The 121,896-nt window shown below is 37.3% G+C and overlaps 1 protein-coding gene across 4 annotated transcripts; it reads left to right on the forward strand.

Moving 5' to 3' along the window:
* The first annotated feature begins 20,465 nt into the window (after positions 1–20,465).
* On the forward strand, positions 20,466–121,631 carry TRIM24 (tripartite motif containing 24). Of its 4 annotated transcripts, none has more exons than XM_044246666.1 (19): positions 20,466–21,055; positions 56,494–56,612; positions 71,344–71,491; positions 79,013–79,145; positions 84,415–84,531; positions 87,354–87,468; positions 90,111–90,257; positions 97,990–98,107; positions 100,613–100,779; positions 105,551–105,724; positions 109,312–109,485; positions 111,625–111,760; positions 113,190–113,262; positions 114,333–114,501; positions 116,371–116,699; positions 117,763–117,895; positions 118,966–119,040; positions 119,835–119,984; positions 120,806–121,631. In XM_044246666.1, exons 1-19 carry the CDS (start codon positions 20,692–20,694, stop codon positions 121,013–121,015), a joined length of 3,051 nt encoding a protein of 1,016 aa, XP_044102601.1. In that variant the 5' UTR covers positions 20,466–20,691; the 3' UTR covers positions 121,016–121,631. The 4 variants fall into 4 exon arrangements, with proteins under 4 accessions (XP_044102601.1, XP_044102602.1, XP_044102600.1 ...); XM_044246667.1 differs by having other exon boundaries at positions 105,554–105,724; XM_044246665.1 differs by having other exon boundaries at positions 20,467–21,055; positions 100,613–100,881; positions 105,554–105,724.
* The last annotated feature ends 265 nt before the right edge of the window (positions 121,632–121,896 follow it).

The following is a 121,896-nucleotide window of genomic DNA, read 5'->3' on the forward strand; positions in this document are numbered from 1 at the left end:
AAATTTGTAAACCGTATGACCCACCAGTTCCACTTCTATGCATCCATGCTAGAGAAGCACTGACACACAAATGCAGGAAAACTCATAAAAAGGCAGTTGTTGTGGCTGGTGGCTGGTGGCTGGGTCTTTCAGTCAGTCCAGCATGCAACTCTTGATCTTGGCTCAGGTCATGATCTCAGGGTTGGGAGATTCAGCCCTGCATTGCTTATAATTCTCTCTCTCCTTCTGTCCCTTCTCCCACAATCCCCTTTAGAAAAATAAAATAAAATAAAGCAATCACTGTTACAATGAAACATGAGGAGCAAGTAACATGTCCATTGCAAGAAGAATAACTAAAAAACTGTAACTATATTATGCAATATAATTATGGAGCATTTTAAAAGGAGGTAGTTTGGGAGCACCTGGATGGCTCAGTCAGCTGGGCATCCAACTCTTGATTTTGGCTCAGGTCATGATTTTGGGGTCATGGGATCAGCTCCAGATCAGCCTCCAGGCTCAGCACAAAGACTGCTTGTCCCTCTCCCTCTGCTCCTTTTCCCCCTCTTTGTGCTCTCTTGCTCCAAAATATATAAGTAAAGTCTTTAAAAATAAAAGAAAAAGGAGGTAGTTTTATATATACTAGGTGACATTCATCCCAGTCTACCCAGTTTATACTGGATCTCCAGTGGGTGGGGGGGAAAAAGCAGGAAACCCAAAGCCACAAAGTGGGTGGCTTAAAATAACAGAAATTCATTGTTTCATAGTTCTGGGGGCTAAAAGTTCAAAATCAAGGTGTCAGCAGAACAATGCCCCTTGTGAAAGCTATAAGGGAATCCTTCCTCCTCCTAGGGGGAATATGCTTCCTAGCTTCTGGTGGCTCCACGTGTTCTCCGCTTAGGGCAGCGTAACTCCTGTCCTCCATCTTCCCGTGACAGTCCCTCTGAATCTTCACATTGTCTTCCCTCTGTATGTGTCTGTCTCCATGTCCAAATTTCCCTCTACGTAAGGACACCAGCCCTACTTTGATAAAACAATAAATATTTCTACCTCTTAATTGTTTTCAGAAGAAACCACTGTTTAAGTATTAGCTGCATCTCTTAATACTTACCTTTGTTGATTTAAATAACACACTTAAGGAGGTGGAATAATTTCTGCCTCATAGCATCACTGAGAGGAGCAAATGAATTATTACATGTCAAGAACTTAGAACTGTGCTTGGCACATTAATACTTAATATAGGTTGGCTATTAGTATTTTCATTCTACTATTGTTTTGTCATTTATCCATTTTAGACATTACTTATTGACTTCAGGAGAGATAAATGAGGATGTAGGGCTCTTATACCACTCCCTCTCTCATCATCTCAATTGTTTAATCTATTCAACCACTGATTAACTCAGTTTGAAGTTCTTCCAAGTTGTTGTGATTCTCCCATTGCTTCAGCTTCAAACCCACCACTACCTAGCAGGCTTTTGTCAGAATTACTGCCCTAAAATTTGGAAGAGAATCCAGTTGCCTTGATTGTGGAGAAGTGGCTTTTAATTTCTTGCAAAAGCTCCCTCTTTCTCGGCTTTTTCTTTTGTAAATTGAATTAGATAGACTATTACTATTCTATTCTGCATCCCTTCAGCTTCCAGAGATCTAGTTTCAGAGTACTGACCTAAAGGATACTGGCAACAATACATATCTGTTACATAGGGAATATAGTCAACAATACTGCAATAACTTTGTATGGTGTTGTGTGGTAACTGGGCTGATTGTGGGGATCGTGTCAAAATGTATAAAAATTCTGAATCACTGTGAAGTATACCTAAAACTCATAAGATATTGTATGTCAATTATCCTTGAATAAAAAAATAAATATTTGTTGATGGACTGCAGGCTCTTTTATTATTGTTTTTACTATAATGATACGTTTTAGTCTTACTAAGCTACACTTGAACTCACTGTGAAAACCTACTCACAACCCACATATCAAGTTATTACATTTCCCGTGTGCAAGTTATTCTTCACAACACTGTATGGGAAAATCTAATTTTTTTTTTTAAACAGAGCTTTTTTTAAAAAAAAATGTGTATTTGGCAGAGAAAGATCACAAGTAGGCAGAGAAGCAGGCAGATGCGGGTGGGGGTGGGGGGCGGACTCTCCACCGTGCTGAGAGCTCAATGCAGGGCTCAATCCCAGGACCCTGAGACCATGCATGACCCGAGCAGAGGCTTAACCCACTGAGCCACCCAGGCACCTGGAAAATCTGATATTTATAAGACCTCTTTATTTTAAAACATTTTATTGTGGCTTAAATATATATAAAATAAGAGAATAGTATAATGACCTGGTACTTCTCTTATCACCTTGATTAAAAGTATATCAACATATAACCAATCTTATTTATATATAATCCTGTATACTCCCTTTCCCAAACTGGTTTTTTTATTTACTTACTTAATTTATTCTTATTATTTTTTTCAAACTGAATCATTTTAAAGTGAATTCCAGATTTCACCTATGGATATGTAGGAGATCAGAATATGCCACCCAAAATATGCCACTTGTAGCATGAGGATTGAAAAAGACACAGGATGAACTGTCTGCCGTCCTTCTATCTTCCTGAAGCCACCGTAGATCCTCCTTCCAAAGACGCATGCCCCTTTCCCATACCAGGGAGAGAATAACAACCTGAGGAGAAACAGCACCAAGAAAGAGTTTACACAAATAAACCTTGCACACCAGCCCTTATTTGCCACTAGTTTCCCCCATTTACTTGCCTTCCTACAACTTGCCACCTCTTTTTTTTTTTTAAGATTTTATTTATTTATTTGACAGAGAGATCACAAGTAGGCAGAGAGGCAGGCAGAGAGAGAGAGGGAAGCAGGCTCCCCACTGAGCAGAGAGCCCGATGTGGGGCTTGGTCCCAAGACCCTGAGATCATGACCGGAGTCAAAGGCAAAGGCTTAACCCACTGAGTCAGCAGGTGCCCCAACTGGCCACTTCTTGAAACTCCAAGCCTCTTTCCTTTGTCTTGTCACTTCTCTTGTAATTTATTCTCTCTTGGCAGATTAGTATAAATGCCTCCAAGCTTACCCATTTCTTGGGGGGGGGGGTCTTCACTCTACAAAGTCCCCCTCTCATGCTCTGCAAAATGTTTAACATCAAATAAATGTGTGTGCCTTTTGACCTATTAATCTCTCTTTTTGTCAGTTTATTTTGCAGATCCAGCTGGAGAATCTAAGAGTTTAGAGGGAAATTTTCTGCCCCAAAGAATTTGAGTTTGTATTTCTAAGATCTCCTCTCCCTCATTCTCCCCTTTAGCATCGCCAAAAATCATTTACCATATTTCCTTCATATCGTTAAATAATATAATATCCAATCAGTGTTTCAACTTCTATCATCTCATAAACGTTTGTTTTTTATAATTTTTTTTTCTAAAGGATACAAACAATGTCTTCTTCCTATTGCACATGGTTGATATATTTCTTAGGTCTCTTTTAACCTATAGTCTCCCTTTCTCTCTCTCTGTCACTTTGCTGCTGATGTTGAAGAACGTAGGTTATCTGTGTTTATACTTCCCATTTTCTGACTATTAGCCAGTTCTCTACCTCCGCCCTACAATGTTCTTCAATTCTCTGAATTTCCTGTAAACTGGTTAGATATATGGCCTTGATTATCACTTCTGATTTTTCCCCCCAAAATAGTTTATTGGTGGTAATATATGTTCTATTACATCCAGACACATGGAATGTAATTGATGTTCTCTCTTTCTGTGATGTTAAGATTGATCTTTGGTTTCTAGTATATTGATCTGATCTTTTCTTTATAAAGTTGCCCACCAACTTTTCACCTAATGATTTTCACAGCCATTAACAATCAATTCCTAGAGCTATTATTTCATTAAGAGATGTGTGGTGATGTTGTAACTGTATTAAACGTTCTGTATTTCCAATCTAGAATTCATCTACAAGGAAGAATTTTCGCACATGATTTCCCCGAGGTCGGTTTATAGGAATGCAGCTGATTTCTGTGCATTGATTTTATATCCTAACACTTTACTGAATTCCTGTACAAGTTCTAGCAGATTTGGAGTAGAGTCTTTTGGGTTTCCCACATAAAGTATCATATCATCTGCAAAGAGTGATAGTTTGACTTCTTCTTAGCTGATTTGGATGCCTTTAATTTCTTTTTGTTGTCTGATTGCTGAGGCTAGGACTTCTAGTACTATGTTGAATAGCAGTGGTGATAATGGACATCCCTGCCATGTTCCTGAACTTAGAGGGAAAGCTCTCCGTTTTTCTCCATTGAGAATGATATTCACTGTGGGTTTTTCATAGATGGCTTTGATGATATTGAGGTATGTACCCTCTATCCCTACACTTTGAAGAGTTTTAATCAAGAAAAGATGTTGTACTTTGTCAAATGCTTTTTTAGCATCTATTGAGAGTATCGTATGGTTCTTGTTCTTTCTTTTATTAATGTATTGTATCACATTGATTGATTTGTGGATGTTGAACCAACCTTGCAGCTCTGGAATAAATCCCACTTGGTCGTGGTGAATAATCCTTTTAATGTACTGTTGAATCCTATTGTCTATTATTTTGGTGAGGATTTTCACATCTGTGTTCATCAAGGATATTGGTCTGTAGTTCTTTTATAAAAAATGTTATTCATTTGACAGACAGAGATCACAAGTAGGCAGAGAGGCAGACAGAGATGGGCGAAGCAGGATCCCCTCTGAGCAGAGAGCCCAATGAGGGGCTTGATCCCAGTACCCAGAGATCATGACCTGAGCTGAAGGAAGAGGCCCAACCCACTGAGCCACCCAGGTGTCCCTGTGATTCTCTTTTATGATGGGATCCTTGTCTGGTTTTGGGATCAAGGTGATACTGGCCTCATAAAATGAGTTTGGAAGTTTTCTGCCCATTTTTATTTTTTGGAATAGTTTCAGGAGAATAGAAATTAATTCTTCTTTAAATGTTTGGTAGAATTCCCCTGGGAAGCCTTCTGGCCCTGGGCTCTTGTTTGTTTAGAGATTATTGATGGCTGTTTCAATCTCCTTACTGGTTATGCGTCTGTTCAGGTTTTCTATTTCTTCCTGGTTCAGTTTTGGTAGTTTATATGTCTCTAGGAATGCATTCATTTCTTCCAGATTGTCAAATTTGCTGGGGTAGAGTTGCTCATAATATGTTCTTATAATTGTTTGTATTTCTTTGGTGTTGGTTGTGATCTCTCCTCTTTAATTCATGATTTTATTTATTTGGGTCCTTTCTCTTTTCTTTTTGATAAGGCTGGCCAGGACTTTATCCATCTTATTAATTCATTCAAAGAACTAGCTCCTAGTTTCATTGATTTGTTCTATTGGGTTTTTTTTTTGTTTCCATTTCATTTATTTCTGCTCTGATCTTTATTATTTTTCTTCTCCTGCTGGGTTTAGGCTTTCTTTGTTGTTCTTTCTCCAGCTCCTTTAGGTGTAGAGTTAGGTTGTGTATTTGAGACCTTTCTGGTTTCTTTTCCTTTTTTTTTTTTTAAAGATTTGTATTTATTTATTTGACAGACAGATCACCTATGCTTTGACTTTCTCCCCTTTTATTTCTTATGTATTTATCTATACTTATTTTAATAAACTTTCATTTTTAGAGCAGTCTTAGGTCACAGCAAAAGGGAGTGGAAGGTCCAGAGATATCCCATATACTCCCTACTTTCACATATGTAGAGCTTCCTCCACTATCAACATTCCCTACCAAAGTGATACATTTGTTACAACTGGTAAACCCACAATGACACAGCATTATCACCCAAAGTGCATAGTTTACATTAGAGAATGTTCGGGGTTGTTTTGAATTTTTTTTTTTTAAAGATTTTATATTTATTTATTCATTTGTCAGAAAGAGAGAGAGAGAAAGTACACAGGCAGGCAGAGAGGCAGGCACAGGCAGAGAGAAGCAGGCTCCCTGCCGAGCAAGGAGCCTGATGTGGGACTCAATCCCAGGACTCTGGGATCATGACCTGAGCCGAAGGCAGCGGCTTAACCCACTGAGCCACCCAGGCATCCCTTGAATTTTTATTTATTAAAATCTGTTGCCTGATTTAAAAAAAAAAATTTATTATCTAAAATCTTGGAAAAGCAGAAAAACACATAGAAGATAATAAAAAGCACTTGCACTCTTACTCAGGAAAAGACCACTGAAATATAGACCTTATAGACCTCTGGTATAGAGAGATTTCAGGTCTTTCCTTCCTTTTCTCCTTCTTTTTTTCTTTCTGTCTTTTGAAACTTAGTTGTTCACCTATTGACAAGAGACTATTTTAAGGCTACATAGCATTTCATTACGTGGTTGCAACACAATTTATTTATGCAAACTTAGTACTGGCTTATAGGTTATTTCTACTTATTTGACTATCATAATCACTACTATTATTTTTTTAAAACTGTACATATGCAATTATTTACAAGTGTGCAAACTTTTTCATAAAATAAAGTTTTAATTTGGGGGGCAAATGTATACATGCAATTAAGATTTTAGCTATAGGGATGCCTGGCTTGCTCAGTGGGAAAAGCACGTGACTTTTGATCTCGGGTAATGTGTTGGAGCCTCACATTGAGTGTAGAAATAATTTAAATGAATAAGTAAAAACTAAAAAAAAAAGATTTTTGGTACATACTTCAAGTTGAACCAATTTATACTCCCACTAGTGCACTCCTACTTTATTTATTTATTTTTTTGCACTCCTACTTTTATAGTACCATGCCTTCATAAAAAGAAATGGCAGATAGCACCTTCTGGTCATGTGGTCTAGAGAAACTCAATGGATATACTTTTCCAATTCCAAGGAATGAATGCTCACCAGTATGAGGGTCAAACTGGCGTCATTCATTGTACAACTCAGTAAAAAAGTGCCTTGAAGCTTTAAAAAGTTCTGAAATCAACTATTCTGATAGAAAACAAGACTTCAAATTGCATATTTTATTACCAAATCTCATTTGTAGTGATTCAATTCAAATATTTATGAGCAATGAATAATGAATTGAGTGTAATAAATAGTTCTTTCTCTTAATGATTGAAATGTGATCAGACCTCGGGATTTCAACATTAATTTGTTTTTTCCTATGCAACAAATTGTAGGAAATCATGGTTTGAGAGAACCCTTTCCCTTACTTTGAAGGAGGAGTGGTGTTGGGGAGGAAGTCTGAGATAATGGAAAAGTTTTTCAACGGATTTCCAAAGATAAAAAATTACTCCAGGTGGAAGAGCATTCAGCTCATAGCTGTTGAGCCCCTACCACGTTCAAGGTCCTATGCTAGGCAAGCGGGGGTAGTGAGATGATTAAGCTGAGCTTCTGACCCTTACTATCTAATGAGGAGGCAATTAATCATAACACAAAATAAGTCACATTGGAGTTCTGAAAAGGAGAATGAATTCTCCTTGGGAGGCAGGTAGCAGAGGGAGCAGGGCTCCTCAAGGAAGACCTCACAATTTCCCAGGGCATCCTGTCATAAAGTCTGTCACAGGCAACACTTCACAACGATTATAATGTTAAAAACAGATCAGAGACAGTGTTCCCATGAGATTACTTTTTAGGCTTGTGAGGGGTTAAGAATACATATAATCACAGAGCTATGAACTGATGTTATCTTCTTAAAAATCAAGTGAATAATATGGAAACAATTTCAGGATTGGTAATATTTTTTCCTTACAATCTAAAGGCTCTTTCCCCATTGTCTTGTAGCTTCCCATGTGGCTGTTGGGAAGTTTGATTCCCTCAGACTCATAGGCCTTTATATCTGAGCTGTTCATCTTCTCTTTAGAAGCTTTGAGGATGTCTAGTTCCTTCTTATACTAAGTTGTACCCCCTTCTCTCCTATTGCTGTATTTTAAACATGGGCATGCATACTTCCTTCCATTCCCAATGGTGACAGCTAAGGCATGGATGGAACATTGAACAAGACTTAAATGCTTAAAGATTTCAGAATGGAATTCAACACATCAGGCTAAATTTTTTGTATTTATCATTCTTGACCCATAGTGACTATTCAGTATACAACTTTTCACCACAATAGCTATAATGTCACTTTTCTGACAAGTCATTTTTCCAGTACAGCATATTTTCACTCAAAAACATTAAACAAATATTCTACAAGCAGCGGTATTTTGACATTATTGTTTTAAACAAAGGCCCACTCACCAATTCACTTGACACAACAATTTCTAGTTAAAGAGTATCATGTGGAACAGGTGTGAATTATGTGCTATGTTTGACTTGTATTGTGTGTGTTTTTCATATCCATTAAGTGAGAGGGATTCTTCAGTGTTTTGAAGTGCTTTTCTGTTTAGCCTTCATTTTGTCCTAAAGGGTCTTTCGTATTACAAATTTATTTTTAAGAGCATCACAAGTACAAAGCAGTATGAGCCTTCAAAATGTTCAAATATTGGTGGAAAGGAAATGGTACAGAAAGAAGAGAAGAATGAGAAACCTAGCCATTCAGAAAAGATGGGTATGATAAGCAAAATGAAAAGGGAGAGAAGGCAACTCTTTCTGCCCACGGGTCCTGTTCCCATGATAAAACCACATTTCTTGGGGGGGGAAAAGGAGAAAGAACAAAATACTTTGAATGTTTTTAAGGGGGAGTTCATCATATTGGGTATGAAATTTTTGCAAATTATGAGAAGATAAAGTCTGAATCAGTCGTATATTCTGGGAAATCAATCATGTCCACAAAAGAAGCTATTTCTAGTTGTAGTCTCAAGAAAGAGAAAATTATTATCAAGTGTGTCTCACTCTGATCTTGAATGTCTGGCTGGAAATTTCCTTAGGTTCCCCTGCTTCCTCCTCCTCTACCCACCACGAGGTCCTTAATTCATCTGTTGGCAAGTACAATAAACCTTCATTACATTATGCTTTACACAAAAATCATGTTCATTTATTTTCAAATTGTTCTTTGTTACTTATACAAATTTGTATTATTTAGTTGTTCTATTTTTCTGCAAAAAAATATAGGATCTGGGCTGGGATTTAAGGCATCATAATTCTTCTCTTTAAAACTAGTGAAAATTATTTTTTTGAAAATGGATTTTTAATTAGCACCTGTGTTTCGGGGAATGAGTTAAAGATGTTCAGCAAAAGGATAGTTGTATCTGGTATTTCTCAAACTCTGTAGGTCCAAGTCCCAACTGGGGTCTTACACTAGGAGTCTCTGAGCCTGGCCACAAGCCAAACTGCAGGGCTAGTTTACTGCTCAGTAAAAGGAGTGACCTTGAACTAGAATAACCAAATATTTATTGTGCAAACTAGACACTTGTCAGCAGTGAAGGGGGAGCTATTAATACTTACATCAGGAAAATGGTGGTATAATGAGACTGTCCCAGGCAAATGAGGGATGTGTTTGAGTCCATCTCTTTTACCCGGAGTCAGTAATGTGTCTATAGATGTTGAACAACTAACTCTCTAGGGGGAGAGAAGCCCATTTCAGTGTTTGCTTTTACCTGCTAGAAAAAGCCCATTTCGATGTTTGCTCCTATCTAGTAGATTTCCATAGTGCAAATATTCCCACCAGGGCCCATTTTAAGGTACTAACAGTCTAACAACCAGCTTGCAAGACTCTTGAAAACTTGGCAGCTGTTTTTTGCCAGCCAAGAACCAGCACAACACAAGCCAGATAGAGTACACCAATGCCGGGAGTGCAGACATTAAATTATTTGTAGTTCAGAGTAGAATTCCTCTTCCCTTCATCTATATCCTATATTCCTATTTCCTCTCCGTGGAGAGAATTCTTCCTAGCAGACTAGAAATTCTATTATCTTCAGAGAAATCCCCATTCTCAGCCATAGACAGGGTCTTGCTTTTTCATCCCTCCAAACATAGTTTACTTAATCTATTCAAGAAGTGTTTCATGTGTTTTCAGTACTCTAGGGTATCGTGGTATATAAGAAGACAGCAACCCAGTATCAGTCGTGTTATCAGAGTCCAGGATATTCCATCTTGAATGAAACCATATGCTATCCACAGTCCAGTTGGTGTCAGGCAGCATCAAGATCAGCATGGTTTGGGGCGCCTGGGTGGCTCAGTGGGTTAGGCCTCTGCCTTTGGCTCAGGTCATGATCTCAGGGTCCTGGGATCGAGTCCCACATCGGGCTCTCTGCTCGGCAGGGAGCCTGCTTCCTCCTCTCTCTCTCTCTCTCTGCCTACCTCTCTGCCTGCTTGTGATCTCTCTATCAAAAAAATAAATAAAATCTTTAAAAAAAAAAAAAAAGATCAACATGGTTCCTTGAACAATTTCTCCTTCACCATGAAGGGATGACCAGCCTTGCATAATATTTCAGGGTTTTTTTTTTTTTTTTTACTTCCTGTGGGCAACTAATGGTATAAATGGTCTAACTACAGATATGGCCCAAGGATATGCAAAAGCCATTACATGGGACAATTGGAATCCGGGAAGCAAACGTTTCTCTAAATGAGAATCTAAAGGAAACACAATATTTAGACGCAGTTCTTTCCAGCATGAAGACAAATGTTATAGAATTATGAAGAGTGCTTTAGCTCCTAGACCACAGCTCCTTACTTTACTTTGCACAACAGAAGCAAAATTAGGTTTACCTGAACTCATGGATGGTCTGCCTCCATGTACATCAAATCTCTCCTTCTAGGAGACAGATGTTTGTTTATACATTTTAAGCAATGACTTTTTTTTTTTTTTCAGTTTTTAGTGTCTACTCCTGCTGGATCTCAGTCTTAATATAGCTCACCTTCTTATACATCAAATACGTTCTCTCTCCTTAATTATATCCCAGGACTTTGGGCTGTATTCTTGGCACTGGGCTACAAAGAGAAGCGAACACAAATACTGTCCCCAAGAAGTTCACACTTCTATTGGGGAGAGAGAGACAATTCTATGTACCATTAACCATAAAAAAATAATAACAATAAGAGGAAAAATAGAGGTACAAATCAAAGACAGAATTAATGGTCAGGACATAAACTAAGGATAAAGGATCATAAATTCATTCTCTACTACCCATTACCATCTATGTGCTGTCTGCTTTGACTGCTTTCCAGGGTGCACACATTCACTTTGAATTTTGCATCAGACCCATGTATTTCCTGTTCAAAAATACTTTATTTCATTTTTAAAAATCACTACTAGGTTTTTTATGGAACTTGACAAACTGATTACAAAATGTACGTGGATGGTGATGTGGTATTTCCCTGACGGTGTGAAGTTTACGTTAGATCCTGACTAGAATACATACGATTGTGCAAAACAAAATTTGTATTCCTATTCAAATTGCTTCTGAGAAGCGAAATGCTAAATACATTATGGAAGGTAATAAAGATACTTTGTTTCCTTGCAGAAACAAATATGTGGAATAGTAAATATATAAGAATAGTTTAAACAATTTGAAAAGAGAAATAAGAGGGAGGGTGGACTTACTCTTAACAATCCATTTAATAGAGATGTAGATAGTATCCAGGAAGAAACCAATCAATCTATGAAATAACATCTGAAACAGATCCATGCATATACGGAAATCTGGCATCAACTACAGGTAGCATTTCAATTTAGGAAGAGATAGATGAACCATTTAATGATTGTAGTTGGTCATCCGTAGAGAAACAAGAATGAATTTGCTTTTCCTTTCCTTCTAAATAACAAATGTTCACGTCACAGGGCTGTTACCACATTATGTGGTTGTTAAAAAGAATGAAGTACATTTATGTGTAAAAATATGAAATGATCTTCAGACTATAAAGTAAAAAGAGCAAGTCATAAAAGCAATTTATACAACACAGTCTTATTCACATGTATTCGGGTGGGGCGGGGGTTGACAAACGTGAAACCTGCGATACACACATATATATGAACACAGACGTGTAGAAAAAGGGTCTGGAAGTATATACAACCAACTACTACCATGGTGACCCAAGGAGGAGTATAAGAACAGGCTTGGGATATCTGTGGGAACATATTAGTCTTTATTCTAAACTTCCATAACTGTTTAATTCAGAAAGAAATAGTACTGTGAAACAGTTACATGGAAAAGGCTATCAAAATTACAAATCACTAAATAAGTATGTAATTACTGAAAACAAATCTGTTCAGCTAGCTTTCGTGCCGTCATCTCTCTCCTAGTAATGGGCTGGCTCAGTGGTTTTCTAATGTGGTCCGGGAACTCCTGAAGGTTTCTGGTGCCACCTCAGGGGGTCCATGAGGTCAAAACCATTTTAAAAATAAAACTGTTTTTTTCCCCCTTTTTCTGCTCTCCTGAGTTTACAGTGGACTTTCCAGAGGAGGAGGAAGGTCATGGGGTCAATGAGATTGAAGAGGCCAGATCGAATAGCAAGATTTTTCATTGGGTAGTTTTATATTTTTGTTTTCATACCATATAAATGTGTTACCCATTAAAATATATATCTTAGAAGATAATACTTGTATAATCTCTGGATGGAAGGCATTTCTGATTATGCACAAAATTGAAATCCAGAAAGCCAAAAAACAATACATTGGACTACATGAAAAGTTAACAGTTTTGCCTAGCAGAATAAGAAATCTGCAAATTAAAAGACCAATGACACATAGGAAAGTATTTTTTTTTTTTTGCAAGATATGGTAAGTGAAAAACAACAATCCCTTTCAAATCAGTAAGAAAAATGATGAGCACCCAATGGAAAAATAGGCCAAGGCCATGATCAGGTAATCACAAATGAAAAAGATACAAATGCCCCCATATATATGAAGATATGTTCTGTCTCAGCGTTAATCAAAGAAATGAAAATAATATCAATACTGGGTTACTTTTTTTTAGACATTCAGATTAGCAAAGATTAACTAGAATAATGGCAAAGAGGTAGGGAAATTGGCATTTATGTAAAACATTGGTAGAGTGTGGTATAAATTATTTCTGAAGGGCAGTGTGGCAATAAATATAAAGATATTAATTGTGCAGCTCTTGTTCTAAGAGTTTCACTTCTAGGAATTCAGGGTAAGGTCACAGAGATAAGTGAAATGCTGAAAACAATTATATGTCAGATTACTAATTTTTGTCCCTATCTACCCAGATCCAACTTTCCCTTATCCCTTTACTAATAGAATGTCTACTTCTGCTGAGTTTTTTTTTGTTTGTTTATTTATTTTATTTCTTTTCAGCGTAACAGTATTCAGTGTTTTTTTTTTAATTTTTTATTTTTTCAGTGTAACAGTATTCATTATTTTTGCACCACACCCAGTGCTCCATGCAATCTATGCCCTCTATAATACCCACCACCTGGATCCCCCAACCTCCCACCCCCCGCCCCTTCAAAACCCTCAGATTGTTTTTCAGAGTCCGTAGTCTCTCATGGTTCACCTCCCCTTCCAATTTTCCCCAACTCCCTTCTCCTCTCCATCCCCCTTGTCATCCATGCTATTTGTTATGCTCCACAAATAAGTGAAACCATATGATAATTGACTCTCTCTGCTTGACTTCTTTCACTCAGCATAATCTCTTCCAGTCCTGTCCATGTTGCTACAAAAGTTGGGTATTCATCCTTTCTGATGGAGGCATAATACTCCATAGTGTATATGGACCACATCTTCCTTATTCATTCGTCCGTTGAAGGGCATCTTGGTTCTCTTTTTTTTTTTTAATTTTTTATTTTTTTCAGCGTAACAGTATTCATTATTTTTGCACCACACCCAGTGCTCCATGCAATCTGTGCCCTCTCCAATACCCACCACCTGGATCCCCCAATCTCTGCTGAGTTTTAAGATGTATGATTATTCCACTGAAGAGGACATTTCCCAGCTTACCTTGAAGCTAGGTGTGGCCCTGTGATGACATAGTGTGAGTAGAAGCACACTCCCAACTATTGTGTTACCTGATGGAAATTGCCAATTCCTCTCTCTTCTCAGGTGAAAACATAGTACTTGTGGGCCCAATCTGGCCATGTTGACAAAGATACCATTTTAAGGGATGACAGAATAACAAGCTAAAAGAACTGTTGCTTTGAATGATTGAGAAACAGAGCTGGGCATCTACAGTGGGGCATAGTACATGACAGAAAAATAAACTTGATATTGTTTGAGCTGCTGGAATTGTCATACCAGCTTAGCCCATAATTTAATTAATACAGATTTAAATGTCGGTCAATATAGTCTTTTTTTTTTTTAATTTAGTTATTTGACAGACGAAGTTCACAAATAGGCAGAGAGAGAGAGAGAGAAGGAAGCAGGCTCCCCGCAGAACAGAGAGCCCGATGTGGGGCTCGATCCCAGGACCCTGGGATCATGACCTGAGCCGAAGGCAGAGGCTTTAACCCACTGAGCCACCCAGGCGCCCCCAATATAGTCTTTTAAACATAAATTTTGTTATAATGGAAGCATAAGCAATCATTAAAAGTCATTTCATAAATCTGTAAATGTCTACCTGCATTGTTGTGTTTTTTTTAGGCTTTTTTTTTTTTTAAAGATTTTATTTATTTATTTGACAGAGATCACAAGCAGCAGGCTAGGGGCGGGGGGTAAGCAGGCTCCCTGCTGAGCAGAGAGCCCAATGAGGGGTTCAATCCCAGGACCCTGAGATCATAACTTGAGCCAAAGGCAGAGACTTAACCCACTGAGCCACCCAGATGTCCCCTTTTTAGGCTTCTTGAGCTGCTATAATAATGTACTATAGACTGAAGGATTTAAACAACAGAAACTTCCTTCTCACAGTTCAGGAGGCTAGGAAGTATAAGATCAAGGTTCTAGCCAATGCAGTTTCTGATGAGAGCTCTCCTCCTGGCTTGCAGATGGCCGTCTTGATAGGTCTTCACATGGTCTTTCCTTGTTGCATGTGCTAGGGGTTAGGAGAGGCAGGGGAGGAGGATGCACTCTGGTCTCTTCCTACTCTTACCAGGACACCAACCCAATCAGACTAGATCTCTACTCTGATGACCTCATTTAATCTTAATTAAGCCCCAAGGACTCTATCTCCAAAAACACTCACCTATGGGATTAGGGTTTAAACATTTGAATTTAAAGGACGACACAATTCAGTTCATAGCATTGATTTGAAAAAATTACTAAAATCATGTGTATTATGACTCCAGTTATGTCAAATTATATATGTGTTGGTGTGTATTTATGGAATATGTTTACATAGATTCCAAAAACATGTGCCCCCGAAGCAATAAATTCTTAGGGGGGCTATGTCAGACATCTTTGGGCTAAATTAAGAACAAGTTATAGAAGGGAAGACCAGGCAGAGCTAAAAGTAGTCCTTGATGCACATCACATCACAAAAGCAGACAAAAAGCTATGTAACAAATGAAGATTTGTTTCATATGGGGTAAATGTTAGGAGGAAAAAAACCTCAAAAGAATGACACTTTTCAAAAGTACAAATATGTACCAGGAATTCTATTATCAAGTGAAATGTTTCTTGGGAAGTAGAAATGGCTTCTGCTCTGTTTGGTTTTATGTCGGGTTGTGCTAGGATACATTTTTTATAAGTTATTTCTTGGAATACACCATGTCATCAGTTTCAGAGTTCTTTTAAATCCCCACTGTGGTCCACCCACTCATTTCTCACCTATTTTCCCCTTTCCCCACAGAGGGTTATGAATCTTTCCAGGTGCTAGCTACTCCACTTTTTCTTCTCCTGTCATCTGCAGTTGTTACTCCTTTTACCTTTTATTCTATTTGTTTTCTTTCATTTGTTCCCTTATTATCTTCTTTGTTCTCACCCTCTTCTTTTTTTTTTTTTTTTTCTTGGTCATCTGATTGACTTGCACTTGATCTATGAGTTTTCTGTTGCTTCTTTCTTCTTTTTCTTCTCTGCAATTCTTAATCTCATAATAAAACCCAAAGTGCTTCCGCAGAGCAGGCAGAATATTAAAATGTGGGGCTGCTCTCTGCCTTTAGATATTCCTAGAATGGTCTGCAGAGGTATTGCTCCCAGCACCTAAGTTAACTTGCTCCAAATGTCTGTAACATCTCAGTCCACTAAACTTCATGAGTCAATATTCAGTTTACAGGCCACTTCATTGCTCTCGTCCATCAGACAAGGGAATAAATGTGCCCCTTTGCCTGTCACTCCCCAGCCCTTCGGCACTTCTATTCCTCCACACTTCATGTTCTAAAACCAACGTTTACCTAAAAAAGTGACTACAGGAGGGAGGTAATTCGGGGAAAGGGAAATCACTGCAGTGATCTCTCCCGGGCCTTCCTCTTCAGCAAATGGCTCGCAAGAAGCAACAAACAAACAAGCAAACAAAACCATTGAGCAAAGGAGCTATAATTGAGGTTGAAGCAAAGGGTGAAAGGAAGAAAGCAGGAGAAGCCAACCTCTAGATTTTTTGCTTCCAGGTGATTTGTGGGATATGAAAAGAATACGAAAAGAGAAGAGTTGGTTCTTAGTCTCAAGGAGTTACAATCTAGTAGGAGAAATGGCATGCCCTTTGTGTTGGTTGTCCCCAAGACCACCTCCATTTCAAAGATCTGCTGGAAGGATTCATAAGACTCAGAAAAATAGATCCATCTCTATCCCAGTTACTAATCATTACGGCAAAAGGATACAGATTAAAATTAGTAAAGGAAAAAGGCACATAGGCAAAGCCCAGGAGAAACCAGAAGGGAGCGTCCAGGAATCTTGTGCCAGTGGAGTCTCACCAGAGGGCTTAATTTTCTAGCAGCTTTGTGTAACGACATGGGTAAAGTTGCCAGCAAGGGACATACACCAAGTCTAGGTATAAGGGATTTTAACTGGGGATCAGTCACACCAGCATGGAGTGCCCAGGTGACTGACCTTAACTATTCAGTCTATTGCCTTCATGAGGTCAAACACACTGTGACCCAGAGACTCAAGTATATTAAAAAAAAAAAAAAAAAAAAGTGTGAGCATAAGTCATATTGTTAGTATAAATTATGATCAAACTGATAAGAGGGTAGGGCTAAAGCCTCAGGCATACAGCAACACTCTTATCAGGTAGGATAGAGGTTCAAAGGGCATCTTCCAAGAGCCCATCAAGGACCAAGTCTTTCTTTGGAATGTGCAGGATTTGAGTTACCCAGGCTCACTGGGTTAACCCTTTATCCTGATGGCAGAAAATTTAACCTAATCCTATTCTCAGTTACTTCAGGTTTTGTTTCCATTTTGGTTTTGGTCATCATTTTGGATTTTAAATCCATCAATATCATATTCATTTACCTTTCTAGGGCCATTTTGAAGATCGAAGGGTTTAATAGGCCACGGCATATGTGGGAGAGACAGTGGATCTAGGACATCCGCTCATAATGGCATACACAGAATGTGCCTTGCTTGCATTCGTACTTGATTGCTGAGACCGCCTTCGGTCCCTGCACAAGGCGTCCTTGTGCTAACAATGAGGTCGTAAGTTATCCAAACCTCTCGGCTACTACGGAAGGTGCAGAAATCTTTTCCTTATTCCTCTGTGGCTATAGAAGATTAGGTAAAAGGGGCTGTTTCACATCCTCCTTGCCTAGACATGTATCATAACCTCGAAGAATACTACTCAAAAATGATTTTGTTAAAGTCTCCTGGGAGACTGGAATTTCTATTCATCACTACCATGGAAGGGGTACGCATGAGAGATCCTCACTGGCCTCAAATGTTCATGTTCTCCTTGCAGAGCCCTTTCTCTTCTAGCAGAGACAGATATTACGCCCCCCTCTCAGAGGGATGATAGGGGTGGTGTTGGTGCAGTTTAGAAAATCGAAAGCCATCCAGTTAGGCTGGAACTTAGAGTAGATATGGGCCAGCTGTAGGAGCAGGCAGGGAGATCAGATAGGGCTGAAATTATGGAGAGCCTTGGATGAAGAAGGGAGTCAGAGCCATTATAGAACAAGAGTGGGAGATAGATGAGAGTTATAATTAAGGAAGAATCATCTATCATAGTGTGGATCCCTGTGAAATATTTTTGCAATGCACTTGGGAAGACAATACCTAGGTAAGAAAGGCACATGATAAAAACAGTTAAAACAATAAATCCCTTTTCTGGAATTAAAAAGACCAGAAACCATATATAGTTGAACAAACTAAAACACACGATTGCTTTAACTACATGAGACTAGGAAGCCCAAGAATATGGAAAATAATTTTCTCTAAAACTGATTATCCATGAGGATTTAAGAAACTAAACTAGGGGCTGTTATCAAATTGTGTGGAATTCTCCAAAAACAAACTTCCACAATTTACCCTCATTTTTTCTTCTGTACCACCATCATCAAAGGGAATAAAAGGCACTTGTCTTTAGTCTGCATGAATCCTGTATATCCTGTAATCTGTAATGAATTATTAGCATATTAAATCATTAATTTATAAAGCAGAATCTGCTTTCCTAGGATATAAAGATTTGCAAGGTGCAGCTACAAAAAGATGGGGCACGGAATGAGTTCTGGAGAAAGAATGAAGAACTTCATCTGGGGTGGTTTAGGGAGACAATTTGTCTGATTTTTAGGGAAAAGCATTCCAAAACAAAGGGAACAGCATGTGCAAAGCAGGGAGGTATTAAAATTGCTGTGTTACACCCGAGTTTTCATGTCTGAGAGACCCCCAAGGAGCCAACACCGATGTAATTACACGAGGGTTTATTTGACATGCTTAAGCTTGGGCTCAAGTATACCCGAAGCAGTGGAGTAGGGACTTGGACCCTGAGCTTAGTTAAGGCATGGGTATTTATGGGTTCCTGTTACTAAAGCAGGGTGGGGGTTTCTGGAACCAAAGCAGCGTGGGGCTTACTAAAGCAGGGTGGGAGAAAGTTCAGCCCTTGGGCACAGGAGTCTGAGATGGCTGCTGGAGCTAAGATGGCTGTACCTGCACTAAGGCTCAACCTGAGGTGGGATGGCTTTGATTTTTCTCAGCCTCCACAGCTGGTGCATAAAGTATGAGAGTAGAGGGAGTATCAGCTTGAGAGGTATAGGAAGGAAGAGGGATGAAATCATAGAGGGATGATAGGTGGGTTAAGAGATTTGAGATGGCCCCTATTTTCCTAAGGGTTGTCCTGGACAAACCAGATCATAGTCACCAGATGCTTCTAAAATTGGGATATGGGGATGAACTGAAGAACCTGCTTTTAAGTCAGCTTGCCAGGTGATTCTTATGCAAACTAAGGTTTAAGTAACTACCACCATACAAAATAAATAGATAGTCCCTGAAGGTCCTTAAGAAGGAGAACTTCACTCTTGGAGGCCTATGGTGATTGGATTTAGGATTTGTTTGCGAAAGAGGCTAGTGGAAAAGGTAAGGAGAGTCAAGTTGCTCACCTTCATGCGTTTTTTTCTCCCAGGATTGTTCCAACTTTAACAAGATCTTCTGACCCTATCCCACTTTCCTCAATGATCCAGCACTATTTCATTTGTACTTACAATGGCACTTACATACAATTTTTTTACATGTGTATACAAAAGTTTGCTCCCCCCTTTTCTATACTTCAAGCTCCGTAAAAAACAATTTTTTTTAGTCTCCACTCCCAGTATGGGTCTTGAACTTACAACCTTAAGATCAAGAGTCACATGTTCTACTGGCGGAGCCAGGCTGGCACCCCAAATTTGGCCATTTTTTTTAGTGAAAATGTGTCTCCCTTCTGTGTAAGTCTGTGTTTTGGGGGGCAGAATGAAAAAAATTTTGAAGGAATTTCTTGGACTTCAGTACTGAGATTTATTTTTATTTCTCAAACCGATGCCACATTCATACAATAAAGACAGTTTCAAACAATCTTTATATATTTGTTTCTTGGAGAAAGAACCATTTTTATTCATTTGAAAAGCAAATCACTGACTTTAAAAATTAATTTCACCCTTTTCACTGGGGGGAATCCTTTAAAAATTCCCGACTTTGCAAGAGAACCTCCACCCTTATTCCTCATGTTCCCTTATTTCATAATGGAGAAGAGTGAATTCAGGTGGCACATCCATGCTGTGGACAGCATCTTTCTCACCAACATTTCTCCATTTATAAAATTCTTCCCTTGTTTGCTCTTCACAATCTCTACTTCGTCATCCTTTGACCCTCCCACCATATTTACTCTTCCAACAGGACCCGGGTCTTTCAGCAATAAAACGAGACTTTTCGGAGCAGTTACTTAATTAACCGCGTTGAGTGCACACCGTGGAGCTCCGCCCCATAGGAGGGGCTAACACAGGCGGACCGAATTAGTCGGTCTGTCATTAACAAATGATCCCTTAATCTTTTCAGAGGAGCGAAACACACACAAAGGCCCAATCAGAAGCCGCGGCTCTAGGAGTTCGGTGGGGGCGGGGCTGGGCAAGCGCCTTCCCACCTCCCAGCCTCCCGCCGCGGCCGTCGGAGCCTCGCGGGCTCGGGCAGGCCCCGCCCCCTGGCCAGGCGCGGCGGCTATTGGGCGGCGCGTTCCTTGCCGTCGCCTCAGTTGCTGGGAGAGGGTGGGTGGGGGCGGGGCTTGAGGTGGGCCGGGGGCCCAGGGAGAAAGGCGGGGAGACGAGGGCGGGCTGGGCGGATTCGACGAGCGCCGCGGCGGTTGGCGAAGCGGACGGGGCGCAGCCTTCCCGGTGCGAGGAACGGTTCCCGCTGACAGATCCCCTTCTTCCGGCCGCGCCACCCGGGAGGCGGATCCCCGGGGCCTGAGGAGGCTTCCTCGGCCCGGCCCGCCCTCCCTCCCTCTCCCGCGGGTCACCCAAGCGGCCTGTGAGGAGGAGGCGGAGGAGGTCGTCGGGGGCGGCGGCAGGCGGAGACCGCGCTCCCCCTTTCCCGGCGGCGGCGGGGGCAGGACAATGGAGGTGGCTGTGGAGAAGGCGGCGACGGCGGCCGCGGCGGCTTCGGCGGCGGCCGCCGGGGGGCCCTCGGCGGCGCCAAGCGGGGAGAACGAGGCCGAGAGTCGGCAGGGCCCCGACTCGGAGCGCGGAGGCGAGGCGGCCCGGCTCAACCTGTTGGACACTTGCGCCGTGTGCCACCAGAACATCCAGAGCCGGGCGCCCAAGCTGCTGCCCTGCCTGCACTCCTTCTGCCAGCGCTGCCTGCCCGCGCCCCAGCGCTACCTCATGCTGCCCGCGCCCATGCTGGGTTCGGCCGAGACCCCGCCGCCCGTCCCCGCCCCCGGCTCGCCGGTCAGCGGCTCCTCGCCGTTCGCCACCCAAGGTGAGAGCCGGCCGTGGGCGCGGGGGAGCCCGGGGAGGGGCTCGGGGAGGCGAGCGCCCTTGTGCGGCGCGACCCGCTGTCATGTCGCCGCCGCCCGGGGTGCGCGGCGGGGGAGGGGCGAGGAGGAGGGTCTGTGTCGGCGGCGGTGACATGGAGGGCCCGCGCGCTCTGCGGCGTGCCGCGCGCCCCGCGAGCAACTTCCACGGGTGCTGAGGACTTGGCGGCGCCGCTGCCGCTCCTCCTGCTGCTCGGCGTTCTCCTCCGGGGTTGGGTGGCCCGGGCGACCCGCACTTTTGAAAACCTCTGTTGGAGTGGGCTCGAGTGGGTATCTCGGATTCTTTGCCGACTGCATCTTGTTAACTGCTACCCTCTGCCTCCCCAAAGCTTTGTGTCCGGGTCCATATGATCCTAATCATCTCGTGTATACCCACGTTATTTGAGCTGGAGGGGGGAAGGGAGGGATGAAGATGAAGTGATGGTGACTTTCTTCGGTGATTGATTACAGGTTGGATGCCGTCTGTTTACTATCTTGCCTGTTTCAGGTTCTTTACCTTAACGAGTCCCCGATTTTACTCCCTTCTGCTAGGGACAAAGGAACCAAAAGAAACGGCATTTTGTTGTCTTTTCTCATTGGAAGATTTTCTTTTGAAACGGTAAAGGGTAAAGAGAAACAGAACAAAGTGACTTGGGGGGCAGGCTTTTCTTGTATTTCGTAGAGGACAGCTAGAAATGTTGAAGTTACTGTTCTCTTTGTGGTATTTGTTACGGTATAATGAGACTTTTGACAGGTAGTTCCCTTTGCTAACGTTAACAGGTTTGAAACATTTAAAGTTAGTCGAAGTAAGTACAGTAGTTATTCTGGAAGAATGCTTGAGGATTTTAAATTGTGATAGTGCAAATGTTGGAGCACCTATTTTTTAAAAAATAGAAAGTAACTGGAAAAGGGGGAATACTTCATTTTTAATACATACTTTCTGTTAGAGGGTCTAGTTGATTCAAGATAAAATGCTGATTAAATAATTGAAGCTGGGTCAAGGGGTATATATAAAATTGATGCATAAATAGTGGTTTTAGACTCTTCATTTGATTATATGTTACAAACAGTATCTAGTTGAGGGAGCCAATTTTCCATGGGTCGCTCAGTTTCTGCAGGTCGTGACAGGGAGGTACTGACTGCCCTTTGTTTCTATTTTTAGAAGATGTTTCTGTAAGAATCAGCCTTGAAAGACAGAGATAGTGTCTTCCACCCGAGCAAAGATCAGGCATGCACATGGTCCAGTTAATGTCTACTGGAGTAAAAGGCCGACATGCTTACTGCCCATGATAAAAGATTGGGCTTCTCTAAGCTTAGGTGTCCTCCTGGGTAACACAATCCACTCCTCTGCAGGTGTCAGCTGGCCCTTTTCACCTTGACTGGTGGGAAATGGAATTCTGGCAACCAGTGCAAAAATGTTGATGCTCTGGCTTATGTTATTGTGAGTAACTAATAAACTGCCCCTTGTCTCATCCCTGAGTCTTTGTATCTTGTACCAAATGGTAAGCTAGCTTGCAAGTAGGCTGAAGTCTCAGATCTTTCACACTGTTTTCTCTGATGTGGCTCACCTGTGGAAATTTCGTATAAGTGAAACTTCAATCTTAGTTCTTAATTTTTAGACACATTTTAAGGTTTCCCTTATTTATATTTTAATTGGTCAAGCAGGTTGGTAGCCGATTAGGATCTGGGTTTTGCATAATTCTAGAATTAAGACTTATCATATTCCTGGCCATAATGCTTAGAACTGAATGAATGAGAACATGGGTAATAATAACTCTGAAAACACGTTTTCAATTTCAGATTTCTCAAAATGTTCTGTGTAATTCTAGTCTTTCAATGTATTTTATCTTGGTGTTTGTATTATCAGCAAGAGTTCCAAGAAAGCATTTAAATTAGAAGGTAATGTTTTTGTTTATACTAAGAAAGACAAAGTCTCTAACAATGGTATTTTAAATACAGTACAAGAGAAGTTAGGGTTATGTTCAATAAATTAAAGATACATCTATCCTGAATCTTACCGACTTGCATATATTCTCCCTTCTCTCCTTGCAAACTAATACTAGCTGAAGTAAAACTTGAGCCAGTACATTTTGTAAATATATAGGGTTCATTTGATCACCTGTACTGCATTCTCCTAATGAAACTGGATAGTCATTATGGGTCAGACTTTAATACCTGCAGGAGCTAAGCTAACTCGCTGAGTTAGAGACCTATGATCTGGGGGTGAAATAATAGGAATGAGGGGGAAGGGAAAGGGAGAGAGAGGAAGCAAACTAAGCTCCAGCAGGTTGTCATGCAAGAGAGGGGAGGACCAGTATTAAAGGATGTATATATGTATATAATTTTTCCTAATGAGAAGTCTGAAGCCCGGATTTCTGTGAGAGCTTTCTCTAGTATTAGATATTGGCAAGTAAATTAAAAAAAATAAAAATAATAAACATGCACACAGGCACATTCTATAGGTCAAACAAAACAAGTTTTGTGGAGGCCACAATCATGTTGTAGTTACACTCTTCCCTTTTAGATTTAGATAGTGGTTTTCAAATTTGTAGCTGTACTAGAGTCACTGGTGTATTTATTAAAAATTTATATTTCTAGAGGTGCCTGGGTGGCTCAGTTGGTTAAGTGTCTCCCTTCAGGCCAGGTCATGATCTCAGGATCCTGGGATCCTAGCCCCTACCTGGTAGCAGACTCTGTGCTCAGCAGAGAGCCTGCATCTGCCTCTTCCTCTGCCCCTCCTCCCTGCCTTTTCCCCCACACTCTTTCTCTGAAATAAATAAAAATCTTAAAAAATTTTAGATTTCTAGGCCCACCCTCCAGAGAGCTTGGTGTATTTGTAGAATTCTAGAGTATAGTATTAAACCCTAGTGTTTCTTTAATTCAAGCAGTATTATATTCCAAAACAAAATGATCATAAGAGGATTCTTTAGGAAATCAATACCAAAATTCAAGGTATAGAATAATAGTTTTCAACACTATCAGGCCGAATTTTTCTATTTAGTAATTTTTGGTGCTCCCTGTTAATCCTAAATGAAATTCATAGAAAATAAATCCTTCTAAAGTATTTTTTTGTGAAAAAAAAATAAGGCTCACTTATAATACCAAAAAGATAAATATTATAATTTATAAATGCTCAGACACAATTACGCTAGTTCCCAACACTTCATTGAGAACATGGGTTGAAACTGTCCTTTGTAAGGCTGCCAGTTGGAAGGAATGAGGTTGAGTGACCACATGCTAAAAGTTGGATGACTACCTCAGGTGTGACTGTCATTTTCTTAGTGTGAGGTTATATCCAGGAAAGAGGGAAGAGCTTAGAAAATAGATTTTCTTTAGGTACATTATAGGTACCTGAAGTCAGAAGCCGAACTGATCTTAAAGAAGTGTTACAACATTGTGCAATATTTTATGGCATTCGTGTAGTGTTCAGTAAGAGTTGCAAGCTCTAAGCTATTTTTTTCTTTTTAATTTTTTGTTTATATTAAATTAGCCAACATATAGTATATGATTAGTTTCAGATGTAGTGTTCAATAATTTATTGGTTGCCTGTTACTCCCAGTGTTCATCACATCTTGTGCCCTCCTTAATGCCCATCACCCAGTTACCCCATTCCCTCACCCTAAGGTATTTTTACAAGAATACTGGGCATACTCTTGAAAAGGGTCACATTATTTGTCCATGGAGAGTAAAAAATAGGAATCCATCAGTTTTCTTACACTTTTTTTTTTTTTAAGATTTAATTTATTTTTCTGACAGACAGAGATCATAAGGAGGCAGAGAGGCAGGCAGAGAGAGAGGAGGAAGCAGGCTCCCCGCTGAGCAGAGAGCCCGATGCCAGGCTTGATCTCAGGACCCTGGGATCATGACCTGAGCCGAAGGCAGAGGCGTAACCCACTGAGCCACCCAGGCGCCCAGTTTTCTTACACTTCTTAACTGGCAGTCTATAACATGTAACTGTCAATTCTGGGATATAATTTTTTTGGGTTCTTGGTGAGAGGTATAAATCACCTTGTGAGTACAAGATACAATGCCAGAGAATTAATAGTATTTGAGACAGATTCATATTGCCTACCAGTTTTGTACATAAACAGTTCTATATATGGTATTCACCTGTTAATGGAAATTATACTATTGTTTTGAATTAGGGGCTATTATGAATAAAACTGTTACAAATATTTGTAGACAAGTCTTTATGTGGATGTGTTCATTTCCTTGAGTAAATACTTAGAATTGGAATTTCTTGTTTGCATCATAAATGTGTATTTACACTGGTTGTACTGTTTTGCATTCCTTCCAGCAACGTTTGAGAATTCCAGTTGGTTCATATCCTCGCCAGTTTGGGTGTTAGTCTTTAATTTTACTCATTCTAGTATGTGCAAAGGGAGTCTCATGGTTTTAATTTTCATTTCCCTGATGAATAATGATGTGCTTATTAGTTATTACAGCTTTTTGGTAGAATTTCAGTTTGTCTTTTGTAGATTTTTAAAATTATGTAATTGGTTACATTATTGAAAAGTAAATATTCTTGATATACATTCTGTGTCCTGGTCCTTTGTTAGACACATGCACATATTTACTCCTGTGGCTTGCCTCTTCATTTTCTTAATAGTGTCTTTTGAAGAGCTGAAGTTTTAAATTTTACTTAAATCTGATTTGTCATTTTTTTTTCTTTTATAGTTAATTCTTTGCCTACCCTAAGTTTACTAAGACTTTGTCCTTTCAGCACTTTATAAAATTTTGGTTTTTATATTTAGGTGTATCATCTATTTTGAGCAATTTTTATATGAGGCATAAGAGTTGAGGTTCATGTTTTCAACCATATGTTAAAGTACCATTTATTGAAAAGGGTACTTTTCCCATTATATCACTTTGGCATTTTTGTTAAAAATCAGTTGAACATATATGTCTGGCTCTATTTCTATACACTTTTCTGTTCTTTTGAGCTATCCAGTCAGTAATAAGTGGGTTGTTTTTCTTTAATTGGTATAGGTTCTTTCTTTCTTTCTTTTTTTTTTTAAAGACTTTATTTATTTATATGACAGCACCAGAGAGCACACGGGAGCATGAGCAGAGGGAGGGGCAGATGGAGAGGGAGAAGCAGAAATAGACTTGCTGCTGGGCAGGGAGCTTGGTGTGGGGCTCCAGCCCAGGACCCTTGGATGGTGACCTAAGCTGAAGGCAGCCGCTTAACCGACTGAGCCACCCAGGTGCCCCTGTTGCCATAGCTTTTAAAGTAAATTTTCAGTTGGACAGTTTTGTTAAATTGTTTTGCTTTTTGAAGTCATTTACATTTCTTCATAAATTTTAGAATCATCTTGTTAATTTCTACACAGAAGCCTGCTACGATTTTGATTAGAATTGCATTAAATCCAGATGCTACTTGGGGAGAATGATCTAACAACATTGAGTATTCCTATCTATAAACATGTTTTATCTCCTATTTAGATCTTTAATTGCTTTCAACACTATTTTATCATAGTAGTCTTGCACAGTATTTTAGTTTATTCCAAAAATATTTTATGATGTTGTTTAATGATACTGGTATTTTTAGGAAATACCATTTCCAATTGTTGATAGCTAAAATACAATTTACTTTTGTATATTGATTGTATCCCATTATCTTTCTAAATTCTATGATTAAATCTTAGTAGTTTTTATTTTAAAAATCATAGGTTTTTTGTCTATTAAGATTTTCTTCTTAGACTATCCTGTTGCTCACAGGTAGATAGTTTTACTTCTTTCTTTCCTAATTTCTGTTATCTTCTTCCTTTATTGAACTAAATAGGACCTCCAGTTCAATATTGAATAGAAGTTTAATTTCACTGTTAAATGAGAGGTGACATTCTTGCCTTATTCCTGATCTTAGGAGGATAACGTTAGTTGTTCATCATATGTTAGAACTATTAGCTTTTTACAGTTGCCTATTATCAAAATTAAGAAGCTCCCTTCTGTTCATAGTGTGCTGTGGATTTTGATTGTGTTGGATGATGAATTTTGTTAAATGCAGTTTCTGCATCTGTTAAAATGGTGATCTGGGTTTTCACCTTTTTCTGTTAATGTGGTGAAGATGTTAAACCTATCTTGCATTCTTGGGATATGCTCTGCTTGGTCACCATGTATTATCCTGTTTGTGTACTTCTGGATTTGATTTGCTAATATTTTAAGGACTTTTTTTATGTTCTTGGGGAATATTGGTGATAAGAGTTTTCTTGTATCTTTATCTGATTTTGGTATCAGGGTAGTAACTGGCCTCAAAAACTATATAAAGTATTCCATCTCTAGTTTTCTGAAAAAGGTTTTGTAAAATTACTATTAATTCTTTAAATATTTGACAGAACTCAATGAATCCATTTGGGTTTAGAGTTTTGTTTATGAGAAGGTTTTTGATTAGGAATTCAGTGTCTTTACTTGATGAAGGGCTGTTCAGATGTTTTATTTCTTCATGAATCCTTTTAGATAAATTGAAAATTTTCTGTTTCATCTAATTGGTACATTTTTAGCATATATTTGTTCACACATTTCCTTTCCCTTTTAATGCTTTCAGGGCCTGAACAATGTCCCAGACCTCCTTTGTTTCTATTCGTAGTGTTTGCTCTTTTTCTTGCTTGCTATTCCTAAGGGCTTATCAACTAACTTTTGGCTTTGTTAATTTTACTTCTTGTCTCTGCTGTAAGGTTAGAGCTCTCTAAGGGTGTGCTCTCTAAGCACACATGTTGGCCACCTCAAACAAATTTTGTGTTTTTAACATTCTATTAAAATATTTTAAAATTTTTCTTGTGATTTCTTTTGTGACTGATGGATTGCTCAGAAATGTGTTAATTTAAAGTTATTTGGAGGCGGGGTGGGGGAGGGGGTTGCGCCTGGGTGGCTCAGTGGGTTAAAGCCCTTTCCTTGGGCTTAGGTCCTGATCCCAGAGTCCTGGAATTGAGCCCCCCCCCCCCGCCTGGGGCTTTCTGCTCAGTGGGGAGCCTGCTTCTTCCTCTCTCTCTGCCTGCCTCTCTGCCTACTTGTGATCTGTCTGTCAAATAAATAAATAAATAAAATCTTAAAAAGAATTTAAAGTTATTTGAGGATTTTCTGTATCACTTACGCCATTGTAGCAAGAAAAAAATACTCTACTTTTTTGTTAAGTCTGTAAGACTTCACTCTTTTGAAGTTATTGAGACATTTGATTTCCTAATATATTATCTTTCTTGGTGAACGGTCTGTGTGTATTTGAAAATAATTTAAATTATGTCCACAGTTGTTTGGTGTAGTTCTGTACATGTCAGTTAGGTCAAGTTGTTTGATAGTGTTGTGAAAATCTTTGTTTTGGTTTGGTTTTCTTTTTTGGGGGGGTAGTTCTAATTGTTCTATCTGTAATGGAGAGAAGAATGTTAAAATCTCATGGTTTTTGACCTTTTTATTCCTTTAATGCTGATTTTTGCTGCAAGTATTTTGAAGCTTTATCTAATTGATTGTCTGCCTTTTGAACACTATGAAATATTCTTTCTCTCTCATACTACTTTTTCATGAAGTCTGCATTGTCTTAGGTTAATACAACTATACCTGTTTTCTACCTCTGTTTGAATGGTGTATTTTTCCATTCTTTTACCTTTAACCTTTCTATTTAAAGTAGGTCTCTTGTACATAGTGAATAGTAGTGTCTTGCTTTTTAAATCCAATCTATAAATTTTTGCTTTTAATTGTTTAACCATTTACATTTTAAGTAATTATAAGTATGGTCAAGTTTAAGACTTTGTTTTCTCTTTGTTCCTCCTGGGCCTCTAGTATCTTTGTTTTTCTCAATCCCTTAGCTACTGTTCTCTGGTAAGCTTCGCAAAGTCTTGCTGTGCACATGCATGGTATCCTTCAGCCAAGGACTTGGAGAAACCCTGGAGAGACAGCGGGCACCCTCACTATTTGGGGCTCTCCTCTCTTTGGTGTTTAATTTGTTTCAAGCCCCAGATCTTTCTCAGGCTTTTTAAGCTATGTTCTATTTAGGCTCTTGCTGCCTACGTTATGGTTGGGAAATAGTCCCCAGGCAGAGTATCAGGACATCTTAGAGTTCACCTCCTGAATGTCCCCTTTTTCAGGGATCACAGTCCTCATTGCCTGTTGTCCAATGCCGGAAGACAGTTGCGTATTCTTCCCAGTTACATACAGTTGTTTATGGTAGACAAACTTGTCTTGTTACTGGTTACGCTGTCCTGGTGGAAAAGTTGATGTCAAAATACCATTTTTAGATTGCATTGCTCCTTTTTAATATACTTACATGTGGGTAATTTGGTTCTTGTGTCTCTAGGTCTCACCAAGTTAAACTATCATCCTAAATGCATGAGCCCTACATTTCTTCTTATAACCTTGACCCCTTTCTCAAATTTACATCTTCATTTTCAAGTACATACCAGACCAGTAGTCTCCAGAATGGGATGTGTGTCACACATAATGAGGTAACATAATTCATTGAGTTGAAGGAAAACAGAACTTTTTAAAGTTAAGCTTTAAAGTACTTGATAAGTGGAATGTCACATGAATAAGCATGAATAATAAACATGAATAAGCATGAATGGTCACATGAATAAGCATGTCAAATGGCTACATTTTGCATATAGCATACAGAGTATTCTAAGGGGGAGGAATGAGGGCTGCTGCAAGTCCAAAAGGTATCTTTGACAGAGTTAGGAATACATGTCCTCTTGGCATATGTAGCACCAACAACTACATGGCATAAGAAGTGGAATGCATATTAATCTTTATTTGCCCTCTTAAATTAAGTAGTCCCTTGTGCTGTACAACCAAACTAGACACAGCTGCTCTGGAGGTAGTAGGATTTCTATACTCCAGACCCTTTTGTGATCCCCACTCCACCCCTACATGCATAGACATGTATTATAACACAATTTACATGTTCTTGGATAAGTTGGCTTATAGTTTGTAACCTCTATTTTTAACTAAAATGACTGACAAAAATTGAAGATCATGATAGGCCCTTACCAAGACCCTGACATAAAAAACCCTGTAATCTCAGTTCCTGGGAAATTCCCATATGGAGGCCACTTAAAAAAGCCCTTCAGTTTCAGCAGCCTGGAGAATCCCTAAGTTGTAGGATGTAGGGCACATGTGTAATGGCAATAAAAAGTGGTCCCCAACTTCAATTAATAGAATAGAGAGTTGCATTTAAGTCTGTCATCAAGGTTGGATGCTGATAACTTGGCTCCTCTGCAGTTTAGGAAAATACAGAAAGGTCCTCAGGGCTTCCCATATTTGACGACTTCTTTAGTGTCATGTACAGGGATAGGTATTTGTCATTTCCTGGCACCTGAATATGCAGTCGGTGGTTTAGCCAGCAAGGAAATATGTGTTCTATAGAAAGCTGTAATTATTGCTGCTCCATTTTGTTTTTCATTTTATTAGGTGTATGGACTTGATGGGAGTCACGATTTTCCAGCAGCCCTAAATTATCTGAATCTTTGAAGTCTCATTTTCAGCTATGATAAAGATAATACTAATTTGAAAGTATGAAAGCATTGGAGTGGCAGAACTGATAACGTCATAGGTTCTTTATCAGTCTTATTGTGAGGTTAACAGAAGTGATTTTCTAACCAAATCTAATAATTGGGCCTAAAAGTTTCAGAATTATTGAGAAGACTCTTTGAAAATGACTGACATCCTCTATATTAATGGCAAACTGCGCCCAAGTGTGTATTGTATCTTGGACCATTAGAGAATAGTGGTATTAAGCTATCGTGATTAGCAAGGTATTTAAAAATATTTAACCCTGATTTTAGTCTTCCAAAATGTCTTGTTTGTGTGATATATTATATACAGGGTACACTAGTTTTGTAGTATATATACACATAATAAATAAATATATAGGTGCATGTTCAAATACTTGTTTTTAAGACAACATGTGAATATAACTATCAGCTGAATTGCCTCAGTGTTTTTCTCTGTTTACCTCATCTTTAAAAATGGTTTTCATATCCTCTTCTAAGTTGTAAAAATAGAGGATTCCTAAGAAAACTTTGTTCTGATTTCTTCTAAAATATCATAGTCCATAGGTACTCTTGTCATGATACAATAAATTTAAAAGAAAACTGTCATTTATAATAATTGGGAATCATAACTACCAGACAGTCTCTATTTTTACCTTGATTATGAATAAATCAAGGATCTCTGGGATCTCTTGACTGTCTATATTCAGCATTACGGATAACCAGGAGGAGAGCCTCTATCTAGCACATGACATTCCTAGTGTCTGTTTCTTTGTACTGGTGCATGTTGATTTATGTTTCTTCTGGTCCTCATCAGTCTTCTATATTTGACTTGTGTGTTGTATGCAAGTTAGCTTTTACTGATTTTCCTCAGCTCACTTTCTCACCTATCTTTTGGTATTAAGATTTCCTCCCACTTCTTCGACCCTTCGTTTTTGGTCTTCTTTTGTCCTCTGTTCCTTTCCCTTCTTCTTTGGAGATTAGAGTGAGGAGATTACCTAGGACAGGACTTTAGGAAATCAAACATGTAATGGGTATGTAGGATGGAAACCTAGAAAGGAGACTGAGAAGAGGTACAAGAAAACCAGGAAGATACAGTGTCATGGAAGGCAAGGAAGGAAAGGCAGTGGTGCTTCACAGTGTGGTGTTCCTGCAAGGTCAAATAAGAGAGGCCAAAAACATTTTGAGTGTTAGAAACATGGCAGTCGTGCAAAAGCATATTTTGGTGGAGAAGTAGAAGGGGATACCGTAATGGGTAGGTATATAATGGGTGGGCAGTTAAGACAATTCTGGAGAAGTTTAAAGGGATAAGGAAATACGTGGGGAGAAAAATTGGGAGATAGTGAGGGTTTCTTGTTTATTGCCTAAATAGGAAAGGCTTAAGCATGTTTATGTGAAAAGTGGAAAAGTTCAGTCAAGTGAGCTATTGAACATATCAAAGAAGGGATTTGTAAGTGAGTGTGTGAGGGTTCTGAGAAGGCAGGTTAGGAATGATCCAAGGCATAGGTTGGAGAGGTTGGTGACTTTGGATAGGAGAGAGGTTTTGTTATCTGTCCACAGGGGAGAAGGCAAGATTAGGTGTATATATAGAAGGTTTGTCTGTGTGTTCAGAGTGGATTGCATTTCCCAGTAAAATGTAGCATGATTGCAGATCTTGGTGAGGCCCACTTGCTTCTAGAGATCATACATTTATAGTGATACCTATCTGCCTTCTTCTAGAGCTACCCAGCACCTCTCTAAAAAAGCAGAGTATTTTAGAGCAGTGCTATTCAAAGTGTGGTCCACAAACTGCTAATCAGGTTTGAAATGAGACCGTTTGCTGCCCAAAAGTACGAGGGAGGCGGGGACAGCCTGGTTCCTGAGATGAGATTCTTCGAAATATTTAGTCAAAGAACAGAGCCCCACACTGAGAAGAAACTGCTGCAAATAAATAAAAGGTGATGAGAGTAGGAATTTGGAGGCAAAGAAGAGAAAAGGCTCAGATACCTGTGGCAAGGGGGCATGGAGGAGGCGGATCTTAGAAAATCTTAGGGAAGTAGTTCCGCTAAAGTACCATAGATTTGAATGCTTTGTGGTAACAGCATAAGAGGAAACCTTACAACTCAATCTAGGAAAGCTATCTTCGTCTTTTTACAGATCGAGTATAGGAAAACCCCTTCTACTATAATACGATTTATAGAAAGTACTATAATTTAATTGAAAGATAGTATAAGAAAAAAAATGAAAGTTCTGAATAACAGATCTGAGGAAATGAAGGTAGCAGGATCCTTTGTCTCAAAGCAGAGATACAATGAAACCGATTTCTAAAAAATGAGCTGGGAAAATTAAACAGTATGTTAGGAAAAAAATAGAAATCGAATTAGAAAGTTTAGAAATAAGCTCCTATGCTATAGAAGGTCATGAAAAGAAAAAGTGATGGACTTGAGGAAGTAATTAAAAATTCTTCAGAAATGAAGATGAATCAGGAAAGTTCTTGAATGAGTAGACTCTCTAGAAAGTACCATGAAAGAAAGAAATGATGGAAAAGAACAGGTGAAAACAAATCAAGTAAAGAGATAAAAAAAATTCATGAAGTGACAAGAAGATCTTATATGCATATGCACATAAATATATGGACATTAATAGTACCTGGAGACTATTTGGAAAAAAGCAAAAACAAAAACAAGAAAATGTTAAAAGATAAACATTTGTATTATAGGGATTCACTGTGTGCTTAGAAAAGCTGAAACAACAGCCACCACTGAAACATGTTCTAGGGCTTTAAAATCTTAAAAAAAGTAATACTTTGGGCGTCTACACAAAAAGACTACATTAGTTAGATGGAAAGAATGCCAAATTATCATTAGATTCTCCAACATTAGTACTTGAATCTGGAAGACTGTGGAGTAAAGGTTTTTAAGATTTTCACAGAAAATGTGAATTGAGACACATACTCAGCCAACTGATGTTTAAGCATAAAGAACATATGTAAGAACTTCGAAACTACTGTTCCTGTGAGCCCTTTCTAAGGATAATAGATTTTGCTGCATTTTCTGTATTTCTCACTTCAGTATACTTGGTGTTATTTTTTCTGATTTATATGGGAGCAGGTTGTAGACATGAACCTTGAGCCCCAAATGTTTTTTCAATGTGTCTCTGAAGTACAGATTCTCTTTTTTTAAAAAGTTTTGTGTTTTTTTTTTTTTTGTTGTTGTTGTTTTGTTTTTAAGCTTTACTGAGAAAAGATTAACATACAGTAAGCTGCATGTACTTAAAATGTACAAGTTGGGGCACCTGGATGGCTCAGTGGGTTTAAAGCCTCTGCTTTCGGCTCAGGTCATGATCCCAGGGTCCTGTGATAGAGCCCAGCATTGGGCTCTCTGCTCAGCGGGGAGCCTGCTTCCTCCTCTCTCTCTACCTGCTTCTCTGCCTATTTGTGATATCTGTCAAATAAATAAATAAAATCTTTAAAAGAAAATAAATAAAATGTACAAGTTGATGAGTTTTGAGATGTGCAAGGATAATCCTCTGTAACCACAGTAGAATTACCAAATTCAGGATATTTGACAGTAATACAATGCTACTATCTAATAAATAATCTATATTCAAATTTTGCCAGTTGTCACAATAATGTCCTTCACAGCCCTCTTTCTTCCCCCGTTGATAGTGGGAGCAATCCAGGACACAGATTGCCAGCATGTACCATAGCATAGATTTGTGGACAAGTTCCAGAGGGTGAATTCCAGCAAATCCCAGGGATACAGCACCAAAGCGTGAATGATGGGTGTTATCTTTTCTAACAAGGTCTCTTGCCAGCTCTGAAGGGAAAGTTCTTCCTTGGGCACTGTGTTCTAGCCTTAAAGGTGGTGGCTATTATATATCATATTTATGATATCGGCTATTGTACTTAATATTCTTGAGCGTTGTCTCCGCTTCTTACTAGCCAGTCCTTGTTATCCTAGTTCCTTGATGTAGTTAATGATTATTTATGTCAAACGTTTTTTCAAACCTAATGTTTGTTTTCTCTCCTTATTGTACCCAGCCTGATTCATCATTTTTGGCAAAAGTAATGTCTCCCCTCAGGTGCTTTACATTAGGAAACCGTGATGTCATTCTGTCCCATTGTTGTTGGTGTTTGGCTTTGATCACTAGTTTGAATAGCCAGATTTCTCCACTTTACAGATATTTTTCCCCCTTTGTAATTAATAAGTAACCTCTTGCAAGATACTTTGGGGCATGTGTGACTGCTGTTCCCAAAAGCCGTAGCTAGTATCCACTGTTGCTTCTTCCCCTTTATCATTGATTATTGTGGTGTTGCAAAAATAGTGATTTTCCCGCCATTATTTTTCTGCTTATTAGTTGATATTCTACTGTATGGATGAGATTTTCCGTTTCCATTTACATATTATAAACCATTCCTTTCATTATTTATTTTGATAACCACATTGTTCCAGTCTGGGCAATAGAAATCCCTTCAAGTTGAAATCTTACCCTTTCACATGCCCTGTTGACTTTTGAGTACTTTTTACTTTCTGCCAAACCAGAGAGGTTCTAGGTTCATCTTTTACTTTTCTGTACCAGCCTTGGTTGTTTCTCCAAGGAGCTCCAATTCCTTATTTTAGTGAAGTCCAGTTTACCTTTTATGAATTTTTCTTTTGTTTGGTATCTAAGAACTCTTTATCTAACATAAATGTTTTCTACTTAGACTTTATAGTTTTAAGTTTAGATCTGTGATCCATTTTGAGCTAATTTTTATATGAGATATGAGGTGTGAATCCAAGTTCAGTTTACATGAAGATACTTAATTTTTTCACCACTGCTAGTGAAAAAGCCATCCTTTCTCCTACTGGATTGCCTTTGTCAGTTATCAGTTGTTCATGTGTGTCTGGGTTTATTTTTCTGCTCTCTGTTCTGAGGAACAGAGTTTGTTTTTATACTGATAACCATGCTGTTGAGTCTTATGCCAAGAGATCTTTTAGTAGGAAAACAATAGACAAGATGTTCAGAGAAATTTTTTTTAAGTTTTTAATTCCAGTATAGTTAACATACCATGTTATATTAATTTCAGGTGTACAATATAGTGATTCTTTATTTCTGTACATTGTACAGTGCTCATCATGGTAAGTATACTCTTTGATACTCTTTGTAGTATACTCTTTGAAGTATACTACTTTGAAGTATACTTTGATACTCAAAGTATACTCTTTGAAGTATACTCTGACCTGTTTCACCCATCCCCCTACCCACTTCCCTTCTGGTAACCATTAGTTCTCTTTAGTTAAGAGTGTGTTTTTTGGATTGTCTCCTTTTTTTCTTTGCTCATTTGTTTACTTAATTTTCACATATGAATGAAATCATACGGTATTTGTCTTCCTCTGATTAACTTCTTTCACTTACCGTTCATCCATGTTATTGCAGATGGCAAGATTTCGTTCTTTTTTATGGCTGAGTAATTTTCCAGTGTGTCTACCTTTTCTTTATCCATTTATCCATTGATGGAAACTGGGGCTGCTTCTGTAATTTGGCTATTGTAAATAGTGCTGCAGTAAACAGGGTTTGATACATCTTTTCAAATTAGTGTTTTTGTATTGTGTAGGTAAACACTGAGTAGTAGAATTACTGAATTATAGGGTAATTCTGTTTTTAAATTTTCAGAGACAGTCCATACTGTGTTCCACAGTGCCTGTACCAATTTGCATTCCCACCAACAGAACACAAATGTTCCTTTCTCTCTACATCCTTGCCAACACTTGTGTTTTTTATTTTAGCCATTCTGACAGGCATGAAGTAATATCTTACTGTGATTTTGATTTGCATTTCCCCAATGATGAGTGGTGTTGAGCATCTTTTCAAGTATCTTTTGGTCATCTGTATATCTTCTTCAGAGAAATGTGTGTTCATCTCTTCTGCCCATTTTTTGAATATTGAGTTTTCTAAGTTCTTTTATTTTGGATACTAACCCTCTGTCAGTTACTTTGTTTACAAATACCTTCTCCCATTCTGCATGTTGCCTTTCAGTTTTGTTGATTGTTTGCTTTGCTCTACAGAAGCTTTTTATTTTGATGTAGTCCCAACAATTTATTTTTGCTTTTGTTTTCATTGCCTCAGGAGACATATCTAAGAAAAATGTTGATATGGCTGATGTCAGAGAAATTACTGCCTGAGCTCTCTTTTAGGATTTTTATGGTTTCCAGTCTCACATTTAGGTCTTTCATCCATTTTGAGTTTATTTTTGTATATGGTGTAAAAAGTGGGCCAGTTTTATTCTTTTACATGTAGCAGTCTAGTTTTCCCAGCACTCTGTGCGAGGAGTGTTAATTATGAGGCATCTTATGAGCTGAACGTCAGTGATGCTTATTTTACAATGACGTGTTACTATGATGAATATTCTGATGCATCTGTTTATGTGCCCTTTTCCCAAGACCAAGCAGTGGTGAAGAGAGAACATGCAAAGCAGTTCAAAAAAATAAAAGACCGTCAGAGTAAAATCTGCCTTCCGGTGACTAAGAGCCCTGACGTAGACTACTGGGGAACTGACCTGCAAACTATCGAGCTGAAGAGCTTGGCTTCTAAGAATACTGAAACTGATCTCTTAGAATTCCTGAAAAAGTTCTTGAGTAAACAGAAAAGGAACATAAGGTATCTGCAATACCAGCATAGCTATTAGGAGAAATTAGGAAGGCTGACTGGGAAGGAAGGCACACCTGAATGGTTTGTGGAAACATGGGGCCAAGAGGCTTCAACATCTGCAGGCTACACAGCAAGACTTCCATTACAATAGTTCTTGAGGACCGCTACTTAAGAATCTTGACCTCTGTTTGACAGAAGACTGCTTTCCTTCAGTATCCCAGTCTTCACTGTTATGCATGGAAATAAATTTGATTTTGCATTACCAAAAAAAAAGACAGTTGTTGAAGAGACAGTCTTTTTGCCCCAGATATTCTTTCTTGCTTTGTTGAAGATTAATTAACCATGTCGCTGTAGGTTTATTTCTAGGTTTTCTATTCTGTTCCATTGATCTTTGTGTCTATTTTTATGCCAGTACCATACTTGGTTGTTTACCACAGCTTTGTAGTGATACCTCCAATTTTGTTTTTCATTTTCAAGATGGCTTTGGCTATTTGGGGTCTTTTGTGGTTCCATACAAGTTTTAGGATATCTTGTTCTAGCTTTGTGGAAAATAACTGGTATTTTTGGTATTTTGGTAGGGATTGCATTAAATCTGTACATTGCTTTTGTTAGTGTAGACATTTAACAGTATTTGTTCTTCCAGTCCATGAGCATAGAATGCCTTTCCATTTCTTTGCGTTATCTTTGATTTCTTTCATCAGTTTTTTGCAGTTTTCAGAGTGCAGATATTTCACCTCTTCATTTAAATTTATGCCCAGGTATTGTTTTTAGTGCAATTGTAAATGGGATTGTTTTGTAATTTCTTTTTCTCTGCTTTTTCATTATTGCTGTATAGAAATGCAACAGATTTCTGTACACTGATTTTGTGTCCTGTGACCTTACTGAATTCAGTTCTTACTGTTTTTTGGTGGAATCTTTAGGGTTTTCTATATATAGTATCACGTCATCTGCAAATAGTGAAAGTTTGACTTCTCCCTCACCAGTCTGGATGCCTTTTATTTCTTTTTGTTGTCTGATTGCTGTGGCTAGGACTTTCAGTACTGTGTTGAATAAAAATGGTTAGAGCGGACATCATGGTCTTGTTTCCAACTTAAGCAGAAAAGCTTTCAGTTTCTCCCCCATTGAGTATGATATTCCCTGTGGGTTTTTCATTTAAGGCCTTTTATTATGGTGAAGTAAGTTCCCTCTAGACATAATTTGTTGAGGGTTTTTATGGAGCATGGATGTTATACTTTGTAAAGTGCTTTTTCTGAATCTGTTGAAATGATCAGATGGTTTTTATCCTTTCTCTTAGTGATGTGATGTATCACATTGATTGATGTATCATGTTGCAAATATTGAATATTACTGGTTGCATCCCAGGAATAAGTCCCACTTGATCAAGGTGAATGATTTTTTTAAGTATTGTTGGATTCAGCATGCTAATATTTTGTGGAGGATTTTTGCCTCTAGTCCAGCAGAGATACTGGCCTGTACTTCTCTTTTATTTTGTGGTATCTTTATCTGGTTTTACTATCAGTAATACTGGCCTCATAGAATGAATTTGAAAGGTTTCCTTCCTCTTCTATTTTTTGGACTAGTTTGAGAAGAGTAAGTGCTATCTTTTTATTTATTTGTTTGTCTGTAAAATAAAATAAATAAAGAAACAGAGACCACAAGTAGGCAGAGAGGCAGGCAGGATGTGGGGGAGCAGGCTCTGGGCTGAGCAGCTCAATCCCAGGACCCTGGGTTCATGAACTGAGCCAAAAGCAGAGGCTTTAACCCACTGAGCCACCAGGCTCCCCAAGTGTAAACTCTTTCAGTGATTGCTAGAATTCACCTGTGACGCCATCTCTTCCTAGACTTTTGTTGATAGAGGGTTTTCTGATTACTGAGTTAATTGCATTGCTATTTATTAGTCTGTTCATTTTCTTTTTTTCTTTCTTTTTTTTTTTTTTTTTCCTTTTTAGTTTCGGTAATTTATGTTCCTAGGAATTGATCTACTCCTTTCAGGTTATCCAATTTGTTGGCATATAACATCTTATAATGTTCTCCTATAATTGTATTTTTGTGATGTTGGTTGTTATTTCTCCCCTCTCATTTGTGATCTTATTTATTTGGGTTCTTTCTCTTTTCTATAAGTCTGGTTAGAGGTTGATCAATTGTATTAATTTTTTCAAAGAACCAACTCCTGGTTTTATTGATTGTTTATTTTCTGTTTAGTTGTCCTGTCCATTGATGTAAGTGGGATGTTAAAATCCCCTACTATTATTGTATTATTATCAGTGAGTTCCTTTATGTTTGTTGTTTTATATATTTGTGTGCTCTTGTGTTCAATGCATAAATATTTGTGATTGTTACATCTTCTTGTTAGATTATTCCCTTTATTATTATATAGTGCTCTTCTTTGTCTCTTTTTACAGTCTTTTTTTTTTTTCTTTTAAAGATTTTATTCATTTATTTTACAGACAGAGATCACAAGTAGGCTGAGAGGCAGAGAGAGAGAGAGGAGGAACCAGGCTTCCCGCTGAGCAGAGAGCCCGATGCGGGGCTTGATCCCAGGAGCCTGGGATCATGACCTGAGCCAAAGGCAGAGGCTTTAATCCACTGAGCCACCTAGGCGCCCCACAGTCTTTGTTTTAAAGTCTAGTTTGCCCCATATAAGTATTGCTGCTACTGCTTTCTTTTGATATCATTTACATGATATTTTTTCTATCATGATACGTTTCTACATCTCCTCACTTTCAATCTGCAGGTGTCTTTACATCTTAAAGAGTTTCTTGTAGGCAGCATGTAGATGGGTCTTGTTTTTTTAAATCCATTCTGTCACCCTGTGTCTTTTTAAAGATTTCTTTATTTGGGAGGGAGGCAGGAATGGAGTACAGGTAGAGGGAGAGAGGAGCTCAAGGACACTGTGCTAAGCATGGAGTCCAACATGAGGCTCAGTCTCACAACCCACGAGATCATGAATTGAGCCGAAACCAGGATTCACTCACATAATCAACCATCCGTGCCACCAAGTTGCCCCACCCTGTGTCTTTTGATTGGAGTGTTTACTCCATTTCCATTCAAAGTAATTATTGACAGATGTACATTTAGTGCCATTTTATTACTTGTTTTGTAGTTTCTGGAGATTATCTTGGATTCTTTCTTGTCTTACTCTCTATGTTGCAGATTTTCTTTAGTGATATATTTGGAATTCTTTTTATTCTCTGCATGTTTATTAATGGTTTTTAATATATGAGTGCCATTAGGTCTATGTATATAGCATCTTCTAAACACAGCAATCTATATTAAATTGGTGGTTGTTCAAGTTTTAACCCATTTTTCTCTCCACCCCATGTTTTAAGTATATGTTATATTTTATATCCTTTTTTGGGGTGAATTCCTTGACTGATTTTTACAGAAATATTCATTGTTACTGGTTTTGTGTTTCCTGCTCTTATACTGTTACTTTTGGTCTTTCCTTTCCACTGGTAGAGTCCCCTTCAATTATTTCTTGAAGTGCTGGGTTACAGTCACAAACTGCTTTATGTTTGTTTGTCTAGGAAACGCTTTATCTCTCCTATTTTGAATGATTGCCTTGCTGGATAGAGAATATTCTTGGCTACAGATTATTCCCACTCAGCACTTGGAATATATCATGCCGCTCTCTTCAGGCTTGCCAAGTTTCTGTTGAGAAATCTTCAGCTAGCCTTATGGGTCTTCCCTTGTAAGTTAAGGACTTCTTTGGTCTTGCTGCTTTTGAGATTTTTTTTTTCTTTGTCACTGTATTTTGCGATTTCAACTTCAGTATGTCTTGGTGTTGGCCTGCTCTTATTGATTTCGATGGAAGTTCTCTGTGCTTTGGGAATCTGGATGTCTATTTCCTTCTTCAGATTAGAGAAGTTTTCAGCTATTATTTCTTCAGATTAATTTTCTGCCCCCTTTTCTCTCTCTTCCTCTTCTAGGATTCCTATAATACGAATATTATTAACCTTCGATGGAGTCATTGAGGTCCCTCACTCTGTTCTCATGTTCCATATTTCTTTCTCTTGTTCAGCTTGATTAATTTCCATTACTTTGTCTTCTAGGTCATTCATTCATTCCTCTGCTTCTTACAGCCTGCTGTTCATTGCATTAAGCATGTTTCTGACCTTGCTTTTTGCCGTCTTTGTCTGATTGATTCTTTTTTAACTCTTTTATCTCTGTGGTAAAGTTCTCACTGATGTCTTCCATTCTTTTTTCAAGCTCAGTGAGTATCTTTATGATCACTAATTTAAATTCTCTATCAGGCATGTTACTTTCATCTATTTCGCTCTGATCTCAGAGCCTGGTCTTACCTTATTCTCTTACTTGGGATAAAATCCTCTGTTCTCTGTGCCCTTCTCTGTGTTAGAAAAGCCAGTTACTTCTCCTGCTTCTGAAAGTAATGGCCTTACGAGGAAGGTAGCATGTAGTGCCCAGGGCTGGTGCTGCAGAAAGTGTCTCTGGTGTGTGCTGTATGTGCTCTGCTGTTCTGGCTGCTCTACCCTAGAGGCTCTCTTTGCCTGCTATGGGCAGTACTTGGTTCCTGGCCTGAGTGGGCTGAGGTTTAACTAGGTGTACTTTGGTCTGCTTGTGAAATGAGTCCTGTTACCACCTCCACCAGAATGGAAGTCCTGCAAAACTCTCTCGTCAGGAAGGATGGCACAGGCTGGGGTTTGCGCTGGTCTTCTGAAGGAGGGGCCAGTCATGTTGGGACTGAGGCAATTGTGACTGAGAAGGGCACTTCCACCAGAGGTTGATGCTTGGTCTAAGCAAGTTAGGCAACCAGTGTTGGCACTTTGTTGCTTTCCACATGTGACTGTTTATTTGGGGGTGGAGGGGGGTGGAGAGGGATAGAGGGGGGTGGGAGGAAGGAAATGAAACCAGTCAGCTCCTTCGTTATTTGAGAGATGTCTCTGTGAACTCTGCCTCTCAGGGACCCTCTCTGAGAGAGAGGAGTAAGACTCCCCCCCCTCTTCCCCTCCTGTGTGCCCCAGGTACTCTTACAATCGATCGCTTTTCCACACTGTGTGCTCCTCGGTAGTTTGCCTGCCTTCTCTCTGGGAGCAGCCCAGTGCCCCCTGGGGCTCTATCATAGCAAGCCACTGGCCTTTAAAACTCCCAAGTTTTAAGCCCCACTGGTTACAAAAACTCATGAAATTCAGCCCTTGTTTTCTAAGCCAGTGGCTTGGTGGAAATGTTCTCTTTGTATATTCCCTGTGTGTGTTCCACTCTCTCTCCCTCTGTCTCCCTCTCCCTCTCTAATTCTCTCATCCTTCTCTGTCACCATGGCTCCCTCCCCTCTACAGCAGCCATAATGTTTCTCCTCTAAATCACATCTCCACACTTCTTCCTTCTTCACTGTGGCCTCTTCTCTCCCTTTAGCTTTGGAGTTTGTTCTGTCAGTCTAAAAGTCATATGCTGCGGTATTTAGGATGATTTGGTAGTTAACAAGTTGTGTGCATGGTACAAGGTGAGCCTTGGATCCTCCTACTACACTGCCATCTTCTCCTTTTCTGTGATTTTCCTTTTTTATACTACTCTGATGAGCTTTTTTTGTAGAGTTATATGAGCTTCATAAAAATGAATTGGAGAGTGCTAGTTTTTCAGTTCTCTGAAAGAGTTTGTGTAAGGTTGGAATTTCTTTCTTGAATGTATAACAGCATTCAGGGCTTGTGTTTTTCTTTGTGGGAAGATTTTTTTCTGGATTCAGGTTTGTAAGACTCTTCAAGTTTTGTTTCACTTGAGAAACTGGTAGTTAACTGATTTTCTTGTCATTTACTTGGGTTTACTATACTATGCCTTACCAACTCTTCAAGTATTTCTCTTATTGTGGAATATACATAATGTAAAGTTTACCATGTTAACTTTTTTGTTGTTGTTGTTGTTTAGAGAGAGAGAGAGAGAGCGCATGCATGGGGTAGAGAGGGAGAAGGAAAATCTTAAACAGGCTCCATCCCCAGCTTGGAGTCTGACTCAGGGCTTAATCTCACAACCCTGAGATCATGACCTGAACTAAAATCAAGAGTCACACATATAAGCTACTGAGCCATCCAGGTGCCCCCCATTTTAATCATTTTCAAGCCTGCAATTTCATGGCATTAGGTACAATTATTATGTTGTGTAACCATCACCACCATTCCAAGAACATTTTTCATCATCCTAAAGAGAAATTCTGTACTTATTAAGCAGTAACTCATTTCCCCCTCCCTGTCCTTGGTAACCTCTGTTTCACCTTCTGTCTTTCTGAATTTGTCTGTTGTCGATACCTCATATAAGTAGAATTATATATCATTTTCCCTTGTTTGCCTGGCTTATTTTATTTAGTATTTTAAAAGATTATCAGTGTTGTGGCATATATCAGAATTTCATTTCTTTTAATGGTCAGATAATACTCTATTTTGCAGCTACAAAACATTTTGTTTATTCCTTCATCTGTGATGGATGCAGCCACCACCCCACTGTTGTGAATAATGCTGATGTGGACAGTGGTGTACAAATACATGTTTGAGTCCTGTTTTCAGTTCTTTTGGGCATATATCTAGGACTGGAATTTCTAGATCATATAATTACTCTGTTTAACTCTTTGAGAACTGCCAAACTCTTTTTTGCTACGGCAGAATTTTATCTGCTGTATGCCACCTGCAATGTATGAGGGTCTGGTTTCTCCACATCCTCCATCCTCTGCAACACTTACATTCCTTTTTTGGATAGTAGTCATTCTTGTGGTGTGAAGTGGTATCTTACTGTGGTTTTGAGGTACATTTCCCTAATAACTAATGATGAGAATCATTTCATATGCTTACTTGTCGTTTGTGTATCTTTTCTGGAGATGTGTTTATTCCAAATCCTTTGCCTGGTATGGAATTTTTGTTGTTGTTGAGGTGTGGGGTTTCTTTATATATTGTGGATATTAAAGTCTTATTAAATATGTGATTTGCAAATGTTTTTCTCCTGTGTATTTTCACCCTCTTGATAGTGCTGTTTGATGTACAATAGTTTTAAATTCTAATTAAGTCAAAGCGCCATTATGCATAATAACACAGTAGTACTTTGTAGGGGTCGTTCCTTTCAGTGAAATAACCAATAAACTGGAGAAAATGACTAGAGTCAACTATTTTAAACTCTGGACCTTGGTCAGACTCAAAAGAACCAGGAGAGAGTTTGGTTGAAGGGAGGGGGTGTTGCTCTTTGGTGGAGGGCTCCAAAAACTTGGGGTTGTATGTTTTGATTGGTCTGACAGATTTCTGAAGACTGAACATTGATGTTTGCTGAAATTTAAAATGTCAGTACCTCCTTTACCTTTTGGAGCTAGATATATAAGGAAATCTTTGTCAGGTTACCGGCTGGCCACCAGACAGCATTGAACAGAAACTTCAGTGACTACGTTCAACAAGGAATATATACATACTTTGCAAAATAGTTTGGAAAAGTCGCAAATGAACTATTTCCTCCATCAATAAGGAAAAATCAGCAATCCATGAGGAGTGGGACTATCAGAGTTCCCTCCCCCTCAACTCCCCTGCTTCTTAGATTCTTTAGTGTCTTTCATTACATTTAGGAGGTTTTCATCCATTATTTTTTCAGATTATCCCCACAGGTCTCTCAGGTTCTGTTCAACTTTCTTCATCATTATTTTCATTCTACTCTTCATACTAGATTGCTGATTATTTCTTCTGCCTGTTCATACCTGCCATTTCTGTCAAATTCTTGTTTCCTATGAGTGAATTATATTTCTTGGTTTCTTTAAATGCTTTCTAATTTGTTTGCTGAAAAGTGGACATTTCAAGTAGCATGTTGTGGTAACACTGGAAACCAGGTTCTCTTCAGGAATTGATTTTGTTGCTTATTGAGGTCTTTAGTTGTCTGTTTGTATAGTGACTTTTCTAAACTGTTTTTGCAAAGCCTTCCTTGTGCTTATTACTGACCTGTTACCTTGGCACTCAGCCTGTGACATCTCAGAGGTTTTTTGTTTTCTGGTGTGTGTGTGTGTGTGTGTGTGTGTGTGTTTTAAGTGTTTATGCCTCTCTGGGTATTCCAGTAGATGCCACCAAAGAAGGTGCCATTTTCTGGGGATACTAAATAAAGCCAGGCATCCTAGCTGACCCTCAGGGAACATTATACGAACTACCCAAATCACACAACTCTAGAATTTTAGAGTACAAGATACTTACTGTCCACCATGAAACCAGCCAGTCACTTGAGGAATGCGGGCTGCTGTCCCGCACATTGCAGCAGGATTAAGGAAAGATGCGTAGTCATTGGTTTACCCAAGCAGCTCTTTTACCAAAAGTTCAGTAGCCTCTGTCTCCATTAAGCATTTCTCTTGATTTTTGTAAATGTCTGAGTAAGCTCCAGAGTTCTGAAGTAGTACAGATAGTGTTTTTCCAACTTAATGTTTGTTTTAGTGGACAGAAGATGCCATGTTTTGGACATCCTTTGCCATTTTTACTGCTGTTTTTAATTTTATATATATATATTTGAGAGAGAGAGAGAGTGCATGAGCAGGGAGAGTGAGAGATGGAGAAGCAGGCTCACTAAGCAGGGAGCCCAATGTGGGGCTGGATCCCAGGACCTGAGATCAGGACCTGAGCTGAAAGCAGATGCTTAACTGACTGAGCCACTTAGGTGCCCCATTTTTACTGCTATTTGAAAGTAAATCACAGATTTCATTTGGCATTTCATCCTTAAATACCTTAACTTGAATTTCCCAAAACAAGAACAATCACCTGGATAATCCCATATCATTATCATGGATAACTAAAATAGCTATTATTTCTAATGTTCTAAGACAAGTGGGATTTCACATTTGCCTTCTTGTACTCAAAATGCCCTTTATGGCTGTTTTGTTCAAACCAGAATGCAGTCAAGGATTGACCACATTTAGTTACTATGTTTCTTTCTTGTGTGTGTGTGTGTGTGTGTGTGTGTGTGTGTAATTGTTTGTTTATTTGACAGATCACAAGTAGGCAGGCAGAGAGAGAGAGGGAGAAGCAGGCTCAATCCTAGAACCCTGAGATCATGACCTGAGCCAAAGGCAGATGTGTAACCTACTGAGCCACCCAGATACCCCAGTCATTGTGTTTCTTAAATCTTTCTGATGTAGAAGAGTTCCTTCTCCTATCCCTGTTTCTATTATTTGGACTTGGTGGAAAGAACAGGTCATTTGGAGTGATAAAATACTTTGCATTCTGGGTTTCTGTGGTGTTTCTTTATATGCTTTTTAAGTTATTCCTTTCAACTAGAAGTTTAGGTGATTAAATTCAGGTTTAACCTTGTTAGATAATAATATTCCATAGAAGATGCTATATTCTTCATATTGCATCACATCAGGAAGCATAGAATGTCCATAAAGATTTGCTAGTAGGATAGTATTGAGGTTGATTGGCCAGATTATATAATATAAAGTTATTTATCTCTCATGTAATGCATCATAATTGATCTTTAAAGATATTTCTGCTGGATTTAGAGGTCTGGCGAGGCGATTACTTTTGTATTTAACACTTGGAAAGATGTCTTTCTACTGTCTTCTGATTTCCATTGTTGCTGATAGGAATTAGGTGATTAGTCTTACTTTCATTCTGTTTGATGATAATCCATTTTTTTTCTTTGCTTTGAAGATTTTTGCTCTTGGTGGGATTTATCACATCTACAAAATTCTTAGCTGTATTTGTTCACAGTCCTTTCTGAGACGATTAAATACTTATTTTATATTCTATATGTATTGTCTATTTCTGGAGTCCATTCTGTTCCATTGTTTGTATTTCTTTTCTTAGATAAATACCATCCTGTCTTGATCACTGTAGCTCTATAATAAGTCCTGAAATCAGATCACATAAGTCCTCCAAATTTGTTATTTTTCTAATTGATTTTGCTATTCTCAGTACTCCTGCATGTTCGTATAAATTTTAGCATCAGTTTGTCAGTTTCTACAAAAAGCCTGCTGGGATTTTAATTGGAATTGCACTGAATCTTTAGCTCAGTTTGGAGAGAAGGAGCATCCTACCCATATTGAATGTTCCAATCTAGGGACAAGTTTAATGTCTCTTTTAAGGGTGATCATTAATTTTTGTTTCTTAGTTTTCATTATACAGGTCTTCATATAGTTTGTTAAAAGTATATCTAAGTATTTCATGTGTTGTTTTTGTTTTGTTTTTATGTGTGTATGCTTTACAATTTTTTACATAGATGATTATGTTTCCTGTAACTTAAAACAGTTTTACTTCTCCCTTTCCAATCTGTTCATCCTCTATTTCTTTGTGTTGATTTATTTTGTACTAACTAAAACAGCTTGGAATAGAAGTTGTGAGTGGAAGTCATTTGCTTTCTTCTGAGTCACACTGTAAAGCATTTACTGCTTTACAGTTTCATCATTAAATACGTTTCTACTCATTATTTCATCATTAAATACGTTTAAGAGTTTCATACATTACTTTTGTCAGGTTGAGGAAGTTTCCTTCTGTTCCTAGAGTGCTTAAAGTTTTTATGTTATATGGGTGTTCGATTTTTCAAGGATAATCATTTAACTTTTTCTCCTTTATTATGTTAATATAATGAATTGGTTTAATTAATTTGCATGCTCAGCCAGCCTTGTATTTCTGTAATAAACTTAACCATGGTGTGTTATCCTTTTTATATATTTCTGAACTTGGTATTTTGATATTCTGTTAATGATTTTTGTTCATCTTTGTTCATGAGACATACTGATCTCTACTTTTCTGTCCTAGTATTGACTGCAACTGATTTTAGTATCAGGGCATTACAGGCCTTATAAAATGAGATGAGAAGTGTGTTCTTTCTCTGTTTTCTAAGAGTTGTGTAGAGTTGATATTATCTTCATTAAATGTTTGTTGAATTCACCAGTGGATCCTTCTAGAGATAGGCTTTTTTCTGTGGAAAGTTTTTAGGCACAAAATCAGTTTCTTTGATACAGGGCAATTCCATTTTTCTGTATTTTTAAGATTTTAGATAATTGTGTCTTTCAGAAAATTAATACATTTAATCAAGTCGATCACAATAATCCTGTACTACTTTTTTAAGGTCCACACTGTCTGTACAGTGACCTCTATTTTTCTTATTTTTCTTTTTTTTTTATCAGTCTAGCTAGAATATTAATTTTAACAACCCTCTCTCCCTCCTGACCTGACTTCAGTTTCATTGCCTTGTTTTCCTTTATTCCCATTTTCTTTTCTCCAACCCCCCCCAGTAGTTTCTACTCATTATTTCCTTCATTCTACTTTCTTTGGGATTAATTTGCAATTCTTTTTCTAAATTCTTGACATGGAAGCTTCCTAGATCATTGATTTATTAACATGGAAATCAGTTGTTTAGTTTCCACAGATTTGGGGATTTTCCAGTTCTGTTTCTAATTTCCAAGTTTATCTCATTGTGGTCATGGAACGGATTGTGTGTATATTTAGTTCTTTTAATTTATTCATACTTGTTTTGTTGCCCAGCATATGGTATATCTTGGTAAATATTCCAAACACACTTGAAGAATATATATTCTGCTAATGTTGGGTATTCTTTAAACATCAATTACATCAAGTTATTTGATTCTTTTGTTCAAGTCTTTTATATCTTTCTAAGTCTATGTCCTTTTTTTTTTTTTAAAAGATTTATTTATTTATTTGACAGAAATCACAAGGAGGCAGAGAGGCAGGCAGAGAGAGAGGAGGAAGCAGGCTTCCCACCGAGCAGAGAACCCGATGCGGGACTCGATCCCAGGACCCTGGGATCATGACCTGAACCGAAGGCAGAGGCTTAACCCACTGAGCCACCCAGGCGTCCCCTAAGTCTATGTCTTACTGATTTGTCAGAGGAAAGTTGAAACCTCTATCATGTGGATTTGTCGGTTTTTCTTTTCAGCTGTATCAGTTTTTACGTTGTGTTATGAACCTTTGTTAATTAAATGCCTGTGCATTTAGGATTTATAGTCTTTGTAAGGAATTGACCTGTATATTATTACACATTGTCCCCAAATTGTATCTGTTAATGGTTCTTGTTCTGTTGTGTACTCTGATATTATTATAAAGTCCTCCAGATTTTATAGGCTTATTGCTGAATGTGTATCTGTTTCTGTCCTTTGATTTTTTTTTTAACTATGTATGTATTTAATTGGGTGTCTTGTAGGTAGTATATAATAAGGTCTTTTGTTATATACATGTGTATGTATGCTTAAGTAGGAAGCCATCGGTGGTATTGATAGCACCACGGACAGACCATTATTTTGTACTGTATAGATCCTCTACTTTTTTTTTTTTAATAGATTTTTATTTAGGGGCGCCTGGGTGGCTCAGTGGGTTGGGCCTCTGCCTTTGGCTCAGGTCATGATCCCAGAGTCCTGAGATTGAGCCCCGCATCGGGCTTTCTGCTCAGCGGGGAGCCTGCTTCTTCCCTTCCTCTCTCTCTGCCTGCCTCTCTGCCAACTTGTGATCTCTGTCAAATAAATAAAATCTTTAAAAAAAAAAAGTTTTATAAAATAGATTTTTATTTATTTGTCAGGGAGAGAGAGAGAGAGCACAAGCAGGCAAAGTGGCAAGAAGAGGCAGAAGCATGCTCCTCACTGAGCAAGGAGCCCAATGCAGGACTCGATCCCAGGACCCTGGCATCATGACCTGAGCTGAAGGCAGCGGCTTAACCAACTGAGCCACCCAGGCGTCCCTAGATCTCTACTTTTTAGAACTCCAGTGGATGTTGAACTATAGATTCCTGATTGGTGGTGATCCATTGCATGGTCCTATCATTCAAGTCACTTGTGTCTCTGATCCACAGTGTTTAATAAGAGACTTTAAATCCACATATGTCTCTTTTGTGGAGATGAGTAGTCAGAGTTGCCAGTCATTCTTAGTACTTAATGTCAAAACAGAAGCTATGCATTATGCTTAGGTTTAGAAACTAAAACTTCACAAAAAGGAGATAGCAGATAATATTCATATCTCAGAACCCAAAAGCTATAAACATTTAATTTGTAGGAAAAAGAATAACACCAGTAGGTTCATTTTAATTCTACCTGCTTTTGTAAGTGTATAATTTCATAAGTGTATAATCCTGTGATTCCTGTTTTATAACCTTACAGTTATCCATGTTTCATGATTTCATTTAGCATAGAAATTTACATTTAGACAGATAATGAACATATAGCTCCAATAGTCCTTTTCCTTTAAAATGCAGAAAAATATAATACTGAAGTATTATTTCAATAAATAGGTGATTTCCTCATTTAGCTTCTTCCCAGGACATTCTCCATATTCTTACTTCTAGTATCAGCTAAGAGAAGCAATTTATAGCATTTATGAGATCCATTTGTTTTATTCTTTAATTATAAAGTTGACTTGTTGCTTGTCTTTTGGATTTCCATTTTTCCCATTCTAAAAATGGGATGCGAATTGTTTTCACATTATTCCCAGTCTTCCCAGAACAGTGTGTCAAAGGAATCACTTCCTTCATATAGGTGTCAGCTGTTTACTGTATGATATGCAATATCTGATTTTTCTTATAATTGTGAGCTTAGAATGAAGTTTGGGTGGAGACACAAATTTAAGATACACCCAACATTTAGTCCCTTATGTTACTTTTATTTATGTATTTGTTTTCCTGTTGTTACTTTTAGGTAGAGGTGCATTTTTGGCTCTGAAATCATAAATAGCATTAGTAGAGCATAGTTTGAGGGAATCAGACAAATGAGGTCATGCTGATCCTTTCAGAAGGTATCCCTTAGTACCTGATTTTAGTTGGAAGGCACAAAGTTTGTAATGTACAGGTTTATCAGCCTGACATCAGTAGGCCCTTTTTATACATTTATTCATATAATCCTTATTACAGTCCTGCCTCATATTTGTTCTAAAGAGTGTGAAGCATTTAGCACAATAACTGGAACACAGCAGACTCTCAATATGGTCACCATTATCATTTACAGTTGTTTTACAGAAGAGGAAATAGAAGCTCAAAAGGATTTAAGGGTTATAGAGCAATCAATAAAAGGAACAACCTGGTTCTATATCGTTTTAAACTCCATATTCTATCTCTTTTTATTTAAATGAGTTCCATGTAGAATGTGTACAAGATGTGTCATTAGGCAGGATTCAAATCCCACATTTGCCACTTAGTAGTTTTATGATCCTGGGCAAGTGATGGTGGCCAGTTTTCTGATCTGTAAGATGGGGATTATATTTATTGATTTGCTAGAACTGGTTTGCTCTGAGGATTACTAGACATCTAGTAACTAGTCTAGCGTTAGAAGAGAGCTCTGACAAAAGCCAGCAGGTCTTTCACTGGGCCTCTGGTCTCATTTGCACCCATTCATCTCCCCTTGCTTTTAGGCCTTGGAAACAATTCAGTTCAGGAACAATGGATGGTTTGAAGTTAGTACTGGAGAGGAGCTGCTGCTTCTCTCTTTCCTAGGCCTAGCCACTCTCCAACTTGTGTGCTAACCATTCCCTTGGCTTTTCTTTATAGTTAATTATCTATGTATGCTTTCCTAGTTAATATTTTATTTGGATTGTATTGGATTTTTTAACTTAAATGGTCAATATTCTTCTAGGACTTCCTTTCTTCACTCAATATTTTTTTGGGATTCAGTCATGTTGATATCTGTAGGTTAAGTGGATTGATTTCATTGCTGTATTTTATTATTCAAATATATCACAGTATTTTGTTTCTACTGTTGATGGACATTTGGATTGTTTCCAGTTGTGAGCTTTTATAAGAAATGCTATGATGAACATTCTTGAACATACCTTCTCATGCTGAAGTATAAGAGTTTCTCAGTGTTGGAATTGTGAATCATATGGTATATGTATTATTAAAGGAGTTTATCATTTACCAAATACTTACTGAGCACTATGCCAGGGATTAATTCATGGACTAATATCCTATCTGTCAAAATGACATGATCTTTTAACCCATGGTTTTCTAAACATACTTGAAAAGTGTAGCAGTACAGAGCCTGCACTTGGGTCAGTCAGCTGAGGGTTCAAATCATAATTCCAATGCTGTGTGACCTTGATCAGATTAGTTGGAGTTTCTGATCTGTTTCCTCATCTTTATGAGGATAATGCAGTACATATAAAGAGAACACTGAAGAAATGTTAATTCATTTTAGGGTGTTTTTGTTCTGTTTTTTTACTTTTTATTTTGAAATAAATAAAAATAGGTTGATGGGAATTTACGGAGAGATCTAAGGTACCCAGTTTTTCCCAATGAGTACATCTTCTGTAACTAGTACAAATCAAAACAAGAAAATTAGCACTGATAAAATAGTGCCTGTAGTTCTTTACCATTTTATCACATGTGTAGATTCATATATCCATCATCACAATCAAGATACTAGCATTCTTGTTTTATTCCATCATCTCCAAAGCTCTCTTTGTAGTCATATCTACCCTTTCCTTTCCCCATACTCCATCCCTAAATTCAGGCAAAGCACTATTTTCCATCTCTGCAGTCTTATTTTGAGAATGTATATAAATGGAATCATTCATAAGTGGCCTTTTGAAATTAGCTCTTTTACTCAGAATGATACTTTTCATGTGTTTTGCCCATTTTCTAATAGAATGTTTGTTGTTTTTATTGTTGAGGTTTGAGGGTTCTTTATATATGGGAGATATGAATCGTTTCTCAGATCTGTGCTCTTTTAGTTTTTTTCCTTTTCCATATAAATATTGGAATAACATTGGCTATACTTAAAAAGTATATACTTACTTGCTTAGGATTTTGATAGGAATATACTGGTCTGTAGGTCAGTTGGGAGAGAATTGACATCTTTACTGCAGTGAATCTTCCAATCCATGAACACAGTATATCTCTCCTCAGCATTTTGTACTTTGAGTGCTAAGATGCTTTTACACATCTGTCAAAAATGAATTGGCCCTACTTGTGTGGATCTCTTTCAGTTGTCCTGTTTTATTCATCTTTGTTTATCTCTTAATCAGTAACAGACATTCTTGATTATAGTAGCTATGTAATATCTTGAAATTAGATAGAATAGTTCCTCTTTCTTGTTTTCAGTATTGACTTAGCTACTATTATACATTTGCTTTTCTATATAAATTTAAAAATCTTGTCTATATCTACAAAAAAATGTTGCTGGGAAATTAGGAATTGTGTAAAAACCACAGCTCACATTAAGGAGAATTGACATCTTTACTACACTAATTATCCCTATCTATGAACGCTCTGTGTCTCTACATTTATTTAGATGATTTCTGTTTGTTCTCATCAGCATTTTATAGTTTTCGGCATATAAGTTCAATACAGGTTTTGCTATGTTTACACCTAAGTGTTTCGGTTTGTTCAGAGCCAATTTCCAAATGGCTTTTCAAATTATCTCATACTGGGTAAGTCATAGTAGTTTGTACTTTTTGAGTAATTTGTTTTACTTACATTGTTAAATTTCTGTGACTAGTGTTAGTATTCCTCTATTATCCTTTTGATACCTGCATCATCTGTAGTGCTATTCCCTTTTTTTAATTCTTTGGTAAATTGTGTCTTCTCCTTTGCCATCTTCAGTCTTGCTGAAGGTTTGTTAACTTTATTGGCCTTTTCAAATAACCAGCTTTCTGTTTGATTGGCTTCAGTTATCAATTCCATTAGTCTCTGCTCTTATATTTATTATTTTCTGTCTCCTTTAAGATTGAAATTGAGTAGTCCACGTTTCTTACCCTGCCTCTCTTAATATCTGGAAGAGGAGGGCCTCCTCCTTACTACTGGTGGATGGTGTTGAAGTCTCTTGTTACATCCTGATACCTCCCTTGGTAATAGGGGCATGGGTGTCTGTTCAACACTTCCCATTGTTCTTCATTGACCTATGTAAGGAGTGGGGACAGAGGTTACTGGTAGGCAGTAGTAAAAGTTCTGACTATCCACTAGTCTTTTTCTAATGCCAACCCAGCACAGAGGTAGAGGAGTACCGCATTACTGTCCTGGAGGGGCAAAATTCAGGCTTTTCCCATGATCTCCACTAATACTGCAGGGGGCCAAATTAGCACCCAGTAAGGATGAAAGCCACAGCTCCCTACCAGTCTTCTCTGACAGACACAGCAGTGTGTGGTTGGGGGTACTTGGTTTCTTCTTAGCCAGGGTGGAAGTCTAGGCTTCCCACTGGACCTTTGCTGGTGGGAAAAAGAGCACAATTTTATCTGTTGTGTTTGGCTGGAGTAGAGCAGTTACTGTCTAGAAGTTTTGTCTTGGTGAGCTGCCCATTTCCTGGTCCTTTGGATAAAGAGAGCAGGTTTCTGTGGGATTTTTTTCGTTTACTTATACCTGTTGATGTGCATAGGATGGTGATTTCATGACTGCCTACTTTGGAATATATGAGGCTAAAAGAAAATCCAGTGAACTCATCACTGTGTTACTCTTTGGGTCCTGAGGACTCTAGCTAGTCTGCTGCTTTCCCTCTCTCTTTCAGTCTTCTTACGATTGTTTTGTATAGAACACCCAGAGGTTTTAGCTGATAAGTAAAAATATGTTTATTCAATCTTACTCTTCCGTGAAATGCTTTGTCACATACTTTGCAGATTGTTGTTATTAATTCATTGTTAGTAGCACATATTAGGTATATCTTTCCCAGGTTGGGCATTGTCTTGTTACTTTCTTCATGGTAATCTTTTGACTAGCTGTAGTTCTGATTGTAAATGAAATCAAATTCATTAATCTTGCCCTTAATCTCTCAGTTTTTGTTTCTTTAGAAATTTATTCCTGCTCTAAGGTTATTCAGATGTTCTCTTACATTTCTTTGGAAAGTTACAATGTCCTTAATCTTTCGAAAGAACTATTATTTTTAATTGGGTAGCGATCTAATTCTTCCCCCTCCCACTTTGGAGAACTATAGCACCCTGAAAAGTTCATCCCTTTTCGTGTTGATCCCTAGTGTCACATCTATGCTGTATAAAATGTACTTAGATATGAGCCTGTTTCTGGTATTGTGTATGTGTATTCTGTTCCACTTTTTTTTTAATCCTTACATAAATTTTACACCATTTTAATTACCATAGCTTTAGAATAAGTCCTTTACTTGGTAGGCATATCCCCCCAGCTTGTTGAAATTCCTGTTAGGATTATTAAAATTGCATTGAATCTATAGGTGCATTTGGGAAGAATTGGTATCTTTTACCATCATGAACAGGTTTTTCTTTACTTAGATATATTTTAATATTTCTAAATACAACTTAACATTTTTCTCCACAGTGACCTTATATATTTAAAGCAATTATTTCCGAGTACTTGGTATATTTTTGTTATTGTTGTAAAATAGGTTCTTTAATTTAAAAAATTTGTTTTTTGCGTATATATACAAATGAAATTGACCTTTGGATTACTTTATACTCATTCTTATGCATTTCATTTTACAAAAAAATGTACCTGGGAACTTTATCACAGTCTCCTTGGTAGAAATTACAGCATCAAGTGAATATTAGATTTTTAAAATTTTAATCAATTTAGATTTTAATTCATTAATTAGTTATTACTTACTGTTTTACGAAGCACTATGAAAGATTATTCTCCCCTCCCCAAGACACATATTTGCCCTTGTTAAAGGAAACACAATAGTGTTTCTTAATCTCACATGGAGATTTTAGGCAAAACAAGTAGGTTTGTACTCTGCTTTCAGAAATCCTGATTCTGTAGGTCCAAAGAAAACTGGAAGTCCCTTTTTAAAAACTCCACACGAGATTTTGAAAACCACTGCCAAGGGGAGTTGCTGACCGATAAAAAGAGTAGCCCATGGGATTATTAGAGGGTCATCTCATTGAAAATAATGAACTTTTATTCATTATTAAATAAACTAGGTGTGGGATATATCTATATGTGTACATACATGCATACATATAATCCATATATATGTATATAAACTGGATTGCTTTGTATTAAGTAATAATAGATATGACTTTGAAGAAAGTGGGCATTGTAAAAGAACCCAGTTACAGTTGGAATGAGATGTGCTTGTTTGGTGTTTAGCGTATTTGTATTAAAACTTGGGATGAGAGCTCATGGATATAGAGAACAAATTGGTGGTTGTCTGAGGTGTAAAGGGTCATGGGTGGGTGAAAGAATGAAGAGGATCAAAAGGTACAGATTTCCAGTTATAAAATGAGTAAATCATTGGGTTGTAATGCACAGCCTGGTGACTGTACTTTATGCTGTATTGCATATTTGAAAGTAACTAGAAGAGTGGATCTTGAAAATCTTACCACAAGAAGAAAACTTTTATAACTGCTTGGTGACAGATGTTAACGGAACTTACTTTGGTGGTCATTTTGCAGTTACATACAATCACTCAAATCATTATGCTGTGCAGACCAAAAAAACTTAGAACACAATTTTGTTTTCCCCAGTTGGAGTCATTCGATGTCCAGTTTGCAGCCAAGAATGTGCAGAGAGACACATCATAGATAATTTTTTTGTGAAGGACACTACTGAGGTTCCCAGCAGTACAGTAGAAAAGTCTAATCAGGTAAGTGTACTAATTAAGTCTTAAACATTTTGCTTCTTCTTAATGAGGTGGCCTGGATTGTTGAAGGACTCTAAAATAAAAGGTGTCTGACATTGACCATTATGTCTGTCCAATTATGTAATATTTTAAAAGGTAATAGAGTAATGAATAATTCATCTTAATGAATAAAACAGTGCCAATTCAGAAGCCTTGTTTGTACCCCCACCTTCCCTATCCCTTCAGAGAGAAAACCACTATTCTATATTTGACAGTATCTCTTTTTTTTGTAACTTTACTGTGTATTGACAGTTAATTTTTTTTTTTATTTCAAGCCCTACCTTTTTCATTTTTTTCTGTTTTAATGATGAACTCTATAATGATACATATGAAAAATTCCATGTCTGTGATCAGTATGGTTTCTACATTTTAAGACTGTCTTCTTTTCTTTGTGGTATTTCTTTGAAAGGCTCATTTGGTAATATTGTCCAGGGTGTTGGATTTAGAGACTTAATGGTGCCCCCACCGCCCCGGCATTTCCATAACCCACACGTAGAACATTTCTGTTGCCCCTTTAAATCTAAATGGCCAGTCGCTGGTGGGTGAATTATAGTACCCTGGTGGAGGTGAGCTATCATTTAATTCTGTAGTGTACACTAAAGTGTAGTGTATTAGTGTACTTTTGAATCGTGATTCATTGATGATTTTTCTAGGCATTTCCTTAAAGTTGGAACATAGTATCTGTGAAGGAACAGAATCTGACAATGGAAAAAAATGTTTATTAACCTAACATGTAAAAATCGAAAAGGTAGGGAGGAGTCAAGATGGCGGAGAAGTAGCAGGCTGAGACTACTTCAGCTAGCAGGAGATCAGCTAGATAGCTTATCTAAAGATTGCAAACACCTGCAAATCCATCAGCAGATCGAAGAGAAGAAGAATAGCAATTCTGGAAACAGAAAAACAACCACTTTCTGAAAGGTAGGGCTGGCGGAGAAGTGAATCCAAAGCGACGGGAAGATAGACCCCGCGGGGAGGGGCCGGCTCCCAGCAAGCGGCGGAGCAACGGAGCACAAAATCAGGACTTTTAAAAGTCTGTTCCACTGAGGGACATCGCTCCAGAGGCTAAACCGGGGCGAAGCCCACGCGGGGTCAGCGTGGCCTCAGGTCCCGCAGGGTCACAGAAGGATCGGGGGTGTCTGAGTGTCACAGAGCTTGCGGGTATTGGAACGGGAAAGCCGGCTACAGAGACAGAGCCAACAGTAAGCGCGCAGTTCGGGGTTACCTTGAACCAGCCGCAGGCTCGGTGAGCTCGAAGCTCAGCCGGAGGTCAGGCAGACGGGAGTAACTGGGCGCGGTTCTCTGAGGGCGCACTGAGGAGTGGGGCCCCGGGCTCTCGGCTCCTCAGGGCCAGAGACCAGGAGGCCGCCATTTGTATTCCCGTCCTCCGGAACTCTACGGAAAGCGGAAAGCGCTCAGGGAACAAAAGCTCCTGAAAGCAAAGCCCAGCGGATCACTCAGTCCGGCCCCTGGTAAGGGCGGTACAATTCCGCCTGGGGCAAAGACACTTGAGAATCACTACACCAGGCCCCTCCCCCAGAAGATCAACAAGAAATCCAGCCAAGACCAAGTTCACCTACCAAGGAGTGCGGTTTCAATACCAAGGAGAGCAGCGGAATTCCAGAGGAGGAGAAAGCAAAGCACGGAACTCATGGCGTTCTCCCTGTGATTTTTTTTAGTCTTGCAGTTAATTTAATTTTTTTTCTTTTTTTTTTCTCTTCTTCTGCTAAAATTTTTTTTTAACTTTTACCCTTTTCTTTTTTAACATTTTTAAACTAGTTTATCTAATATATATATTTTTTCTTTTTTGTATTTTTCTTTATTCGTTTTTTTTTTTTTTTTAATTCTTGTCTTTTCTTTTTTTTTCTTTCTTTCTTTTTGAACCTCTTTTTATCCTCTTTCTCCCCCCTCACGATTTGGGATCTCTTCTGATTTGGTTAAAGCATACTTTCCTGGGGTCGTTGCCACCCTTTTAGTATTTTACTTGCTCCTTCATATACTCTTATCTGGATAAAATGACAAGGCGGAAAAATTCACCACAAAAAAAAGAACAGGAGGCAGTACCAAAGGCTAGTGACCTAATCAATACGGACATTGGTAATATGTCAGATACAGAGTTCAGATGACAATTCTCAAGGTTCTAGCCGGGCTCGAAAAAGGCATGGAAGATATTAGAGAAACCCTTTCGGGAGATATAAAAGCCCTATCTGGAGAAATAAAAGAACTAAAATCTAACCAAGTTGAAATAAAAAAAGCTATTAATGAGGTTCAATCAAAAATGGAGGCCCTCACTGCTAGGATAAATGAAGCAGAAGAAAGAATTAGCGATATAGAAGACCAAATGAGAGAGAATAAAGAAGCTGAGCAAAAGAGGGACAAACAGCTACTGGACCACGAGGGGAGAATTCAAGAGCTAAGTGACACCATAAGACGAAACAACATTAGAATAATTGGGATTCCAGAAGAAGAAGAAAGAGAGAGGGGAGCAGAAGATATACTGGAGAGAATTATTGGGGAGAATTTCCCCAATATGGCAAAGGGAACGAGCATCAAAATTCAGGAGTTTCAGAGAACGCCCCTCAAAATCAGTAAGAATAGGCCCACACCCCGTCACCTAATAGTAAAATTTACAAGTCTTAGTGACAAAGAGAAAATCCTGAAAGCAGCCCGGGAAAAGAAGTCTATAACATACAATGGTAAAAATATTAGATTGGCAGCTGACTTATCCACAGAGACCTGGCAGTCCAGAAAGAGCTGGCATGCTATTTTCAGAGCACTAAACGAGAAAAACATGCAGCCAAGAAGACTATATCCAGGTAGGTTATCATTGAAAATAGAAGGAGAGATTAAAAGCTTCCAGGACAAACAAAAACTGAAAGATTTGCAAACACCAAACCAGCTCTACAGGAAATATTGAAAGGGGTCCTCTAAGCAAAGAGAGAGCCTACAAGTGGTAGATCAGTAAGGAACAGAGACAATATACAGTAACAGTCACCTTATAAGCAATACAATGGCACGAAATTCATATCTCTCAATAGTTACCCTGAATGTTAATGGGCTAAATGCCCCAGTCAAAAGACACAGGGTATCAGAATGGATAAAAAAAAAACAAAACCCATCCAAGAAACTCCTTTTAATCCCGAAGACCCCTCCAGATTTAAAGTGAGGGGGTAGAAAAGAATTTGCCATGCTAATGGACATCAGAAGAAAGCATGAGTGGCAATCCTTATATCAGATCAATTAGATTTTAAGCCAAAGACTATAATAAGAGATGACGAAGGACACTATATCATACTCAAAGGGTCTGTCCAACAAGAAGATCTAACAATTTTAAATATCTATGCCCCCAACGTGGGAGCAGCCAACTATATAAACCAATTAATAACAAAATCAAAGAAACACATCAACAATAATACAATAATAGTAGGGGACTTTAACACTCCCCTCACTGAAATGGACAGATCATCCAAGCAAAAGATCAGCAAGGAAATAAGGGCCTTAAACGACACACTGGACCAGATGGACATCACAGATATATTTAGAACATTTCATCCCAAAGCAACAGAGTACACATTCTTCTCTAGTGCACATGGAACATTCTCCAGAGTAGATCACATCCTTGGTCCTAAATCAGGACTCAACCGGTATCAAAAGATTGGGATCATTCCCTGCATATTTTCAGACCACAATGCTCTGAAGCTAGAACTCAACCACAAGAGGAAGTTTGGAAAGAACCCAAATACATGGAGACAAAACACCATCCTTCTAAAGAATGAATGGGTCAACCGGGAAATTAAAGAAGAATTGAAAAAAATCATGGAAACAAATGATAATGAAAATACAACGGTTCAAAATCTGTGGGACACAACAAAAGCAGTCCTGAGAGGAAAACATAGAGCGGGACAAGCCTTTCTCAAGAAACAAGAAAGGTCTCAGGTACACAACCTAACCCTACACCTAAAGGAGCTGGAGAAAGAACAAGAAAGAAACCCTAGGGGTGCCTGGGTGGCTCAGTGGGTTGAGCCGCTTCCTTCGGCTCAGGTCATGATCTCAGGGTCCTGGGATCGAGTCCTGCATCGGGCTCTCTGCTCAGCAGGGAGCCTGCTTCCTCCTCTCTCTCTCTCTGCCTGCCTCTATGCCTACTTGTGATCTCTCTCTGCCAAATAAATAAATAAAATCTTTAAAAAAAAAAAATAAACCCTAAGCCCAGCAGGAGAAGAGAAATCATAAAGATCAGAGCAGAAATCAATGAAATAGAAACCAAAAAAACAGTAGAGCAAATCAACGAAACTAGGAGCTGGTTCTTTGAAAGAATTAATAAAATTGATAAACCCCTGGCCAGACTTATCAAAAAGAAAAGAGAAAGGACCCAAATAAATAAAATCATGAATGAAAGAGGAGAGATCACAACTAACACCAAAGAAATACAAACTATTATAAGAACATACTATGAGCAACTCTACGCCAACAAATTTGACAATCTGGAAGAAATGGATGCATTCCTAGAAACATATAAACTACCAAAATTGAACCAGGAAGAAATAGAAAGCCTGAACAGACCCATAACCAGTAAGGAGATTGAAACAATCATTAAAAATCTCCAAACAAACAAAAGCCCAGGGCCAGACGGCTTCCCCGGGGAATTCTACCAAATATTTAAAGAAGAACTAATTCCTATTCTCCTGAAACTGTTCCAAAAAATAGAAATGGAAGGAAAACTTCCAAACTCATTTTATGAGGCCAACATCACCTTGATCCCAAAACCAGACAAGGATCCCATCAAAAAAGAGAGCTATAGACCAATATCCTTGATGAACACAGATGCAAAAATTCTCACCAAAATACTAGCCAATAGGATTCAACAGTACATTAAAAGGATTATTCACCACGACCAAGTGGGATTTATCCCAGGGCTGCAAGGTTGGTTCAACATCCGCAAATCAGTCAATGTGATACAACACATCAATAAAAGAAAGAACAAGAACCATATGATACTCTCAGTAGATGCTGAAAAAGCATTTGACAAAGTACAGCATCCCTTCCTGATCAAAACTCTTCAAAGTGTAGGGATAGAGGGCGCATACCTCAATATCATCAAAGCCATCTATGAAAAACCCACCGCAAATATCATTCTCAATGGAGAAAAACTGAAAGCTTTTCCACTAAGGTCAGGAACACGGCAGGGATGTCCATTATCACCACTGCTATTCAACATAGTACTAGAAGTCCTAGCCTCAGCAATCAGACAACAAAAGGAAATTAAAGGCATCCAAATCGGCAAAGAAGAAGTCAAATTATCACTCTTCGCAGGTGATATGATACTATATGTGAAAAACCCTAAAGACTCCACTCCAAAACTGTTAGAACTTGTACAGGAATTCAGTAAAGTGTCAGGATATAAAATCAATGCACAGAAATCAGTTGCATTTCTCTACACCAGCAATAAGACAGAAGAAAGAGAAATTAAGGAGTCAATCCCATTTACAATTGCACCCCAGACCATAAGATACCTAGGAATAAACCTAACCAAAGAGGCTAAGAATCTATACTCAGAAAACTATAAAGTACTCATGAAAGAAATTGAGGAAGACACAAAGAAATGGAAAAATGTTCCATGCTCCTGGATTGGAAGAATAAATATTGTGAAAATGTCTATGCTACCTAAAGCAATCTACACATTTAATGCAATTCCTATCAAAGTACCATCCATCTTTTTCAAAGAAATGGAACAAATAATTCTAAAATTTATATGGAACCAGAAAAGACCTCAAATAGCCAAAGGGATATTAAAAAAGAAAGCCAAAGTTGGTGACATCACAATTCCGGACTTCAAGCTCTATTACAAAGCTGTCATCATCAAGACAGCATGGTACTGGCACAAAAACAGACACATAGATCAATGGAACAGAATAGAGAGCCCAGAAATAGACCCTGAACTCTATGGTCAACTAATCTTCGGCAAAGCAGGAAAGAATGTCCAATGGAAAAAAGACAGCCTCTTCAATAATTGGTGTTGGGAAAATTGGACAGACACATGCAGAAAAATGAAATCGGACCATTTCCTTACACCACACACAAAAATAGACTCAAAATGGATGAAGGACCTCAATGTGAGAAAGGAATCCATCAAAATCCTTGAGAACACAGGCAGCAACCTCTTCGACCTCAGCCGCAGCAATATCTTCCTAGGAACATCGCCAAAGGCAAGGGAAACAAGGGCAAAAATGAACTGTTGGGATTTTATCAAGATCAAAAGCTTTTTCACAGCAAAGGAAACAGTTAACAAAATCAAAAGACAACTGACTGAATGGGAGAAGATATTTGCAAACGACATATCAGATAAAGGACTAGTGTCCAAAATCTATAAAGAACTTAACAAAGTCAACACCCAAAGAACAGATAATCCAATCAAGAAATGGGCAGAGGACATGAACAGACATTTCTGCAAAGAAGACAGCCAGATGGCTAACAGACTCATGAAAATGTGCTCCATATCACTCGGCATCAGGGAAATACAAATCAAAACCACAATGAGATATCACCTCACAGCAGTCAGAATGGCTAAAATCAACAAGTCAGGAAATGACAGATGCTGGCGAGGATGTGGAGAAAGGGGAACCCTCCTACACTGTTGGTGGGAATGCAAGCTGGTGCAACCACTCTGAAAACAGCATGGAGGTTCCTCAAAATGTTGAAAATAGAACTGCCCTATGACCCAGCAATTGCACTACTGGGTATTTACCCTAAAGATACAAACGTAGTGATCCAAAGGGGCACGTGCACCCGAATGTTTATAGCAGCAATGTCCACAATAGCCAAACTATGGAAAGAACCTAGATGTCCATCAACAGATGAATGGATCAAGAAGATGTGGTATATATACACACTGGAATACTATGCAGCCATCAAAAGAAATGAAATCTTGCCATTTGCGACATGGATGGAACTAGAGTGTATCATGCTTAGCGAATAAGTCAAGCAGAGAAAGACAACTATCATATGATCTCCCTGATATGAGGAAGTGGTGATGCAACATGGGGGCTTAAGTGGGTAGGATAAGAATAAATGAAACAAGATGGGACTGGGAGGGAGACAAACCATAAGTGACTCTTAATCTCACAAAAAAACTGAGGGTTGCTGGGGGGAGGGGGCTGGGAGAAGGGGGTGGGGTTATGGACATTGGGGAAGGTATGTGCTTTGGTGAGTGCTGTGAAGTGTGTAAACCTGGCGATTCACAGACCTGTACCCCTGGGGATAAAAATATATGTTTGTAAAAAATAAAAATTTTTTTAAAAAATCGAAAAGGTAATGTTTAGGACACTTAAGGAATCACATAGCTAAGTTTCCGTACTTTTCATTTTCAATTTTTTATTTCATGAGGGAACTGAGGGAATTTAGGGTTCACTTAAAATGAATATAGCCATTACTAACCAAAATACCCCTTTTGGGGAGCACCTGGGTAGCTCAGCTGGTTCGGCAGCCATCTCTTTCTTATGGCTCGGGTCATGATCTCAGGGTTGTGTTATTGAGTCTCGTCTGGGCAGGGAGGCTGCTTGGAAGGCAGCTATGCTCACCACTATACCACCAACGCAGGGAGGCTGCTTGGGATTCTCTCTCTCTTTCCCTCTCCATCTGCCCTTACCCCCTTCCATTATGCACACGTTTGCTTGCTCTCTCCCTCAAAAAAATTTTTTTCTTTAAATACTGCTTTTGTTTCAAAAATATCCATAGTTCATCAGAGGTCAAAACAGGGCTTGATGCAGGGAATAAACTTTAACTTTCTAGTTGTGAAACTGGTTTTAAAGTATGAAAATATAATTATTTATGTGAGCTACAGTGTCAAGTACTTAACACCTCTGAAAGTTTCCCTGTGAATACCAGTGATTTTTTTGCCTTCTAGAGTGTCAGGTGACTTTGCTTCATATCTGATTATATTTATACTAGATATACTTTGTTAGTCATATCACTCACTCATTATGCTTCATCAGATGAACTCTAGCAGTGTGTCTGAATGCTCAATCCAGAAAATTCAAAAGCAAAGCAGCATAAATCATTAACAGGATGGAGTTAAGATCCTATATGAATTGATGGTGATAAGAGATGAGTATTGAAGGGATTCTAAACTAAAGGACAAATTTAAGAGGCTGCTTTATGCCTCTGTATAATCAGTTTTGGTAAGTTTACTCTGTTTTTTCCACAAAACATAATAGGAAAAAGTTATAAATTAGAGATAGTTCAAATTGACATCTTCATTTTAGATAAGTGAGGATAGGAAGGTTGTTAAACATGGTTCAGGAATAGGGTACTTGGAGGAATATTTGGGAATGAAGACAAGAGAGTTGATAATGGGAGATGAAGGAAGCACTAGGCAAGAGGTAATGAGAGGGGTGCCTGGGTAGCTCAGTGGGTTAAGCCTCTGCCTTCTACTCGGGTCATGATCTCAAGGGCTTAGGATCGAGCCCTGGCTCTCTGTTCAGCAGAGAGCCTGCTTCCCTCTCTCTCTCTCTGCCTGCCTACTCTCTGCCTAACTCTCTCTCTCTCTCTCTCTCTCTCCCTCTCTCTGTCAAATAAATAGATAAGATCTTTTAAAAAAAAGAGAGAGAGAGAGAGAGATGTACTGAGAGTTGAGTTGAATTAGCCTGGCAGCAATAAGGAGAGGGGAGGGTTTGATATACCTGCTTGGGTATGGAGGTGAGAGGCACCTCACTAACAGGACGTCGGTGCTTTTCACAGAGAGAAAGGAGGTAGCAAAGTAGATAGAGAATTGGTTTTGAATATGATTGAGTTTACCTATAAGATTAAAGTAATGTCACCTATATTCAAACTGGAACTCAGGATTTTTTATAGCTGAAGAAAAATTCTCATTACAGATAAGTTTAAGCATTACAAGAGAAGGGACGGTTTCACATAACGGACTCCCATATACGTTACCTCACTTAATAGTCGTAAACTCGTTTTATGTTTAACCTGACACTCCCTCCGCGCCCACAGACACACACTATATTAAGTTGAAGTTATTCCCAGGCATTATATCATCTAATCCATAAATCTTTCAGTACTTCTATAGAAAAATAAATTTTTATAAACATAACCACCGTATTTTCATATGTAAAAGAAATTTACAGTAATTCCTTAATATCATCAAAAATCCAGTGATAATGCTCTAATTGTGGTTTCTTTTTTTAAAACAGTGGTTTGCTTTTGTAAGGATCCAGTAAGGGCTACACAGTCCATTTGGTTGATTAGTTTCAACCCTATCTTTTAATTAATCTCAAATTATCCCTTTACTTCACTGGCTTTCTTTTTCCTCCCTTTTCAACATTTGATAGATAAACTCGGTGTTAATCCTATACAGTTAGCCTTATTCTGCCTTTTGCTGGCCATCTTCGTAAAGTCATTTAACATACTTCTGTCTCCTGTATTTTGTGTACATTGGCAGTAAAAATGTAGAGGTTGGTTTAGTTTCAGGTTCCATTGGGTGAGAGAATACTTTGATCCATATGTCTGTGTGGAGACATAGGAGTTTGGTTGTCTTTCTTTTTCCTGATGTCAGTGGCCATTAATGACCATTGCCATGCTCCCATGTTACATTACAGCCTTGGAAAATTATGACAGTCTCATTCTGTCATGCCCCTATATTTCTTAACTGGAAGAGAAACAGAAGGCTTCCTTCATTATTCTTTGTTATAAAGGAAAGGTAGGTTAAACACTTCTTTTCCTTTAGTTGCTAATTTTTAGTAGTAACTTAGTTTCTTAGCATTGTGTGTGTGTCATGAATTCATGGTTTGTTTTTTTTTGTTGTTTTTTGTTTCTTTTTTTTTTGACAGATCAGAAGTAGGCAGAGAGGCAGGCAGAGAGAGAGGAGGAAGCAGGCTCCCTGCCGAGCAGAGAGCTCGATGCGGGGCTCGAGCCCTAAGATCATAACCTGAGCTGAAGGCAGAGGCTTAACCCACTGAGCCACCCAGGCACCCCAAATTCATGGATTTTTAACATAAAATGTGTTAGAGTAATTGTTGTTATTGATGCTCCACTTGTGCCATTTTGGCAACCGGAGCCTCACATTGATTCCTGAGTCATTCTGATACAATCGCAATCATCACTGCTGTCTCCCTGCTTTCTGTTTTGACGTATTGTTAGATGCTTTGGTTCCTTTTGGTTGGATATGATATCTGGAGACCACAGTATACGTGTGGGGTTACTCATCACCATTGGGTTGGTCATTTTTCTAGGCCTTGCAGGAGAATGATTTAGCAAACACTCTTTATTGAAAAAAGAGAGTGACTCCACTTACTGTGTTGAACACTGCATGATATATAGAATTTTCAAATCCTAAAATTACATACCTGAAACTAATATAACACTATGTTAATTACACTTAATAAAAAAGAATAAACAAGTCCATCTGTCTTGATCTTGAATTTAGGCCACATATTATCTCTTGGGGCCCAGGCAGGATTCCTCTCTAAAGCATCTTTTTATTAAGAAACTCATCAGCCAGGTATCTGGGTGGCTCAGTTGGTTAAGCGACTGTCTTCAGCTCCGGTCATGACCCAGAGTCCTGGGATCAAGTCCTATATTGGGCTGCCCCTACTTTGCGGGGACCCTGCTTTTCCCTCTCCCTCTGCTTGCGCACGCTCTCTGTTTCTCTCTCTTTGTGTCAAATAAGTAAAATCTTAAAAAAAAAAAAAAAAGAAGAAGAATCAGCTCATCAACCTCAAACACGTGGAATTATTATAATAGAATCTTTGAAATCTTTATTAAGTGTCAGGGAAAGGGATAAACAGAATACAAGTGATAGAAAACTATTAACCTTAGTAAGGAAACTAGTGTTTTTAAGAAGGCTAGGATTTTAGAAAAGTAATGGGTGCAGATTTTTTTTTTTTTAAAGATTTTATTTATTTATTTGAGAGAGAGAGAGACAGTGAGAGAGAGCATGAGCGAGGAGAAGGTCAGAGAGCGAAGCAGACTCCCCATGGAGCTGGGAGCCTGATGTGGGACTCGATCCCGGGACTCCAGGATCACTCCCTGAGCCGGAGGCAGTCGTCCAACCAACTGAGCCACCCAGGCGTCCCATGGGTGCAGATTTTTAACAGAAAAGCAACCAAGTTTAGTATTAATGGTCAAAATGTGTTTACCAAGTGAACAAATTTCTGGAGCAAAAAATGTGAGAAATGATCCCAAAACCTCGGGCAGCAAATGGCTATTTCTCTACATCAAAAAAAACCCTGAAACTGCATCCCCCTAGTGACAGAACCACCAGATGATAGCGTAAAAATTCAGTATATAGATATTTGTTCTATATGATACCAAATGTCTAACTGTCATGTTTTGTTCCTATTATATTTCCACCAAACAGATAATAATTTGACCTGGTATGCTACAGAGTATTGAGAAATTAGGGTTGTAGCCGTGCCTTCTGGGCCATCCCGTAAGATGACCAGGATCATCTCCAGTGCAGCAAGTCTTTGAGGCTCTATCTTGACCCTGCTGAGGATCACAGAAGGCTCCCCTTTTCCCTTCCCTTCACAGCCCTGTCATTTGAACAGCACCGAAGAAGACTGATAACACGCTCAGTTATCAGGAGAGTTGTGGATCTGCTGAAAATTCAAATTCAGCAGAGGGGATCAAATCTGTGATTACCAAATGTGGCTGTGTTCCACCCCTAAGCAAACTGAAAGCCTGACTGGATGCTCATGAGAAGTTACTGAGGGAGGATATAACATCTCTCTAAGATTCCAGTAGCTAGAAGACCTTCAGAAGAGAAATAGATTTCATTTGGCTCAATAGTGCACTCTCCAAAGTTAAAATATGCTTCTTTATGAGGTAATGGGTGCCTAATTGTTGATAATATACAAGCAGCAACTGTCTAGGAAGGAAAAAGCAAATATACCACAAGTATATATTGATATTTATAAGTCCAATTTAGATTTGTAGATCTTACTTTTTTAACTTTATGTTTATCTCACTTGTCTGACATTGGAAATCTTAGTTCTTAATTACACTGACATAATTATTTATTTTCTCCAAATATATATAATTACGTTATAGGGTATATCATCAGTTTTGGTATAATCAGGAGCCATCTTAATTCTTAAGAATTAACTAGATATAAACTTGTTTACTGAAAGGATAAGTAAAAAAATACTTAAAGTATCATATGGCAACTATAAAGACGCAGCTCAGAGAACAAAGAGAAAAGGTTGAAATTAGGCAAAGTTAGAGGAAGGTCTTGTGGAACATCAGCTCAAACATCTGAAGAGAGGCAGTGCTGTTGGTCCCATATTGGTGTCTGAGTGTTTGGCCTTGGGATCGCAGACCTCAGAGGAGCAGGAGTAGGCCTGTGGTGTCATTATCTCCAAAGCTGATTCCATGAGGATTGGAAAAACTGCAAACTAGAGCTAAGTGCTGCTCCCAGGGTGAAGTAGCATTGATTGGCATGATGTTCACAGAAAATGCAAGCAGATAGCAAGACAACTAAGATGAAGTACCTTCTTCCCTCTGGCATTGCAGTCTACCCCCCCAGCACCATCTGTTGTTAGAATCTAATGTGGAACCAGGTCATAAAGCATAAATACGAGTTGCAGAGTCAGAGTAAGGAAGAATAGAGTTGGGACTGAAAGTAGAAATTATAGTGCTGTTTCTGTCAAAATAGAAAGCAAGGAAGACAGTAATCACTGCATGTATGCACTGGAGATAGTGAATCAAATCATAATTTTTTCCAAGTTTTTATTTAAATTCCAGTTAGTTAACATACACTGTAATATTTCGAAGTTACTTGAAATAAATAATTCTTTGAAGTTAAGCCACCCACTTGATAGGCAGATTCATTTGTTTCACTTGGTTTTTAGAGATTTAACTTTTTTAATTTAAATTTGTAGGACTACATATAAAACATTCCTATAGTCCTATAGTTCTAAAGTAAAATCCATAAAACACCGTATGTTGAGAGAACTCGAACTTCTATCGCTGTTTAATCTACCCTTATACCTTATTTCTTCTCTACCCTATAGGTAACCATTTATTTTCCTTTATTCTTTCATTTAAAATATTTTACATATAATTTTAAGTAATTTTATATTATTTAAGAAATATTAGCAAATGTTATTTCACCTATCTCCATCTTTCTTAGAAGAGCAGTAGCATGATTTGCTTGTCCACTTTTCCTTTTTCATTTTACCTCATATACTATAGATACTTTATTCTTTCTTGTAGCATAGTGTGGAGATTAAATTTTAGGTGATATCCATAAAGGCAAAATAGTTGAAGCTAAGGGAGTATGGACGAGACAATCCCCAGATCTAACAAAAATGTACAGAATTGGAGGAGGAAGGTGGGGGTGGGTTCTGTAGGGCAATCAGGGAGATAAGAGGATCTGGAGGTATCAAGGAATCTGAAGTAGGAAGTAGGAGTCAATAATGTTAGAAACGTTAGCTGATAAGAGCTGAGAAAAGGCAGTGTTTGAATTAATGAAAATGTTATCTAGGTATTTGGAATTTGGCTACCATAAAGTGCTAACTGAGGGGGATCCCCCCCCACACCAGCTATGGAAGATAACACGAGGACTGCTTACATGTAACTTTAATATCTTTTCTCAGAGAAGAGTGCCACCCTCTGCACAGTTACACAAACTGGCAACAGAGGAGCTGTCCCTCCTTCACCTCCCATATCCAGGGCATCCTCTGAACCAGTTTTACCATCAGTCTTCCTCATTCATTCCCACTTCCACCTAAACCACTGGAAAAAACCTCTTGTCTCTGCAGAAAGTACTTGCCCCTTTTATAATCTGCTCTCTATATTACAGTGGCAGTGATTTTTTTAAACTGCAAGTCTGGCCATGTCACTTACTAAAAAGCTTTTAGAAGACTTCTTCAGACAAGGACCCAAATGGCCATGTGATCATGCTTGATCCGGCCCCTCTGCCTGCCTTGTCCCTAGCTGCTTCTCTTGCCAGTCTTCCCTTGATCTCTGCACTTCAGTCATACTTTCTGTCAGTTCTTTGAACCTGCTGTACTCTTCTTGCCAGAGGCTTTTGTACATGGTGTTCTCTGCCTAGAAGTCTTTTCTTCATCAGTAATTGATGACTCAACTTTCATATCTTAGTATTAATATGACCTTCTTACAGAAAGCCTTGCCTGGGTAATCTCTGCTTTCTCCAACACTCCAGGCCCATTAAAATGAGATCAGTTTCCCCTATCATGCACTTTTATAGCTTCTCATACCTTTCCCTTATAGCACTTCTCAGTTTGTAATTGCATATTGGTGTAATTCTGTCTGTGTGCCTCACATTTCATCTCAGCACTACTCAACAAAATCTGTTACTAACCACACTTTAAAGATGAGCATTCTAAGTAACCTGCCCAAGACTACCCAGTTAGTAAGTGTGGAATGGGGATATGAACCTACACTCCCATCTGTGAGACTCATGGTATCATAAGAGCAGGAACCACATTTGCTTTTCCACATTGTTAATCCTCAGCACTTAGCATTGTGCCTGGAGTATTTGATATATTGAGTAAAGGACAATGCCATATTTCCATTTCATATGCTTATAATTTAAAGCATGTCAGTTTAAATTTATACACACTGTTAAGATAACTGTGATAGAGCAAGTATGATTTGTATATCATTTTTATATGACTAATTGTTTGACCACCTTTTCCTTTTTCTTAAAACTTAATGTGACTTGTTTCTCTTATAGGTGTGTACAAGCTGTGAGGACAATGCAGAAGCTAATGGGTTTTGTGTAGAATGTGTTGAGTGGCTCTGCAAGACCTGCATCCGAGCTCATCAAAGAGTGAAGTTCACAAAAGACCACACTGTGAGACAGAAGGAGGAGGTATCTCCAGGTACTAAATTGGTTTTAATCTCTTTTTGTCTCTTTCCATCCCACTCTTCTTTCTCTTCCTCTACTGACTTTGTTTTGATACAATTGTAAGCATTAAATACACTCTTGTTTTTTTAGTACAAGGAGGTCTGTATTGTAACTGAACTTTGGAGACTTAAAAATATTGTTAAATATGAATAGATAGAGAATCTTTCTGCCTTACATTCATACTGCCAACCCCCTCTTCTGGAAATGCTTGAATTTGGTGTAAATGTATAGCAAATGAAAAAAAAAATGCTTTTTAAACTTCACTTCTCTTAATTCTAAGGTGACAAGAGGTGGGCTTAATAAAAGTTTTATAACTCTTTCCCCTCTGATATTGTTGTGGTAAACCTGGTTCATGATATTTGATATGTAGATAACTAAAGAAGCTCTGCTTTTTATGTAATATACGGTTTCTGTTTTTATTGTATTGCTTATAATGTGAAGTTTACTAATGTATTCTTTTTTTTTACTAATGTATTCTTTTATTGTAGTAAAATAATTGTTGTAAAATGCAAGCAACTTAAAAACTTGCCATTTAAACCATTTTTAAGTGTACCATTTGTTAAGGTGCATTAACGGCATTCACAGTGCTATGCAGTCATCACCACTGTGTGTTTTCAAAGCTTTTTCATTATCACAGAACGAAACCGTACCTAATAAGTAATAATGCTTATTCCCCTCTTTCCTCTGCCCCTGTGAACTTCTGATCTACCATGTGTCTTTATGACTTGGCTCATTTTTGCAAGTGGAATCATATAGCTTTGTCCTTTGGTGTCTGGCTTGTTTCACTTACCACAGTATTGTCAGGGTTTATTCATGTTATATTTATCAGACTTCCTTTTTTTTATGGCTTATTAATATATTTTTGTTTTAAAATTACTTTATTGGTTTTAATTCAGGTCAACCAGTATTTGTATATCTATTCAATATTCCAGGAACTTTGCTAAGCATTAGAGATGTAAAGTGAATCAAACAGTTCTGCCCCACAGAAGCTATAAGTATGATGAAGGCTACAAACAAATTAGCAATCATGGTTTGGCCTCCTAAGTTCTATGGGAGCACATGAAAGAAGCACCAAACTCATTGGGGATTTAGATTGGAGGCCAAATCTGAGGCTTGAAGGAGGAAAAGAAGTTCATCACAGGAAGGAGAAGGGTGGGGGAAACTGAAATACATGCCCAAATTTCCAGAAGGAGACAGTTGAGTGTAGCTAGAGAGTAAGATTCAGGAGGAGGAGGAATAAGATAAGGCTAAGAGTCTGGTGACACAGGAAAAGGGGATGTAATTTCTGAGGACACTAATGGGGAAAAGACAAAAAAGAAGACACCAGGTAGAGATTCAGATAAATTGAATAGATAGTGCTAGAAAGACTTCTCTTTTCTGTGAATTCAGTCATCTATTGAAAAGTAAAGCAGAGGAAATAGGATGAAAAGGTCAGGAATTTGTGGGATACTTGAAATAACTCTGGTAAAAGAGAGCTCCAGCTTCAGAACCAGATTGTTTGGTAGCATCCAGGTTACATTTGATGTATAGGCCTTAAAACTTCCTCCATCCTGAGCACCTGGGTGGCTCAGTCGGTTCAGCATCTGCTGTTTGTTCAAGTTGTGATTCCCAGGGCCCTGGGATCAAGTCCCGCATCTGACTTCCTGCTTCATGGGGAGCCTGCTTCTCCCTCTGCCTCTTTCTCTGTCTGACAGGAATAGATAAATAAAAACTTTAAAAAAGTAAATAAAAAGAAAACTTCTCCATTGGGCCTCAGCAGTATGCATGTGGGTATAGAGAAGAATTTATCTTACTTAGGGTTTGGGTTTAGCTGCATACACCTTGCAGAAGTTCAGTAGAGTAAAAGGTACAAACAATGCCATTTACTAAAATGAAGGATTTTTTTTTTTAACTGTATAAAGGAAGTGAAGTTGATAGTGTCAGTTGATAGAGTGAAAGAATTATTAGGAACCTAGAGATCCTTGAGTTACATTGAGAGTAGTTAAGAATTGGAAGGTTAGGAAGTAGAAGTTACTAGAGAGGATGTTTGAATTTATGATTACAGAAATGGAATAGTTACGGACAATCAAAAGTCTAGGGTGGGACCATGATGTGAGGAGCTAAAATGGAGTCTAGGTCTCTGGAGATGAGAAAGTCTGAGAGCCTTGTTTTTATGTGGTAATCTATGTGGATTTCTGAATCATCCAGAGTGATGGTGACACTGAAGACTAGGAAGATGACTGAGTTAGGATCTAAATTCTTTGATAAGTCAACGAAGTCCTTAAAGGGGGCTTATGATGTTCTAATTCCCTAAACCAGAAGCTCTCTAGTTACTGTTGAAGAGTAGACACAAACCCAGAATGTCCTAAGCCAACTAAAGATGTATGGTCACTCTATCTACCATGATGCCCAGATGACATGCACACCAAGGAGAAGGGTACAGGGGGAGCTGTGAGGATATTCACATTACTGATACTGAGCCATTTTTGTTGCATTGCTAGAATTAATTGCATTTGGTCTTGATGTGTTGTGCTTTTAATAATCTTTTACCATATTGCTAATTTTCTCTAATTATTTTCCTTCTTTCATAAGAGTTTTAAGCATTTTTGCCTGGATTTTGATGGGACTAGATAGTAGGTTATTCTCTTGTTTTTATCCACAGAAGAAGCTTTGAAATTTATCCGAGTATCCTTTATATATTTTTAGTTCGTTACTTTTAATTCTCCCAAAATTCTCTCCCAAGAATTTTTAATTCTTACCCTTATTTTATTTTAAAGTTCTATTACTAACTTCTTTGACATAAATACTTGATATTTATTTTTATCTTTTGTAGAGTTGTAAGTGTTTAAAGCTTGATATAATCTGTCACTTAGATTTACTATTTTACAATTTTTTAAATATTCTCCGTGTAGGGGGGCACCTGTCTGGTTCAGTGGGTAGAGCATGCAGCTCTTGATCTCAGGATGGTGAGTTCAAGCCCCACATTGGGTGTGGAACCTACTTAATTTAAAAAAACAAAAACAAAAAACTAAGTATTCTGCATTTATGATTACCATGCAGTTGAAGATTTATGAATTTTTGCATTTGTTATTTTCCACTTTGGTAGGTTATAAATATAATGATATGGAAAGAAGGCCATGATGTATATTAAATGCAGAAAGCCAAGTTGCTTAACAGTGTGGTTATTATGAACCCAAGAATTCATTGAAAGGAAAAAGAAAATGTTCCATTGCTTGGATATTTTTGTTTCCTGTTTCATCTTTGTAGTTTTATTATCAGAAAATGTGAGTCTGTGAACTCATTCTGTGTGCCAACACACATGCAAGGTTTTGTAAATATTGATAGTACAACTGATCTTGAATAGCACGAGACTTAGGCGTGCTGACCCCTGTGCAGTCGAAAATCACATAAACCTTTGACTCCCCAAAACTTAACTACTACTAGTAGCCTACCATTGACTAGAAACCTTACTGATAACAGTCAATTAATACATTTCTTTAAAAATGTTTACTGATTTTTTTGGGAGGGGGAGTGTGAGTACACATACACGTGCAGGCGTGCACACGTGTGGAGGAGGCAGAGAGACCAGCAGACTCTCCACTCAGCAGGGAGCTTAACTCAAGGCTCTGAGATCGTGAGCTGATTTGAAGTCAGATGCTTAATCAACTGAGCCATTCAGTTGCCCCAAAACACATTTTGTAAGAAGTGTGTGTGGTTGTGTGTGTGTGTGTGTATTGCATACAGTGTTCTTAACAAAGTAAGCTAGAGAAAAGAAAATGTTAAGAAAGCCATGAAGAAGAGGAAATACATTTATAGTAACCATACTGTGTTTGTCAAGAAGAAACCATGTATAAGTGGACCCATCCACTTAAAACCCATGTTGTTCAAGGTCAACTGTATATGAAATGTCAGATAAATATAAAATTTATATTAAAAAAAGAAACCTAGGAGTGCAATTGCAGGGTCATAGGGAAGCTCTATTTTTAACTTCTTGAGGAATCTCCACACTGTTCTCCAAAGAGGCTGCACCAACTTGCATTCCCACCAACAGTGTAAGAGGGTTCCCCTTTCTCCACATCCTCTCCAACACATGTTGTTTCCTGTTTTGTTAATTTTGGCCATTCTAACTGGTGTAAGGTGATATCTCAATGTGGTTTTAATTTGAATCTCCCTCAGGGCTAATGATGATGAACATTTTTTCATGTGTCTGATAGCCATATGTATGTCTTGATTGGAGAAGTGACCCTGCAATTGCATTCCTAGGTATTTACCCCAAAGATACAGATGTCGTGAAAAGAAGGGCCATCTGTACCCCAATGTTTATAGCAGCAATGGCCACGGTCGCCAAATTATGGAAAGAACCAAGATGCCCTTCAACGGATGAATGGATAAGGAAGATGTGATCCATATACATTATGGAGTATTATGCTTCCATCAGAAAGGATGAATACCCAACTTTTGTAGCAACATGGACGGGACTGGAAGAGATTATGCTGAGTGAAATAAGTCAAGCAGAGAGTCAATTATCATATGGTTTCACTTATTTGTGGCACATAACAAATAGCATGGAGGACAAGGGGTGTTAGAGAGGAGAAGGGAGTTGGGGTAAATTGGAAGGGGAGGTGAACCACGAGAGACTATGGACTCTGAAAAACAATCTGAGGGGTTGGAAGTGGTGGTGGGGTGGGAGGTTGGGGTACCAGGTGGTGGGTATTATAGAGGGCACGGCTTGCATGGAGCACTGGGTGTGGTGAAAAAATAATGAATACTGTTTTTCTGAAAATAAATAAATTGAAAAAAAAAAAGAAAAATAAAATAAAATAAAAAAAGAAACCATAAGGGATGCCTGGGTGGCTCAGTTGGTTAAGCAGCTGCCTTTGGCTCAGGTCATGATCCCAGCATCCTGGGATCGAGTCCCACATCAGGCTCCTTGCTCAGCTAGGAGCCTGCTTCTCCCTCTGCCTCTGCTGCCACTTTGTCTGCCTGTGCTCGCCTGCGTGAGCTCTCTCCCTCCCTCTCTCTCTCTGGCAAATAAATAAATAAAATCTTTATTAAAAAAATTATAAAAGAAACCATAAAATTTCACTATAAGAGAAAGAAAGTTAACACTTATAATTAGGAAGAAGCCTTTCTAGAAGCAGTTCTCTAAAACTAAAAAAATAATTTTTCTATAAAATGTTTTAAGGATCTACTTGGAAAAATACCATAAACCAAGTCAGACTGGAGAAAATATTTGTAAAGTCTTTGGCAAGCAATATATCAAATGTGTCTACAAATTGGTAAGAAAGACAGTTGGATGGAGAAGTTGTAGAGTTATGAACAGACCATTCTTTTTTTTTAAGATTTTATTTACTTATTTGACAGACAGACAAAGTAAGAGAGGGGACACAACAGAGGGAGTGGGAGATGGAGAAGCAGGCTTGATGCAGGGCTCGATCCCAGGACCCTGGGATCATGACCTGAGCTAAAGGCAGATGTTGAACAGCTGAGCCACCCAGGGGCCACATGAATAGACAATTCTTAAAAGAAATACAAATTATTAATGAATGTGAAAAGTTGTTCTATCTCAATTATTAAAGAAATATGTCCAAAGATGGTGAAATCTTTTTTTTTCCCCTGTTAGATTGGCAAAGATTAAAAATACTGACAAAGCACTTAGTAAAGTAGATAATAGCCACTCTACACTCGTAAGAGTATGAATTGGTATAATTTTTTGGAAGATAATGTACTTATGTTTGTATAAATCACTTTTTGACCCAACAGGTCTGCTACTTGGAATTTATCTGTGTAAACATTCAATGACTTACAAATTTCGTATGTTTATTTTAGCATTATCATACAATATTGAAAAATGAGAAATCTTCAAATGTTCACAGCAGAGGTTGTATTCATTTGATGAAATACTATGCAGTTAATAAATAAGTTGATCTATTTACTCACTGAAAGGTTTCTAAGAGGAGTGCCTGGGTGGCTCATTCAGTGAAGCATCCGAACCTTGATTTGGGGGCTCGGGTCATGATCTCAGGGTGATGAAATTGAGCCCCATGTCCGGCTCCACACTCAGCATGGATGGCCTTGAGATTCTCTCTCTCTCTCTCTCTGCCATTCCTCCTCCTTGTATGTGTGAGCCCTCACACCAGTACGCTCTCAAACTAAAATAAAATAAGAAAGGTATTTAAGAGTTAAGTGAATAGATCTTACAAGACAGTGTGTGTAATAGCATTTTTTAAAATTTTATAAAACAAAGTACCTACTAATGTATGTAGTTATATACATAGAAAAACAACCAGAAGAAAACATACCAGGTTATTAATAGTGGTTATTGCTGGAATGTGGAATTATTTCTGAAATGTTGGGGTTTTCCTTTGATTTAGTGAAATAACTGATATTTACTGTTGAAGCAATCATTTGTATTGTGATTTTTAAAAATTTAACATTATAACATAAGCGTTGCTCAGTTTTACTGTCACTCTGGGTAACCATTATGAAGTTAGTCAAATGGCTGGGGTGCTTGGGTGTCTTAGTTAGATAATCATGGACTCTTGATTTCAGCTTGGGTTGTGGTCTCAGTGTCGTGAGACTCAGCCTCCTATCCTGCTCCATGTTGGGCATGGAGCCTGCTTGAGATTCTTTCTCTCCCTTTCTTCCCACCACCACTTGTGTGCTCTCTCTTAAGAAAGAAAGAAAATTAAAAAGAAGTTCCATGGAGGACTATAGTACATACTATAAGCTGATTATTTATGTGTTAATGGGTACCCTCTGTAAGGATTTTTACAAAAGTAGGAAAATAACTTTTTCATCACAGTTTATACATTTTATTAGATTCTCTGAGCTCCATTTAAAACTGTTAACTCCCATATTTGGAGTAGAAAACATCCAGTTGGTTCACACTCACTTACCTGGGCTATTTTCTTAAAGACTTTTAAATTCCATTAAGCATATTTTTAACTACATACTTTGTTTTTCTCTTGAGTTAATTTGGATTTCTGGAAAGAAAAACATATTTATTTTTTCCTTCTGAAATGCTGGGAATAGTTAATATTTTATTTCTTCTTTCTTTTCTTAATTGAAGTATAATTGACATAATGTTACATAAGTTTCAGGTGTACAACATAGTGATGTGACAAATCTGTATAATATGTTGTGCTCACCACAGGCGTAGCTGCCATCTGTCACCAGACAATGCTATTTTAATATATATAAAGACTAGTAGCAGTGATGGTGTCAGAAACTGTTTATGGCTCTTTTGTATCTTTTTTTTTTTTTTAAGATTTTATTTATTTATTTGACAGATCACAAGTAGGCAGAGAGGCAGGTAGAGAGAGAGAGGCAGAAGCAGGCTCCCCACTCTGAGCAGAGAGCCTGATGCAGGGCTTAATTCTCAGGAGGCAAAGGCTTAACCCACTGAGCCACCCAGGTGCCCTCTTTTATATCTTCATGGGTTCAAATTTAAATGAATAATCTAATAATTACATAGTATTCAATTACATTAATTTTCATCCCATTGTTTCTACAGAGGCAGTTGGAGTGACCAGTCAGCGACCAGTGTTTTGTCCTTTTCATAAGAAGGAGCAGCTGAAGCTTTACTGTGAAACATGTGATAAACTGACATGCCGGGACTGCCAGTTATTAGAGCATAAAGAGCATAGGTACTGGCATCTTTAATTATATATTTACATATGTAATAAACTTTATGAGAATAGAGGACTGCTGGTGCCCCAGCCAAATGACAGTTAGCAAAGTTTTGTTTGGCCGGCCGTATGTTGGCTTGTTCCAGGATTTTTCAACTTGGGCACTATTAATAGTTGTTGTGGGGGGGCATTTCTGCTGCATTGTATGGTGTTTGGCGGTATCTTTGACCTGTATTCACTAGATCCCAGTAATATCCTCCCCATGTAACAAACAAAAATGTCTCCAGATGTTGCCAGATACCCTACAGAACAAAATCACCCTGAGTTGAGAACCACTGGCCTACACACTATGTGAAAATAAATGGAATTTGTTGCCAAATTGTTGTTTGTAAAATGAGGAGATTTTAGATTAAGAAAAAAAAAATTAGATCTTTGGGGTTTTGAGAAAATGAAATCTGTTATGGCTGTGGGCCCCTTGCATGTCAGCATTCGGATGGAATTCATTTTCGTGTTCTGTAGAATGAGGCATGCCTTTCCCAATTCATCATGATTCCTACCGAAGCTTATTTTTAAATCTGACCTCCCATAGGCAATTGAGTTAGCAACCACTGATTTATTTAAAATAGTAGGATTCTGATTGATACAAATAAAATTGCTTAAAGTGGTCTAGTCTCACAAACTGATGATTATCAGAGAGTAGGGGGAGGGATGGAATAAATAGGTAATGGGGATTAAGGTGGGCACTTGTGATGAGCACTGGGTGTTGTATGTAAGTGTTCAATCACTAAATTGTATACCTGAAACTAATACTATTTTACTGTATGGTACCTAACTAACTGGAATTTAAATAAAAACTAAAAAAAAGAAAAAAAAATTCGCCTAGAATTCCAATAATGGCAGACTAGGCAATTTAGACCAAACAATATCAGTGAGGATAACTAGAAAACTTGGAGAAACTACAGGAGTCATTAATAAAAAAGTTTAGATCTTATTAATAAAGAATTACTAGATGAGGTTGGAATGGGGACAGAGTTATGATAGGAGTTTTTTTCCCCATTGAGGCATTTACCAGATTGGGGAAAACTTCTGCTAGGCCACAGGGCTGGGAAGATAGAAATTGGAGTTCAGGGGTTACAGGGGTTGAAGGCTTCACCTTGCCTTGATTTGGAATCCTGAAAGTCTACACTATTACAGTAAAGACAAACTAGCTACGAATAGTTCCTGAGTGGGACTGAAGCCTTAGCATCAAATTTTTTCAGTACCCAAAGACAGAGTAAATGGAAATCATACTGCTGGTGCCCCAAGGCATAAATCCTTTCTGAAGAGAGAAAACATCTTCTGCCTTAAATTTATTCAGTAATGAATTTTGCAAAATGGTCCAACACATAATTAGAAGTAATCAAGTATTCTAGAAGATTAAACAATGTGAACAAAACCTAGCAGATACAACAAATAATATAAAAAGACGCTTAGGGCCACATCTTTACATATTAAAGATAAGAGACAAAAATAGAAAATTTGAGTAGAGAACTGAAAACTATAAAAAAGAACTGAAAATTACCGTAACTGGAATTAACTCATTAGTGGCTAGAACAGATTTGGCATAGCGGGAAATGAGAATTAATGGACTAAAAGAAAAGTAAGAAAATAGCCAGAATGAAGCCTGGTAAACAGAAGGATGGGAAGTAGAAGAAGTAAAACAGGGTGTAACTAGGGCCCAAGAAGGAGAAAAGAGAGAGGGAATGGGAAGGAAGCAACATTTAAGGACAGAATATAATGGCTTAGAATATGGTAATACTGAAGAAAGATGTCTAGCCCATATTTAGGAAGCCCCATAAATCCCCAGCAGGATCAAAAGAAATATTTTTCAAAGTACAAAAAGAAAATAATTTATACTTGGTGAAAAATTTTTAAAATGAAGATTAATGAAAGACGTTTTCAGACAAAATAAACTAGAATAATATATCCCCAGTAAACCCTCACTAAAATATACCTTAGGCAAAAGAGAAATGGTTGTTAATGCATGGTGGAAAGAAGAGCAGTTAAAAAGGTACATATGAGTAAATCTAAGTAAATGTTGACTTATGAAACAAATATGTCTTACTGGTGTGTGTCGTGTGTGTGTATTATACAACAGACGTGTTAGGATATGGAGTTCATGATCTAGGATTCAAGAGGATAAAAAAGTACAAATTAATTTTAGATGGTAAGTCCAGAGCTATATTTTGTTATGTTTAGAGTAATCACTAAAAGAATAGTGAAAGTGTCTGTGCTTATCAGAGTTAACAGAGAGGGGAAGTGGAATAATTAATCCATCTAAACACAGCCCAAAAAAGACAACGGATGGGCTTGAATAAGGTCTTGGTAAGTTGGTAAATCTATAAGTGTATTTGTAACTATAATAAGTGTAAATGGATAAAATGTTCCAAATTAAAAGATTTCACCCCGGATAAGAAAGAGAATAGAAAATCTGTTATTTGATTTTTATAAGAAGAACAATTAAAACCCAAGTATATGGAAAGAATAATGGGAAAAGATGTGCTACACAAACAGTAACCAGAGGCATGCTGTTATATCACAGTGCCTTGTTTGAGATAAAGAGGGATACGTTATACAATAGAAGGCTCTCTTCATTTAAAAGATATAACAGTTCTAAATATATATGTGCCCTTAGGCTTAAAATATATAACAAAAATGACAGAACTTAAAAAAGACAAATCCATATAGTGGGAAATTTTAACATACTTTTTTCAGGAATTTACAAAACAAACAGATTAAAAATCAGGATATTTCAGTAAGATTCAAATAATCTAATTAGCAAAGACTGAACATTAGGAACACTGCACCTAATAATACATATTCTTTTCAAAGAGCAAAAGAAAAAAATTTAATTGACTAAATGTCAAGGCAGTCTTAAATTTCAGAGGGTTAAAATCATACAAAGTCTTGCATAAACTCAATACAGTTAAATCTAGAAGATAAGAATAGATGAGAAAATTCTCTAAAAACTTGAAAATGAAGAAATGAAACTCATATGAAAGCTAAATGTAGCAATGAGTGATCCCATACTGCAACCTAGACTAGAAGGAAAAAAGTGATCGAGAGAACATGACTGAAACAAATGATGTAACTAGAATATGATGTGTAGAGTAGATGAGAGTATTATCTCAGTGTCCATTTTCTTTATTATACTGTGATTGAATAATAATACTATGTGTTTAGGAAATGCATACTGATTATTAAGGTGTTAAAGAGCTATGATGAGTCAATATTTGAAAAACCAAGCTATGTAAAGGTATAGATCTCTATACCACTGCAGATTTAACTTGGAAATTATTTCAAAATAAGCAGTTAGAAATAAATCTAAATCAGCAAAGAAGAAATCCCAGTGGATATCAGAAAGTATTTTTATCTGAATGATAATGGAAATAATATCCTAAATACATTGTTAAGGCCATGATGAAAGGTAAATATGTATCATGAAATATATATAGTAGATAGTAAGGATAAAAAGTAAAAGTAGAGAGTAAGGATAAAAACTAAACATTTATCTCAAATTAGAAAAATGAGTATATTAAACCTAAAGTAAGTGGAGAAAAGGACATGATAAGGGCAGGCATTAATGAAGCAAAGTCAAAAATCCGATCATTCTGAAGACTAGTAAATTGACAAATGCCTTTACAAGTGACTGAGAACAGACCCACCTGATGGATGCCAGGAGAAAAAGGGGGCATCAGTACATCTCTAAAGGCATTTAAAATTATGAAAAGGATATCTGTCAATAGATACGGTCATTTTAACTTGAAAGAGGATAATTCTTAGAAAATGCAACTTACCAAACTAGCACACGATAAGCTAGAAAATCAGAGTAGCTCTTTAATGTAAATCCGTAATTTGTAACTTTCTCACAAAACTACAGACCCATATGACTTAATTGATGAATCAGCAACATAGGTGTGGTAAAAAATAACACCTTTAAATACATACATCCTTGCAGAGAATGATGAAAGAATGAATTCTCTCCGACTTGTTTTATGGGGAATAAAAATAGAAAATGACAGACTAGTCTCACCCATGAAATGAATGTGAAAATTCTAAGAAATGAAGTAGGAAACCAAATCCAATAATACTGTACGTTTCAGGCAATATAACTGCAACCAAGTTGGCTTTGTTCTAGGGGTACAGTTCATTTAACATTTGAAAATCTTTCATGTAATTCATATCAAGAGAATAAAGGGAAAAATACATGATTTCAGGAGACAGAAGAAACATTCTGTAAATACACACACACACACACACACCTATGATAGAAGATCTTAGCAAATGAGGAATAAAGGAAATTTCCTAAATCTGGTAAAAATTATCTACTAAAAGAATTGGAATATTGGAAATTTTTAGATTGAATTTAGGAACAAGATAACAATTACCATTTTGACCATTTCATTTAACATTACACTGACCAGGGTCCCAAAGAGTGCATTATGTATGAAGAAAATCCAACAGTTATTAACTATGTTCCCCTTTTTTTCTAGTGCTGGCAACGCTGTGTATAATACCTGATTTAAGTGTGCTTGTACTTTTAAATCATACTATGTAAAATACTGTATTTTATGCATTTTATGAAAAATTAGTAATTCTGGTAATCGTCTATATTACTGTTTCCCTGGAGCTACTCTTGAGTTATCTGCATAGTTTGTCACAGGTTATCGCATCGACTTCCAAGTTAAATTTTTTAAGTGCTGTATTGTATGTTGGTTAAAGCATTATTGCATACAAGGCAGAACATCAAGAGTGTTTCTTATTCTTCCATTTTTCCCAAAGGCATATATTTGTGCCCTCTGTGGCAAGACTACCTAATGTTTAAAAGTGATCTTTAAAATGTATGTTTATAGTATCAAACTCTTATAATTGTGAAAATGCAAAATAATAAATAAATCTACTTAAATATCTGTGATTACTTTTTGCCAGGTCAGCCAACTGAACTGTCTAAGACGCTAAAACTATGAATGGTAGATGTGTATCTTCTCCAAGTTTCCAAAGTAATTTAAGAGTATCCATTACTAATATCTGTAACAACTCCCTTTTTCTTAGGGAAAACTTTGAAAGCATGAAAAACCTCCCTTCTAGGGACATTTAGAGGTTTGTTGTGTTTTTTTGTTTTTGTTTTTGTTTTTAAAGATTATTGTTACTATGTCTTTTATAATCTAAAATATCTTCTGTGTGGTAGCTTTTTCTCATTTTAGATATATTAGCTTGCAATAATTGGCTTGTTTACTTGTCTTTCCAGATATCAATTTATAGAAGAGGCTTTTCAGAATCAGAAAGTGATCATAGATACACTAATCACCAAATTGATGGAAAAAACAAAATACATAAAATTCACAGGAAATCAGATCCAAAACAGGTAAATTTACATTTGTGGTGTTATTAAAAAAGTCATCTTTATATAAGATATTAAGTATATTCACTTTGAGAATAGACATTTTACTTAGTTCATGGTGAAGTAGGTCGAAGTAAGCTTGTTAGATGGCTCTAATAACACATAGCTTAGAAGACTTCTCCAGAAACTTTGGGTTTCTGGAAACTGGGCTGGAAAGCATTCTTTTCAGCCATGAAATTTCAAAACTGTTACTGTAATAAACTACATTGAGTAATGGCTCATTTATCTGGCAGATATTGATAATTTATAATTATCTAGTGTTTCAAATTTTGAAGAAATACCAGGATTTAAAAACAAAATCAGCTGCTTTTGCCAGTATTGTTAAATACTTTAATACTTGATTATATATATATCAAATAGCTTTTTTAAGTGTTGGCAAACTTTGAGTTACCTTCTCTGGGGTGTCAACTTTAAACTGCAATAAAGTGGAGATCTTAGGACACCAGGAAACAGGGATCATTGACCAGTTCCACACACCTTTTGTTCCTTATCAGAGACAATACTGACATCGTTTCTACATATTAGCCATTACACGTTTTGGAGTCCTTCTCTTCAACTGTCCAGAGGCTCATATCTCACAATTCGGTGATTAGGGGACTAAACCACTAACCACGTGGAAGAGGCAGTTGGTCTAGCCTCCGCATTTTTTTATCCCATTTGGAACCCACATTGACAGATTTACAACCTTTACAACACCTGTGAAATCCTGTATATCTCCCTTCTTTTGTTGTTCTGCATACAAAAGAAACCTATCATTATCTAAATAAATCAAGAAATGCTTTTTTAGAAAGAGCCTGAATAAGAGAATCCTCACAGGGGATTTGAATGCTACTCACAGAGAAAAAGTCTTTTGTGGCTCATCTTCCTTGAGACCAGTCATCATAATCTGTTATACTTATCATTTTGGATCATGGCTATGGTGGAAATTTTTTCCAAGAAATTCCCTGGTTTAATTCTTTTAAAGATATTCTTAAATTTACCCTCTTCTTGGTGCTTCAGTATTATACCCATTTTTATTTATTGTGATAATAACAGTTCTTTTGTGTATCTTTTGTTTTTATTATTTTTATCAGTTCTCATTTCATTTTACCTTTCTTTTTCACATAACAACTATGTTAACCAAATACTGTTTCATTTACCATATTCTAATCATAATACTATTTTTGCCAAATAGAGTAAGTGGTGGGTTTAAAAGTTTCTGAGTAGTTGAAAATTTGTAAAGGAATTTATGGAATGTTGAAGAGAGAGGGAGTTCTGGGTGCTTCTAAATGGCAAATGGTAGCAAGTGTAAAATAACTAATTTTGTGTAAAAGATCCACCCTTGACAGACTATATTCTTGACTTTTATCTTATTCTCTCATGTACATGGTGTGAGCTATAAGCCAAAGTTCACTTTTTTGTAACATACAGATGTTCATTTGTTCCTACACTTCTTTTATTTTGTTATTATTGCTTTGATTCCTTTGTAGAAAATCAGTTGACAACATATGTATAAGATTACTTCTGAACTCTGTCTGTTCCCTTGTGTTTTTCTTTTTTGCCAGTACCCCCACTTTCTTCATGACTGTAGCTTTTTATAGTTAAGTCTTCAAATCAGGTAGTGTGAATTCTCCACATCTGCTTTTTTGCCTTTCTGTTAGTGGTTTATGCTGTTTTTACAAAGTCATACATTATTGAATGGAAGGATTTTGGTTTTTGAATTGTGCTAAGACTTAAAGAATCCTTGGATTAGGTGCTAATTGCTCATATCTGTATAGATTACCTGATTATAAAAGGATTCCATTTACTGGGATAGCTTACTTTGGTATTAATTCATTTTTATGCATGTGCAAACACAGCATTGCTTGTCCTTTTTTCATCATGTTCAACCATCATGAGGATTTAAATTGGTTTTTTGGGGTTGGTTTTGTTTCAGGGGATTGTTCACTTCCCAGATCTGAGTTTCTTAATCTTCTAGCCAATGTTGGTGCTAGTTAACTACCTTAAAGAATTTACAAAAGAATAAAATCTATGCCCTATTGGTTTTAAGTTTCAGTGGGTAACTATTAGAGAAGCATACTGGAGAAATGAAACTTAATTTATCTCAAAATGTTTAGTGGGTGTCCCATTATTCTCTTCAGCTTCCATAAGATAGTCTGGTATGATACTATGTATTTTCTTTCTGTCTGTCTCAATCTCCATGAAAACAGCTTTCCATTTTCTCTAATCAAAGGAGAAACTGTACATGGTAGTTGATGAAATATAAATTAGTATTTAGCTGCTTATTTTAAGACAAATGTGTTATTAAAGTAGCAAACTACTGTTGTTCTCTTTGCCTCTGTGCAGGTATAATGCGTAGCTGTTCAGATGACTAGGGGTGACCCATTTACACTTTCCTAACTTCTTAGTTATAGTAGATATAATCGAACACTTTCAGAGTCATGGTTTTCTTGTTTATAAACCATTTTTTTTGTCTGACCTTTTAGGCCAAGTATTGATTTGCTTGGATGATTTTCATCATGACCTTTCCAAACCATATTTTTTTTAAATGTGTTCATTCTCTTGCAATTTTATACATTTTGGTTTTAAGATTGAATTAAGTGACTGTGTCTTTCAGAAGAATTACATTTCTGCTATGTCATCTTCAAGAAAGTCAATTTAAACTGAAGGACCCTTAGAAACAGCTGAGCTTTTAAGAGTTGAAAATATTTTGGCCTAAATTACACATTAAAAAATCAATTTTAAATATTGTAAAACAATCTTCTGCCTTAGATTTTAGATTTTTCCCCCTTTCATTTAATTTTCAGGATAATTGAAGTAAATCAAAATCAAAAGCAGGTGGAACAGGATATTAAAGTTGCTATATTTACATTGATGGTAGAAATAAATAAAAAAGGAAAAGCTCTACTGCACCAGCTTGAGGTAAGTTACTGTTAATGGGACAGTATGTTATAGCAATTTAATATAGTATTTTCTCATGTATTTGTGAATCTGGAATCCCCACCTTTTTCATATAATTGTTTCCATTTATGACTCAATAATACTTCTCCATTCCCGAGTTTTCTTTTGCCGGATTCTGCATTGTAGCTCAGAGTTTATGGCTTAGTGTGTACTTGGTAACACAAAGCACAATGCTTCTTCAAGAAGGAGCTCTGTAAAATGTTGAAGGGATTAATCATTTTAGATTCATTGAAATGACAATTTTCGATCTCTGAAGCAGTACAATTTAGCAAAAATTTTTAGAAAGATAACAAGGCTGTATTTCATTTTGAAACATAAACATTTAACCTGATGAGAAATTAGATAAAAGGACATGTCTCCTGCTTTCAACGTTTTACAGTCTTGACTGTAAAAGCAGTATGTAGTGAGGGATGCTCAAGGCACTTAAGATAGATGTTTCTCACAATGGGAAGAAAGATATTATGGTTTTCATGGGCTTTATTACATTAATGAAGGTCAGGATCCAAAGTCAGTGTTTGACTCCAAATAATATGAGGTTACAACTTCTCCATGGTATATTAACATAATATTAATTGCATGGTATTTTAGTATTCTTTAGTGTATTGGTGCAGAAAGAATTCACAGTAAAGCAAGCAATTTATAGTGAAAAGAGAATTAGAATTCTCATGTTTGAAGATGGGGGGAAAAACCACTCCTAGAAATAATTTAGTTCAGACTCTTTATTTTATAGTTGACAAAATTATAAGGTCTTTGTCCCATGGAGTCCTATCCCTCCTGGGAAAGCATGATCATTCCCATGGCTTATCAGACATACAGGAAACAAAGACTAAAATAATTGCTGTTCTTTTGAAAACAGATACTTATTTAGTGAAGAAGTGTTCCGTCCAGACAGCCTTATTTACAGGAACTATTTTTTCAAGGTTCTGTGATTATTTTTTTCTTTAAAGAACCATTTTAAACAAGGTTTTCCAAGTTCCGCTTAAAATGAGACCTCACTTAGATTTGCTTTCTCAGAGATTAGCAGCGCATGCATTGCTGTGGCTCTTTCCAGACTTCTCTGTAAATCAGAATCACTTGAAGATAACAAAAGATGACCAGATCCCAAATCTCTAGGAATGAAGAACCTAGTCCTCAGCATTATTTATAATCAACTTTATTAACTTACAGTTTTTATAGTACCTTTTAAATATGCCTCTGGTCCTCATATCCATTCTCCTGGTTCACAGAATCCTTCTTAAACAAATGCAGCCACTTTTACCTAAGAATCCAGAAATTGGCTCAAATAGTTGTTACCATAGAAGACCCAAGTAACTAAGGCTTCTTATTGTCAATGTACAACCTCTCCCAGAGTCAACAAAACTTACATTCTTTCTGGTATGTCTCTACAGAAACATTTAGGCTATTTCTGACCACTGTAAAAAGTAAGTAATCTCTAAACTTGACTAAAATTGACTGTCATTGCAGTTTTTCCCTTAATTCACTTCAGCACCTATGTATTTTCCAAATTTGAAATTGACTAGGGTCAGGATCTAGGTTCATTTTTTTAAAATGAGAATATAAATCCATATTGGAGTGTAGCAATTTTTATTTTTAAACTTAAGGATCAGTACAAAACTCTATCGTTTTCCCCTTTCCTTAAAAGACTTTTGGATAGAGAATTTTAAAATAACCCAAGTTCAGTACTCTCTCCTTTCTGTTTTTAAGATTTTATTTATTTATTTTAGAACATGCACATATGAACAGGTGAAGGGCAGTGGGAGAGAGAAAATCCCAGGCAGACTCCCCGCTAAACACAGAGTTGGATGCAGGGTTCTATCCCAGGACCCTGAGATCATGATCTGTGCTGAAAGCAGCTAGACGCTTAACCGGCTGAGCTGCCCAAGCACCGCCAGGGCTCTCTACTTTTGATTAATCTGTGTTCTTGCTTGTGTGCTTCGCTTAGAGATATTCTTTACTCTGCTTTTATGTAGTTTTTCTGAGAATGCTTTGGAACCTCTAGTCGTTTTATCAATTGGCTCCCAAGGTAATTCTCAATAGACAAAAAACATACCCCTTTCTAACTACATACAAAGTATAAATGTTGTCTACGATATGGCATGACTGGCCACAAAGTGGTTGCAGTCAAGACTAGAACGCCTGAAAAGGCGAATCCCTGTGATTGCACAAATCGTGTGATCTGGTAATTTTATTAGATTGCTGGATGATACATCTATTTTATTTGTGAGTATTGAATTTAACAGGCGTTTACTATATCATAGTTAATCCATGACTTTTGTCCCTTTTTGGATATTAGAAGTTACATGAACAGAGACCTAAATTTGCAGAATATGTCCCAACTACTAGACCAAGGGTCTGGAGTGGGGGATGCAGGGGCAGTGACAGCAGTGGTGATGGTGGCAGCAGCAGAAACTCCACAGTGTTTGGGGCACGGGTTTTTGGGGCAATGAGAGCAATCCTTCATACCGAGGGAGAAAACCACTAAGCGTATTTTAAGTTTCTATCATTTGAGTTCTCAGAGGTGGTATTTGGTAATTTGGTAATCTGAAAATGACAATTAAAATATGTTATATGCAAGACAAATGTTGAAATTTTCTTCTTTTCAGAGCCTTGCCAAGGACCATCGCATGAAACTTATGCAACAACAACAGGAAGTGGCTGGGCTTTCTAAACAGTTGGAGCATGTCATGCATTTCTCTAAATGGGCAGTTTCCAGTGGCAGCAGTACAGCGTTACTTTATAGCAAGCGACTGGTAAGATAGACTGAATAATGCATTTCACATACCATCAAAACACAGAGAAACAGTGGCGGTATTAGAATATTTAACATTCAGGGGCGCCTGTGTGGCTCAGTTGGTTGAGCGACTGCCTTCGGCTCAGGTCATGATCCTGGACTTCCAGGATCGAGTCCCACATCAGGCTCCCAGCTCCTTGGGGACTCTGCTTCTCCCTCTGACCTTCTCCTTTCTCATGCTCTCTCTCACTCATTCTCCCTCAAATAAATAAATAAAATCTTTAAAAAAAAAAAAAAAAGAATATTTAACATTCAGAAATGTTCGTTAGTCTATTTGTACTTCATTGCCCTTTATCTAGTTCTATATTTTTTACCTATTTCTAATTTTAATCAAAATATTTTGGTTTTAAAAAATATATTAACTGCCATGGTTTAGGTGTGACTTCAGTTTTAATCTACCATTGTCATTCCTGTCTTCCTCTTTTCCAGGTTTTCTCTCAGTGGCTATTACACTTAATACCAAAAACAATGATAATAGTAAATATTTCTTGATCACCTATAGTGTGTCAGACACTAATTCCAAGCATTTTTCATGTAATATTTCACTTAAACTTTTGCATCATTTTGGTGGTGGGGGGGTGTGTTTGTTTGAAGTTTTTATTTAAATTCTAGTTAATTAACATATAGTGTAATATTGGTTTCAGGAGTAGAGTTTAGTGATTCATCAGTTACATGTAACACCCAGTGCTCATCAGGACAAGGGCCCTCCTTAATCTGCATCACCCATTTAGCCCATTCCCTGCCCCCTCCCCCCGCCATCCACCCTAAATTTGTTGTAATTGGGAAATCTTTGCTTATTTGACAGGGAAAACAGTAGTATTTTAGGGGCGCCTGGGTGGCTCAATGGGTTAAACTTCTGCTCAGGTCATGATCTCAAGATCCTGGGATCGAGCCCCGCATAGGGCTCTCTGCTCAACAGCCTGCTTTTCCCACTTTCTCTGCCTGCCTCTCTGCCTACTTGTGATCTCTGTCTGTCAAATAAATAAAATATTTTTAAAAAACAAATAAAAAACTGATTAGTAACTATTTCTGAAACTATTCCTAGTCATGCATTGTATTCGCTCTTAGAATTTTTTCTTTCATAATATTCAATGATAGAATCTTTCTTGAGTCTTTTCTTTTTTAAAGGGCTTTATTGATGTAATGAAAAACAGCTTCTATATAGACATCTATCTTCTCTGTTTTCCTGAATATTTTTCTGAAAGTGTAACAGAAAAAGAAAAGTAGAAAATGAGAGAATTCTTTTTTCAATTATGATGAAAAATTAGGATTATTGAATATTGTTACTATATATGTGTAAGACATTCGTACAGATATTCAATCTCTTCTGTTTAAAAATTTCTCTAATTTTATTCTATGATTTTGTTTACAATTATAATAGAAAACAATAAAAATAGAAGATCAGTTATTTAGTTATGTTAATGATCTCTTGACCTAGGAGAGAAGGAGATTGTTTTATTTTATATATAGGAGAAAATGGACTCAGCAAATTATAAGGAATCAGTTATAAGGAACCAATACCTAATTGACTAAATCATTTTTTTCCTAGTTTTTAAAAGCCTATGCAACCCAAGTGGGCCTCAAGGCATTACCAGTAGCCCGTGTGGTTAATAAAATAATTTGCCTGTAATGCCTACAGAGCTAAGGCTCATGATTATCTGTAAACACTTACAAGGGTTTCCAACCTCGAAAGCTTTGAAAATTGCTACATTCTACACTGGTTTTCATCATTCTTAGGCTTGTTTCCTGTAGCCATGTTTACTCAGGTTATCCTTTAAATGATGGCTTTTATGTGCTTAAAAAAATAAGAAATCCCTTGCATGTCTGAAATTTCAAGCTTGACTTCTAATTCTCAGTTCATCTTTTTGCTATAGGAATTATGGCTAATAAACAAAACCCAATGCAACAGTGGAATCTTTTCAGAAGTCCAGTTTTAAATATATTGAAACATTTTCACAGTATTTCCTCAGGGTTCTTCTGTCAGCATGTTAACACTGAATTTATTATTATGTAATTTAGAAGGAGGGCAAGAAATATTGACAGAAGAAAGATCAGGAGAGTAAAGCACTATCATCCTTTTTACTAGCAGTAAATATTTCTATAATAATAGCAATTAGGAAACTGTTGAGTTAAAAAAGAAATTTTACAGTCTCTTCTTTTTCCTCTGCTCCCATCTAATACTGTTTGAAGACCCTCTTTATGTTTTCTTGAAGGTGTCATTGGCAGCACCTTGCTTCTATTCCTTGGAGCTCCCAGTATATGCTGCTTCTTGCCTGGGTACTGGTACCCTTTCTTACAATGCCTCTTCTTTCCTGAGTAACTAATGTTCATCTTTTTTAAAGACTGCCAGCTTCAGTTTAGGTTTATCTTCCTTTCCTTTTGGCAGCCTTTGATGACCAAAACTGGATTGAATTTCTGTTCTCCGTGTTTGTAAATCCTTTGTGCATATATTCATCATATTATTACTGACTTTTATCTACTATTGTATTTGCATGTTTTTATGACTCTCATTAGACTTTATACTTCTTAAAGGTAGGAATTTTGTGTTACTCACTGCTTGATGTATAGGAATGAAACAAAAGATTGATGGTGAAAAAATGGCAGATAAAACATCTGTCAGAAATTCAAAGTATAAACAAAACTGCGTGTTAATTTTTACAGGATTGGAAATTCAAATATTAAATCTCTTCTTTAAGTTTAACTTCAATAGAAAGGAGACAGTATACAGTATTACTATCTTGAAAGCTGTTTTCATATCTATATCTTAAAAAACTTTTTTCATCTTTTGCTTTTTTTTAAGTTTTCAGTGTGAAACCTGAGTATATTTAAGTTCAGATACATCTGAAAGGATTAACAAGTATACTTCAGGAACCACTGGGGCACCTGGTTGGCTCAGTCAGTTAAGTGTCTTCCTTTGGCTGAGGTCTTGATCTCCAGGTCCTTGCTCAGTGGGGAGCTTGCTTCGCCCTCTCCCTCTGCTTGCTGATCTCCCTGCTTGTGCACTCTCTTTCCCTCGCTCAGAAAAAAAATAAATAAAATCTAAAAAAAAAAAAAAATTATATTTAATAAACCATTATCTTCTACACTAGCCAGGCTTTATGACCTTTCAAAATGATCTAAAACATGTATCAGGAGTTTTGACAAGCTTTACATTTTAGATGGGTAGTAAAATAATTTGACAGAGAGCTCTTACATCTTGACAGCAAAGTACATCATTACTTAATGAATAGAGTTTGCCCAAGTTTGATAATATTTTTAGACCTTTGCGCAACTTAATTAGCAAATAGATACTATCTGAGTTGTAATTAAATTGTGTCTTTTAGCTTTTCAATTGCAAAAGAAGGGATTTATCAGCATAGTACCTGAAGGGGGGAAAGGTATATCCCAGGGATATACGTCATAGTTCCTTTATTTAACAGAGCTGATTTTCTTTTAAGGAAGTGCTTACATTTCTGATTTTAATCATTTTTTCTACAGCAATGATAAAGAAGGGAAAAGTTTATTTCACAATGTAAATCAATAAATGTAAAAAGAATAGTAGATAGGCAGCACATTTCGGTTACTATCGTAGAGGTAATTAAGGAGTCATCAGAGTACACTAACCTAGTGAATAGAGAATTGATGGAAAAGGATTTCAGTGTAACCCTAGAATACCTCTTTGCAAAATACTAACCAGTTACAAAGGGGGAAATCCAGTGAATTTAAGGTGGAGAAACTGGGCAACAGAATTGCCAGGTGATGAGGATTTGTATCAGCAGTTATGGGACAGATTGACATCCTGAGTTTCCTGATCTGATGCGCTAAGAAATGCACATTATCTTTGTGTGGGATTCCTGACAAAGATGATTTACTAAGTCTGATCAGGAGGAACTACACTCAGACCTGTGTTGTCATCTTGCAGAATATAAGCCCCAAACTCTTCAAAGCTATCAAGGACAAAATGACAGGGAAAGACGAAGGAACTGGAGAGATGTGGCAACTAAACCCAACCTGTGTTCCTTGATCGCATTCTGGGAAGTGACACTGTTGCGAGACTTGCCATTTGAATGAGGTCTTTGGATTGGAATGTAGTGTTGTAACAAACCTGCTTTTGGAATTTGGAACTTGCCACTTATGTTAGAGGATCTCTGTTTTAAGATACACTCAGTGGAGTGCTTGGGGTAGACAGAACCTCATGTCTTCAACTTGCTGTCAAGAGGTTCAGAAAAAGATAAGTAATAGTGTATGTGTGCAGAAGCAGTTGGGCAGGCACTGGAGCAAATCTGCTAATACATTAACAGTTGGGAAATCTGGGTAAAGAGTTCTTTTCCGTTTTCTACAATTTTAAAATTATTTCAAAATGATCACATTTGGGAAATGATTAAACATGAGTGTATTAATGAGGGAAAATTCTTGGAATAATTACTTTGGTTAGCATTCTTTCAGTGAGAACTGTTATAGGATGTAAAAATTAGAAGGAGAAAACCTTCGGGAGAAGAACACTGTGTTGAGTGCTGTTTGTTACACACTGTGCCATGTGTTCCGCATAGTCCCAAAATAAGTTCAAGGTTTTTGACTCAGAACTTATTATAGCTGTTGGAAATAATTTAGCAACTGAAGCAAATTTATTTACCCAACACTTAGTTATTGAAGACCTGCTATATATTAGGCAGCATTCTAAGCACGGGGAAAACGGAGTTTGCCCAACCCAAGGAATTGGGTTTTAGTGGAGAGCGTACAGAAATAAGTAAAATATGTATACTGTTACATGGTGTTAAGTGCTCTAGAGAAAAGTAAATTAAGGAAAGGAGTCTGGGAAGATTGGGGTAGGAATTGTAGTTTTAGATATATAAAACTATCTAAAAAGGGTGATATTTGAGCAGATACGGAAGGAAGTGAGGAAGCAAGCCCTGTTGGAAGTAAGTACTCAAGGCAAAGAAATTTTGGCAGAGAACACAGAAAGTGCAAAGATAGAGGTGAAAGTTTTTCTGGTACGGATACAAAGAAGCCTGGGGGGCCAGAAGGGTGAAGGAGCAGAAAGTGGTATGATTAAGAGAAGTAATGCGAAGTCAAGTAGCACAAACATTGTAGTTCATTATGAGGACTTTGGTTTTTAATCTGATTAAGATGGGCACCCATTTGAGAGGGACTTGAGAAAAAGAACAGAATATGATTTATATTTTAACAATCACTGTGGCTATTGAGAGCAAAGAAGAAATAAAGGAGACCAGTTAGAATCTTACTACAATAAGGTGGTTTTCCAAAGTAGTAGGAGGAGAATTAATAGAGTTGATAGGTAGGGTTATCCATGTCTTTTAAGGATAGAAGCAGTAGGATTTGCTGGCAGATTGAATGTAAGGCTTGAGAAAAAGAGGAACCAAGGACTGACAAAGTGGTGGAGAAGTAGTGCTGCCAATAATGGAGATGGAGACGATTATAAGACAAGTAGACTTGAAGAGAAAGATCAGAAGTTCTCTTTTAGACATATTAAATTTGAGGTGCCTGTCAGACAAGCAGGTGGAGATGTTGACTTAGCAGCTGGAAATGCAAATTCAAAAGAGAGATCCAGACTTGAGCTACAAATTAAAGAGTAATTTAAACTATGAGACTATATGAGATCACTGAAACTATGTGGGTATAGGAGAGGAGAGGGCAGTTGCAAGACTGGAAGAACAAACACTGGAGACTGGGATGGTGCATTGGAACTGAAACCTATTCTCAGTGGCCCTGAAAAATAGCAGTCTGTAAAGTAAAGGCAAAACCATGAGAGTATAGTATGCCGAAAGCCAAGTGAAAGAAATGGTTTCAGAAAAGAATGGGAGGAGGGGAACAGGGAGCAGTAAAAATAGATGAGTTTTTTAAAGAGTTTTCTGTAAAAAGAAGAGCAGGAAAATGGAGCAGTGGGTGTTAGAGGAGCAAAGGAGCCAAGAGTTTTGTTTTCAGCTGGGAAAAATTAAAACGTATTTATAAGTTGATAAGAGTGATCCAGTAAAATGGAAGCCTAGGTGATACAGGAGAGGGAAGAAAATTGCTGAGCAATGTCTGTGAGTAGACAAGAAGGGTTGGGTACTGTTGCACAAGTGGAAGGACTGGCTTAGAAGTATGGCCATTTAGGAGCCACCTGGGTGGCTTAGTCTTTTAAGCTTATGACTCTTCATTTCAGCTCATTTCAGGTCATGATCTCAGGGTCCTAGAATCAAACCCCACATCACTCTCCAGGCTCCATGGGGGAGTTTGCTTGATATTCTCTACACCCACCACCGCATTCCTCCCTCTGGCTCCGGGTATATGCTCTCTTGCTTATTCTCTGTCTCTCTCAAATAAACTCTTTAAAAAAAAAAAAAAGGCCATTTAATCCATTGTAATAAGAGGGAACACTTATACTGACAAGTAGTGAGAATTTGTAGAAGGTCCCTAATTGTTCCTTGCTTTCTGAGTAAAATTATAAGCAAAATCATCAGCTGAGATTGAGAATGGAAAAAGGAAGGAGGTGCTAGAGATCTGAGAAGAAAATTTGAGTATTTAGGAGGGTAGGGAAGTAAAGTACCAGAAGAATGTCAGGGTAGCCGGTCAAATTTAGGGGCCTACCTGAAGTAAATTGTAATGTGTTTATTAGTCCATTTATATCTGGGCAAACGTTGGATCTAAAACCAGGGTTGTTTTGTTTTGTTTGGGGAAAAGTTGAGAGGGAAAGGCTAGAGCATGTGAGAGAAAGAGACACAAGGGTATATGCAAGGTGATTATGATGATTGACCCTGGGCTTTCAGTTGGATAAGGTTAATGGTGAGGTGAGCTCAAAGGACAGGGGAAAATTTTAAGAGCAAACACTGATAGGACCCTTAAGGTTTATACCATTATTGGTACCTGGGACTAGAGGAAGCTGGAAAGAAGGATCAGCTGGTTGGATATTAAAATCACTAAGAAGTAATGACAAGAGTAATGTTAGAGATGGTGATAATGAGCCAGGAACTAAATTCAAGGACTGAGGGAAAATGACCAACTATTCACTGAGAACTGCAATGTGGAAGGACGTGGGGGATATGGTGTGATGACGTGATATCCCAAACATAGAAGCAAGGAGAACAATCCCTAGCTGAGATTAATTTGTACTTACCGTAACTCATTAGCCCCGTAATATAAATGTTAAATCCTTCTTTAAATGAGTAAGTAAAATAAAAGAGCAAAATGTGTTAGGATTTATTTTACAAATACTTAATTGGTGCTTCTCTGAAGTTTTATTAATTCAAAAAACTGACTTTAACCTGTCACTTTAAGATACTTTTCAGTTTTGTATTCAGTAGTATAGCTAATTGAATTATATCTCAAAACTTTTAACATGTTTATTTTTTTTTTAAGATTTTTTATTTATTTATTTGACAGAGAGAAATCACAAGTAGATGGAGAGGCAGGCAGAGAGTGAGAGAGGGAAGCAGGCTCCCTGCTGAGCAGAGAGCCCGATGCGGGACTCGATCCCAGGACCCTGAGATCATGACCTGAGCCGAAGGCAGCAGCTTAACCCACTGAGCCACCCAGGCACCCAAAATTTTTAACATGTTTAAAAAAAAAAAAAAAACCTGCTTATCCACATTGATAACTTAGAGAGGATTACTTATTTTGTGTTAGCATACATACCAGAGATCATTTTTGTGTATTTACTGGGAACTTATATCTTATAAAGATGCCAATGTTTAGTCGTCTCTCCTTTCTTCTAGATTACATACCGGTTACGGCACCTTCTTCGAGCGAGGTGTGATGCTTCCCCAGTGACCAACAATACCATCCAGTTTCACTGTGATCCTAGTTTCTGGGCTCAAAATATTATCAATCTAGGTATGCCCTTCTGTCCATTTTCTCAACATGCCATTTGTTTCTGGAATTCTTAATGATTATGATATGTTGCTGAAAATGTATTCCCTTCTACCCCCAAAGAGTTTTTATTACCCTGTTTTGAAGACATGGAATTTTGCTAGTTTTTTATTAATGTTATGTGTCTGCGTGACACATGCATGACTACAGATACACATGTAACTAAATGGATGGTATGAACATCCTTTATATTGACTCACAGAGTAGACTTCGGGATTTAGAAGTTCTTTTTTTCATACATCTTGTATGAAGTTCTTTTTTTCATACATCTTGTTTGTACTGTAGTTAGTAAAACTTTTGACTCGTGACTGCCATCAGTACAGGATTTTTTTACATTTGGAATGTTTTCTGATGAAATAGTGTGTCTCCTATTGGCTTGCTTACTCTTAATACCGAGTTATGACGTGCCTAAAGGTTCATTTGCTTGATCTTGCTAGGGAGGACTTCTCATTTTTTTATTCTGTCTTTTATGTAATAACTATATATTTTTAAACTTCCTAATTAGAGTGTAACATGCACACAGAAAAGTGCCCCAGTTTTAAGTATTAGAGCCCACTGAATAATCACAAAGGGAAACTATCATTTTTGGTCCGTTCACATATCTTCGCAGGCAGGTCAGCAGAAAGTTATTACTTTAATTTCCCTATATTACTTGCTAGTAGAAAAAGTCTTCACTTCCTTGCTTCTTAATTTCTCACAGGGAATCTATAGAAGTAGAAATTTAAGAATTCCCTATACATTCTTCATTCAACCACCAATGTATTCCCTTTGATGACAGTTTTTGGTCTCATTGACTAGGTTTCGAAGACATCAAAGATAGTTACCCTTTCATTTCCTAGGCTAGATTCTGGGTAGGAAAGGAAGAAGTGGCTAGAAAGAGAGACAGTGCTGTCATAATATACCAAGAAAGAAAGCAGTAAGCTTACACAGATCTCATCCATACAACAGAAGAACAAAAAGGATGGTGATAAGATGACCCCTGAGGCTTAGTTTCAAAGTGCATGCAGCAGTGTATTTATTATTGGTGGGTGACAGGCAACTGGAATCACACACGATCTCACCTCTATTACTAAAAAGAAGCATCTTAATACAAAGTGTGTTTATAAGTAACTATCTGTTACCCTACCCCACCAAACCACCACACCTTTAGCTCTACAGAGAACCTATCCACATAAATAGTCATATACAGAAATATGTGTACTTAAAGCATATTGCTTACACCATAAACCACATGATGTAGACGTAGGTAAAATTAAGAGTATGTGTGTAACTATACACACATAAGTGGATATAATTTTAGATGAATCTGTATCAGCAAAAACAAAATAAAAACAGCATCCCTATTTGTGAAGTTTGTGCAGATCCTGTAAAAAAATTAAACAGTATCGTTTACTGTAAGACTTCTCAGAGCTATCATTTACAGTTGTATAAATGGTCATTTACAATGAGGTTTGCGTCTTAAATACTCTAACAAGGAGACAAGCTTTCCTAAACTTGTTTATCCATGGCTTCTGAGAAATAGAAGAGTACAAGGGAAAAATTGATCTAGATGAATGTTCAGTTAATGTCTTAGTGAGTTTGGGTAAATTGTTGAATCTCTCTGAACCCTTAGATCCCTTGCCCAAAGAAAGGACTTAAACAAGGATATGCATAGACTTACTATCATATTGCCTGCATACAATGAGTATTTAATGAATGATGACCACATTTTTTAGGATGTTTTTGCTTAGTAAATCAGAAACATTTTTGATTCTGTACTGTTGAAGAACTCAAGCTTTGGCCTGTGCTTTAATCAGATCCAGTTAGAGGCACCTTTGAATTCTAAAAGTGTAACTGTAAGCCAGAGTATTGTCTCTCAGAGGACTGATGTAGTGTGCACTGTGAAGATATAAGGAACTTGAAAGGTTACGAATTGCTCATACTAGAGAATCAAATATATTGTGGGAATTTTAGAACCAGTGTGAGGTTTGCTTGTTTTGTTTTGATAAACAACAGAAGTTCTCAAGATACAGTATGAGGCTGTTTTAGGAGACCACAAGGACTCCCTTTTCCAACTACATGTCGGTCTGTGGCCAGTTTTCTTCAGATATTTCAACCCAAAGTATAATGACAGATAATGCAAAAACAGAAGAGTTCAACTTTGAGGCGAAACATGTAGAGAGATTTTTAAAATAGTAAGATAATGACACTCCACTGATTTTTTTTTTTAAAAAAAATTATTTTTCATAAAAATATTATGGGTTTGTTATTTTTAAATGAATTGATAGGTGAAAAGTGCTTTTAATGGGTTCTAATATGGTAAAATTTGATTTGAACTTACATAAACAAAAGCTCTTTGGGGCCTTCTATTTTTAAGAGTCTAAAGTGTTTCTGAGACCAAAAAATTTCTTGGCAATTTGAAGTTCAGCAAAAATAGCCTTATTTCACTATCAGAAAAACTTTACAACTTAACTTTTTCTCTTTGATTAGGTTCTTTAGTAATTGAAGATAAAGAGAGTCAGCCACAAATGCCTAAGCAGAATCCTGTTGTGGAACAGAATTCACAGCCACCAGGTGGTTTATCTTCAAACCAGTTATCCAAGTTTCCAACACAGATCAGCCTAGCTCAATTACGACTCCAGCATATGCAGCAACAGGTAATGGCTCAGAGGCAACAGGTGCAACGGAGGCCAGCACCTGTGGGTTTACCAAACCCTAGAATGCAGGGGCCCATCCAGCAACCTTCCATCTCTCATCAGGTAAATTTGGAAGCAGGCCTGTCCTAACTTAGATAATTATAGTACAATTGTATTCAGCATCTTTTAAAATAACCAAGACATCTATCATCTATGATATAAATATATGAATTTATAAAAATTTATCAAAGTATCCCTGATTTTACTCCTAGTTTTTAGTCTTTCTCAAAAAGGAATTAATGGTTTATTTAGCCGGTACAACTATTTTCATCTACTCTTTGTTCTCTTCAGTTATAACCGAGGATAAATGTTTGCTTTCCTAAACAACGCATGCCTATGGCTGACGATAAAGTTGTGTATCTGGAACTCATCATTCCCGTATTAGTGCTTCAGAATGATTTCTACTTCAGTTATCTGGTCTTTGCGGGGATGCAGTGTTTAGGAAAACTGCAGTGTGTCTTAGAAATTAGGGTAAAACGAAAGAGAAAAAGGTTGGGGAGTGGTTCACTAGAAATCTCCCTTCTTCAGACTCTGAGCAGGTATTCCATGAACATTCTTATTTTTGCTAGCTACGAAGTATTCCATTTACTTTTAATCTATTTTTGAAGATAAGTTTATATGCTCTGTTAAAGAGTTTTATCATCCCACTCAAGTGAGATCTGGGTATGCTTAATAGTTTACTCAAGAATGTAAAGTCTGATTAATTCATACAAATTGTTATTTTACAGTTACATTTATTTATTTGTACTCTTCTATTTGTAAGAAGGATTTGAAGTAGTATACTTTAAATGGATTGGCACAAAGGAATGAAATGGAACAAGGCTTAATAAGAATCAAAAGTGTGCAGAACTAGGTTAAGAATTCCTTTACTTGAGAACAAGACTTAGATGAGAAATTTTTCACAACCAAAGAAAACAAGAAACAGATGTAATATCTATATTATTTGGTAAAAAGGAAACATGCCAGTTAACTAGGAAAGAACCTTTTAACTAGTATTTTTCTAGTGCTAAGAGGAATGTATAATGTGGTTCTTTATGAAAAAGTAATTAAGAATGGCATAATAATATTTTTTGTAGCAATTTTACAAAACAGGGAATTTGCCTTCATAGGGCTCTTACTTACCCTGAATAAAGTTATGTACATGTATAGATCCTGATTTTGTTAAGTTGCTTCTGTGAAGACCTAAAGCAATTTATTTCAGGCTTATGGCTTTCTAGTAATTTGATTAAGAAGGCATATCAAATCCAGGGGAATATTAATGTACCCAGTAGATTATTCCTCTTGAACTTTGTTTTAACTCATGTTTCACAGGAAGTAATTAACAAAGAATTTAAGAAGTCTTTGGTGGGTGTTCCATGGGAAAAGACTTTGTACACTTTAGATACCAGGAGCACAACTGACAGGGTTGAAATTTTAAGAAAATTGAGGAATAATTTTATCATTACCTCTGCAGATTGATACAGTGCAGATAGACCTTAAAAAGTACCAAAATATTTGTAAAGATAAATCTGAAGAGAAGAGAGAGTTCAGTGCCTAGTGCTAAGCATTTTCATGATTACTATTTATGTTAAGTGTCTGGGAGATTGAAAAGTGATTTTTATTTAAGTTTATTAACATGAAAAAAGACAAATTCATTATTTTTGTTAATTGCCTCTTCACTAAGAAGTAAGGAACTGAGGCATTTAGTAGATACTATGTGACTTGGTCCCTCTATCATTGTTATTTACAAGGAGTCCCAAAGAAAATGATGTCTCAGCATTCGGCCTACTTATCTCAGAAATTTGCTTTTGATCTTGTTTTTTTCCTCTCTAGGATTTACTGCTGTATAATCTATATAATACACAATCTCTCTTCTGAAACCTAGTTTTTCCTCATAGAAATAAAGTAATTTTTACATCTTTTGGTTGTTCCCTCACACAGTATTGTTTTTCTGCTACTCTCAGTGACTCCTGAGTCTTCTTTCACACTCATCTCTCATTTTTATGTGTTCTCTGCCAAATACTCATACATTTTTCACGCATCAGTCTATCCTCCATAAGCTTTTACAGTGCTCTGCCCAGCTATATACTTAGTTTTTTTACCAGTTTATTTACACATAAGTGTGGGAAGGTATCTGTCTATAAGGAGGTTGTGTGTGCCTCTGGCTTTGTGGGTATGTTCAAATCTCACCCTATATCTGTCCATAGGACACAGTTAAGTTTAAAGGACTACTTAGAAAGATTGCTTACATGAGAGTTCCTTATTTCTTATTCCTTTGAATATTAACCAGGTAATCTGCATGGTTAAAGAGTTGTATGGTGCAGAGGTAGGACAGAACTAAGTGTTACAAACCTGGTAGACAGTGCATCAGTTTATTCAGCAATATGCAGTCTATTTCAGTGGACAGATCACACCTGGTTAGAGAGCACTGTCACCTGTTATTTTATACACACTCCCCAGCAATGCTTCTCACTCCTGAGTCACATTTACTGCTGTGGAGATACTCTTGCTCATGTGTATACATTAATTTTCCTGAACAGTGAATAGATGTTAGAAGGACATCTGCTATCCTTCATGGTTATTATGCACAGTTGGGAACTACTGACCTAGAATACAGTCAAAACCTATAATCATAAAGGTACTTAGAGTGAGGGTGAGGATAATGGTGTTTATATGTCAGTTTGCTTAAGTGCTCAATTATTTCTCTTTTTTCTTTCTGTATCATCCTTGAAAATTAGTTGATTCCATTTAATTAAAGTTGCACTGGCTTTGGTTTTTCTCTTATGAGCATAACTAGTTCCTAGTCCTATTCTTCAAAATTGCCTCCCCTGTCTAACACAATCAACTATAACAGTTTAGGAGAGGGAAGAACACCTGACGTCTTACCAGACTGGGAGCTCCTTGAGGGCAGGGTTGACACCATTCTGACACCAGTTGCTCAGACTACATTACTCTAGCGCCAAGTGTCATTCCTTGACTGTATCAATGTGTAAATCTGAGTGCGCTGTGAGAGTGGGGTAGCAAAGGACTAATGGAAGTTCCTTCATTGTCTCTTAAGGACCATTTTGGATGATTTCCCACTCTTTAAAAAGCTACCACTTAGATAAATTAAAAACTTTTCCACTATTTCCACTGTAATTCCCCAGTTGTTTTCTGTTAACGTTTCTGTGCTACAGAACCCTTCAAGCCACAAAACTTTAAAAATCAAAGAAAATGGCTATGGCTTCAGGCTTATGCATCTGTACAGTTGTGACATTTTCTCTAATACTTTTCTCTTCACCCACAGAATTTCCCTTGTATTGAAACAGTATCTAAATCTATTTTTGAGTCCGTAATTGCTGGCCACTCTTGAGAGTTGTTACCCAGTGCCAACTGATTTGTAAGAGTGGGGGGAAAGAAGTATTTACCCAGGGAAAGAGAGTAAATTCCACAAATGAGAAAGGAAAAGTAAAAATAGAGGGCAAAATTAGAGCTACCTTTTATAGCTCTCTCCTTTGGAGGACCGAAAGTTAAGGTGCTGTTACTTCAGCCCTGTACATCTCATGTTTGTCCCCTTGTGAATATGGAGGTTAATACTTCCCCTTCTGAGAAGTTCTAATCACATACAGTTGAGAGAGCTAAAAATAAGAACTTGCTTTACAACAAATTGCCAACCATAGAATTGGTTCACCATGAGACTGCGACTGGCATATAAGGTTACCTTTTTCTAGAACACTGGTCTCAATTTCCAGGGCTAGCATTTATGCACAAAGTAGGCTTGTCTTCCCAGTCCTTGCCCTATCGTATAACCCACCATTGTTGTCCTTGAAGGGTTTCCATTTGAAATCTATTTTCCTTTAGGGAAATTCATCCTCTCAGCTCTAATTAGTACCTTAATCCACCCCCAGCTACACACCAGCAGGTGTTTTGGTAATGACATAGCGGAGTAGATGTGGATGAAAGCTCTAGTGCTACTTCTCACTAGCCGTGTGACCTTTTTCAAGTTCTCTAAGCTTTCTAATGTTTAGTGTCCTAATTTGTAAAATGAGGGGAAGATAATAATGAGGCAACACATGTAAAATGCTAATCATAATGCCTAACATATGGTTTGACTTCAGTGAGATCTAAAACTCATTAATTTTTAAATGTTATTAATAACAACTATTTTCATAATTCATGATTTATTGGTTAGGAGTGCAGACCTTGGAGCCAGAGTGCCTGAGTTCAAGTTCCAGCTTCATCTTTAATTATTTTCATTAATCTGGGGCAGGTTATTTAACTTCTCTATACCTCGGTTTCCTTTTCTCAAAAATGAAGAGAATTCCTACCTCATAGTATTGTTGGGAAGATTAAATGAGTTAACTCACGTAAAGCCCTTAAAGCAGTACCTGGCATGTAACAGCTGCTCAGTAAATGCTAGCAGTTACTATTCTACCATCACATTACTTGAGGACATCTGAAGAGGGCAGTTCTTTGCAAAATGTAATCATCAGAGACTTCGAAGTATACCAAACACAAATTTCCCCTACTTCCTAACATGGCCTATGTCCAGTCCTTTTGTAACCTGCTTAAAGTTGGAAACCTTCCCCCAAGGCTCTTTCCTAATAAAACTTTTCACATAGTTATACACATTCTAGAAGGCTGCCTCTTTCCCCCATACCCATGTTATAGTGTTAATAAGTTATTCATCTGTGACAGAGGTGCTGTCTTTCTGTGAAAGATTTGTCTGTCAAGGGATGATTTTTACTAAATTGGTTTAATTTCTTTTTTCCAGCAGCCCCCTCCACGTTTGATAAATTTTCAGAATCACAGCCCCAAACCCAATGGACCAGTTCTTCCTCCGCATCCTCAACAGCTGAGATATCCACCAAACCAGAACATACCACGACAAGCAATAAAGCCCAACCCACTACAGATGGCTTTTTTGGCTCAACAAGCTATAAAACAGGTATCCATATTTGCTTTCTTAGGCTTCTTGTTCTGCTTCTCTATTTTTAGATCACATTAAATTTATAGATAAAGCAATGAAGAGCAAGAGCAAGTCCCCCCCCACACCCCCTGGATTGGTTGATTTGAGAGAGAGAAAGTGCATGAGTGGGGGGAGGAGCAGAGATAGGAGAGAGAATCTTCAGGCAGACTCCCTGATGAGTGTGGCTCCTGATGGGGGGCTCAATCCCAGGTCCCTGAGATTATGATCTGAGCTGAAACCAAGGGGTTGGATACTTAACTGACTGAGCCACCCCGGCACCACCCCCCCCCGTTTTTTTTTAATAAATGTGAGTTACCAGGTTTATTATACACAGACTAATAGAGACAAAGCTAAGAGAAAAGGTCTTGATTTGTAATTAACAAGAAAAATCAAGCCACTTATGTTGATATTGGAGTGAAGTCCCAGAATAATCAATGAGTCATAGTATGAATTTTGGCAATACTGATAGGTGTAGCTTTTAGCTGAATTCATTAAGACAGAAATATTCTAACAAATACAGGTTATATTTCTGCAAAAGAGAACATAAATGAATCTTTAAGTTGTTATAAGGAGACTTCTTAAAAACAAACTGAAAGTTTTAATATGAGGTACATAAATATCTGATTAAGCTTAATATTTACAGTTACAATATAAGTCCAATGAAGTTTAATATTTATATTCTTAATGTCTTTGGGTAAAATTATTTTTTAGATAAGACATTACTTTTTAATAAGTAAAAGTTCTCTTTGTCTTCTCCAAGAACTTGTGTCAGCAGTCTTTCCAGCTTAACACTTACAGATTGATTTCAGTTTTCAGGTTTTTTTGCCAAGACCAAATTAAGGAATATGCTATTTTCATAATTCTGTGATATTCGTTTAATCAAATGATCTGAAAATTCTGTTGTAAAAAGTACACACACTGTAAGTGTGTGTGTGCACACAATTAATTAGGCTTTATTGTAATACCACTAAATTTTCTTGAATAATATTTAACAAAAATACTTTTATTTAAAAGTCATACCACTATTTCATCAGTAAAGGGAGGTGCAAAGGGCCCAAACTACAGTTTAGCCTTAAACTTTCCTAATAATTTTGTGACCTTGTGCAAGTTTAATCTTTTAAATGTCATTTGCCCAAACTATGCATTGAGTACCTTGTAGAGTTGTGCTGAAAGTGAATGCTAACATATACAGAAACATCTAGCACATTCTGTGTACACAAATGTGTGCTTTCCCTCTTCCCCATTTATTATTTTTAATGGGTAGACACACACTCTAAGAATGTTCTTTAAAATGATTCCTGGTCAAAATGTAAACATGAACAAATAAATGAACAAACTAAGAGAATATAGTGGGGAATTGGTTTTCAGTTGGTTAATGTAATAAACTGTAGCATACTTGCACAGTGAGAATACTTTAACCTATTGAGAAAATGCGGTAATCTATATGTGATTATGTTATATGGGAAACGTTCTAGAATTTTTGTGGGGCATTACCTCATTTTCCTGGTTGTATATCTGTTTATCATATGTGTGACATATATGATTTATATTTACATCATATGTATATGACATATATGTATGATATATATGTATATACATGATACATAAAAACCTGGAAAAATAAAAACATTATCTATAACTGTGATTATTCTGTGGAAGGGAAGGAGGATTAGGGTCCAGAGAAAAAGAAAAAGATGGATGATGGATGGATGGATGGATATATATGATGGGTAGGTGGTAAAGAGAGGACATTCACAGGTTTCTTTACATGGTATTTTCAGTAAAGAATATAAATTAGATTTTTCAAAATTGGAATGCTTTTGACACTATCAGTCTTTATAGTGTAGTCTGTGTATAAACCTTGTGTTTGGAGATTTTTTTTTTCCCTTGCATAGTCTTGAGATGCCTCTCAGTTGATTTCCTTTTATTTTATGTTTCATTGTTTTATTAAAATTTTCAAACACAGCAAGTTGAAAAGTTGGATAGGAGACATATTGTTCTATTTGCCTTCTCATTTATTATTCCATATACCTATCTATTCATCCATCTACCAATCAGGTGTTTTTATTTTGTGACAGGTTTTGAAGTCATTTGTAGAGAGCATCATGGTTCACCTCTATACTTCTCATTCCTAGTATTCTCTGGATTAATGTATTTGTTCTAGCTTTAACTGAGATTTAACTTAAATAACAAAGATTTTCCTCCAGTGCGTGTTGAGGTTTGATTATCTGTTCATATTTAAGAAGTGGGTTGGGACGCCTGGGTGGCTCAGTTGGTTGAGCGGCTGCCTTTGGCTCAGGTCATGATCCCATATCGGGCTCCTTGCTCGGCAGGGAGCCTGCTTCTCCCTCTGCCTCTAGCCTGCCACTCTCTCTGCCTGTGCTTGCGCTCTTTGTATCTCTCTCTCTCTCTCTAACAAATAAATAAAAATCTTTAAAAAAAAAAAAAAAAGAAAGAAAAGAAGTGGGTTAAAAAAAATCCTAAAAGCCTTGGTCTAGAGCTAACGTTTGATGATTGAGATTTCATGCTAGATTAAGGCTATAAGGCAGATTTATTGGGAGAATTCCGAGTGTTGCCATTTTTAAGTCTTAGGCTGGCCCAGTTCCCAGAGGATCTTCCTGTCCTCCACCTAAAATGCAGGGCCTGGCTGCTCCTTGAAGCCACACGGGTAAGAAGAATGGTAGGGGGCCAGTGGCAGAGTGTGAGGGAAGCTAAGCATTCAGTGTGAGTATGGTTTCTTAATCTTTGTTTTCAGTGCAGTAGTTTTCTTCCTTCTCATGAACCTGGTGCCTTTCAGTCAAATGACACTGTTTTACCTATTTTAGACCATAAACTTCCAGCCTTCATCTGTGGAGATAGAGAAAGTCCACATTATCTTGGGGTAACTGCAGGTAAAGAAGGAAAGGAACATGGGCTTTAGTGCTTCTTAAACAGACTTCTCAGCAGATCGTCCTGTTTTCAGCCCCAGATTCACCTTTCATGCTTCTAATTTCCAAGCCCGTAAGGGTTCTGCAGTATATATTGACTTCTCTGTTTTCCGCACTGCCAGCTTAGGTTTCAGCTTTAGCAAATTGACTAAGTGATTGCTGTTCATCCCTCTTCTTTACAACTTCCAAAATGGGATTTCTGTCTTCTTTCCTATGTTCTTTGAGTCAAAATCCTTTTTTAAAAATTCCCCATAACCATTACTTTAGTTTCAGATGTCTCAGGTAGGGACTGAAGAAAATGTATGCGTTTAGCCGTCCATCTTTACCTCAAAGTTCCTGTCTATGTATGTATTCCTTTTGCAATATATATAAGCTTTCCGAGATGGGGTATTATGGTTTTCTGGTTAAAAAAATCAGTGCTTTTAGTTTTTTTTATTTTTGGACAGGATTAATGATAATTATATATATATATCTGTCCATCTCCTCCCCTTCCCCCTGCCTTTCAGTTGAAATTCTAGTTGAATTCAAATAGCAGAATGTATCTTCTACTTTGTTTTGTAACAGAGGAACAGGGATTAGTTGGACATTTTGTGTTTTGGCCTGCTGATAGACCACCTTTCTCCTCTCTCGCTACTGTAGTGGCAGATCAGCAGTGGGCAGGCTACCGCATCAACTGCCAACAGCACATCCTCTACTCCTTCTAGTCCCACCATTACTAGTGCAGCAGGATATGATGCAAAGGCTTTCGGTTCACCTATGATTGATTTGAGCTCACCAGTGGGAGGTTCTTATAATCTTCCTTCTCTTCCAGATGTAAGTATACACAAAATTTATACTAAGAATCTTTTGAGAATTTTTAAGTGAACTTAGATCTGGTAAAAAGCCTTGAGTTAGTCAGATTATAGGTTGTGTGTTTGGTTTTAGAAGTCATTTTTATTCTTTAGAAATATAACAGGAGGAAAAATAAAAAGATGCTAAGCATTTAAATATACTACGGGATATATTTCATGGCACTGCAGTTAAAGGTGTCTGTGAATGAATGATTACAGTGATTGAACAGGGAAAGCAGGGAAGTGGAGGATCTGAGAAGAGGTACTGGCAAGTTGAATTGCTGGAATGTGCTCTTTCAGAGTAAGGCTGGCAGGGGATACTAGAAGACATCAGAAGAGGTGGAGATAATTTTAACAATGGAAATGAAAACATTTCCTCCCAGATCATACTGGCCAGTGCAGAATTACCTCTGATTTATTTTATATTTAAATTAAATACATGCACTTGCCATTTTTGTAAATATGACTTTTTAAAAAATCTCCAAAGGCAGAAAATCCAACATTCTATAGACAGATCTCCAAGTGTAAGTTGATACTTATTTTACCTTACCTTAACCCTGTAAGGTTAGAAAATTGTGACAGAAACATTAAAAACTTGTAAGAAATATCTTGTCAGATTGTAAAATAATTTTTTTAATTTTCATTTAGTTGGTTTTTCAAGTTATTGAGATCAACTAATATTTCAATGTTAATCTTACCAGAGTTTCTTAATTTTTAAAATAATGGTGTATACTTTAAATGGGTGAAGTACATGTATTTTTCATACTTTGATACTTCCTATGTGGTACATAGGAAAGCTTCTTTTGTCTCATTCCTATAATTTTATTTTAGCTTTTAGGATTACCTTGCGATGTAAATAACTTTTCTTACATTAAGAGCCAATAGATCCAGTCACATTCCAGTATGTTTTACACTCAGAAAAGTATTGGCCAAGGTATTGCCCAAGAAATATTAAACATAATTTAACATAAAGGTGTGCTTACCACCTACCCTAAAGAGGACCCACAGAAAGTAGAATTGTCCTTCTGCTCTTTTCTCTGCAGTCTTCAGGTACAGGTGACACTTGGTCTCCCAGGCTTGCTTGACTGAAATTCTTTATCTGAACCATAGAATAAAGAAGCTGATTTGAGTGACCATTTTCTCAGTCCTCTCAAAGATGGTTCATAACTAGCACCATTCTAGATGGAAAGTTGAAAAGTAAATTCATCACACACAATCTGTGCCCTAGGACCATAAGACTTAAGCCCCTCGTAGAATCCTGATTGAAAAGGGCTGGAACTATGTTAGAGAACTGAACTTGAACTTCAATCACAAAGACATTTTGGGGAAATAAATGGTCTATTTAAGTATGATAAGTATTTGCATCTAGAGAATTAAAGTCTTACTCAGTAGAAATTTATCAGTATTTTAACCAAGAAATCAATTAGAAAGAAGTGTTTCCTTTATACCTGTTACATTAAAGCAAGAATCTAGAGAGGATCCATTCTTCCTACCAAATAGTAGTACTGTACTTAAATGAGTTAGTGTTCTAGAAATGTGTGATGTGTGGGCCTACTTGATCTATGCAGTCCTACCAACACCAGTTCTCAATGTGAGCCAAAGACAGTGGGAATCGGGGGCTCCACAAGATCCTTCCTTTGTAAGGCCACATTTTCTTCATGTTGTTCAACCAAAACCACACAGCACAACAGATTGTGTGTGGAAGCAGATATAAGAATCTAGCTGGCTGTTAGTAAGCCAAATTAAAGAGGTTTGCTAACATGTAAAACTGTGCTATTTTTCTCATCACCTTTTTTTTTAATTGACTGCCATTTGTTATTTTTAAATAAGTATTTTTTGTTTCACTTTTGATGGGTTTGAATGACACATGATACTCTTATCTTTGCTGATAACTTCTGAACTACTATGTCCTCAGCATATTTACTAAGATGGAACATTAAGAAGAATGAAAGCTTTTTCAAGATTGTTTATGGGGAAAATATGCATCAGAATTTCTCAAATAGGATATTTACATATTTTATTATTTGATAGTAATTATACTATTAAACTTTTCTATTAAATTTAAAGTAGCTTTTAACTTGCAAAGTCAGGATGCCGTGAAATAAATTTCTTTTCTTATAAGATTGACTGTTCAAGTACTATTATGCTGGACAATATTGTGAGGAAAGATACTAGTATAGATCATGGCCAGCCAAGACCGCCCTCAAACAGAACCGTCCAGTCACCAAATTCATCAGTGCCATCTCCAGGCCTTGCAGGTAAAGTGGGCTTCTTTGGATTTTGTGAGTGTGTCCCATTTTTTACTCTACTTGCAATGACCCCTACACCCCTTTTTTTGGATGATTAAAATGAGTCCGAGTTTTTGGCACTATTTAAAATTAGTATACTTTCAAAGTGGGAAGCAAAGGTTAAACCTCTGTACCTTTTCAATTTCAATAAAACTTAAGGCATTAGAGCATTCCCAAGAGGAAATTAGTATTACACATTCTCTTTTTGATAAGTTTGCCTGTATTGTGTTCTCTTTTGGGGTGTAAGTTGCCTAGGGTCCAAATTTAGCAGTGTCATTTGCTTCTTGGTGGTTTTGTTTGGTATTTAATTAATGTTTAAAAAATTTTTAACATACCTACTCATTTCCTTTAAAGCACTCTATACCTACCCCCAGAGACCTTGGCAAAATAGGTACTCGAGAACAAAATAAGGAAGGAGGAGAATTTCTCAGGTCATTCAACAGTCACGCAACAGTAATGAGGCAGTTACACAATTTAAAAGGAGACGCTTACTTAAAACATAAACTGGAAGAACACTGTTGACAAAATATGGCAGAGAAAATGTTTAATTATAAAACAAGTTTGTACAAATAAATAAGACAAGTACTCAGTATTGCCAGAGGACATGAGTAGATAATTCCCTGAAGAGGAAATACAAATAGCCAGTAACTTGGGGGATTAAGTCTCACTAGTGGTCATTAAAAATATCAAAACAAGACATAATTTCTAACTGTTGAAGTAGCAAAGCCTTAAAAATAGTGAAAATACTCATTGATAAAAATGTGAGAAGAGAATCCTCCGATACATAGCTGGCGGGAGTGTAAGTTGACGAAACATTTCTGTAAGCCATTTTTACAATATTACTAAAGCTAACATTTATCCATTGCTGACTCTGTGCTAGGCATTGGACAAAGTATCTTAAGGCCATTGCCTGTAGAATATTTGTTTCAGTATCTCCATTAATTGGTCTCTGTGTGGCTTGCTTACTTGGACTGCTTTTATATCAGTGCCTGCCACTTTTTATTGTCTTCTGTAGCTTTCACTGATGCTGGTGTCCTCACTGACATTTTACCATGGTTATTCTAACTTGGAACATTTGACAGTGTTTGGAAACATTTTTGGTTGTCACATCCTGGGTGGAAAATACGGAGGGATACTGCTAAGCATCCTACAGTGCACAGAACCACCACCACCCCCCCCACAAACGAAGAATTATCTGGCCTAAGATGCCAACAATAGGTTGAGACCCCTGCTAGTCTAAGGGAGTTAGACTTTGCTGGGAGTCCAACAACTGCTTACTGTTTTTTATTATTTAGTTGTGTTCCGGTTTCAATGTAGTATTACGTCAGCACATTCAATAGGAATTTAATACATAATTATTAACTCATTTTATGAATGTGAATGATTTCCTCTTCTTCAGGACCTGTTACCATGACTAGTGTACATCCACCAATACGTTCACCTAGTGCCTCCAGTGTTGGGAGCCGAGGAAGGTAAACTGACTCAACCTTTATTCTCTCATATATAAATCTCCAGTTAGATTTCTCTTGACTGTTGCTCCAACGTGCTCTTTTTTTTTGAACAGCTTCCTTTATTTTTAACTTTTAAATTAAAATGTTAATAATTATTATATATTAATTTGATAAACTAGTGGATCAAGTAAATAAAGTGCAGTTTTGTCTTTAAAGGTACAGAAATTGGGATGGGGGTTAATATGTTGAAAATAAGAAAATACATTTGACTTTGCCTAATAGCAAGGAAAATTTAAATGAAGTAGGTATCACATGCTGTACTATATAGGAATGTATACAAATACAAGCTTAGGGAGAAAAGAAACAATGACTTTATACTAACTTCAGTGTTCTGACTTTTTTTAAAGCCAAACATTAATTCTGCCTTAAAATAAATGAACTCATAATAGTTGAAATTCTATCTCAGCTTACTGCTTTGCTCCTCTACTTCTTATACTTGCAAATTTCTCCTAGATAATGAACCCAGTTCTTAACTTGCCTAATCATATGGAAGAAGCATTCTCTGCAGAGAAAAAGGTTGCTTTTAATCCCCTAGAACACAGTGGCTATCTGTAAAAGGTTTTTGTCCCACTACACTTTTAAATAGCAAAACACCAATAATTTATGTCTCTAGTTAATTGTCTTCACACTTCATGACAGTAAATCATTAATGGGAGTCCAGGGTCTCTGTCACTGAATAGAGAAGGAAATGGGACATGGGAAAGCCTAAAAAGAAGATGCTAGCTCTAAGATACTGAGCTTCAGTTGTAGAGCTTCAAAATATTGAAGCCAATTTTCTTTTAATTCAGATTTTATTTAAATGTATTTAAATGTCTTTCCAGAAGTATAATGTAACTATTTAGATAGGCTAATATATAAAACTTTTTATACATGAAGCAGTTGCTTTTCAGTTATGTATCATTTATTGATAATGGAACATAGTAACCATTGCTGTGAAGATATAGCATTATTCCTAAAAGCTCTTGTTACACTTTGTCTTGAAATGTTTAAGGTGGAATTCTTTGATTTTTTTCCCCCCTTCTTTCTTATAGTTCTGGCTCTTCCAGCAAGCCAGCAGGAGCGGATTCTACACACAGAGTCCCAGTGGTCATGTTGGAGCCAATCCGAATAAAACAGGAAAATAGTGGACCTCCTGAAAATTATGATTTTCCTGTTGTTATAGTGAAACAAGAATCAGATGAAGAATCTAGGCCTCAAAATGTAATTATATTAATTTGGGGAATACTATGCCTATTTGGGGGATAGGATGAAAGAAACTTTTAAATAGCAGGTAGGCGATTATAATTTGTTATATTTGAAAACCAGGAAATAGTCAACCAGGGTCGAAAAATTTAAGGAACTCTCTCAGTAAATTAAAAGAAGAAGATGGATAGAAAACAGAGAGAAGAGTTTGAAAAATCAGAGGCTCAAACAAGGAGGCTGGGCATTTGAATAAAACAACATGGAAGATAACTGCCAAAAAAATAATACAAGGAAGCTTACTGTAACTGAAAAGCATGATCATCTGAGTTGAAAGGACCCATCAAGTACCAGAACATTAAATGAAAAAAGGACACAAGTTACTACCATAAGTTTCAGAATACTGGGATTTCTAAAAGCCTCCACATGGAAAAAAAACACCTTCTACAAAGGAGCAGACATCATAATGGCACCAGGTCCTCAAAGTGGACACTTGAATCTGAAAGATAGTAAGGAAATATCCAAATTGTGAGGGGAAAATATTTCATAGCCAGAATTCTGTATCAATCATGCATAAAGATTAAATAAGCATTTTTTAGATATGTATGTAGGGTCTCAGAAATTTTAATTCTCGTGCATTCATTCTCAGATATTTGAGAATATGCTTCATCAAACATTGAGTGAACCAAGAAAGAAGGCGTAAGATACCAGAAATGGGATCTAACACAGAAAAGAGTAGCTCCCAGTACAATAGCTTCTCTAGTGCACCATGTAGCAGAGGACAGAAGACTTCACAGGGGTGTATGTAAAGGCAAAAATGTTTGGCAGTGTTGAAAGGCATTTTATCGCCGTACGGGAGTTTGTAAGAATGACTTAGAGTTAGGACTAGAAAAGTAAGCAAATGAAAGGAAGGAAGGGAAGCAGGAACAATTGAACTATAGTAAAAACAAAAAGACAAAAGAGGAAGTGTAGTCATAGTACATTGTGTAGTTATGTAATGAACAATATTTATAGCCCTAATTAGATAAACAGACACCTGTATTACACAAATTTGACTAAAAACTAGATCTGATCAGGATATAACCTGAATACACATTTAACCAAAAATTGAATTTTTCAGGATACTTAACCAGTGCAACAATGATAGTGACATTAAATAGATGTTGCCCATAAAGTTACACTGGTACCTAACAACTTAAAAACAATAAAAAAATAAATAAATTGGTCCTTAATAAAGCTTAAGAGGGTGGCATGAATGGCATGTGTGTGTAGGGAGGGGATGGAGAGGCAAGAAAGATTAGAAAAATCTAATCTTCGATACTAAGGAATATATATACATATATTTAAAACTGAGCATGACCTGAGCTGAAGGCAGATGCCTAACTGACTGAGCCACCCAGGTGTCCCAAATTTAGATTCATCTTAGAATTACCAATGATTTCTGCAGAAGTGAAATTCTAGGATTTAAAGCACTGTACTTTTCTGTGAATGATAAAAATTCAACAGTAGGCATAGTTTCTGTCTGAGTATAATTTGAACTAATAACTCAGTGTATTTACAATTCATATGGTTGACTCGCCACTACACACCTATTCTCCCATTTCTGTAGCTGTCAGCAAATAAAAAGAGAATTCTTATATTATCCACACTCCCTTTCTGCTGATTGTGTATTTTAATGATAGTTTTTAGTAGAGGTTCATGTTTTTATCCCTGGGGACTCCTATAACAGCAGTAAACCTGTCTCTTACATTTTTACTTCTTCAGTACTTCTTTGAAGTACCCGGGTGCCTATGAGAGAGGATTCTGCAGTCCAGAATTGTAATAGTACAAGTAAGGAATATAGTACAAGTCAGTTTTGAGAAATAAGACCTGTTCTTCTTTCCATTGCAGGCCAACTATCCAAGAAGCATACTCACCTCCCTGCTCTTAAATAGCAGTCAGAGCTCTACCTCTGAGGAGTCTGTGCTAAGGTCAGATGCCCCTGATAGCACAGGAGATCAACCTGGACTTCACCAGGAAGGTTCCTCAAATGGAAAGTCTGACTGGCTAGATGCCTCCCAGAAGTCACCCCTTCATGTTGGAGAGACCAGGAAAGAGGATGACCCCAACGAGGACTGGTGTGCAGTTTGTCAGAATGGAGGGGAACTCCTGTGCTGTGAGAAGTGTCCCAAAGTATTTCATCTTTCTTGTCATGTGCCCACTTTGGCAAATTTTCCAAGGTAAGATGGTATTTGCTTCCCTTTCCCACAGTCTTTCACTATAAATAACAATCACTGATCATTGTAATGTAACATAAAACCTTAGAAATGTAAAGAAAAGTCCACTTCACACAAATGCATACTCCAAAACCTTCAACATAGGGTTTTCAGTACTCTGCGTCCCATTGCCTGTGCATCTCTCAAAAACCTAGACTGTTGGGACGCCTGGGTGGCTCAGTTCGTTAAGCGTCTGCCTTCCCCTCAAGTCATGATCCCAGGGTCCTGGGATCGAGTCCCACATCGGGCTCCTGGCTCAGCAGAGAGCTTGCTTCTTCCTCCCACTCTGCCTGCTGCTCTCCCTGCTTGTACTCTCCCTCTCTGTTAAATGAATAAATAAAACCTTAAAAAAATTCTAAAAAAAAAAAAGAAAGAAAGAAACCTAGACTGTTAAGAAAAAAAAATAGCCAGTCCTTCAAATTATTACAGGTTCTTAACCTAAAGAACAATGATCCTGGTACATAATAATTGCCAAAATACTCCATCATATTTGCCAAGCATTGAGCTGTATCATTTACAAATATGTCAAGTACATTTTCATACCAGCCCTGTGCGATGCTGCTACTGCTGATCATGACGACGACGAACAGCAGCCACTGGGCTGATCCCTTCAGTTCTTCAAAAGCTATACTTTTTAAATTTTAATTTTACACTTAAAGTTGCAAGAATAGTACCAAGAACATTTCTTTTTCTTGAATCATTTTAGGGAAGATGCCAGTTTTGCCTCACATCAGCCATAAATTAATGTGTGTGTTTGTTTTATGTGTTTATTTCGCATATGTGTTTCATGCCTCTTTGACTAGACTAATATTTACAGCTTTGACCCTCGTGCTGTATTGCTGCCGTAAGGCTCTCCCAGCATGGTGCTATGTACACAGTAGTTACGCATGCAGTAAACCCTCAGTGATTACAGTTGATGCCCAACAAACAAATCTGTACCGTAGATGGTGGGGAGGAGGTGGGAAAGGGAGATGGTGAAGAGAGAAATGATGCAGTAGGAATTCAGAAGTACTTTATCCCCCAACAGTGGAGAATGGATTTGCACTTTCTGCAGAGACTTATCTAAACCAGAAGTTGAATATGATTGTGATGCTCCCAGTCACAACTCGGAAAAAAAGAAGACTGAAAACCTTGTTAAATTAACACCAATAGATAAAAGGGTAAGTTTTTTTTTTACCCCAACATTTCTAACATACATTGTTAAACAGGTTTGTTTTTTGTTTTTTTTTTTTTTTGTTAGATGGGGATTATTGTAATGCCAGTGTGCCTTTCATTAGAGAAGTGTATATTCAATCAAATTTTATACTGGCCTCTTTTTCTTTAGTTTTTCTTTAAGAGTATAGGAATCTTGAATAATATAACTTACAACTTTTTCTGGTTAAAAATAATCACAGTACTGCCTATACATTTTCTAGAAGCTTAAGACTGTACTGGAGCAAGGTAAAACATGTATCCTCTATGTGGTCAAGAATTGTAGTTTACCTTCAGTAAACTTGTTTTATTTCTCCTGTAAATAAATTTTCTTCCTAATTTGTTGAGAATCAGCAGGAAAGAGAAGGGCTTTTCTATTTACTCTTCCTGAAAATAGTTCCATTCTTTTACCAGATGGTACTGGGTTTATACCTCAAAGCCAACTATTATAGTTAAGTGTAATTGACATTTAAACCTACTACATCAACACTTCTTTAAAGTTCTTTGCTAAACTATTGAGTAAAACAATCAGTATGAAAGTTACTGTGCAAGAGAGGGCCCAAACACACACTGCCAGTGCTACACAATAGTTACTGGGATTAAACCCTCAGCAGAGAAGTAGCTAAGTGCCTGGATAGCACCATGTGCATTCAAAGAGGCAGCCTTAGGACTGGACACACCATAGAAAAGGGTCCCTCTGTGGATCTGTTAACATACAAATACCCTTCTTTATTGACTATTAATAATCAGTATATAAATTAGAGAGATAAATGGAAATTTGTTTTTAGAGAGCTTTTAGATAGGTTTCATATGATACTGCTTTTTGTTCCTATAAGAACTGCTCTCCTATATCACATACAGCCCAAACTGTTAAACAGTAGAATTCAGTAAATGACTGAAGAGATCAGAACTCTAAGTATTGATATTTTTCTGGTATTCATCTGGTTTTAATTTTTATTGTATTTTGAGACCCATGGCATTGGTATTAAAAATAAGCTGTGACTTCATTATTTTACTATATTTTTATTTTTTTGCTCAGAAGTGTGAACGCCTACTTTTATTTCTTTACTGCCATGAAATGAGCCTGGCTTTTCAAGACCCAGTTCCTCTAACTGTAAGTATTAACATCATTTTGTGCATTTTTACATAGTTGGATGATTTTTGTTGTTGCTTTTTAGAGTGCACACTAGTGGGAGCAAGGGGGTGGTGTAGGGAGAGAGAATCTTTTTTTTTTTTTTTTGGGAGAAAGAATCTTAAGCAGACTTCATGCCTAGTGCAGGGCTCAGTTTCATGACCCTGAGATCATTACCTGAGTCGAAATCAAGAGTTGGACCTCAGCCACCCAAGCACCCCACAGTAAGATGATTTTTCTAAACTTGATTGTGAGAATGTGGTTTTTTTAGCATTCTGTAGTACTTAGTTTCCTATATCTAATCCAAATCTTAAAGCTTTATTAACACAAATGGAATACTTTGATCTTGAATACACTTTGATGTTCACAAATTGGCCCCAAGCTTGTATTCATTTCTCATAAATTTTCATGTATTTTACCCACTACTCTCTGCAGTGATTTCTGTTAATCTCTTTCAAGAGGCTTAGGCATATAGCCTAAGCTATTGGGGAAAAACTTATAACTTGAGATAAATTCTTTGTACATATTTTGATTTACACAGGTCCAGACTTCAAGTACTAAGTAAATTTATAACAGTAGAGGAAGGGGTGTCTGTGTGTGTGTGTGTGTGGAGGGGGGTGTACCATAGGTTTGCTATATTGGTTTCTTTATCAGTGACAAAATAGTACACAGAAAAGCAATGAGAACAATCTGAATTTTATTTTCCTGCTTGCAAAATGTATTTAGGACTGGTAGAATTTAGTCTTTTTATTATACCATCTCATTTATTTTGAAAGGTGCCTGATTATTACAGAATAATTAAAAATCCAATGGACTTGTCAACTATCAAGAAGAGACTACAAGAAGATTATTCCATGTACACAAAGCCTGAAGATTTTGTAGCTGATTTTAGATTGATCTTTCAAAACTGTGCCGAATTCAATGAGGTAAGAGGAAAAAGCAAAAAAAAAAAAAAAAGAAGAAGAAAGAAATAAAAAACCACAGCAATGGAGAGGTAATATTAAACCAAACACTTTCTCAGCAAAAGAGATGATCTATATAGCATAAATTTCCAGAAGTTCAAGTTTGTCAGGTAATGAAAGGTAATTAGGAAGACGATGTCCACATTCCTATTATTCCTATTCAAAGGTTTATTATATGGTACATGGAAATGCAAATTATAGCTGACAACTTAAAAACAATTTAGAAAATATTTTTATCTAGAAGCAGCCTTTATTATTCCCACCTTTATTTCTTAAAATATGGCACTTCCAGACTAAAGTCTTCTTGATGCTGATCTTGAAATATTAAGGTTGTGGTCTAAATAGCTCTGGTATTTAAGTTTTCTCAGTTTCTGATCTTTCAGTTGATCTGAACATCTGTCAAACTTACAGACTTTTGTTGATGGTTTGTTTCTGTACTGGTTACTTGTTCCAGAGATCCACATTTCATTTAATTTGCTTTAAAAAACACCCGTTCTGTGATTCTATGACTATGGCATCTCTTCGATAATCTCAATTTAGTAATACAGTCATATAGCTATCACTACCTTTAGAATAATCCAGATGATTCCAAGCCTTTTATTTACTTACTTGACCTTCTCTAGACTTTGCTAGCCCCAGACTATTACTTACTTTATATTAGTGATGATGCATAAACATTTTCTCAAACTTGAGTTAAAAGAGAAAATGTGAGAAACATACTTTTTTATTGACTGTCTAAAATATTGGTGTTTGTTTTTAATTCATGTTTTTATTTTTATCCACAGCCTGATTCAGAAGTAGCCAATGCTGGTATAAAACTTGAAAGCTATTTTGAAGAACTTCTAAAGAACCTTTATCCAGAAAAAAGGTTTCCTAAACTAGAATTCAGGAATGAATCAGAAGATAATAAATTTAGTGATGACTCAGATGATGACTTTGTACAGCCCCGGAAGAAACGCCTCAAAAGCATAGAGGAACGCCAGTTGCTTAAATAAGGAACACCATTGGTGTGTGCTGGTTTTTAGATTTTTTGGTTTTGTTTTTAAAAAACATTTTGTCGGTAATTTTAACATCATTACAAAAAGAGTTTGTGACCACTCTGATCTGTAAGTTTTTGATGTTTACTAGATTTTGATTTCCTTAATAAACCCATTTCTTTTAATCTTCTTACTAAGAAAGAAAAAGAAGGGAAGTAAGGAAAGGAGTAAAAGGGAGTTGGAGAAGGGAGGGAGGAAGGAAGGGAGAAAGAAGCATCAACAACAAAAAGACATGCTTCCTACTTCTTGGATTTCAGAACTACAGTTGGAGTGATAGCAACTATAGAAAGGAAATAGAGTACGTATGAACTCTTAAGTTGAAAATTTAATGTGGTTTGGATGTGTGCATTAATCCATTTTTAGAAAATACCACTACCCATTAATTATGGCCCAACCATGAGTTTAGGTGTATGGTACTTAAGAACAGTACTCCGGGAACATGAGTGGTAATAAGAGTTCTATCCTAGAATGCTGACTGGTACAACAAAAAAGTAGATTAGATGCTATTAAGAAGGCACCTAACAGTATATCATGTAAGATGGCAACTGTATTAAAGAAAAAGCAGGAAAACAAATGTTTGATTTTTGTTTTGTTTTTCCCTTGTCTGTAGAGGTGTTTGGTATAGCAGGTGTTCAAAGCCACTTTTCGTACATTTCTAAATATAACTTCTTCCACTGAGGAAGTAAGTGTACACGTTTGGTTTGCTGTGTGTGTCTGTGTGGTTTGTTGTTTGCTTTTTAACTGTGCAGGTGATCCTTTCATAACGACTCATTGTTTGCAGTATGGCTGTTGGTGGAACTACCGAGAACATAAAACTACAGCAGTGTGCGCCATGTTTG

This window comes from Neovison vison, chromosome 4 (genome assembly GCF_020171115.1).
Source record: "Neovison vison isolate M4711 chromosome 4, ASM_NN_V1, whole genome shotgun sequence".
Classification (NCBI taxonomy): Eukaryota; Metazoa; Chordata; class Mammalia; order Carnivora; family Mustelidae; genus Neogale; species Neogale vison.

Coding starts and splice junctions, on each gene's coding strand:
- TRIM24 (XM_044246664.1), top strand. CDS start 20,692: ATGGAGGTGGCTGTGGAGAAGGCGGCGACGGCGGCCGCGGCGGCTTCG. Junction 56,613..71,343: donor CAGTAGAAAAGTCTAATCAG/GTAAGTGTACTA, acceptor TTTCTCTTATAG/GTGTGTACAAGCTGTGAGGA. Junction 90,258..97,989: donor TACTTTATAGCAAGCGACTG/GTAAGATAGACT, acceptor CCTTTCTTCTAG/ATTACATACCGGTTACGGCA.